General features: G+C 35.9%; 2 protein-coding genes across 2 annotated transcripts; both read left to right on the top strand.

Annotated features, from left to right (window-relative positions):
* Positions 1–25,120: 25,120 nt before the first annotated feature.
* On the top strand, positions 25,121–25,307 carry LOC123812126 (mitochondrial import receptor subunit TOM5 homolog). The gene has a single exon (XM_045828798.1). It carries the CDS (start codon positions 25,121–25,123, stop codon positions 25,277–25,279), a length of 159 nt encoding a protein of 52 aa, XP_045684754.1. The 3' UTR covers positions 25,280–25,307.
* Positions 25,308–62,653: 37,346 nt separating this feature from the next.
* Positions 62,654–143,928, top strand: GNAI1 (G protein subunit alpha i1). The gene is made up of 8 exons (XM_045828269.1): positions 62,654–63,174; positions 111,926–111,968; positions 112,063–112,204; positions 121,392–121,549; positions 125,581–125,709; positions 132,664–132,793; positions 133,936–134,089; positions 141,834–143,928. The coding sequence occupies exons 1-8, from the start codon at positions 63,057–63,059 to the stop codon at positions 142,022–142,024; spliced, it is 1,065 nt and encodes a 354-aa protein (XP_045684225.1). The 5' UTR covers positions 62,654–63,056; the 3' UTR covers positions 142,025–143,928.
* Positions 143,929–144,179: the final 251 nt, after the last annotated feature.

Below are 144,179 nucleotides of genomic sequence, written 5' to 3'. Positions count from 1 at the left end.
TAAAGCTGTCAATCACCAATTTCCCATAGCTGCAGGCTTCTGAATCCCCTGAATAATCTAAGCAAAGGAATGTTCAAGCTTAATGCAAAATTTGATGCAGATTCATTGTTATACTCAGTTATTTTCAGTGTGGTGGTCACACAGTACACATGGTCACTCAAGAGGCATCTATTGCTTCCACTGACTATACAGTGAAGTCATCATTGTTCACATACACGCATTCCAGTCCACTCTCCTTGGATGCCAGGTTACATACATGTTATACAAACCATTCTTGTTATACTAACAATGGCTGGAATTTATACATAGAGACATTGTATGCAAAACAAGAATTCTTGAAAATATATAAAACAAACATAATAGTAGATGTTAATGAGTCAGAAGGAAAAATTAAGGAAGGGTAGAGAGCTCTAGAAAATTACAGCAACTTTGGTAAAATTTGGCCTGCTGCCGTTTTTTTTTTTTCTTATCCACAACTCGCCCCCAAACCCCTGCATAGCCATGCTCTTTCATTTACACTTTTGCACCACAATCGTAGCATTGAGGAGTTTCAAGAAAGAGCATGTGACTCACAAAGACAAGGGGTTTTTTTGTTTTCTTGTTTGTTTGTTTTTAATCCAGCTCATTACAGAAAAGGTTTCTTTACCTCTGGTGTGGAGGATCAGAACAATATAATTAATATGGTTGATTTAATTAGTGATATATCAAAATATATATGGTGCAAACAAACAAAAGACTGCCTATTTAGCAAAAGCTTTTTTGCATTTTCTTAAAATAATCCATAAATACACACACATGCACTCACACATGCACACACTAAATTCTGACAAAGTCTGCACAGGCCATATTCTTTAACTCAAAGTGCAAACACACTGGAAAGAAATAAAGTTCAAATAAAACCCGAGCAACTGTAGGCATTTTTATATGGTTTTTTGAATACAACTTAAATCAAAACTGAACTTGTAGGCTAATCGCATTAAATCAATCAGTACCCAAACCTTCACAAAGGGAAATAGAAACAAAACCAAACTAGGTATTTAGGGTAATTCAAAAAATTAGAAGTAAACCAACAATAAAAACTGTGGAAAATAGAGCAAAAACAATTAACGAATATAAAATCAGGAATCAATAAGGTCTCTGCCCTGGTAGGAAGGGTCTGGAAAAAGGAAATTACCCTCATATTTCAAAGGTCTGTTAAGTAGATGCAAAAGGACAATAATAGACAGGCTCAGTTAAGGTAAAGACTGATCTCCATCAAGGAAGATAATGGCCTAAGACATGACTACTCCTACTTGCCATGACTCATTTTTAGATAGAAGTTTTCATTGCAGACCATCCTATATGGTTACTTCAGGTCTCTGAGTTGGTAATGCACGCCCTTGCAGGCCTCCTCTGAGCTTGTCAGGGTTAGTACATGGCCCCCTTTTTTTGTCCACATTATAAAGTGCTTTTACCATAGCTAGGATGAAAATTTTGAAAGCATTATCATTATAGCAACATTTGATATATATTTTGAAAATCTGTATGAAATAGGGAAATAATGAATATAGCAAATATTATGTAAGTTACCTCAAAAAGATGTAGAACATCTGAAGGTAGTAAAGAACTGAAAACACTTAAGTAAATATTGGTTTGGCCAAAAAGTTCCTTTGGTTTTTCTGTACAATGGCTCTAGTAGTGCTTAGTTGTCTTTAACTTCATTTGAAATGATTTTGTTATATTGTATTGTGAAAGCTGTCATATCAGCACACATTTAAAAAAAATCAAAATTGGTGAATTTTTGTGTAGCCATTTTAATATTAAAGATAGAAGAAAATATGCAACATTCTTGGCATTATGCTTTATTATTTCAAGAAAAGTAAAAATGCAACTGAAATGCAAAAGAAACATTTGTGCAGTATGTGGTGAAGCTGCTGTGACTGATCAAACATATCAACAGTGGTCTGCAAAGTTTCATGTCGGAGATTTCTCATTAGATGAAGCTCCATGGCTGGGTAGACCAGTTGAAGTTGATAGCGATCAAATTAAGACATTAATCAAGATTGACATTACACCATGCAGGAGATAGCTGACATACTGAAACTCTCCAAATCAATAAAGTTAATGGTGAAAACAAAAGCTGTCTTTTATTTTACAGGAAAAAACTAAACTGACTTTTTGGTCAACCCAATAACTTCAGTACTTTCCTTCATTTAATGGTTTTAAAGGCAATATTAGCAAGTGCCCCCAAATAAACAAAAATATAATGCTGTATCAACTTCTGAAGTATGCTTCTAAAGGAAAGTTTCTCAATTCATTTTTCAAAACTATCCTTATCCTGATACTATAATCTGATCAAAATGACAAAATAATAAAACCCAGGGCTATCCTCATATAAGAATTTGTATCTAAAAGTCCAGTGCTATCAAATATAGTCTAGTAATATATTAAAAGTACTATATTAATAAAATAGGTTTTAGTATAGAAATGTTTACAGATGACTATATATTTTGAAATCTATTAATATAATTTGGCATACTACAAGGTTTAGGGAGAAACAACATACAGTAAATGTTAACACAGAAGATAATGGTGGTGTGTGAGTCTTCCTAATTTTTAAAATAAAATAGTAAATTATTAGTAAACTTAGAAATTACTTCATTATTTATTAGTTTTGCCACACATGCATATGATAAGCAAATATCATTAATCTTTCAGTTAATTTGATGCAGACACTGGCCCGCAGTGTCCACGTCACTATGGATAAAATGAGACATTCACACGGATTACCGGTATAGGAAAAGAGACAGCATGGCTTTTCTCTCAAGGGGAGCAAAAGCCCAAGGCCTCTGCCAAGACAGGCCTTTATTGAGTTTCTCCACCCATTACATGATGGTCCTCATTTACTATGGACAGGTTCACTTTAGGTGGTTACCTTTTACAGAAAACAAAGGAGCCAATGCCACAAATCACATCACAGAAGAGGGATATTTGCAAATGAAAAGGCAAAGTGATTGAACCTGTTACACTCATCTTTGGAAGGTTTAGCTTGGATTTTAGGAAGTTACTTTGCAGTAAATGTCCTCAATTCAGGGTGAGGTAGTTTTTTAGCAAGAGCAAGACTCAGAGTAGCCTAGGTGCATTGCAAGCCTGATTCCCCACAGGAGAACCTATCCGTGGATGTGGGTCCTGTGCATCTCCGAGTAGGAGCTGGGCCCACACCAGGCAGAATGGTCTACTACATTAATTAATACTAAGGAAGTTATGCTTACAAAGGATAAAGTCACCCCAAGATATAACATGTATATTTATATAAATGTATTCTTGTAAGTCAAAAGCATAAGCAATTGTTATGCTTTAATGCATTTATTTTTATAAGAAAGTTCATTTTACTATTTTAGTTGCTCATGACTAGTTCTTTTTATATCAGGGCATCCTCATTCTTAATATCTTATTTTGAATCACCTCTCAAGTGCCTAGAATATACCTACATGTACATTTATATCACAATGAAAAATATACTTTATTGGGCCTTATGTGAGTAAGAGTGAATTTTGATTGTCTTGTATATGAAGAAAAACTTTTCTAGGTATACATTTCTTGTATCAAAATAATATCCTCTCAAGACTGTGAAAATTGTGCTTCACAAATTTTTAGTCTTTATTGCTATAGAGAATTACTAGCATTTGTATCTACCTAGTGTGGATTTGCGGGATTGTACATTAACATGTGTAATTCTAAAATTTCACCAAGATGTCAAATCCTGGTCTTGTATTAATTTCATTGCCTGTGTCCTCCTAATCCTTTCAATCTAAGTATTTAAGTTTTTTCTCCAACTCAGAACAGTCACCTCCTTTGTGCCTTAGATGAAAGCTCCACTCTGTCCTTCACTTCTGCAGGGCCTGTTATACACATGCCCCATCTTCTGGGTCTGTAGCATATCTTTTCTCCTAGTATTTTTGTCTCTTTATTCTCTTCCTTTAGTTCTTTGAAAATTTCTCACTCAAGCCTTCTACTTTTCTCTTATATCCAATATGGCGTCAATTGTCTCCATTGTACTTTTAAAAATAAATCTGGCTATTCTGGTGTTTATATCCTGCAGCATATTAGTAATAGTGTCTATTAGTAATAATATCTTTGTTTTCTCTTGGACTAACTTCTTTTCAGACTCAGATATTTGTTCTCATTCCCCATATAATTCTCCTATCATGAACAATGTATTTTCCAATGTTCGTGACTTGTGTCTTATCGAAGACTGGGCAGAGCCCCATTTGCACCTCCAAGGGCCACACAAGGGAAAAGGGAAAGGTCCTTTGTCATCCTAGTTAAAGTAAAACATAGCTACAATGAGAAGCAAAAAAATGTTGCCACCATTTCTTTTGTGAGTTTAGTAAAGAAGCCTAAGTTTAGTCAGGGAAGTAATTTCAGTGTTTGCCTAGTAGAGTTGTTCTCACTCACAGCTAGTGTAGCTATCTGCTCACTTTCACCTGGCATGGCCACCTACACCAACACAAGTTTTGCCTTTCTTGTTTCCTATATAAGCAGAACCCTGCTAAAAATAGGTGTTTTTAAGGAAACAAATGTTAAGAATGTTTAACTTGAGCTGCCCCTAGTGCAGTTAAAAAAGCATTTAAAGCAATTAAAGATAAATTCTCCTTCATGTTGGGAGAGTTAAACCCTTTCATTTTTGCTTCATAAGGACATAGGTTGATTATTTGCAAATACTAGGGCAAAACAAGGGCAAAGAGACATGGGAGACCAATCAAAAGCCAGTTTCTACATTGGCAGCTTGGTGTCTCTATAATCTGACCCAGGATTCAAATAGGGCATACATAAAACCAGGATATGTGTACACACTTCACGTGATTTCTCAGCAGTCTCCTGAAAGACATCTTTGTTGCTTATCAGATACAGCAAGTCCTTGAATACCGCCGTATCGTTCAATGTCATTTTGTTATAATATTGATGAGGAAAAAAATATATTCCTGGTCATGGCAATTGTCTTTATGGAGTTTGCAGATTCTCTCCTTATCCAGGTGAATTTCCCCCTGGGACTCCCATTTCCTCCCACATCCAGGGATGTGCATGAGAGTCAAACTGGTATGTCTCCACTGCTCCAGTCTGAGAATGGCTGTGGGAACAAGCGGCCCTGCAGTGGAAGGCAGTCCTGTCCAGGGCTGCTTGCTGCCTGCACCAGAGCTGCCAGATCAGCTCAGACTGCCTGTGACCCTCAACTGTTATAAACTGGTTGGAAAATAGTCATACTTGTTTTTATTAATTTGCTTAAATATATGTACAGCTCACATTTATTTCAATGTTTAATATTAGAAGTGTTTTGGGTTTTTATTTAAAATTTGGAGACGTTTTTGTGACCATAAATATCTGATAGGAACTTAACTCTTGTTTATGTTAATTGATAAAATTCATTATAATTTTGTTATACATCATTTCACTGAAAGTCCCAGTTCCCAATAACCTATCATTGACATTAAGTGAGGACTTACTGTACTGTGTTCCAGAGTCAAGGACCTGCCTGCCATACTTCTGGTGGCCTAATCCAGAGGTCACTCTGGAATGCTGACATTGATTTCGGTAGGAAAAAAATGGTAAATATACAACTAGGAAACAGGAACTATTCCAAATGGTCATTACGTACATGTGTCATTTGATCTGATTTTACTAGATTTACCTTTAAAAATTTTAATTATATGTACCAAGTTAATGAAATATGCCTTAAATTATGTTTAATAAAATTCAAGTCATGTTTTAAAACCTTAAGAAATATTTGTTACTGAACTGCATGTTGAAAACAGCTGTTTTCATTTAAACTCAGCAGTTTATCACTTTATTCTCTTTCTCCTTTTATTCCTGCCATTCTCTCTCTCCCTCTCTCTCTCTCTCTCTCTCTCATCTCTATCTCTATCTCTATCTCTATCTATCTCTATCTCTTTTTCTCTCTCTTTCTCTGGCCTGAAAAAATCTGAGCAATACAGTTGTGACAGAATAAGAGCAAATGACACTATTCTGTCTATCATCTTCTATAATTTATCATGCTTAATGTGGTAAGGTGGATAATTTTATTAATTTTACTCATAAACCACTATTGCAGTCAGGTTAAATATATTTTCTAAGGGAAAATTCAGTAGATCAACATTATTATTATAAACCAAGTATAGCAAGAATTATTATAAGAGAATGTAAAAAAAAGTATCTAGAAATATAAATCAGATAATCTTGTCCTAAAATTAATGTCAGTACAAATATAAATATCTTTCTATGCTTGGAAACACTTAAAATAAGTCTTACACATTCTATAAATGAAAGTCCAAACTCATCATAATACCAATTACTGACATATATATATGTATGAAAAAGTAATAGGACACAGTCTCCTGTGATATAAATGTACTTCTAGCTTGCAATTCTGTTTTTGTTTTTGGTGTTGTTGTTAATGTCATTACTTTTGTTCTAATACTAGACAAATTAATCTGACCATTATCCTTTTTAAAACAAAACTGCCACCTGCAATACCTAGTGAAATAAACCGAGTGGTACTTCTCCCAGGGCACAGATAGCTGTGACTGTGTTCTAGCAAATACTGGGGCACTCATATTATCCTCCACAGAAATTTAAGTTGGAAACCTAGGGGGAAATTAAGTCACTACTAGTGAGAACTAGAGCCAAAATAATGCCATGAGGTAAATTTGGGGGTATCAGACTCATGCTGAATTGAGTTTATGAGGAAAAAGAAAGCCCAAATAGGAGTAAGATATTAAGAACACAAATAAGGAAGAGTAAGAAGTGGAGCTGTGCTTTTGGCATTTCACTAATCCTGCATATTTGAGGTTTAGAAAGAACTTTAGATGTTAAGACCTGAATGTCTATGGGAAGGGGTTGTAGGGAAACCTATACATTGAGTATTTTGAGGTGGCCTAGATGCTATAATGAATTATACTTTGGAAGGCTGGGTGACCCAAACAAAGGAAACAACTAGCACCAAGTCCCTAATGTGAAAATGAATTCAATACCAAGGAAAAACCGAGGTCCTGGAAATTGAAAAGCACACAGGAAATCTGCAACTCAAACTAAAATATCTTTACTCAAAGTATATTTCTCTTTGTAAAGGGATGAAAAATCTAATGCAGTATTTACGAATTACATGGTCTGTATAAAATCAAGTTGACCTACTCAAATCTTTTCTGTTATTCACAGTATAGGGAAAAAAACTATTATAGATAGAAGCAGTAATAAAATGAAATATTCTTAAAGTCATGTCATGCAGAGATATTTAATAATATAGGAAATGTTAATCATATACTGTAAAGAGCAGATTTACAAAGAGTACTTCGCCTTTCTCTACAATTCTGCTCAAAAGGTATTAGAGGAGTTTGAGCAACATATGCTTTGGCGTGTGAAGAGCGAATGTATAGAGGGCAATGGGCTAGTGTGGAGTTTGTGGACCCTTGTGAAATGAGAACATTGGTACTGGAAGGTGGCCTAATACTGGATGTGGGAACTGGAGTAGGGTGAGGAGGGCTTTTATAGAAGGAGGTGGTCCAGCTCAGGGTGTTAGAGTTCAAGAGGGGTCCAGAGGGCTTCTGTGTAGAAATCAGCCTGGTGAGGAGTACCATGTCCCAAGAAGGCAAAAACAGCTCTCTGTGCAGAGGACAGTGATGACAGTGGCAGGAGATTAATACGTACAGTGAGACTGATAAAACTAGTAAATGTGTTAAGAATAATGAGAAGCCTCTCACTGTCAAAACAGAGATAGCTATGAAAAGGAAAAAACTGGGAAGAATCTTATGGTGTTAGGAACTAGATAATCAATGTTAATGCATGGTTTTGGATAGATTAGATGATTGATAGATGATAGGACAGCTATAGATACAACTGTATATATATACACATATATACATACTTATAGTGTGCACAGGGGTGTGTGTGCACATGTGGCACCCAGATCTTGATTTTTAATCCATTCTCTATTAAAAGGAACCAGGACCCTTCATTTTTTTTCTTAAAAAAAAGGCTAATTTCAAGCTGAAATAAAGTGCAAGGGGAGCCTGGATTCTATCACTGTGTCAGAAAGCAAGGAAAGCTCAAACAATAAATATGGGACATGTTAGACAGACACAGAACCTGCTGGCCACATCTGAGATAATTTGAGCCTCAAAATAAGTATATTAATGTATTGTATTATAACCCTTTGAATAAAATAGGAACCCATGAGTCTATATTAATTAATAATGTTAATTCAAATTTTGACAAGAAACAGGACATTTGCATTATTTATCATAAAACTTTTATCCTCAGATTTTTTTTCCCTTTCTTGGTTCTCCTCTGCTGCTACTGCCACCCCTTTCTGTTGCTGTTCCCTGGTCTCTATCTTCAGCACTTCTTACACTAAATAGACAATGAACACACTCATCCAACCTGGAAACTTAGGAGACTTCCTTGATACTCCCTTTCCCTAAACTCATGCATAAAAAAATTCATCAAGTTTATTAACTTATTTCTTTACCATTTCTCAAAACTCTGTCTATTTCAGGCCAACTGTTTCTGTGTTACGACCAGCCTAGATTACTCTCTCCTTCCAGCCTCCTCGCTTCCTCTACATTATTCATTAACTTATTCTGGCATTCTCATCAAATACATATTTAGCTTCTACTATGCATCAGCACCAAACAGATAGCCCCTGCTCTCATGTAAATTGAATTCTAATGGTAATTAATGAACTAACTTAATAAATAGTTACAAATTGACCTTTATGGTAATATGTTGTTGGGAACCGCCCTGACTGGTATCAGAAGCTGAAATCCTCGCCTAGCTAAGGCTAAGGGAACGCCCTTGGAACCGTAAGCCGGCAAGGAGATAAAAGCTTATCTTCCTGGCAGGAATGCTGCTTCTGCTGCTTTATTCATGACTGAACCCCCAAAAGCTTGGTCGGTTAGCCAAAGACGGGTAAGATTCCCCACGGGGGGAACGACCTAAGACAGGCACGATCACTTTTGGGAGGCCCCCCAAAAGAAGGACTTGGGGGGGGGGCTGCAGCAAAAGGGGGGTGATGGACCCTCACTCCTCGGCTTTGACATAGCCTGAGTTTCTCAGCGTCTGGAAGAAAATCTCCTTATCTCTTGGTTACCTAGTTCCCTTGCTCCACCTAAGCCTGAAACAATGACAGGGTGGTACAGCTCGGTACTGAGAAGTGCGGATTTCCCGGGGTGATCAGGCCTAAGAAAGAATATGTAAATTACTGTGAAACCTTCTTTGTTTAGAATGCTCTCAGTTGAATGAGAAGGGTCTTAGGAGGAAGTTATTTTGTTCCTCAATCTTACAGCTCTTTGACCCCCAACTCAATAGACCGGCAGAGTTCTTTGTTTTCTATAGTTCCTTACTTCCCCCTAATATGTACTGTACTTTGCCTGAATTATTATGCAGAATGAGCCTAATAAAAGCAGGTATGGACGGTAAATCAGCGGCGCTCCCCACTAGGGGGGGTGGCCATTTCATCCCTACTTCCCCACAGAAACTAGTTTGTCTCTGTGCATGTGCTGTTTTTTCTCGCGTGTTTATCGTCGAGCCATCCACAGCATTCCGTGGTCACTGCTGGCCGGTGACCCACACTCAACAATATGTAATAATTGATACAAAGGAAAATGATAGGAGTTATGACAAGGTATACAAAGAAAAGTGATCTAATCTGGAGAATCATAAATGTCATCATGAAGACAGTTGTATTTGAACTGTGATCAAAAAGCAAGAGTGTTTTTTTCTTTTTTTAAAATATATTTTATTGATTATGCTATTACAGTTGTCCCATTTCCCCCTTCACTCCCCTCCACCCTGTACACCCTCTTCCACCCACATCGCCCCCTTTAGTCATGTTCATGTGTCGTACTTATAAGTTCTTTAGCTTCTACAGTTCCCATACTATTCTTACCCTCCCCCTGTCTATTTTCTACCTACCATCTATACTACTTATTCTCCATACCTTTTCCCTCTCTCTCCTCCTCCCACTCCCCTATTGCTAACCCTCCATGTGATCTCCATTTCTGTGGTTCTGTTCCTGTTCTAGTTGTGTGCTAAGTTTCTTACTGTTTTTGTTTTAGGTGTGGTTGTTAATAATTGTGAGTTTGCTGTCCTTTTACTATACATGTTTTTTTTCTTCTTTTCTTAGATAAGCCCCTTTAACATTTCATAAAATAAGGGCTTGGTGATGATGAACTCCTTTAACTTGACCTTATCTGAGAAGCACTTTATCTGCCCTTCTATTCTAAATGAAAGCTTTGCTGGATAGAGTAATCTGGGATATAGGTCCTTGTGTTTCATGACTTGGAATACTTCTTTCCAGCCCCTTCTTGCCTGTAAGGTCTCTTTTGAGAAATCAGCTGACAGTCTGATGGGAACTCCTTTGTAGGTTACTGTCCCCTTATCTCTTGCTGCTTCTAAGATTCTCTCTTTCGTTTTTACCTTGGCTAATGTAATTATGATGTGCCTTGGTGTGTTTCTTCTTGGGTCCAACTTCTTTGGGACTCTCTGAGCTTCCTGGACTTCCTGGAAGTCTATTTCCTTTGCCAGAATGGTGAGGTTCTCCTTTATTATTTGTTCAAATACTTGTTCAATCTGTTGCTTTTCCTCTTCCCCTTCTGGTACCCCTATAATTCGGATGTTGGAACATTTAAAAATGTTCTGGAGATTCCTAAGCTTCTCCTCGTTTTTTTGAATTCTTATTTCTCCATTCTTTCCTGTTTGGTTGTTTTATTCTTCCTTCTGGTCCACTTTATTGTTTTGAGTCCTAGTTTCCTTCCCATCACTATTGGTTCTCCATGCATTTTCCTTCATCTCTTTTATGGTAACCCACATTTTTTCATTTAATTTGCGCCAAAAATCAACCAATTCTGTGAGCTTCCTGATCACCAGTGTTTTGAGCTGTACGTCCGATAGATTGGCTATCTTTCGGTCGCTTAAAATGATGAGTCCTGGGGCATTGATCTATACTTCTGTTTGAGACAATTCCCTCTCTCTCTCTCTCTCTCTTTTTTTTTTTTTTTGGTCTGGTCTCTCCTGTTAAGGTGAGGGGCGGAGGCTTAGGTGTTCACCAGGGCTGGGCACCCCAGTCTCTAGATTGTGACATTGTTTGTGTGGGTGGGGGCGGGGGCGGGGACAAGGGTGGAGGGAACAATGGCAGTATCTCCATTCTCCTGGGACCACAGTCCCTTCTCTGGGATCCTGGGTTGCACACTCTGCCCTGATCCACAGTCGCCGTCTCACTGGGTCTGCTAGCTGCCGCTTGCATACTCAGGGTCCACCCTCTGCGATCGTGCGCACCCCAGAGGCCTTACGCACTCCCAGTTGCCTTACGCATCCAATTCTCCCTGTTCTCCACACACCTGGACCCACGCCCAGCTGCTCCTCTCCACCCCTCCGACCAGTCTAGATGAACGGGTCTACTTCAACTTCTTGGCTGTCCAACTTCCATTCAGATAAATTCTCTATCAGTCCTGGGTGTTATTCTGCCTCTGAATTGTTGTTGTTCTAATCTTGGTTGTGCGTGGAGGTACAGTGCATCGACCTATGTCTCCATCTTGGCCGGAAGTCCAGAAAACAAGAGTGGTTTTTAATTGTGAGATGGGTGGGGTAGAAAATGCCAAATACTACACAGACCATGTACAAAATCACAGCAGGAAGAAGCAATTTCGTTGTGGACACCAATACAGGCCAGCATGGCTAAAGAATAGTGAAGGAGAGGGAGAGAAGGTGTGGATCTGAGAGATATTTGGAGGGCATATCGACAATAGTTTGGATGCACTACCTCTTTGGGGGAAGAGATATCAAGGATGACAGTTGAATTTCTGATTTTAGCAACTAGTTAGACGAGCATGCTATTTGCTTTGAAAAAGAACATCAGAGTGATCCCAGCTTCAAAATAGGGGAGGAGGAGAAAGAAACATAACTGTATTTTAATTTCAGGTATAATGGTTTTTATTTGCCTGTAGAATCTCTTATTGATGATATTTGGAGTTCATAGGAGACTCGTGATGGCAGCTATAGAGACCAGAATTTTCAGACACTAAGGAGTCAAAGAAGCTAAAGGAAGAAAGATGTAGATGCTGGAAGTGATTAATAGCTCCGATTTCTGCTGACACATCAGACAAAATAACTGACCTACATTTATCAGAATTAACCTTATAAAGGTCATTGATGCCTATAGAATAAATTACTTCAAAGTTTTAAAGCCAGTAGATTGGTGTAGTGGTAGCCCTGATGCAACCCTGTTATGTGATATTCCTGACTCACTCACTTCCACCTCAGCGCACTTAATCACATTGTTTCTCATTGCCTTCACCTGTCAATTTCCCCCATTCAATCCCTAGTCCTAATTCTTCCCCTCAATAATGAACCTTTGCATTTTTGTGTTTTTATTTATATCACCTAATACTTTTAATGAATAATGTGATTTTTATACTTACTTCTCTCCCTATAAAAGTACTAGCTCTCTGAGGGTGAGGATTGTATTTTGTTCATCTTTGCTGTCACAAAGACTAGCACATGGGAAACAAATATGTGTTCAGTTATATTTACTTAATTTTCTATTACTCATGAGTTGCTTTTCAATCGATTTCTCATTATCCTGTTTCTCTTTATATGTGCATTTCTGAAAGAGGCAGACAAGATGTTTCTTCGTGAGCTTTGCCAGGTGTTGGCACATTCATGGAGTCACCATGGATACAAGTTCTGTTCCTCAATTTTCAAGTCAAGAATCTTAATTTCACCAGTTAATCTAGTGGTAGCCAAGTTCTATTCACAGCAACCAGTTTACCAAAAAGATACATATAAATACACATACATACTCTAAAGATGATACATGTCTATGTGTTAAATATTTCAAGTAAAGAATAGTTTGCATAATTATGAAACACAGAAAAATAATATCAATATATTTTTATTAATAATATCTAGCTTTTATATTATGTTAATATTTGATGTTTTGACAAAGGATAAGAAGTGAGAGAGAAAACAGAATCTGTAGATTCACTGAGGCTGCATGATGAGGAGGAAAAACCATAGCACTTTGAAATAAAAACAGACCAGGATACAAATTCCACCTCTCTTCTTACTAGCTTCTTTATCTACGAGCAAGGAATAGCAAAGCCTACCAAATAGAGTTATTATGAGAATTAAATGAGGCAATTTATATAAAGTTCCTCTAATGCTTTCTATAATATTACATGAGATGCAATATAAATATTCGTATCCTTATGCTCTTGTTTTATATTCATACTTGTCCTTTGTCTCAAGTCTCCATTTATGTCAACAAATGTTTATTTCTTATTTTCTTCATATTATTTTCTAGCTGAAGTACCGTTTTTTCTAGCAACATCTTTTGGAATTTGTGAAGTAGCAAATTCCAGAGACTGGTATAATGGGACAGCAAACATTACCTTCTACATTCAAAATCAAGTGTAAATAAATATACAACCAAGGGATCCTACCTGCCTTTCAAGCCCAGATTATTAGTACATGTGAGAATATCCAGAAGTTAACTTTGGCTGGGAAAACTCTGTGTGCAAGTAAAGGTTCTAAGCCTTTTTTTTTTTTTCCTTTGTATCTGGAGAGGCAGATTTTGCAAGCATATTGTTGTAAAGGACGTGTTAACACAAAGTCTCTCCAGCTCTTATCTGGTTGATTTCATGTGTCACCAGTTGTCCAGAAAATTGATTGGACTTTATTTTGAGTGCCTCTGGGTGGGTGACATCAACATTTGAATTGGTAAACTGAGTAAAGGAGATTTCCCTCTTTACTGTGGGTGGGTCTCCTCTAGTCAGAACAAAAACCTAACCTTACCTTGAGTTAGAGGGAACTTCTCTTGCCTGATTGCCTTGAACTGGAGTATCAGTTCTTTCTTGCCTTCAGTCTCAAACTGAAATACCTGCTCTCCTTGGATCTCCAGCCTGCCAACCGAAAATCTTGTGACTTATCAGCCTCTATTATGGCATAAGCCAATTCCTTAGAATAAATTTCTAGATAGATTGAGAGATCAACAATAAATAGATACATAGATAAATAAATAGATTGATAGAGACTGAGCTAACATTATATGTATATTATATGTATATCTCTATTTGTTCTGTTTCTCTGGAGAAGCCTGACTAATGCATCTATCTTGGAGAAATCAGGAGAATGAAACACCCTGGTAAGGGTCCTCCTTTTAGAGCAGCTAATGATGGAACTCACTGTAGATTATCTTCAATATTTAGTATCTCAATCAATGTCTTCACCTGTCTTGATTGATATAGCATGATATAGGCACACAGTTACCAGAAATATTTAGAAGCCTTAGCCAGGCTTTGTTCTAAGATAGTCAGGTGAATACATTTTTGAGTTGTTTCTGCAGAAGCCCAGGGTCTGGCACAAATAATGTTCCTTTTTATTACAAAATCTATATTATAAAATCATAAGCATGTAATTCTATAATATAGCAATATCATACTCAAGCTCACCATATGACATTTTAGGTGAAATGTTCAAATTAAAACTATAAATTATTATACCCATATTATTACCCTGCACTAGTTACTTCTGCTGGACCCTGTATATATTGTAGTTTATTTCTCCTTGACATATTCAGTAGTAACTTGATTTTTTAACATTGATAAGAAAAAGATTAATCCATCCTGAAAATATTTATTAAAGACACGGTAGAAGTTAATGCAAGCTTTTTGAAATTTAGTTGTTTTAGAAATGTCTCTTCATGTGTCTTATTCTCTGCATGCATGGCACATAATGGCACATAAACACTGGTGCCATCCATAAATTTTTATGTGAAAAAAAGAATATCACATTTTATTTAGAACTAAAATGTATTAATTATATTTTATGGAAAATAGTTTGAATTTTGATCAACCAACTACTTTCAAAATATGCACCTCACATTTCTTTTCAAGTAGACTATTTACCATGGAAATTTTTTTCTGTAGAAAAAAAAATGGGATGTTACCCATGGTTCATTTGCACAGTCTTTAGAATTCTAGTAACATATGAACCACAGTGTAAAATTTTTACTAAAGAAGGATTTCAGAAGCAACATAAATTTGAGAAAACTAGTCATTTTATATATAAGCTTCAGTCAACAACATAATCCTTACTACAGAATAATCTTTACCCTAACTGGTAAACAGGGCTCTCTATAAATAACACTTAAAATCTAACTCTTTTTTCTCTCTCTTATGTCTAAAGGGAATCATATTTATTCACTTGTCCTTGTTAATAGATAATTTTCAAAAAAGATAAAATCATGACTCATACAGATATAAAAATGAACAGATGTTAAGGATATTATTTAACTTGTAATCAGTGAAAGAACCAAGCAGATGTTATAACTCATTCAAATGAGAATTCAAAGCTTAGACACATTTATAGATCAGAAATATTGAAATAGATATGCAGGTGGATGCAAAACTGGTTTTTCAACAAGGAGAGGAAAAGAGAGTGCAGTCAGTTGAACTTCTACCCAGACAGAAAAAATGTGTATGTCTACAGACAACAATTATTTTGCAAACCCTGACTGGTGTGGCTCAGTGGATTGAGCACCAGCCTGCAGACTGAAAGAATTATTTTGCATTGTTATCAGTTCTGTATAATTTACACAGTTGCAAAATAGCTTCTATGGAATCAGAATGAAATAAGCCAAAGAGGTATTTTCTAGGATCTAGACCAACTATTTTCAACCTTTTTCATTTCCTGGTACACACAAACTAATTACTAAAAGCTGTGGCACACCAACAAACATATTATATTTTTTGCTGATATAACAAAAAATAGATACAATTTTAATTTATTCACATTGGATGGTTATCACTGTGTTGACTGTTGTCATTGTTTTTTTAATTTGACAATCTAAGGGAAAAGAGGTCAGTTGCCTCTGACTAAATAGTCAGGTATTGAATGTTTTAAAAATTCTTGCAGCACATCAAGTTTTCTACTAAAACATACATTTTTATTTACATAGAAAAATGTAAATTTAGCCTGGTTCCTACAGCTGATGATGAACACAAATATTGGCATTTAAATGTGCTTGGGTTATATTAGCACATTCCAATCAAAAATCTCATAGCACTACAAAGGAACCCCTCATCCAAGGTCTCACCCCTCTATCTCGGCTGGAGGCAAGCAGCAATTGAAGGACCCAGATTAAGTCTTAAAAAAATCATAATAAAAGCCCAAATACGTAATCTAGTGAGGCTGCACGCAGAGGAGAAAGGAAGGGTAGTTGATTAGAGCTGGTCAAGAGAAAATGAGAGAAGAAAGATGTTCATGTTTTCTCTCATTTCTCTACTCCCTGTGAACCAATCCAGTATTTAAAACAAATATAGGCTCCATTATTTAGCACAATCATATTTATATAAGAATGTATTACTTCTACACCTAGTAATCCATTTTTTAAGCTGTGGTAATATGCATAAAATAAAACTTTCCAATCCAACCTTTTTTGAGAATACAATTCAGTAGCATTAAGCACAGTAACAGTCTGCAACCACCACCCAGCCATCCATTTTATCCTGGATGTTGCAGGCGAAAGAAGGGCCACATGTACTCCTGACAAGTTCAGGGAAGGCCTGCATAGTGGCTTTGAAACTCAGACACCAAAGTAACCCCACAGGATGGTCTGAAATTAAAACTTCCTAACAAAAAGTAAGTCACAACAGGTAGTCATGTCCTAGGCCCATATCTTCCTTGCCAAAGGCCAATCTTTACTTTAACTGAGCTTGTTCTTTTTGTTTTACGATAATATATGTTCGGAATGTCATAGTAACCCCCTTTTGCCATACCCTTCAGGGCACAGTCTCCCACTAGAGCACGAGACCACAAAATCCTCATTGTTATCTTGTTCTCCCACATACCATCTCTATGCGCTATAAATGTTAATTGTTAACTAGCCTGTAACCACCAATGTGAAAAGAGTATGTGTCTATTCCATTTTACTTTTTATCTAATCTCAGAAGAGTTCCCACTTTGCTTTGTCCTGCCTCCCTAACTTATCACCAGTGGATTTTATGTAACCCCCTTATGTCTTCCCATTTAATTCTGATGTATAAAATAAGTGGTAAAAGTGTTATTTTCTGGAGCATTTTCTCAGTTGAAATTTTGCTTCCTGGCAACTGTTGTCAGTTTGGCTCAAATAAACTCATAAAAATTCTCTACAGGTTTGAATATATCTTACGTTGACAATGTTGATGGTACATTTCTAGGAAGAAACTGGAATGAGGTAGAAAAAGGAAGTTATACTTGACATAAGGAAATCTCCTTGTCAACATGTGTTTTTAAAAGCATCTATCACAAATATATTACCATCAATGAAATTCCATATGTCCACTAAAATTAGCCAGAAAAAAATTAGTCTAGAAGCTGAAAAATTATGACAACCTGGGATTGGAGGCTTATTTGCAAGTAAAATTTTTTCTATAAGTTCACTTTTAAAAGATTCCCCAACATGTTTTTGTCTACTAATATACAAAGGTGAACCTGTTGTTATAAAATAATAAAAAAATAGCTAAAACTGCATAACAAAGAGCAAGTATTTAAATATTATTGGGCACAATGATGTTTCCAACGAACTTCAGTGGAGTCCCATTGAGAACCTGCTGTTACGTCTGTAGGGTATCCTGCCTATATTTCTTCAATGTGAGTAAATTGTTTTGTAGATTTCCTTGATGCTTTTCCCAGCCTGATTATTTGTTGCCTGATTAGAACCCACTACTTACAAATATACCTCTAACCAGATTCATAACATTTACTTAAAACAATGATAGTAATAACAATAAGCCTCATATAATAACTTATCGAGCAGGTGGTATTGTATTGAAAATGTATAGATAACAAAATTAAGCCTTTGCCTAGTTAAATAATTAGCCCTTGTCATGAAGCTATTAAGTGGTTGGATTTCAACTAATGAATAACTCATTCATTTCTTTGCTCAGGCTTTCATAAAATATTTTAGCTTGGTACTGACTAGATGTTAGAACATAAATATAATAATATAAAAATTCAGGATTTACGTGGCTCACTTTTGTGTAGAGTCAAACATGATTAATCAGTTATTTAATAGATCTGGGCTGGAAAATTGTGATTTGTAGAATTATAAGCAGTTTTTGCCCTTTACAATAGATATTGAAATATCTTTAGGAAAATTCCTTACTAGTTTCTTTAAAATGACATTTGATGCTGTCTTTAGACAAGGAAGGATAGATTGGTCTAAAACCATAACAGGATAGATGCACAGGAGAGATCTTTTCTTTTCTTTTTTTTTTTTTAAGATTTTATTTATTTATTTTTAGAGAGGGAAGGGAGGGAGAGAGAGAGAGAGAGAGAGAGAGAAACATCAATGTGCGGTTGCTGGGGGTCATGGCCTGCAACCCAGGCATGTACCCTGGCTGGGAATCGAACCTGGGACACTTTGGTTCCCAGCCCGCGCTCCATCCACTGAGCTACGCCAGCCAGGGAGATCTTTTCTATTCAATAACAGAGTAAATATTGCAACAAGGAATTGGACCAGATTTAGAGAAGAGCTAACTGGAGTTAGGGGGTTTTGTCCTAACAATAGTTCAGTCATTGTGTGTGTCTTGGTCAATTCACAATGGTGAGAATACATTATCCAGAAGGAAGAGGATAGACCTACTGTTTGTCACCTCAGACAGGGCAATTGGGACCAGGCTGCAAAGCGTGGAATGTCTCTGCTTCACACTGGTAGACACTGACCCTCACTTTGCAGGTAAGGACTCTGCATAGCTTTTGTCCCATGGATTCTAACACCACTTACTGCAGCAGGCTGTTCATTCCAGATGATGTACTCAGGCTATTCTTAAGCCTACTGTAAAAAAGTGACATTTCAGAGTCCAGTTTAAGTTGTACTATGGTGAATACGCAACATCACCACTTCAGGAATACCTGCAGAGATCTCCATCAAATTTTAGCTGTCCCTACAGAGAGATCAATTAGTGTATTTTTCATGTTTCTTTCATTTGTGTATTTAATGACAATTATTTATTACTTTATATTTGTGTGTTTAATTCTTTATTGTCTCCTTCTCCTGACCAGACTATAAGACTGTAAGCTCCTTGAAAGTAGGGATCATTTGAGTCTAATTTGCCTAGCATAGTTATCAGCACAGGGGAGATGCCCCCCGCCACAATTCCTTGAGTGAGTGAAGCAGTGTTATGTACAGAAGAGTCTACAGGAGGATGACAGAAAATCAGCTAGAGAAAAAGAAATTTTGACTTAAAATCAAGTTTGCTTAATTTTGGAATTAAAATGAGAAAATGACAACAGGGATTTTAATTACAAAAACAAACACAAGTCACATCATAGTTCCACACAACTTTCCATCTGTGCGCAAGGGGGGACATGATGCTACTGGATAAATTTAAAGGGGTGGTGAGAGTTCAAATAACAAAGTTGCTTTGTGATTACATTGAAGGGAATAGGGATAATTCACTGTGTTTGTGTTAAATACACACATATTCGAGGCTAAAAATACATTTTAGTCCTCATATTTTATACTTATTTTTAAATCATGGGTCATGTTAATAATTACAATTAATAGCATGAACTAGGTGACTTAAGAGAATACAGCTAATTATTGAACAACTCAAATTAGGGGTGCCAACCTATGCCCCTGCATAGTACTTGGTATTGTCCAAAAAAAAAAAAAAGAAAGAAAAAAGGAAGAGGATTGGAAAAGTAAAATGAATCAGGGCAATTTAAAATCGTCACAATATTTACAACCCAGTGAAGAGCCAGACTTCGTTAAGAAAAATGTATCATTTGAGGCCAATGCAAGGGTACTTCACATGCCAGCAAGTTGTTCTGGACTCTAAATCTATAATTATAAATTCTAATGTGATTGCTTAGCCATTAGAATTACTGACTAAAATATATATATATTAATCTAAGGTGAAGGTTTTTGCTTTGTTACTGTATTTCTTTCAGAATCTACTATTCTGAGTATTATCATTACGGCTTTAGTTGTCAGTGTACAAAAAGCAGCAAAGAAATTCATTTTAGAGTTATGAAAACATGAGCATAAAGATTAGGTCTTATCCATCCTATCTCCAAGGAGTTTCTGAGGGAAAGATAACTATAAAGGAATTAATACCAAAGACATTTGTTTCCTGAGTCTAATTCCTTTTCATCGCTGGAGGCTGCCTTGTAAACTAAACGAAATGCATAGGTTCCTGCTTCATCAAATTCTGGCATGTGGAGCTTTTCTGGAAATAACACCTTTATTATCTTCATTTTACCTGTCTTTTATTTTGTTTCTTTTCCTTGTGTCTATTTGTTATCTCCCCAGTAATTGATAAAGCTGTCCATGCTGTATAAGCTGAATCAAGAAATAGACTTTGGTAGATTATACTAATGCATTGTTTTATAAGAGATAGAAGTAAACATTTGCTGCCCCACCCTCAATAGATTTTTCTTTCCGGAAAATTCATCCCCAGAAAAACATTTCTTTTCTGTGGCTTAATTTTCTTAAGTGTACCATTGACATTCTCAATAATTACCATATTCTAGTTCGCTTGTTTGGTTACCTTTTGTCCTCTGAGAAAGAACAATACAGCCTGTCTTCTCTCAGTGTTTTCCAAAAGCAATTTTGTACCTTCAGAAGAGACTTCCAAATATCTGCTTGAACACAAAGAACTCTATTTTTCCATTCAATGTGAAAGAATGGTACAAATAACCACACCACTAGATTGTGAAGAGTAAATAGCACCCATAAAATATCAAACACATGTTTTAAAATTACATCAATCATTTAAAATCTATTGTCACCCTTCAAAAATTTGAATTGAAAAACTTAAGCATTAACATTATAAAATATTAATAAAATATCCAGTATAAATAATTTCCCACCTTATAAAATTTAATTTTGAAGTCCACATATTTCCAGAAAACTTTACATTTTTCTAAAAGTTTTCATTATGGGCAAATTTATTCTTTTAAAATTAAACTTGAAAATGGAAGATTCAACAGAACCTCATCTCATTTGTTAACTTGTAATGCCCTTCCAAGAAACAAATGAATTGGGCCTTAAAGAGATGTTTAGCCAGACATAATTTTATACATTTCTAATCCTCCTTCCTAGGTCAACAACATATTGATGAGATTATTATACATTATATATTTATATTCCATATTTTCTGTTTCTGTCAATATGTAATACAGTATTTATATTTATAAGACACCAAATAAGATCACAATATTTTTTTCTATTTAACTGTTCAATGAGCCTTCCTAGGTTTTATTTGTGTTAGTAGAAAGCTTATGTTTGAATTATACAGCAAATACTAGACTGAATAATGATTGTGTTTGATTTTTAATCACAGAGAGTCATTTATAACTATTCAAGGTTGTTGAATTTTTCTTATTATTTTATTTGTAACTGTTCAAAAGTTTATTTTAAAAAAGCATTTTTATCTATCTATGTGTGTGCTGAAAGCCCAATAGAATTCGCTGACTAAACTTCACTTGTTATTCTTTGGAAAGTGTAAAGGAGGTAGGATGGAACTGACTTGTACAAATAAGAGATATCCAAAAAGAGTGTCTGTTCAGAGGGAAAGCTGTGCAAAACCTGTGGTACATACTCTTCCAGGTTATCAGACTCCAATCCTGTTCACCGCCTTTGAGCTGTGTTGCAATTTTTGTAAATTGTACATTCTGTCCCCTTCAGAGGTGATTTAATTGATTTCCTCCACCCTGTGGAAAAGCTAGTTTTGTTTCCACTTGCAGCTCATATTGACAAGTCTTTATTCCATATTAATTTGTGCTGTTTTGACTTTTACTTTGAATCCATTGTAGCCCCTGCCTCACCATGACTAAAATACGTTCTTTAACATATGTTCACTTTCATATCTATCAGTCATGATTTTACCATTTTGCTTCTGTCAACGTGTTGTTTAACCCTTTAAAGAATCCTGCATTAGACACTGACCTCCACCTGCCCCAATCACTGGATGCAGGCTATACTGAGGAAGGTGTCCGCTGAGGGGCTCTCTGACACTGGGGCAGACCCTGCATGGATCCTTCTTCCTCTTCCACACACAAAGACTTGACCAAAAGGCACTGGCATAACCATGTGTATCTTCTGATCTGCACTTCCAGGGTATTTCACATGGTTGGGTGAGCCTACACAGAAGAAGCTGGAAGTTCTTTCTACACAGAACTATTTGGAAAGGACTGTGAAGCACATAAATATAGTTTACTAGGTCCAGACTTAACATATCTCCTTAGCCAGATCCCAGAAATTGAGTGAAAAGAGTTGTGATTTATCCAGTTGCAGTTTTCCAAATATCTTATATTTGCCAATATCACAAAAATATATAAGCACATGAATGTATGAGAGGGTCCTCCCTATGGCTTGGAAAGGGCTCATCTTGAAACTTGAGCATCATTCTCTTCACAGTCAATCTTTTTTTTCTCTCTCTTTTTTTTAAAGGTTGGGTTTTTTTAGCAATTTTATTTATTTATTTTTAGAGAGAGGGGAAGAGAGGGAGAAAGAAACATCAATGTATGGTTGCCTCTCACGCACCCCCTACTGGGGACCTGGCCCACAACCCAGGCATGTGTCAATCTGTTTGTAAGTATACGTACAAATGTAGTGTCATAAGGGAGCACAGAAGGTAGAGTGATTCATCCTGCCTGAAGGAACAAGAGAAAAACTTTACCAAGGAGATATTTGATCTTGCAGGCAAAAAGGGGGAAGCAGGTAAAGAGAAAACATTGGTCCTAAAAAGCAACAAGAAACACTTATAATAGGTAGATTTAATAGCTTTAAATACAGAGTCCAGGAGAAGTAACAGCTGCTTGAATGTGGTTTGTAGGGTAATAATATGGGTGTAATATTTAGAGTTTTTAATTTGAACATTTCACCTAAAATGTCATATGGTGTGATTCAGTGTGATATTGTTATGTTACAGAATTACATGCTTATGATTTTGTAATAAAAGATTTTGTAATAAAAAGGGTCATTATTTGTGCTATACCCTATATTCTGAATTTGAATGTTTATCTCAACTTTAGCTGTTTTCTGAAAAAAAAAAAAACACAAAAAACTACACTTAGCAAGTATGATTATAAATATTCTGAGAATAGACACTTTTGTTAGATTATTACTGCCTCTGTGAAATTTGCCTGAAGAATACTTGTCTTCTTTTACAGTAAGGATGAGCCTAAGTATTTAGGCTAGAGTTTTTAAAGGAAGATACAAGTTATCAATGTCATTTATAATATAGATCAAAGAAATTAGTGTATCTTTAACTTCCTGCCCAGACTCATTGCCTTACTATTCTTGTGACTTTACTTCCTATCCTCCATCTATTTCCTTCCTTTTCAATATTCCATTTGTTAATGGACTGGATGCTTGTGTCCTCCCCAAAATTCATACAAATGTGGAAATTGTATCCCCAATGTGACTGTGCTTAGAGGTGGGGCCTTGGGAGGTAATCAGGTCACAACAGTGGCACTCTCAGGAATGGAATTAGTGCCCTTGCAAGAAGAGGCCCCAGAAATAGCTCTGGAACTTTTCACCATGTGAAGTCACAGTGAGAAGTCAGCAGTTTGCAACCAAAAAGAGGTCTCTCACCAGAACCTGACTATGCTGGCACTCTGATCTTGGACTTCCAGCCTCTAGAACTGTGAGAAATCAATTTCTGCTGTTTATAAGCCACTTACTCTGCGGTACTTGTTACAGCAGCCCAAACTGACTAAGACATCTTTAAGTAAGAATTCCCCTTCTCTTCCTTCCCAACCCTTCCTAATATGCCCTCCAGAGAACCTCCTCCAAAAAAGAAACTTCTTTGTATCGTTCTGCCATCGTATTACCCTGAGATTCAATTCTTTTTTTCTGTTGAGGGAGGTCACTGCTTAAGCTACTAAATTTAGGATAGCTCTACAGTTTACTGTCCTAACTAGAACACTTCAGAAAGGGGGAAAAAGTGGGGTTGGGGGGGTTGGGGCTTTGTTTATTACACCAGCATAATGGACATAAACTTTAACTGTCTGGGCAATAAAGAATGTATGCCACTCTACTTTGACCTCAAATAACATGGGACTAGAGCTCTATAAGAACAAATTGTAGCTCTTAAATTTCCATTGTCACTTCCAAAATATTTTTTCACTATTCATTAACAATTTATCATCCAGGGAATGGCATTGCCAGTCTAGAACTGAAGTCGACAACTACAATTATCAGGTGAAATCCAGCCCACTGACTGATCCTGTAAATAAATTTGTATCAGAACACAGCCAAGTTCTTCATTTATATACTGTTTGGCTGATTTCAGCTACAATAACAAAGTTGAGTACTTGCAACAGACACAGAGTGGCTTGCATATTGTAAAATATTTACTATCTAACTATTATGGAAAAATTTTGCTGATCCCTTTACTTCATGAGCTTCATGGGGGATGGGGATGCTCTGCTTATACATCTCATCCACCATGAATATTTAAACAATAGATCAAGCACATAGTAGGTGCTTAATATTTGGTTTATAGATAAATATGGGCATGAAGAATAAAACAAACCACAGTAATGAGTAGAGTGTGATATTGTACATGAAAAGACACATTATAGATCAATGAAATGATTTCTGTTTCCAGAATAGAAAATGCAGAATCTCTGTAAGATTTGTCAGTATTTAATATATAGAAATAGAGTTTATACAAAACGAAAGAGATGTATTATTAAATAGATGTATTATTAAAATTGAAAAAAACTTTTGAAAAAATTGTATATTTACATTAAACTTTTTATGTGCTTTTATGTGCAAAAGAACTTTTTTTCTAGTTAGATAGGAACCCCAATCTGACAACTGTCGGCCACTGAAAGAGGGCCCTTCCCTCAACTGCAGAAGTGACCCTCTTTCCACACACTGAGAGGTTTCACTCCATCTATTTTTATTCTTCCCTCTAGGACTTTTCTGACTTTTTCTCAAGAGGAAGTTGTTAAGTAGGCATGAAGTTTTGAATCCTGGCTTGCTTTCTAGCTAGTTAATTTAGGCAAGTGTCTTAAACTTTCTGTACTTTCCTTAGCTTCTCTTAGAAATAAGAAAAGTGCGGCATCTGGAAGCTGGTGAGGCAGCACTACGATGTTTCTTCCTATGAAGGGCCTCGTGTGGAAGCTGGACCCCGAGGAGGAGAAAGGAAAGATGCGCGAGGATGTGATTTCCTCCATACGGAACTTCCTCATCTATGTGGCCCTGCTGCGAGTCACTCCTTTTATCTTAAAGAAATTGGACAGCATATAAAGATTGGACATCACATGTGAATGCATGACACGAACAACCTGGTTACAGTTTCTACTCTGCAAAATAATCTGCAAATGAATAGGCCCAGAAAGATGTAAAAAACCCTTTCATTGAATGGACATAAAACTTCTGCCTGTTAAGAACAAGTTTGGTTGTGGTAACGGACCTTCATAGCCAAAATAGAAAACTATTTGGGAAGTATGAAAAAACATTTCTTATGCTTGTGATATTCAGCCTCCATGGATGTGGCTGTAATTGTAAATAATGTCAAATTCCATTTTCTAGCAAGTATTATGTAAGAGAATTACGTCTGCAGTAAGTAGCCCTGTCTTGTCAGTCATTTCTGTTGGCCTTTTTACTTCTGTCTGGAATGTATTCGTTGAAGAACTCATTATAATTAGTTATGTTTTATGGAAGCCAGCACACAAGTGCAACAACATTTAAGCACAGGAACCATTAGTCTATATTTTAAATAAATGTACCAGTCAAGGAAAAGATAAAAATAAGAATAGTCATCTCCTAGATGCTTCATAAGTTTGTGTGCTAGTTCAAAGTGCTAGCACATTGCCTGATTAGTAGTAAGTCCTTGATAAAAGTTAACTGTAAGTAATATTTAAGTTCCCTATCCAAATATTAATGTATGAAATGTCCCATGTTTCTATATTTACCTCCATATGACTTTCCCCTTATAATCAAGCTTTTTTTCCCCCAGAGATAATTACTGCTAATTTGGGAGTCTTCATTTTCTTTCTATGCATTTAAAAGGGGATAAGTCTCTACATGCTGCTTTGTAACCTTTTTACATTGGTTAATATTTTATGAACATTTGAATGCCTAAATATTTTTGAACACTCTACATAATATATAATATAAAGAACACTTTAATGGCTGCATATTGTTTCATCTCATGGATACACCATAAATTATTTAATCAAATTGTTAAACGTTAATGGTTGTTGTTGTTGTTAAGGTTGGTATAATGAATCACCTGTGACTCAAATTTTAACAATTATCAACTCATCATCAGTCTTACTTCATCTGTAAGATGAAGTAAGCTCACCCATTCTTCAGTCAACCTTGAAAATATAGGCATCTTTTTAACATAACCACAATACCATTATCACACCTCAAAAAAATTTAAAATAATTATTTCTGATCATCAAATGTCAAATATCTAATCAGCACTTAAAAGTCTTATATCTTCTCCCTCTCTTTCCCTTTTTCTCTTTCTTTCCCTTTTTCCCTCTCTTTTCCTCCGAATTGTTCAACTTAATATCCATATAAGATCCATACACAGCAAATGGTCAAAAAGTCTTCCATCAGTAGATTCTTTTTCATCTGTTTTTTATATCCTTGCAATTTATTTGCTGGAAAAATAAAATGAATAGATAAGTCAATGAATCTTTAGAATTTCTCATGTTCTGCATTTTGCTGATTGCATTATCAGGGGTGCCATTTAACATGTTCTTCCATCAACTGTATTTCCTAGAAATAGGTTTCTGGAGCTAGAATTTTGCTCAGATTCAGGTTTCATGTTTCGGCAATAGTATTTCATAGGTGGTACGGTTGTGCTGCCCTCAGGTAATACAACATAAAATCAGGATTGTCTGATTTTTCTGATGTTAGCAGCCATTGGTGATCAATGTCTAGATCCATTAATGTATTAGCACTATAAAATCAGCATTGATTTATCAGCATTAATAATAACATTCTTAGCATGTAAAAGTCATATTCTAGTTATAATAGTTTTGCTAATATAAATAGCATACGATAGCTAAAATTTCATAGCTAGATATTTGTTAACAATTACGTGTATGTGTTTATATATTTTTTAATTCATAAAAATTAAATATCTGGATCAATGTAAATTTACATTTGGAAATTTATGTTACCATACATATTGCCCAACTTCCCTTCAGGAAAGTTATACAAACTTGCATGCCAATGTTGTGTTATTTTTTTCACCAACAATGAGAAACTTACAGACTACTTGCAATATTTTTCTTACTAATAAGATTAAGCATGGTTTCCTTACACTTCAATTTGTATTTCTTCTTTTATGAATTGTCTCCTGCTCTTTTACCATTTTTCTGTTGAGTATCTCTTTTTTCCTGTTTTTTGGAACATATTTAGTTAAATATTATGGAAATGTCATCTCTGAATTGTGGTCCCACTATGACATACAAAGACACCACATACCTACTGTATTTTTCAGACTATAAGACATACTTTCCTCCCACATCTCAAATTTGGGAGGAATCATGGTTGTTAATGCTGCCATTGAGTCCTGTTCACATTTACATTGGTGAAATATTGTGATGTTTATGTTATTAAATATTTTACCACCATTTTTGCTTCAAATTTTTTCCCTGTTTTCCTCCTCTGAAACCCAGGTGCATTTTCTGGTCCAAAAATGTGGCATATATCATCCAATTGTTCTTTGAGCTGTGCTTATTCTTTCTGAAAGAGTAGTACTACTAAATTCCAATACTCTTTTTTGCCTCCACCATTCCAATGAGCTGCTTCTCACCAGGGTCTCTATGACCCAATTTCCAATGCCAAGGAAAGTGTATCAATTCTAACAATTTTTGAACATAGTGCTTCCTTTTTCCCCTGTCAACTACTAAATCCTCCAGAAACTCTATGATCTATTACTAATTGTGAAAATCATTCATTTTGTCCTTCTGCCTCTTTAATTAGTCTTGGTCTCCTTAATGGGTTATTTTGCCTCTGTCAGCAATTGTTATTCTCCAAATTTCTGTCTAGATCTTTTTCTCTTATCATTTCACTCCCTAATGAAACCTAAAATGAATGACTCTTACTGTAGATCTATATCTAGAGTATGTATCTTTTGATACTTGGAGCGGCACGTACCAATGCCTTTTGTATATATCTAATGAGATAAATCACAGATACCTCAAAATTGTTGTATGCAAAACTGCATACATCATCTCTTACCTCCACCCAGTATTGCATACTTTAATTAATGGTCTTATCATTTATCTCACTGGTCAAACCAGAAATCTTATAGTCCTGCTGTTATTCTTATAATATTGGAGGAATTATGATATGGGAAAAGCATGTGTTTTGAATCCAAACCAATCAAGCATTAACTCTAGCTCTTCTACTATTTAATTGGTTGTTTTGGGCATATAAAAAAGTATTTTTTGATCTCCAAGTCTCTCTTCTGTCAAAATGGGGTAGCACTAAGTTCTCAGATTTGTGAAAGTAAATCTTAATGTATATAAAAGTATCTACTATGAAATATACAGTAGACTTTCAAAACATCCTAATTTGCCCTGCCTCTCTCTTCATTGACCACACATCCAATTCACCAAGACCTTAACCTCCTTCCTATATGTTTTCAAATCCATTCCTTCCTTTTCATCTCTATTACTACTGCCTTGGATCAGTCCTCCTTCATTACTGCTTGCTTGAACTGGCAGTTTCTTCAACTAGCCTTCCAATCACCAGTCATTCTCCAATTCATTTTTATGACTAGAATGTGCTTTTGAAAATTTACACCTGACTATATCATGCCATTGCTTTAAAATTATCAATAGTTTCTGTACCTTCAGAAAAACAAATCAAAACCTTCTTACTAATACAATTTAAGCCATTATGTTTAGTCTCTATTTCTTTCATTTTACCTCTTGCCATAGCTCTCTCCTAATCCATGTACCCCCCTCAGCTTTTCCTATTTTTCCCCATACCCCCAAATGCAATTCTCCAATTCTAACTAAAACTACTTATCCTACAATGAAGTATTCTAACAGGGTAAGACAAAACTGTCTCCAGAAGATACTAATTATCTGAGAGATGGAAGCTTTTCTAACTATCTGTGCCCCTCTCCATTTGGATATCCTGAATCATTGCCTATAGGATGACACAACCATTCTACACACATTTTCCTGAGAAGCATTGTAATAGAAAGCTAATGCAATAGGAAGAGAACATGATGCATCCTTCAAATGAGTTGGAGCAGAAAATAGTGTGATAACCATTGTTATAGATTTACCTAAAGCATCTCATACTGAGTTACCTCTCTTATTTCTCTGCCCTCATTGACTCTTGTACATTTCTCCATTGTGTCATAGGGGAAATTATATTGTCTTTTAAAGTAAAATGTCTCTAATTAGACTGAGAATTCTTTGAGTATATCCCAGCTTGTGGTCCGGTGACTAGTATATGATGGGTACTAATACCAATTTCAAAAGTGAAAATTGAATTCATATTTATTAAAGGTTCATTCAAAACTCATTGACATTGCAAAAAATCCTATTGTAATAAATTCTATAAGATACTCCAAATTTTCACTCCATCATAGTTTCATTGTAGTACACTGTCCTATAGCCACAATGAAGATCTCCAAGGAATGTGAACAAAAGAAAGCTGCTGCTCAACTTTCTAGACTTTTGCATATGAAAACAGTAACTGCATGAAACAGAGAAAAGGGAAAGGTTATTAATTCATAAAATAAACAAGTTCCTGGTTGTCCTGTGAGGGTTGTGTTCTTTGCATGGGCATGTGCAAAGGACAAATCAAGAACGAGCCTGTGTGCTTGAAGGAAGACCCCTCCTCTGTAGTTTCCAATTGACAGTGGTCAAAGGATGGTGGATGCCCTGTGCCCAAAGCAGGACTGCTTCAGTGCCAAACTGGAGGCCTTCTTCTATACAAGTCAGAAGGGATATGTTGTACTTGGAGTAAGACTCTAATCTGCAGAAATCCATGCTGTCATGGCAAAGGAAAAGTGGGAGCCCAGAACTGGTCATATTACTCATAAGATCTCCCTCCTATCCATTCCTTCTACTCACAGTCTGGCCACCATTCCCAGCCTTGGAAATATTAAGACTAAACTCATTAATCCTCTTATATCTGTTGATTTCAACCATCTGCAGAAACCCCAAAACCCTAGATTATAGGGGTTATAAACTGTATAAAGGCCTAGTGCCTTTTCTGAGTCCATATCCCACTCTTCCCATCTCTCCTCATTGTGCCCATTGAAATGCATGGTAGGTTATTAACAATTTTTTCTATAACCTCAATAACTCTTGTGAACTCTCACTTCACCTTAATGCTTTCATGAAAACATGTTCTTTTTTCCCTGAAGACCTTCCTTATTTATATATAGTCTTCTCAAACAATGGCTAATTTCTTTTACACTCTCTTCCTAAAATGGGCCCAGAGAAGAGGTAGATCTGCTCCTTGCTCCTCTTTGTCACTTTCAGCCATTGTCTTTTTCTCTGAAAGCACTCTGCTTTTCGCCCTGAGACTGCACTTCATGTCTTTGGTGCAGTCATCTGTAACCCCCAATGTCAGCTCATCCCCCTCTTACCCAATTAGATGAGGACTGTTCACTCTTTTGATCACTGCCAGGCTCTCCATCAACACTCCTGCCAAATTTTTTGTTGGCTGCAATATCCATATAAATGGTCCTTTCATTTCCCTGGCCTTTTAATTCCTGGGACATATGGTGGTTCTATTTTTTAATTTTTTGAGGAAACACTGTTTTCCACTGTGGCTGCACCAATTTAAGGGAACCCTTTCCCACCAATAGTGTAAAAGGGTTCCCTTTTCTCCATATCCTGACCAACACTTGTTATTTGTTGACTTTTTTGATAGTAGCCATTCTGACAGGTGTGAGGTGATATCTTATTGTTGTTTTGATTTGCATTTCTTTGATGATTAGCAATGTTGAGCATCTTTTTATATGACTTTTAATATGTAATCATAAGGTAACATTTTTTCTCGTAGTTTTCCTTTTGAATTCCTGCAGCACAGATTCTTTTCATTTTGGTTTCTACTATTTTTGGTACTAACTGAACAGAAGAATAGTTTTATGTATGTTTTAACACCTACACAGATTTACAAATAAAATATCACTGTTAGAAACATATTATGTTGCATATATTCTTTCAAATTAGTATTGGGTTCCTTGGGATACATTTCCAAAAGTGAAATATATACACCCTTATGTTCATTGCAGCATTATTTACAATAGCCAAAATTTGGAAGCAGCCCAAGTGTCCATCAGTAGATGAGTGGATAAAATAGCTCTGGTACATTTACACAATGGAACACTACTCAGCTGTAGAAAAAAAAAAAAAAAAGAAAGAAAATTTTACCCTTTGTGACAGCATAGATGAGCCTAGAGAACATTATGCTAATTGAAATAAGCCAGTCAGAGAAAAATAAGTACCATATGATTTTATTCATATGTGGAATCTAATGAAGAAACTAAACTAACAAGCAAAATAGAGACAGACTCATAGATAGCTGAATGACAGCTCTGAGGCATGGTTGGCCAGTGGAGGGATCAAGCAAAAAAGAAAAAAACTTATGGAAGGTAGATATACAGGTAAACATGGCTTGCCTCTTTGCACAACCTCAGCAAAAATTACAGTTGAACTATAAAACAACTATCACCCAGAATCATCAGAAAATTGAGCTGTATGGAAGTCTGACAACCAAGGAATTAAAGAAATCACATTCATCCAGATGTGTAGGAGAGGCAGAGATGTAAAACAGGAAGTTCCACACCCACATGTGGTGGATAAAAATTGGGAGGGATATTTAGAGAGTGAGGGATCCCAGCCCCACACCAAACCACCCAGCCAAGGGTTCCAGTGCCAGGAAGATAAGTCCCCATGGTTTTCACTTCTGGCTGTGAAAACCATTGGGGGTTGGGTGGGTGGAAGAAACTGTGGGATTCTCATGAGTGTTCTCTTAAAGGGCCTGCAACAGACTTAGGATTTATGCAGACTCACTCTCTCTGGGCTCTAGCACCAGGGTAGCAGCCAGAAGGCCACTAGTGGCTTATGGGAGAAACTGAAGTATCTGGCATCAGGATGACAGCTTCCTCCCAGTCAAAATTTCAGAGGCCAAGCCGTGGCATTGTCCCCATTCTAAGCCCTCCCCCACACTGTCACAGAGCAGCTACATCATATCAGAGACTCCATCAATCTGGTTCACATGGGTTGTCCCACCCTGATGATTACTTAAGGCTCCACTCCATCCAGCTTACTGGTGTGCTTTTCTGCAATAGGCCATGCCACTAAGGCAGGGAGTTAAGACAGCTATACCTAATACATAGAAACAAACACAGGGAAGCTGCCAAAATGAGGAGACAAAGAAATATAGCCCAACAAAAGAATAGAACAAAACTCCAGAAAAAGAACTAACCAATATGAAGATAAGCAATCTGTCAGATGCATAATTCAAAACACTGGTTATTAGAATTCTCAAGGATCTCATTGGATATTTCAACAGCACAAAACAGACCCAGGCAGAAATGAAGGTTACAGTAACTGAAATAAAGAAGAATTTCAGAATATACAGAATCAACAGTGGAATGAATGAAGCCAAGAATCAAATCAATGATTTGAAACATAAGGAAGAAAAAACACATTCAATCAGAAGAGCAAGAAGAAAAAAGAATTTAAAAAAATAAGGCTAGGCTAAGGAACCTCTGGGACAACTTCAAACATACCAACATCTGACTCATGGGAGTGTCAGGAGGAGAAGAGAAAGAGCAAGAAATTAAAAACTGATTTGAGAAAAATAATGGAAGAAAACTTCCCTATTTTGGTGAAAGAAATAGATATACAAGTCCAAGAAGTACAGAGAGTCCCACAAGATGGACACAAAGAGGAACACACCAAGACACATTATAATTGAAATTCCAAAGTTTAAAGATAAAGAGAAAATCTTAAAAGTAGCAAGAGAAAAGCAGTTACCTACAAAGGTGTTCCCATAAGACTGTCAGCTGATTTCTCAAAAGAAACTTTGCAGGCAAGAAGGGGCTAAAAAGAAGTATTCAACTGATAAAAAGCAAGGACCTACAACCTGGATTACTTTATCCAGCAAAGCTATCATTTAGCATTGAAGAACAGATAAAGTACTTCCCACACAAAGTAAAGCTAAAGCTCATCATCACTAAGTCATTATTATAGGAAATATTAAAGGGACTTATTTAATAAAAAGCAGATAAAACCTATGAACATAAAATGACAATAAATTCACAGCTATCAACAGTTGAATCTAAAAAACAAACTAAGCAAACAAGCAGAACAGAAACAGAATCATAGATATGGAGATCTTCAGGAGGGTTATTGGTTGGGAGGAGGAAAGGGGAGAATGGGGAAAAAGTTTCAGGAATTAAGAAGTACAATTGGTAGGTATAGAATAAACACAGTGATATTAAGGACAGTATAGGAAATGGAGTAGCCAAAGAACTTCTATGCATAACCCATGGACATGAACTAAAGGGGAGGGATTGCCAGAGGGAATAAGGGGTACTGGATGGAGGATGGCAAAGGGGGAAAAATTGGGACAACTCTAATAGCATAATTGATAAAATATATTTTTAAAAAAGAACTTATGGACACAGACAACAGTGTGGTGATTGTGGGGGTAGGAAGGAGAAGGGGATGAGTGGAGGTAAAAGAGGGTATAAGAGAGATAAATGGTGATGGGAAAAATACAATACAATATAAACTATAAAAAAGAAAAAATCAGCAAAAATCTTATTTTGGCACTTAATTTTATTGTAGCTACTACTGAATGGTAATGTTACTTACATTAAAGTTGTTTCAAAAGTAAACACACTTACCTAACTAATTCAAAACCTCAAATTTTGGTTCCAATCTGGTGTTAACTAAATGAGTACTGTAATTTTAAATTCTAGGGATAGATTAATGTTAAATGGCCTACAAATTATTTTCCATATAAATAATTGAGTTATTACCTATGGAAAGTATGGAAATAAATAATAAGTGTGTTTAAATTATACTGATAGAGAAAATTTGATATTAATTTTTCAATGAGATTGCAATAATTCTTTTAATTAAAAAATATTTTATTAGGCTTGCAAGTTTCAAATAATGCTTATAATGTTTAAGATAACTAAGTCACAGGGCTATAATGCACAGCATGGGGATTATAGTCTTAATAATATCATAATAACTTTGTACAGTGACAGTTACTAGACATTATGGTGATCACTTCATAAAGTGTATAAATATGGAATCATTGTGTTACACACCTGAAACTTGTATAATGTTTTATGACAACTATACTTTGCTTTAATGACAAATATATAAATAAAATTTTAAAAATTCTAATTATTTTTGCCTCCCCTAGTTTTTTAATATAAATCTTATCTATATATAATATGAATGTTATGTATAATAGGCATATACAAATCATAAGTATAGATCTCAATTAACTTATACCAAGTATAACTTGCCTTCAGATCAAGAAAGAGCATATTAGTGAGTACCTCCTTATTTTATACAGTAAGTGTGGATCTAGATGTGAATATAAATTTGTCTAAGTAATTGCCATCAACATGCCTTTGACTTTATCTCCAGTCAAAATTATCTAAAATTACTTTTAGAGTTAGAGCCCAGTGATAGTGAAATTATCTATGTGATAAGCTAGATAAGCTATGTGATAGTTTCATATGAGTAAACAACATGTTCTCAACAAAAATGAAATTCTTGTATTTAAAAGCAGTTTCATGTTATATTTTGTTGGCTGTATGATGCAGATAAATACGCATGTATAAAAAGTATCACTTTGATAGAAAAACATTTGTTACAATTAATTTATTTACATATAAAAAAAGTATTTTATTTGCCTTTCCTAAATTAAGTTGGTGAACAGCATACTTGGTTATCATAAATAGAAGATACTGTCAGCTTCTTTCTTCTAATGAGCAGTATTTTAGAAAGTTCAACACATGGATATGTTGATGTGGTCAGATTTACACACTATTAGGCAACAGATAAAAAAATTCATATACTATTAATGCAAATTAGTAATAAAATACCTTTCATTATACTTTTCTGCTTGAGAGATAAAAAAAAATTATTACTTCCAAAGGTGTATTTCTTTGTATAGCCCTTTGTTCTAAGGTAGTCTTTTGTTTAATTCTTCAAAAGCAATTTATCTATTTTAATAGAAGTAACTTATTAGCATCATCTACATATGAAGATCTATGTGAGAATAACTTCTTTAGCGAGAAGAATAGCACCATGCATATCATGCTGAGTACACAACTGCTAAATGCAAGATCAATGTAACACTGCAAAAGTTTGAATCTGTATAGCAGCAGACCTAGTAAACCAAACTAAGAATTGAACCAGCTGTAGGCACCTAATTCCAGATTCAAACCAATAGCAGACAGGTTAGAAATAGCTAAGAGGAGAATTAGCATAGACCACTAGGTGCCACTGTTTTGTGAAAAAGTTCATTAAACGTATAAGTGATCTGTATATTTCTTTCTTTTCCTTAAATAAAAGTGATATATTGAATTGGGATACAGTATTGGAATATTGTTATTCTACAATGAGCATATTTCTTTGCCTGTGGTTAGTCAAACCCTCAACAGAATAAAAGCAATTTAATATTTGAAAGAAGTAATAAAACAAAAAATATTATTATCATTACAAATCTGTGGCTATTAGAGATAAACCATCATTGAGCAATAATCTAGGGATTTGTGAAGTGAAAACGTAAGTGACTGCAATGTACGTAATAAGTTGGCTGCATAAGCATCTTTATACTGTGGTAAATCGCTTGGTTCCAAAATACTTTCTTTTCCTCCATAATTGCTTAGAGAAAGTTAGAAATGAAATCACATATAAGTTAATGTAAGAAAATCTTTTATTTTATTGCATTGTATTTTAATTGTTGTTCAAGTACAGTTTTCTGCCTTTTACTCCCATCCCAGCCCACCTGCCCCCAGATAGAAATTTCTTTAAAGCAACTATCTTTAATCCATCAATGGCATTGACCCAAAATTGGATATAAATGGACCAGCACCAAAACTAAGGAGGGTAAGATTATCTTCAGAAGTAACCAACCAGCCCATTGATATCCAAACACAGAAGACTCTTTTCTTATTTATATGCTGAGTTTTAAGGGCTATTTGCTCCTAAGGTTTATAACATGGTATTTTAATACTTATGAAAATTTAGTGGAAAGTTGTAAATAGATGAGTTTTTAAATTTTCCAAATAACTCTGAAGTCCAAGATATTTTTAAAGTATTCCTTTAAACAGACTAAGGGTTTTTCCTACCTAACAAGGTAATTATGGCCATTAATGTTATGAATAAGATATAGCCTTATTAACTGCCTAATAAGCTGTCATCTATTTAATGTTTAAATATTCAAGATAATACTGTCAATGCACTTTTTAAGTTATCTATTGTTAATGACCTATTACCCCAAAGTTAGCATATTAAAAATAACAAACATTTATTGTGATCTCAGTTTCTGAGGAGTCCAGGAGTAGTTGAGCTTGGTGGTTCTGGCACAGGTTCTTTCAGAGGGGTTAGAGTTCATCTGTCAGCCAGGGCTGTGGTCAAACAGGACTCAACTGGGGATGGAGGGTCCCATTCCAGGTTCATTTACATGTTGTTTGCAAGCCCCAGTTTTTCTCAGCCTATTGGGCAGACTCCAGTTTCTCACTAGAAAATCTCACTTTCTCCATCCTCTCCTGAGTATTGCTCATAATATGTTAGCTTGCTTCCCTGAGAATGAGTAATAGGAAAGAGATTTGGCACCGAAGAAGGAAACCACAGTCTATTTATAACCAAGTCCCAGAAGTGACATACCATTATTTCTTTCATATATTCATCATTAAATGTGTGTCATTAAGTCCAACCCATAATCAAGGGGAGGCAGTTGCGCAATGGCACAGATATCAGGAGTTAGAGACTGTAACCTTGCCAGCTGCCTACCACATCAACTAACACCCAAATCTAAGATACCTATCAAGTATCTTTTAAAGTGACAAACTGCTATTGACTACTAAGCTCTCATAACTAATTTAATGTTTTATATATTCAAAGTAATATTGTTATAGCACAAAGATACTAATTTCATGGAGTCTATAAAAGAGAAACAGTGAGTTTATTCTGTCACTGTATCTTCATACCACCTACACAGTTTCCTTAACTAACAGAAGTAAATAACTAATTAGGATATAATAGTTTGATGACATTATTTCCTGAAATCACTGAACACTCTTCACCATACTCTATATATTATATACATACAAGCAATATAATATTGGCGGAGTGATGGTCTATTGCAATGCTGTCTAAATATTTGTCTATTTTTATGAATAACATGAAAATTCCCAATGAGTCCACTTAAAATGATTGTTAAACAGCTTTATTTCTTAATAATCTAAAATGTGAGGGAGATCTGGCTTTGTTATCTCTTGTCCCACAATTAATTCCACTGATTGGCTTGTTTTTCACCCTTTGGGGGCTACTTAACTCCCCAAGCTATGGCCTGGGTTGAAGGAGATAATATCTTCAGAAAGGGAAAATGAAAACATTTACATTTTATTTTATTTATCTCTGGTGATTCATATGAAATAATTTCCCAAGATCCTAATAATCTCTGAGTAACCTGATACAATTATGACTTTGTCATAGAATAGATACAAAATAACTCTGTGGAATGACTAACCATGCAAACCCGAGCACTGATTGTACCATGCAAACATACCCTTGCTTCCCCTTCTTTTAAAGGAACTTTAGCATTTTTTAAAAAACAGCCTCTTCTATGACTTTTATTTGTTTGATAATTGCTAGTTTTACAGTGTATCTTATGATAAGTACCTGGTTATCCCAGGAGCTCCTCCACCAAACAGAATGAACATGGAGGATTTTAGAGAACAGACTGATAGCTGTCAGAGTGGAGGGGGTTGGGGGCTTGGTGAGAAGGGTGAAGGGATTAAGCAAGGAAAAAAGAAAGACTAATGGACACAGACAACAGTGTGGTGATTGCCAGGGGGAAGGTGGGTAGGAGGAGGTAGAAGAGGGTGAAGATGGTGATAAAAGATAATGGAAGTATTACAGAACAACAAGGAGCCAAGGGGGCCAAGGGCAATATACTATTACCCGAAAGGAACCCCCCAGGTTCGTTATATCCACTGCCAGAGGAAAGACGTCTCTCAATGCCAGAGATTCATAAAAAGGAAAGGAAATGTTTATTTAATGCTATACAAACTTAAAGTAGTGACCTAATGTCTTCATCAAAATCCCAAAGTCCCTTAAAACACCCACAAACACACACAGACCTTCCTTCCCCCTTTGCCCAGTCTGGGGTACCATATCTCAGGAAAAGAAATAAAAGTCCGTGGCTCAGGCAGCCCCTAGTTCTTCCCAGTAATCCATCTCGGCTGGTAGGCCTCCCTCGGTTCCCAGCACCATCAGTTGTGTCGCAGGGATCTCTGCTAAAGCTGGGTGGTGGTTTCCCCTTCTAAAGCTGTGGGGGTCCCCACTCTGGCAAAGCCTCAAGGTTCTCTGTCCACTGGCTGTGGTCCTCTCTGCACAATGGCCGCAGGAGTCTCCACTCTGCCAAAGCCGCTGGTTCTCCCCTCAATGGCTGCCACATCTGGGTTTAAATCCCTACGCCAATCTTCTTCTGCAGCCCCATTTCTGACTCCTCCTACAATCAGTTACACCTGCCAGTACTCTCCAAGCCTTCCAGCTTTACTGGGCTGCCATCCTGGGCCTGGGCAGGCGTGGCCCCATGTCATGGAGCCAGTCTTCTCCAAGCTCCCATGCAGGCGCTGTAACTCTAGAGACCTGCCTCCCATTTTCATGTTGGGGGGAAGTTACTTCCATCCCCCTGGCTCAGAGCATGGCCACAGCTATTTAACATATCTATGCAACCAGTTAAAGGTTATAGATGTCTTAAATGACCACATCAGAGGTTAGCTGCAAGGCTGTTGCTATGCAATACAGCTCTCAATGACCCTGCTCCATTTGTCCCTTCCCCCAACCCACACCTTGGGGAGGAGGGCAGTGAGGACATCTTAATATTTCCTGGACACCTTGAGTTCTGGACCCCATTCCAAATCCCTATTCAGCCCCCCTCCCCCGGCTGCACCCTGTTATAGAAGGAGACTTAACTTGGGGTGGTGAACACACAATACAATCTACAGATGATGTATCATAGAACTGTATACCTGACATCTATACAATTTTATTAACCAATACCACCTCAATAAATCCAAAATGTATTGGTAAACAAAAAATATCAACTTTGAAAAAAAATAAGAAGCCACAGAAGAACCTAATATTGTTATTTCTTCAAATTGTTTAAAAACAATCACACCTAGCAATAACAAGGGCTATTCCTGAAAACACATACACACCCAAAACTTACAGTCATATCATGTCCTTTTAGAATCTGTGAATGTGGCCTTATTTGGAAACAGGGTCTTTATGATGTGATCAATTTAAGATGAGGTCATTACTACATTAGGGTGGGCCCTAAATCCAATATGGCTGGTGTCCATACGAGAAGAGGGAAATTTTCTTTCAGAGACAAACACACAGAAAGAAGGGATGTAAAGACAGAAGCAAAAACTGGAGCATTGCATGCACAACCAAGGATGGCCAGCGGCCATGTAAGCGGCTATGTCAAAGGTGGGGCAGGATTCTTCCCTATAGCCTTCAGGGGGAGCATGACCTTGCTGACCACTTGATTTAAACTTCTAGCCTCCAGAACTGTGAAAGATTAAATGTATTTGTTACAGCAAGGAGCCCTAGGAAATCGATACATCTTTCCCCACTAAAATGAATGAGAATTTAGCAGAAGAAGAAAGTTGAAGTCCTATTTTAAAGACTTCAGATTAGTATCATTTAAACCTTCCTCTTAGAGAAACAGAAACCCCATACAGTGCAGAATCTAACACCTACTCCGTAAAATCACGCACTACTAGAGAAGACAGTGTTGTCCCTCCCTCCTCATGGTCCCAGTGATATGTGCAGAGAACAAAATATGCTGGTAAGTGAATTACAGTCATAGTTTTACACATTTAGCTAATTAAAACTGTAAAGGATACCTCCTTTTCAGATATAATTTTAGGGTCTGGACAATTTGATGCCTTTTTCTATACAATCAGATTGGCATTCATTTGTCTCTTATAACTAATAATTTCTTCAGCTCTGCATATAATTTTATTTAAATATTTTGGGGTCAAGACTAGGGAAGAAATAAAAGGAAATGTAGAAACAAAAAAGATAAGTCAAGGAAAGAAGGTGTTCAACAAAAGAAGAGTCAACTCTGTCAAATGTGACAGACTCCAAGTGAAATACTGGCTGGAAACTGTTTCGTGTGGGGGGAGTTCTTGATCTTTGGTGCCTCAATAAGTTCTTTGAGCAGAAACCAAACTGTGGTAGGTTCATGACTGAATGAGAGGTGAGGAAATAACGTTTCCAAGTTTGGTTTTGAAATGAAGGAAAGAGAGGGGGCAGTTATCAGATGTTATTTTTAGAACAAGAGGCTAGGAGTGTTTGATTCAAAAAGGAGAGTCTGAAAGGAAAGAGGGGGAAAGACAGAGATAAGACACAGATAGGGACAGTTAAAGAAAAGGAGAGAGGCCCTGGCTGGTGTAGCTCAGTGGATTGAGCGCGGGCTGGGAACCAAAGTGTCCCAGGTTTGATTCCCAGCCAGGGTACATGCCTGGGTTGCAGGCCATAACCCCCAGCAACTGCACATTGATGTTTCTCTCTCTCTCTCTCTCTATCTCCCTCCCTTCCCTCTCTAAAAAATAAATAAATAAAATCTTTAAAAAAAAAAAAAAGAAAAGGAGAGAGATAGACAGGTAGATAGGTGATGCCTAGAGGTTAGATTAGATGATGATAGATGATAGGAAGAAAGAAAGAAAGAGAAAGGAAGGAAGGAAGGAAGGAAATAACTAATGAAGATATTTTCTTGAGCAGGAGGGAGCATTAATATCCAGAAAATAATATAAATTAGCAGTATCTATGGAGGTAAACACTGCCCCTGAGACAAAAAAAAAAAAAAAATGACATGGATGCAGCTTTGTTTTCAGGAGTTAGGTGGAAAGGGACAAGAAATTTAGAACTCTTGATTTCTTGTGAAGTTACAAAGCAAAATCATGTGCTGAGTGTACTTATAGAAATAAACTAAATGTAATGCACTAAAATTATTTTGCTTCAAAGTCAAAATAAGGGGAAAGAAGACTAAATACACAAGTGCTCTAACACAACATGGAGAGATAATCATTGAATAATGTCAAGTGTCCAAAACAGGGGCTTCTTAGTGGGCCATTAACAGAAATTGTGGACTTCACACAGTCCATCAATCTTTTATTTTTAGTTCGTTACAAAACAATAAACGACAGGTACAGACTGTGGTTTCAGATGCTGAGACTGGTAAGTTCTGCTATTTTATCTCTGAAGGCTCTAAGTATCCTGTTTCGATTTAAAACATAAAAAGTGCTTCCTCTAAAAGACATCCACTGAGGATGTGGCTTTGTGAGGCACACTTTTAGTTTACTTGCCTAAGTGCTTGTTTTTCAGGGTGTAAGAAAAAGCTGCATGGAAATTGTATTTGATTTCATCTGGTAACACTGTCTTATTTTAGGGAGGAAAAACCCCTGGTAAATATAAGTATGTAGCCAGTGTACATACACTGAAAGTTTCTGACACAACTTGTAAAATCAGTAAAATATAGATAAGTAACTTAATGAAGCATTTTATGTCAATCAGCTTATGTGAAAAAGAAAGTGCTTTCCTCAGCCAAACATATAATTTGTTCAATCCTCTCAATTAAATGGACATATTCATAATTGAACACAACACAAATGTTCACTAGAATGCTAAGAGACACAGAATAAACTTTTGTTTGAAAAAAAATAACAGAGAGATATTGTGAAGCACACAAATTCGAGGGAAAATTTTAAAAGTATGTTAGTATTGTTAATATTTGCAACATTTCTCTTTGCTTTTATCATTATGTTTAAAGGAGTATTCTAGTCACCCAGGGAGAGTGATGGCACAGGTACAGTTTCCATAGTCAGCTCAGGTTCATAGATACTGTAGCCAGATCCACTTCCAGTGAAATCACACAGTACTCAGTATGAGCCAATCTAAACGTGGATGCAAATGATGTCTATTTCTAGCAAATTAATCAATTCTGCCCTTATGGTGAACCACTTTGTAAGGCTTTTCTTCCTGCCCATTGAGTTAATGATGAAAGAGCAAGCAGCATTAAATGTGGTGCCTATCTTTCTGGCTTTTACATTTTCTACCAAGGATTTTCGTTTTTGAATGAATTTTAATTTTGCAAATTATAACATGACATCAGATTCAAGAAGACTAAAGAAGATAAAAAATGTAGAATTGCTGGAAATGATTCTAACCATACTTAAAAATATTTATTGTGTTCATGTAAATGAGATTTCTGCAATTCAAAGCTCAGATAGAAATTGAGGTTTCTGATTACCATAGAAATAGAATAACTGTTTTTCTTAAATGCCCGTTTTCTTAATACAACTTGGCAATAACAAGGCATTTCAATTTATTGAGAGTTAGAAAAAGCAGTATGTGGTATGAGAGACCTTATATACTTCACTCAACATAATTAGTTGACAATAAAACACTATATTCATGATATTTTATATTTTGTACTTTATTAGCTTTATTTTTCATTAAAAAGAGGAAACATTTTTAAACACTTATGTTGAACAATAAAAATTTTCTTTTAAATATATATATTAGTTAAACCAAGGGGAAAAGTAACAAGTATTAATAGTAATGTGTCAAGTCATTTGTAATAGAACAAGAGCACACACAAAAGAGATTAATACTGCTATTGTTCTGGAATTTTGACTATTTTCCATGTTTAAGAAAATTTTCACAAGCATGGTAGGCAAACTGAGTTTTGTGTTTGCAGCTAAGAAACCTAGATAAGCTATAAATTTATCATTTACACTGATTAACACAGTTGTAAATACCTAATTTCTGATAATACATAGCATGATTAACTCACCAGTTTGCAGTAATTTAGGTAATCTCTCAGTTTTCAAAACAAAAAAAAATATTTCTGTGGTCTGCCTCCTGGGCAATGTTTGGCCCAATGCTTAAACCCTAAGGACCCATCAATATATATTACCAAGATTATTTATCACAATTTGTATATGCTTTATTTGTAAGAATTCTCATCATAAAACATCACAGGTTATTAGTATCTTGATTTGTCTTCTAGAGTCTTATTACTCAAATGTGGTCCCTGGATCAGTAGTATTCGTGTCTCCAGGAAGCATGTCAGAAGTGGAGAATCTCAGCCTCCACCCCAAACTTGCAAAATCATAATTTCATTTAACAAGATCCTCAGGTAATTTGCATGCACATTAGAATTAGAGCTGAAATACTCAGGGATTAAAAACCTAGTATACAGGAAGCTTTAAAAGTCCTAGATGGTGTGGAAAGAACTATAGAACAATTACACTCAACTTTACTTTTTGATATCTTGGGTTTTCTTTTAGAATCAATATATTACAAATGGCAATTGAATGAGTCAGTTTAGGCATAGTCCAGAATTGGGTGGAAATAAGAGATTTTATTTGCATAATACTCTAGCTTGGAAAAGTAAAATAGAAAATATATCAAGTGATTATTAGTGATATATTTTTTCTGATTAATTTCATTATCATTTTAAAATCCTAATTTCAATGATTTCCATATGTCACTGAACCAAATGTAAAAATCTTTAAGTATTTAAGTGATTGCGCAGGCTATTCATTTTCATTGCATGACTCAAAAAGTTATCAAAATCTAAGAACCTATAATAGAGTGAAAAGTACACAGGACTTGGTTCTATTTCAATATGACTAACTGTATTGCTAAGTTTCCTCCCTTCATGTAATGAGTCCTCAACAAAGATTTATTGAATGAGTGAATCGGTGCTAAATTAGAGACAAAGACTATTCTTCCTAGAACAGATTATAACAAAAATCTATAGAGAAATATCCAAAAGGAAGATATATTCAAAATGTTTTCATTTGACAGTTCATAGAACCAGAAAGGCAATTCGTTATTTCAAAATAAGAATTACGTTATCAAAAAGAAAGGATTCTCATGACTGCTGATCAGCATATTTTCTTCCTGGGGCAAATATGTGTGGGAAGCAATATTATAATCAGAAAGTTATTGTGAACTACAGACATTAGATGGATGATTATAATGGCTGCTGCTATCAAGCCTGAAAAACTAATACATAGCTCTTTACCATAAGAATATAGTAAGCCCACAGAATAGACATGTGATTTTCTGGGTTCAGAGAAAATTTTTATCTGATCAGTATAAGAGACATTTTATTTCTATTTGCCTTTCTGATTCTTCCTTTTCTTCTTCCTTTTGGAGAAATGCTTGGAATGAAAGGAAGAGTAGGTGGAAGGAGGGTCAGTTCAATTAGGAGCCAATAGCTCCAAAACATGTGTGTGTGTGTGTGTGTGTGTGTGTGTGTCCATCCCAGTTTGGTTGGAAAAGTTCTCATTTATCCCTACTTAGCATTTGCCTATTTTTCATTTTTACTGAAGTATTAATATTTCAATTAAAATAATCAGGGATGCATTTGTAAGATCTGCTCTTTATATTTCCAGCTTCTGTCATTATCTATCAGAAAAATGGTTGTAAAGTAGCAACAAGTTAACAAGCAAGAAAGAAAAATACTATCATTACATATTAATTTTATTTGAGACCTAGGCAAATCAATTAACATTCCAGTGAAACAATATATAAGTAATTCTACAATTTTATTTACCCAGTAAACATAATGCATAATTCAACTAAATAATAAACCGATTGAAATTTGGTGTACTAAGAAAATTAAAAATTAATATATTTTCATTCTATTGATTTATTACATACTCATGAAAAAATAATTGTTCTGTTGTGTACAAACACATACACATACATATAATGAAATCATAGCCTATGTAATATCCCAGTTGAAAATGTACAAATACATCCCTGGCTGGTGTGGCTTAGTGGACTGAGCACCAGCCTGCAAACCACAGGGTTGCCAGTTTGATTCCCAGTCAGGGCACATGCCTGGGTTGCAGGCCAGGTTCCCCAGTAGGGGGCACTTGAGAGGCAACCACACATTGATGTTTCCCTCCCTCCCCTTCTCAAAAAAGAAATATCTTTTTTAATTAAAAAAAGAAAATGTACAAAAACAACATATAAAGCAAGGGCAATTTGACATTTTAAAGTGTTATAAAAGACTTAAATTTTCACCTGGTTAATTTTATTCATTGCATATATTTAGTAAGATACTAGATACTGCTTTAGTACATACTAGGTTCTTTATGTAATCTTATTACGGTTCTTAAAAACTATCTTTTTGTGATTTCTATCCTTTAAGACCTCAAATTATTCCATGGTTTAATTTATTTCATGCATTTGAATATTTGTAAAGAAATTTGTACATGTGTGCCTGTGTATAATTTAGAAAATCCTGTAGAAAATATGATGTAGAATTTTTCAACAATGTAATGTGTGAATTTATAGGAGAGTACTTGGTAATTCTAATACCCTTCAACATATGTGAGGGACTGTATTTAAACATTATTATTTGTTGAAGATAGATATTTAGTCTGGATAGGTGTCAATAACTATAAATAATCAAGTGTTTCCCAGATCACCAAAAATGAACTAAATGGAAACAAAATCAGTTAAAGTTGAACCATTATTCAAAAGTTAATTCTAAAATTTACATGGGACTTTATTTTCCTGAACCTTTAAAAAGCGACTACATTAGGGGAATTCCTTCACATTCCCAGAAGCAGATTTATTCCTTTTCTCTGCACTCCTACTTATACAAAGGAACTACCTGTCCTATCAAATCTATTTTAATATGCACTGTATTGCATCCCCTCTTGCTTTTTCAAGGACTTCACTTCTTCGGTCCTGCCTCCTCTCTCTTACCTCCTCAATGTCCTCATCTTTTCATTATCAGCCTCTTCCCTTCTGCTGGAATAATTCCATCAACATACAGATATTCTATATTAGAGTACTTCCATTTTTAAATATCGCCCCTAACCTGTCATCTCCTCTAGCTGCGGCTACTGCCCTATTTTTCTGCTCCACTTTCTAGCAAATGTTCATTTTTAATTTTTACTTATTGATTTTTGAGACAGACAGACAGAAATCAATTTGTTGTTCCACTCACTCACGCATTCATTCATTGGTTGATTCTTCTTTGTGCCCTGACTACCGATCAAACCTGCAACCTTGGTGTATGCAGACACACTCTAACCAACTGAGCATCTGGCGGGGCACAAACATTCTTTGTTTATTTGCTTTACTTACTCTCTCCAACTTCCTTTCTCCAATTCATCCATCAGACTACACCTATTTGATTTTATCTCCCTTTCCACTAACTCTGTCCTTTTTAAGATCATCAGCGACTTCAGAGTTGCCAATTCCGATAGGACTTTTTCTGTTTAAACTGCTTGGCTTCTTGACAGTATTCAACACATTGACAATGCTGATCTGAAAACCTTCCCTCCTAGACTCTTTGACTTAATAGTTTTGAACTTTCGATCCTGCCTCACTATCTCCTCTAACTTATCTTCAATTTAGTTCCTCTTGCTACTTCTGCCCCAAGGTTTGTTTGCCTCCTCTTCTTCATTATCCACATCTTCCTAGGTTATCTTTTCCTTCTGATAGCTTTAGGTGGCATTCCTCTGCTCTTACATCCAAAATCTGTTTCTCTGTTAGACTTACTTCCTAGGCCTGAATTTGAACTCATGAATTCTAACTTTTATATTCGCCTATCTGAGCAGAAATGTTCAAAAGGTAGCTGATTATTCTTTCCACTAACCTAATTCTCTTTCTCTTTTCCTGTCTTATGCAATGACTCTACCTGTTTCTCAAGAAAAAAAAAAAAAGACTAAAAACCACACTTGATTCCTCTGTGTTCCACACCATCATCCCTCACATCTGATTGATTATCAAGTCTTCTTGGTCTAATTTAAAAATATTTCTTGAATTTATCTAAAAGATGTCAACTCTAATTTTGAACTGCATCTGCTCTGTTCTAAATTATATTCCTGTGTTTTCTAAAATGTTGCAAGAACTTCTTAATTATAATCCCTGCTCTCATGAACAGTTCTCCCAACCTGCAAATTGTGTGGCAAGGGATTTTTTAAAACATCACATAACTTTTCTGTTCATTCTCGTCTAATTTTTCCCTCTTTGTGTCTTTCCATGATCAAACTCCTATTTACCCTGGCAAACACAGGTCCTCCATATTGCTCCTCTTGCTTACACTCCATGCAGCAGCTACCTGATCTTCATCCTGTTCTTCCAATATCTGTTACCTTTCTTTGCTTGAAACTATCTTCCTTCCATTCCTACCCTTCGTCTGGCACATGCTCATCATTTATAGTTCTGCTCAAAGTTCTCCTTTTTGAAGAAATCTCCCCTCCATCATATCATTTAAAGTTGTCTCTGCCTACTACTCTTTATCATGTCGCTCTGTTTATTTTACCCTACACTGTCTCCATCTGAATTATCCTATTCAGTTTCTTGTTCTTGATCTATTCATTTGAATGTCCATTTAAATGAAGATCCTGGAGGACATGGACCTTGTCTTTGCAAATCAATTTTGATTTTTCCTAGGTCTAGGCTTGTATGTGCTCTGTATAGCACTTAATAATAGGTAATTATTGAATAAATGTATGACTAAATGAATACAATATTTATAAAATATACTTTTATATGAAAGAGGTCAAAGGTTATGTAATTGGATAGCATTGCAATCTAACCCAGCTGAGTGATCCAGTACCCTCAACTGTCTAAAAAACTCGGAAAATACAGTTGACCTTTGAACAATATGGTGGTTGGGAGTGCTGACGTCCCACTCAGTTGAAAATTCACATATAACTTTTGACTCTCCCAACATTAATAACCTGCTGTTGACCAGAAGCCTTGATAACAGCTGATCAATACATATTTTGTATGTTTTATGTATTATATACTGTATTCTTTCTTATAACAAAGTAAGATAATGAAAACAAAGTGTTAGGAAAAGCATAAGGAGAAGAAAATACATTTACAGTATTTGTTGAAAACAAAATCTGCTTATTAGTGGACCCATACAATACACACCCATGTTGTTCAACATCAACCATGTAAACAACCCAATAAGACATGGAGAAGCAACCCAGCTGAGAGAATAATAATAAAACAAATACGTTTACAGGGACACTTTTTCCTTTTTAAAAAAGTTACAACAAAAGTGTGTATAATTGCAGAAACCTTAGCAAATATATATAAAAATAATCTTAGATTACCTGCTTTCCAATCAACTGAATAAAACCTCAATTAATATTTTGTTACACAATTTCCAAAATTTTTTTCCAATGAGATCTACATATGGTTATTGAGCTTTTGAGTAGTGCAAATGAGGAATTGAATTTTTAGTTACTTATTTACTTGTCTATTTTTAATAAAGTTAAAACTAAAGCAGTATAAAACATTTTTTTTCAGTCCTGGCTGGTGTAGCTCAGTGGATTGAGCACAGGCCTATGAACCAAAGGGTCGCTAGTTCGTTTCCCAGTCAGGGCACATGCCTGGGCTGTGGGCCAGGTCTCCAGTAGGGATCACGCAAGAGACAACCACACATTGACGTTTCTTTCCCTCTCTTTCTCACTTTCCCTCATTCCAAAAAATAATTAAATAAAATCTTAAAAAAAGAAAACACCATTTTTTCAAACACTACTTTATTGTTTGGTATGACAATAATTTGTTTTACTGAAAATAAAATGTCTGAATTGAGATGTGCTGAAAATGTAAAATATACACTAGATTTTAAAGACAGAGTATAAAACATCTGAAAGGTCAGTAATAACCTTTTTATGCATGACATGTTGAAATGATAATATTTTGGGTGTAATGGATTAAGTAAAAGATATTTTAAAATTTAATCTATTTATTTTTAAAATTTCTAAGTTGGCTATCAGAAAATTTAAATTACATAAGTAGCTTATATTTCTAATTCTGCTGAAAATTTCTATATTAGAAATATAATAGAAATATTATAATATTTCTATTATATAATAGAAATATAATAGAAATATTTCTAATATTTCTATTTCTATACTTATACACACACACATATATATTGTACATACACATACATAGGTTTCTTATAAATCATAATCTTTTATAAACTACCTCCTAAATTAGTGATATGATACAAACGTCCTTTGAATTTAGTAATTACAGATCTATATTTAGCATTTTTTATTGTTTATGCCATTATAATTGTCCTAATTTCTCCCCCTTCACCTCCCTCGGCCCAGCACGCCCCTCACTTCCATAGTCAGTCCCCACCCCATTGTCCATGTCCATGGGTCCTTCATCCATGTTTTCTGACTAATCTTTTCACCCTCTTCTAAACAATCCCTGTCTCCCTCCTCCTCTCTTACAGCTGTGAGACTATTCCATGAGTCTATGCTTCTGGTTCTATTTTATCATTAGTGTATTTTGGTTCATAGCTTCCTCTTATAAGTGGGATCATATGGTATTTGTCTTTCACCGACTAGCATATTTCACTTAGCATAATAGTTTCCAGTTCTAGCCTTGCTGTTGCAAAAGGTAAGATTTCTTCCTGTAGTGTAGAATTCCATTCTGTAAATGTACCACAGTTTTTTAATCCACTCAGTTACTGATGGGCACTTGGGCTGTTTCCAACACTTGGCTAATATAAATAGTGCTGTTATGAACATTGGGGTGCCTAAGTACTTTTGAATATGCGTTTCAGGATTCTTAGGGTATATTCTGAGCCTTGAAATGCCTGGGTCAAAAGATAGTAATATTTTAACTTTTCTGAAGAAATTCCATACTGTTGTCCACAGTGGCTGCACCAATCTGCATTCCTACCTATAGTGCACTGGGGCTACCTTTTCTCCTCATCCTCATCAGCACTGGTTGTTTGTTGATTTATTAATGATAGCCATTTTGGTATAGTCAGCATTTTTGAATGATTGTTCAGTATTTCACTGTGAGGAATATTCGATATACTGTATTCTTTATTACTGAACATTTAGATGGTTTCTAGATTTTCACTTTTGTATGCAATGCTGGGGAAACACATTAAGGTATATGTTTATTTGTAAGGGATGGTTATAAAAGCCAAATGTAAGCTAAATTTTAAAATTAGAGAAGGCCTGAGAAAATTTTTATAATGTCATGAAAGTAAAAGAATAACAAAAAGCAAAACAATAATGGACTGTTGTGTGTAGAGGTAGCAGAACTGGATGGAGAATCAGTCACAGCGGGGTTCTAAGAGGAGCACAGCAGGGGAAGGAGAGTTTTTGGTGACGATCTGAAGACAAAATGGCTCAAACCAGGGATGTCAGAGCTGTCTAAAGACATTTGGTCCAAATGATCTGACACACCTCCTACACATATTGTTGTAAAAGAAGGATGTTTCTAGGATAATACACAAGATATCTAATATATTTTATACCCTCTGTTTATTAAGAAAATAAAGAATATATAAAGATTTCTATCAACAACTAAATTTTTAAAAAATTATATTTAAGTTAGTTCTAATTTTCTGGAAAAATATGTTAGATAGCCCTAGCTGCTGTAGCTCAGTGGATTGAGCGCGGGCCGGGAACCAAAGTGTCCCAGGTTTGATTCCCAGTCAGGGTACATGCCTGGGCTGCAGGCCATGACCCCCAGCAACCGCACATTGATGTTTCTCTCTCTCTTTCTCCCTCCCTTCCCTCTCGAAAAAATAAATAAATAAAATCTTTAAAAAAAAAGAAAAAAAGAAAAATATGTTATATGATGATTTTACCTTTCTGAGAGTAGTTTATAATTTAAAAAAGAAACACTTCTCTTCAACAACATAGAATACAAGGTTGTGGGTACAAGGGCTGAAAGCTCAGGCCCATGTCTGTCATCTTGCCTGTCTCTGAGAAGATGCCCTGACTACAACCTCCAAAGACGAAGAACCAATGCAGACAGGTAGCCAGGACAAGCCCTCCTGAGAAAGTATGTGTTATCTCTGTTCTGATGTCCACCCATCTAGGCCAGCTACAGGGGTTTACAAAGGAATGTGAAATGAAATTATTCTTAGAACAGTTCACGGAGGCCTTTATCCTCTGTGCTATACCCTGTTAGAGACACTCCAGGTGTTTAGAATCTATAATAATGTTGTCTCCAGAGAATTTATAATCCTCCAGATTAAGGTGAATGAACAGAGCAGGACTCTTGCTTTTTCAAGTATTTTGAGTACACTATGTGCTCAGTGCTTCAGCATTGTGTGACTTACATATTCCCGTGTTCTCGGGCCACTGTAGGTTCCTAGACAGCAAAAACTTCAAGTTTAATATAGAGAAAATTACACATACAGAAGGGGGAATATTTTATGGTATTATATGGACAAAAAAGATAAATACCATTAGGATTTCTGGGGGAGAAAAAGCAGTTGAAAATTTAAACCAGTTGTGCTACTTCCTAAATAAAATCATACAACTTTCTTGTTAAGCACAGTACAGTTGGGTCTTTTTCCTTTGTTCATTTCCTCATCAAAAGTTTTGCCTTCTATGTTCCACATTAAAATTTTACAATTTCAAACAATTTAAATGGATAGTAAGTGGATCTAAGCATTGTTAAATTTCTAACAGTTACATTATTTATATAAATACTTTGGAAATTCACTCCTCTCTACATAGTTTCTATAGCATCATAGACGCAGCACTTAGAAGCTGTCCTCTCTTTCTGGCTCTTCCAGTTATTAAATATTTATCAAGCCTATGTCAGTTAATCTCTCTGAAAGTCAACTTTCTCACATATAATATAGGGATGATAAATCTTATAATACCTATGTCACAGGGTTATCATGAGAATCAAATTAGCTAAACCCTAAGTACATTTTGAAAACAAAAATGATATTTCTAAAAAATTTAGAAAACTTTTAATAGTAATAACAATTACAAGCCCTCATTCTGTAAATATTTCTTTTATTAGGAATCCTATGATTGCAAAAAATAGAGATTAACTTAAAGTAGCTTAAGGGGGGCAAAATGTGAGAAAGAATTGCATTATAAGAATATAAAACTATCTCCTGGTACCAGGAGCACATCAAAGTCTCAGGAAAGGCTAGAACCAGTGACTCTCCCTCTCCTTTCTCTTCTTCTTGTTCTTTGTCTAAAGCATTTAAAAATATATATCTGAAAGTCAATTTCTTCTGCTTCTCCTAGAATGAAAATGTGGCTACCCTATGAATCCAGAGCATATATTTTGCAGATCCAGCCACATAAAGCGATTGATATCTCTTTCATTTCCAACTGCCAATTCACAGGGAATTTGGTTATGCTTGAATTATGTGCCTACCCATTGTCCTGTGTTGTGACAAATGATCAGGGGCAAGATAAACAAAGAGGCTCTTTGGTGAACACTGCTATTCTCAGTAGATTGGAAAAAGAGACCATTGTTTTTCTCCCTAGATAAGGGATTGTTGAGTATAAAATTCCTTAAGTATCCACTACTCTCTTGAATTTACAAAGCACTTTCACATGTGAATAATTAAAAAAAAATAAAGTATTAACAGATACAAAGGATTTCTCTGAATGATGGAACTATTGTAATTGAGGGGAAAATATCTTGACAAAGCTCTTTTTTTAAAAGATTTTATTTATTTATTTTTAGAGAGAGGGGAAGGGAAAGAGAAAGAGAGGGAGAGAAACATCAATGTGTGGTTGCCTCTCATGTGCTCCCTACTGGGGACCTGGCCAGTAACCCAGGCATGTATCCTGACTGGGAATCAAACCAGTGACCCTTTGTTTCACAGGCCAGTGCTCAACCCACTGAACCACACCAGCCAGGAAGCTTTTAAAAAGAGAAGTGAGATCTTGAGAATGTGGGTGCCACAGACAAAAGAGTGCTTAAGGTGCTCTGCTTCAGAAAATGAAAGGCATTTCATTTTTTCTCCTAAGAGGATTGGATGGGGAAAAAAAAATCAAGGAGACTGGGAGGCAGAGCCCAAGAAATGCTGGCTATCAAAGCTTCATGGAGTAAAGAACTTGTGAAAAGGGGGCCCTCTTTACCCCCTACCACAAAAAGAAAAAAATACTTTAAGAAGAAAATAACTGATGTGTGATTTTCAGTTGTTTCTTAGTAATTTGGGTCATATGTCCACTCTGTGGACATTATGTGAATGAGATGCAACAAAGAGAAAGAGAGATAATGGAGTATGTCTGAATTGATTCAGTACAGAACAAAGGAAAACTGTATGAAAGCAGCAGTAAAGGCAGAGGAGAGATCCACTCCCCAGGGTCTCAAGGGCGGGGGGCAGCAGTTAACTCAGTTATAAACTCATTATTGCCTATGATCCACCCACAACATGTCATGTAATCAAAACAGATGTCATTACCCTTTGACAGGTGAAGAAAGTGAAGACAATCATTTACCCAAGGTCTTACAGAAAATTAGTTTCAGAATGGAACTAAAGCCTGTATGTCTCCTCACTCCTGGGTTCAGGTTACTGCATTGAATTAATTTTTTCAACTGTTATGATAATAATAGAACAGAGGTAGCATACCTTGTGGCAAGAATTGAGATGTTTCTTTTAATGAAATGCATTTAATGAAACCACTAAGATTATCTTTTATTCATTTATCCAATCATAAAGGCAGAGGTCCTGCCAGCATTTGCCTACCCTATGAAGATTAGAAGCAGGGTATGCGAGGAGTACAGGGACTCCAGGAGCTTGCCTTAAAGAAGAAATCAATGTACTGGAACTCATGCCTGCTCACATCTCTGGACTACTGAATTAGTATGGGGAGAGAACCAATAAGCTTGGAATAAGGGGCAAGGATAAGCCAGGCACAAAGAAAGGTAACCAGAGATTTTCTGCCATGAATATATTTTACCCCAGTCACTTTTCTCACAGGAGATTTAGGATCTGATCTTCAGCATTTAATTGACTCTCCATACTGCATGTTGCTGTGGTAGGTATATTGAAAATCCAAATAATTTCATATCTTAAAGCTCCTCATATGTTATTTTCCCTCCATTTGAAGACGTTGAACTCTTACAGAGGGTTCTTAAGAACTTAATATAAAACACATGTTGCGCCTTTTAGCCCTTAATCCATATAGCTTAATAAAGTCTTGATAGTCAAATACTTGCTAAACTCATTACTACCGTTATTTAGAATCATATTGTCAATAACTGCAATTAACACAGGGAAGCACTCAGTGCTTTCCTGAATCCCTTTGGCCTGGCTCCTCCCCACAGTTCTAGATCAATCAGTTCTGCTGTTGCAGTTCCTGCTGAGCTGAGCAAGTGACACAAATGTCAGTTTCTCAGCTTAAACAGAGAGCTACAGTGAGAGACAAACAGCTGAGCCAGCAGGAAGCACAAACTGAGGGGGGAGGTGTCAACACAGCTATCTTTTAATCCAAAGTACTAAAACAACACACAGACTTTCATAAAGCCAGGTAGCTCTTTCCTTGAGAAGCTAGCCTACGCTTTAGGCTTGGACCGAGGCTTGCTTGATCCTTTATTAGAACAGCATTCTTCAACCTATTCTCAAAATGAAAAATAGGAAGCTCGAGAATTATAAAAAGACAAGGCAGATAGAAGTCACAAAAGTGTATTATGAGCACATAATATGCCAGGGACTGTTTTATGCATAATGTTATTTAATTGTTACAGCACTTCTACTGATTGATCCAGTTTTCAAGGAGCAATGGAGGCTTACAAATTCCAGTTCTGACCACCATGGCACGGTGTGCACAGCTCTGCGGGAGGTGGCTCCTGCCAGCCTTGCAGCCCTCAGCTCTCTTATGTATTACCTCTCTCACCTTCACTCTTAGGCTTCAGTCAAAATGAACTTTGGGTTCACTGATTAGGCCAACCTCAGTGCTATCCTAGGGACTTTGCTCGTGCACTTTGCCAATGAGAGAGATAGGAATCCTCTTCCCCCAAATCTGGCTTCTTCTCTTCCAGTAGCTCAAAAGCTTCTCTTCTACAGAATGATCTCCTTGAACACTCAGTTGAAAGTCCCTAATTCTTCCCTCAGAGAAACTCACTGTTGTGGCAAAGTATAACACCCAGATTGGGGCTACGAAGAATAGTTGGCTAATTGCCTCCAACTGTCCCAACTTTAGATCCACTGAGTGTTCACACATGGTCCTGAGGCTTTACTCTTCCAAGGCTGCTCAGTCTATGGCTGAGCAAGAGGTGGGGGTGGAGGGGCAGGGACTTTAGACCCAAGCCATTTCTGCCCAAGGCAGAAGTCCTCTAATGGGCAAATTTCTAACGGGCAGGTCCCTATCTGCCTGGCCAAGATTTTCTTAGAGTTGCATCATAGTCTGAGGATCTCAAACCCAATCTTTTCTCTTTCTTTCTCTCCTCCCCCAGGTGTCAGAGCTGCATCCAATTGGAAGGTTTTCCCCATCTCCTGCTCCCCTCTCTCCTTTATCATTCACAAGTACTTCCCCCAAGTCTCTTGCATGTCTAATTCTGCCTTAGTACCTATCGGCTTTTCAGAAGCCCTGACCTAGTGCACTCTCTTGCAATAGTGTTCCATTATCTTTATGACACTTACAACTATTTTTAAATGTATCCTATTTAATTTATCCCCTTACCTATTTATTTAACAGCTCTTTCCTGCAACTGCTCACATCCCTAACTGGCAATAGATCTTATTCCCGGTTGACTCATGACAGGCCTTCAGTTGTAGAAAACTAGATTTTTACTCTAAATCCAGCTCCTCCCCTTAGTTCATTGATTATGGGTATTTACTGTTGTAGTGATTGGAGATAAAGCAGTAAATAAAAGAGACAGAGCCCCTGCTGTTTTGAATTCAAGTGAGGGGAGACAGGTAATAAATAACCACAAAAATACGTAGTATGTGTCAAGAGTTATAAAGAAATGGTAGTGCATAGTAAGGGAATGGACAGTGACAAGCAGGGGTGTAGGGAATAATATCTCCCTTATAAGGTGGTATTTAAATGGAGATTTGAATGAAATAAGTGAGTGAAACAAGCAGATATCTGGTGGAGGGGTGTCCCAGGTGGGAAGAACATAAGTGTAAAGGCCCAGTGATGGAGTGAGTTTGGCAGGTCAGTGAGGCTGAACAGTAGAGAGAGAGTGTGGCAGGAAATAATAAAGAAGATGAAGGATGTGGACTTGATAAATCAGTTAAGTCCTTGTATGTAATCATAAGAACTGTAGATGGAAATTTTATCTGGGTAAAACAGAAAACGAACGGACAGTTCTGAGTAGAGGAGAGACAATATTTGATTCACATTTTAAAATGATGACTCTGGTGGCTAGGTAGAAAATACAAGGGATTAATGATAGAAGCAGAGGGCCTAGAAAGCAAGCTATTGTAATCTAGGGCATATCAGTGGATGTGATATTTGTCCAAATTCCGGACATATTTGAAGGCAGTGTTAACAAGATTTCTGTTTTTTTAAAGATTTTATTTATTTATTTTTAGAGAGGGAAGGGAGGGAGGGAGAGAGAGAGAGAGAGAGAGAGAGAGAGAGAGAGAGAGAGAGAGAAATCAATGTGCAGTTGTTGGGGGTCATGGCCTGCAACCTAGGCATGTGCCCTGACTGGGAATCGAACCTGCGATGCCTGGTTCGCAGCCCGCGCTCAATCCACTGAGCTACGCCAGCCAGGGCAACAAGATTTCTTGACAAATTAGATATGTAGGGTTTGAGGGAAGGGTGGAATCAAAGATGACTCTAGGTTTTTGGCTTGAGCAAATGGAAGGATAGAGTTGCTAGTGACTACGTTTCCTTCCGGTCAAGTTCCTTGTACTCATTCAGACACAGATAGGTCAAGAGCTGATTTAACCAAATTTGAGATTTTTTTCCCCTGTCAAATACAATCATGGGAGTGTTTTGAGGGTATATGCAAAGGAATGATTATCTTGGTGGAAGACAGAACAGTAGTTGCAAAAGATGAGAAATTAGCAAATGATAGGGAAAAGACATATGGTCAGTGGACAGAAGGCTTCCGTGGGATTGAAGAATCAATGCTAATGAGGTATCAGAAGGCAGAAGATGGGAAAATCAGAAATATAGGTCAGAAAGTGGGGCAGCCCTGCTCTCTCCTTTGTCCCATGATGATTTCCTTTTCTACCCCTGTTTAATGCTTGAGAAGAAGAGCCACAGAGAAAATGAAACCATAAGACAGTCCCAAACTCATCTCTCCATCCACCAGCTCATACAGCTACCATTCTTCATGGTCATAATTCTTGAAGGTTTCCTCATTAAGCTCTGCATTCTGAGCATTTATGTGGCATGATTTCCATTCACAGCAGCACGTCAAAGTGCTTTGGTGTATTTGCCAACCATTTCTCACTGAAATGATAGGCTCACAGGAATTCAGAATTATTGGTATGCTGCAGGTGATGTACTGTAACACACTCACTTTTATAGATATAGATATTGCAATATAGAGACAATAAGGGACTTTCAGTGACAAATATGCAGATGAAAACAGTTTTGAATTGCTCTAAGGTTATCTGATTACTAGAATTTACTTATAAAAAATTGTGTATTTATTCTTACATGTTTAAACTTCAGTCACCTTTAAAGTACTCTCCATTTGATCCAATACACTTATAGAGACATTTTTTCCACTGTTCAAAACCATTTTTGAACTTGTTGATTTTGATGCCTTCTGGTGCTTCTGCCATTTTTTTTGTTTCATCTCTTTCACATTGGCAAAAACTTTCCCTTTAAGGACTTTTTTCACTCACAGAAACAAAAAAGAATTGCTTTGGGTGAGATTGAGTGAATGGGGGGTGAGGCATGGGGGTCATGCTGTTTTTGGTGAAAAACTGCTGAACACTCAGCATATTGTGGGCAGGTGCACTTGCAAGTCACCCATGAAATGGGCAAATACGTTAAAAGAGCCTTCCAAAAAATCACTGAAATGGAACACAGCCTCTCACAACAATGCCAGTTGGTACACTGATACACTCTAGTGTACACTGGTACACTAGAACACTCACCTGGTGGGGGAAGTGTGTACTACAAGGGGCCTGCCTTTGAGAAGATAATTCTGTGTTGTTTTTTTTTTCTCCCTCACACACTATTGCCAATTCTTTTTTATTGTATTTGGACCAGGCGATATTTTTTGATGCACTTTCAATCATGTATTACCCTTTTTTTCTTATACCTCTCTCTCCTTTACTCACATATTATTATATTCTTCATTGTCCTCCAGTCTCATCAACAACTATAAGGATTACCTGCTTCAGCAGGAAATTAAGCCTCTTAAAAATGTTCTCCAATCTTTCTGAGTGTCCATCAATGCGGCATCAAATTCACATGTGCTCATAAACTGGTCTGTTTGTTGAAGTCACTACCTAATATCCTTCATGTTTTTCTTCTTTTCCAGTTGCCTTTTAGTCATGGTCACTGTCTGTGAAGCTACTTGAGGGGCACTGAATATTGTTTAGAATTTGATGCCCATCAGGAAGATGCAAGTGTCCACATCCAAAGTTCTGTCTCTCGATGCTTTTGGTCCATCAGTGCTCTGCTGCCCGAGTGGTGGTATGTTTCATGCAGAGATGATGGCCTCTACATTATCTCTGTCCCACTCCAAGAGTGTTGCTTGTCTTATAAAGTCTCTTAGTAATAATTCAATGGATTTTCGTTTTTCAAACTTTGCCTAGAATCTCACACAGTGGTTTTGGTTGAGGCCCTTAGATCTATAACTACAGAATGGTACAGATGCCATGCTAAGCCTTCTATTCTCCTATTCCTAGCCTCTCCCCAAACCAAACTTTCTCCTTCTTTAGAAAACAAAAACCTCAATGTAGACAATGGAGAGTTGTCCATATGCTCCAAACTGAGCCAGCCAAAAATAAACACTACCCTTAAGGTATCAGTCTCTGTCTGTGTGTGTACACGACAGGTTGTTCTGATTCTATCTTCTTCTATGGTTCCTCCTTATCACCACACTAACCATCCACACACTAAGCTAACACGTCTCAGATACACTCTCCTTTCCCACCTGTGCGTATTTGTCTGATGGAGGGATGACTAGGGATACATTTGAAAGCCAGAAGGAATTTCTGAATTTCAATTCTGAAACTATCCCACTGACTTCTGAATAATATAGAATCTCAAGGTTAGGAGGAATTCTAAAAGTTCATCTATCTCTAGATTTTTTCTCACTATGCAGTCATCCAGCCCAGGTTTTTATATCTTAGCCAAGAATAAATGCATTTTTGAGATTTCTTATTTCCTTTGGGAGGATTTGTACACCATTTTTCCTCACAGCAAGGTAAAATTTGTTTGCTATAGATTTCTTTCAATACTAAAATCTACCGCCTTGAATCCAGACAGAAAATTTCTATTCCCTCTGATTTGTGATATCTCTTCAGTCATTTGGAAATAGCTATCATGTTACTTTCTATCTTCTTATTCCTACATTAAATGTCCCCAGGTTGTTGATACTCCTTATGATGCAGTTTGGAATTGCTTTACAGCATGGATGCTCTCAGCTGAATGTGTCCCAATTTGTCTTTTAACACATGTCCCTAACTCTCTAACACATGATTCTCAGTATTACTTGGCAATAAAAATATGAAGTATTAATATGTGCTACAACATGGATGAACCTTGAAAACATTATGCTAAGTGAAAGAAGTCAGTCACAAAATACCACATTCTATATATTTCCTTTCATATTAAATGTCCGGAATGAGCAAATCTACACAGACACAAAGTAGATTAGTGGTTGCCTAGGACTCAGGGGTGAGGAGGTACAAAGATTGGGGAATAATGGCTGTGAGGTATGGGTTTCTTTTGGGGTGATGAAAATGTTCTAGAATTGATTGTCATTATGGTTGCACAACTCTGTAAATATACTAAAAGTCATTGAATTGTACACTGTAAATGAATAAATTATATAGTATGTGAATTATATCTCAATATAGTTGTTTAAAAAAATACGATGTCCAGAAGTGAATTATGGGTAAACAGTAATCTGAAGTAGATTGTTTTAACCTCTGGATTTCAATTTCACTATCTGTAAATTAGATGAGTGCTCCACCTTCTTGATAGGGTTATTGAATCACATTTTATGACATCATAATTATGTAAATTATTGAGTGACTCTTAACCACCTCATATCTGAGTTGCTAACACAATCCACTTACTGGTAACTCATTTGTTTTGTTGGGTAAGATTTTTTTTTAAATACCTGTTACTCTACTCAAGAGAAGGTAAGTACCCATCATTTAGTACCCATTGTATAAAGTCCCAACTTCGTCTTACAGTTTCTACCATTCTTCACAGACAAACTACATTTCAATTACCAAACAATTGCTTTCTCCAACATGTACTTTGTATACTAACCCCTGTAGCTGTTTTTTTTTTTTCTCTCAGACAAAATATACCCTGGTATGGACTGAATGTTTGTGTCCCCTACCAAATTCATATGTCAACGCCCTAACCCTAATATGACAGTATTTGGAGGTGGTGACTTTGGGAGGTAATTAGGTTCGGATGAAGTCATGAAGGTCGGTCCTCCATCATGGGATTAGTGTCCTTATATTAAAAGGATGAGAGACTAGACAGAGCTCTTTCTCTCCATGTGTGAAGGCACAGCAAGAAGATGACCATCTGTAAGCCGGGTGGAGAGTCCTCACCTGGGAACTGAATGGGCTAGTACTTTGACCTAAGACTTCCCAGCCTCTAGAACTGTGAGAAATAAATTCCTGTGGTTTAAGTCAGCCAATCTATGGTATTTTTGTTATGTCAGTGAGATCTGACCAATACATACCCCTTGAAACTCCCCACCAAATCCTAGTCATGACTTTCTTGAAAAGTATTTTTGAAACTTTCTTCTGTTGGAATTTCCCACCATACTGATCACTCCATTACTATGCATCGTCTCAGAAGTTTAGCTTCATATAGCTAAGTTTAGCTTTATAGCTAATTTTTATTTCTTATTGATCCATGCATTATACTTTCATTCCTCACCTACTCAACACACTTTTCAGATGAAAGAAGGGTAGTGTGTTATACCTCCTTCCCTCTAAAACTCATGTATTGTAGACATTTCCACCAGTACTCAGTTACAATGGCTTGCTTCCTCGTTTCCTGCAATTGTTGGTCCCACACTCTATAAGTCTGAAGCTCATAGGAAAAACTCACAAAAAAAAATAATTCAAAATGGTTAATACACAAACACTATGTTGAAAGTTCATTCTACCAGTTTTAATTCAGAGCTTCTGATGAGCAACAACATTTAGAATCCCAAGAAATACAAAAAGAGTAGAAGGTGATTGCATGCTATTTAAAACTTGTTTCTTTCTGTTATAATATAAAATGGCACAGGTATGGTTTAAGTGACTCACTGCCTGTAGCAACAACTCAGTCTTCACAGAAAAACCTCAGACCCAGTTCTTATAGTTTTTAGAAATAGGACGTCCAGATGTAAGCCAAAGAGCAATTTTCTAATTTTTAATACATCAAATAAAATGTTTTTCTTTACTAACAGCTCCACCTTTTGCAGTCATTCCTGAGATGACTGTAAGGCAAAGAGGTAGTGCAACAGACAGGCAAAAATCAGACCTTACACTCAGGCTTATTCATTTTGCTGTTGGGTGAAATGCCTCTGCAGTCCCTGAGCTTACCTTCCCCAGATCAGTTAGGGCTAGAAGGATGGAAGACAGTGTGGTAAACTCCAGTTCATTTTATGGGCACAGAAGCTAAGTCCAGGAAAAAAGAATGACATGCTCAGTGGCTTATGATTTACTAACATGGTCATAAATATCGTATCAAAACTTGACTTGGAAGCTTGCATGCTGACCCAGAGGACGACGGTTATGGTGTGGAGTACATTTTTTGGTGGGTGTTTTATTCCTCGCGTTATTTTAAAATACACTCTTCGATTCTTTGTCTCATATTTTCTTAGGTTATGAGAAAATCCCTCAAAAATGTTATCTAATTATGAAAAGAAATGTGAGGATGGAAAGAGGGTAGGGTACAAGGAAGGAGAGAAAAACGGAAGGAAAGAAAAACGGAAGGAAGCAAAGAAGGAAGGAAGGTAGGTATTTGACCTCTTACTCCCTCTCCAGACTTTTCTGGTTCACCACTATCGCAATCTTCGCTTTCCGCACGGCTCCATTCCCTTCTCAGCTCCCTCTATATCCCACTGTCCTAAAGGGCAGTGGACGGGGCTTCTACGTTGGGAAAACCTTTGTGTGGCTGCTGCAGGCGGGCGTGCTCGAACGCCCAGGACTGGCTCTTTCCGGCTCCCAACTTTGGCAACTCTCCCACCCGCACCCTGAAGGGGCAGGCAGGTCCACACAGATCTCTTGGGTGTGAGTACGAGGGAGGAAATTTTCCTACTCTCGCGGAGGAAGCCAGGAAAGGGAGCTCTCCGGCCAGTTCAGTGCTTAAGGGGCGCGCCGCCAAGGGGCGCAAAGGGGTGGCGAGCCCTCTAGGGAGTGTCGGATCCCTCCAGGCTGCGCCGTTCCTGGGTCCGCGGCCGCGCGGGCGCGCGCGCCCGGCTGAGAGGGAGATGTCCGAGAGCACGAGCGCGGGAGCGCGCTCTGGGAGTGGTCCCACGGCGGAGGGAGGGGCAGGCGGAGGCGGGGCCGCGGAGGCGCGCGGACGCGGAGCTCCGCCGGAATTCTTTAGGCTGCTGTGCGGACACGGGTGGGAGGGCGGCAGCTGTGGTACGCAGAGCCTCAAAACCTAGGACTTCTGGGAGCTGAGGAACCCCAGGAGCGGAGCCGGGCCTTGGGGGAGAAACGCGCGGTGCTGCTTGCTCATTCGCTTTCCTTGCTCAGTTTAGGAAGTGGGTGGCGGCGGTGTGGCCGGCGTCTCGAGGTATTCCAACGCCCGCGTCCGGGGAGAAAATTCACCTGTTTCGAGACAGCGCGTCGGACTTGGAGGGAGCGGCGGCAAGCTCTCGCTCCTGGCACAATGGGCTGTACGCTGAGCGCCGAGGACAAGGCGGCGGTGGAGCGGAGTAAGATGATAGACCGGAACCTCCGCGAGGATGGCGAGAAAGCAGCGCGGGAGGTCAAGCTGCTGCTGCTCGGTGAGGGGCCCGGCTGGACGCTGGGGCGGGCGGGGGCGCCCCGGGAGCCCGGTGTCGGCCGCTCTGCTGGGCGCAGTGGTCGCGTGGGGCCCCTCGGCGTTGGAAACCCGAAGGGGACTTGCAAAGCGTCTGAGGGCGCGCCTGGTATCGCCCGGATGGTTTCAGAGCGAGAGCTTGTCTTTTGCGTTGCAGAGACGAGGCGGGTGCCCCTCTCCCTGGTCCTCCTGGGAGGTGAGAACTCGAGGGCGATGGGGCGGGAGCTTCAGTCGCGTGCCTAAGTGTGAGCCCCGCGGGGAGCCGAGGAGCGGATCTCGAGTAGCCCCTTTTCTTTGAAGTTAGCTCAGCTTTATAAAGATGAAAGGGAATTCACGACACGGAAATAAAAGCCCCGCCCCCACCTCGAAACCCTTCCTCCAAGGTGTTTGTGGTTTTCCCGTTCTAAAAGTGTCACGTTTTGTTAAATTTGTGCACCATTTTGGGGGCCTCTGTGGGATTGAAATGTGTCTTTCCTGGAAACTTCCTTTGGCGACTCAGTAAAAGTTTTAAAGGAGCACTGATTATATTCACCTGATTATATTTTCTTAAGGAAGCAGGCTACCCTGGGTGCTTGATTTTTATTACTGTGAGGACATGGACACCTCCAAAGTTGGGTGTAACATTTGCTCTAGTAAGATACTTGACTGGTGAAAACCCAATGTGAAGGTATGAAAGGATCTCGCTGGGGAACTGGATTCTCTCCTTTGCCAGGGTTTCTGATGAATGAGAATTGCCAGGTACCACGCTGAAGGCTCTTATTCGTTCTTAGTATTGTTCTGCTGAAACGTTGTGTGGAGGTCTTTTCCGGTTGTTTGAAGGGAGAATAAAAAGATTAAGCTAGGGTTTTGCCTGAGGGATACGTTAGGAAAATATGCACAGCATAAGATTTGTAGATATCTTCTGAGTTAGGGTTTTCTTTTGTTTGTCCGCCCCCCCCGCCCCCCCCCACACCCAGTAGGTATTTAGGAGGATGAAAGATTTCCCAGAATCATTTGCACTCCCAGAGATTGCTTTTGTTTTTATAAGTTATAATAAAAAAGAAATAGTGCACAAACCTGTTTTCAAAAGCTTTATTTCATTGGTTTGATGACTGCAGGAAAAATGGTGTTTTTTTTTCTCCATTACTTGTAGTCTTGGAAGCTGCAAACTTGGCATGACTAAAAGTAATAACGATCTGAGTCACTTAGCATGCAAGCTGTGAAATAACTTTGCATTTTAAAGACCTGGGTGTCTGTCTTTACCCTTGCCCCCAACATAAATCCTTCTCAGTTGATACTGTTTGCTAAAGTTTTTACATTAATGAGAAATATTTTATTTTGCTAAGGTCAGTGTATTTTTAATGTGGATTGGGCATAGAAAAGAAACACCTTGATATGGGACCATTTAGGTGCTCCTTTTATGAATTCAATGTGCCTGAGTCAAAAATGAAACAAAAGAATTTAAAAAGTTCTATTCCCTGCATTTCTGCACTCCTGCTTTGGTGGAAATGTTTCAGTGTATTGTAGTGTGACTCCTAGTTGAGCCTGCCATCCACCATGTTTAAAGCAGTTGAAAATGAGTTCTCTGGTGTGGTTTTATACTTTAATTAGATGTCTGTTAGAGACAGATGACTAGGATAAAGGTCCAAGGAGTTAGTTTTTGCTTGCATTCAGAAGAGATCAGTGTTTTCTTAATCTTAGCACTACGGGCATTTTTGCTCAGGATAATTCTTAGTTTTGCAGGCTCTCTTGTGCATTGTAGTTTGTTTAGCAGCATCTTTGGCCTCCACCCCCTTATATCCCAACATCAGCCCACTCGGCCTGTGACCCTCAACAGTGTCTCCAGCTATTCCCAAAATATACCCTGTGGGCAAGAAATAACTGTTGGCAGAGAACCAGTGTTCTAGATTAACAATTAAAATATAGTAGAAAGTGTAAATGTAAAACAAAAAGTTGCATCTCTACAGCCATCTATAGTGAGAATTATGAGAAAGGTGTGGCAGAGTCATGATTTTTAAAAGTAATTATGGGATTTTCTTTTCTTCATATCAGTAATGTTAGAAAGATAAACAAATGATTTTTAAAAATCTTTAGTAACTGAATTCCATCAGCTGGCTTTTCTAGCTTTAAGGTTTTGCTACATCTCCTCTCTCTCTAGAAATCTTCTTGTTGGCCCAGCACTCCCTTTTTCTCCCTCCCTCCTTCGCTTCCTTCCTTCCTTATCTTACTCCCACTCTACTCTACATTTTTTGCCCAGATTCCAGCACCCTGATTCCTCTAAACAGAATGATGGCTTACTTATTTTATAAATCTTAATTCTTGGAATGTTTGAAAACGTTGTTTCTCCCTAACTTGACTTTAGCAGTGAAGTGTTGACCTTTGGTTCTTTTATGGATGTTTAAAGTGTATAAGCAGCTCAGTGAAATCATTCCCTATAAAGCACAGACAGCAACGGAATCAACTGGAAATATAAAATGGTTTCTAGGTAACCTGTAACCAATGTCAATTCCATTTACGTTAGGTCTTATTTCTCTTCAGTTATTTTGTTTTTCTCATCAAATGGTTTTTAAAAAAATTTAAGGGAGAAGGCCTCAAAAGTACATTTAAAACTGTATTAAATAGTTTGTTATACTGAATATTTTCTTAAGACATGTATTGTGTTTCTAGATATTTGGGTTGAGAGATTCAGGCATGAAGTGCACAATATTAGTAAAATTTTGGTACTGTTTATTATAATTTAAAAAAATCAGAGGTATTTCACTATTCTTATTAGGAGCAATGAGTTAGGCCTTAAAAAAGAGAAGACCTGGTCTAATCATTGACCTAAAGAAATTAGGTGAGGGTTTGGCTCTTTCAAATCTTCAGGTTTAGTTTTCTGACTTCAGTATTAGAACAACAGTCCTAAATAGATAAACTTAGTTTAATAAAGACAGTTTTATTTCCATTATACATGGCTAATTTTCTCAGGGAAAACTTTTTAAATACCTTTGAGGATGTTAACCATTTATCATGCTTCTAAGGGTAGTATCATTAGGCCTAGACTTATTTCCGTGAGGCAATATTGTGCATATGGATACTTACTAAATAATTTTTAAAGCTATAAGGGATTAGATTATATGAGTAAAATTTTCATGTGCTAATTTTTCATAAGTCATTTCACTCTGAAGCTTTGAGGTTTTGTTCTGTTTCACTGCACCACTCACACAAACACCACCCCCCCAAAACAAACAAAAACATCCCAAATGAAAATTCATACTCATATCTCCTTTGTTAGCTTGGTTTAAGTATTATAGGTGGAGTGAAAACATGAGGGGTTAGATTTCTTCTGCTTGGTGAATAATTTTCCATTGCTACCATCAACCAGCTGTTTGAGAAGCTACATCATTAATCCTTTTTGATCCCTTTAAACTTGCCCTATGACTTCCTTAGTTGAGAAATTCTGGTATTGCAGAACTTTTGGATTTTGCATTACTTTAGCTATTTCTTTAGAATTGGCTCAGAGCTTAGATGTCAGAAAGCTTGTTTCCTTTAATAAATGGACCTGGTATTTCAACATGGGTTATGGGCTTCTTGCTCACATAACTGCTTTATGTTAGCAAATAGCAATTACTTTAACAGAAGCTACAGGTGGTTTTACAGTGTTTTAAAAGGATTGATTTTTCTGTAAGCTTTCCTGCTTCTGGTCTTTTCTTATAGCTCTTCTTCCTACCATAGGTGCTGTGTGAATTCTTTTCTCAGAAATCTTTGTTGACTTTTGTAGAATAAAAATTCTTCTGTATCTGCCTTCCCTCTGTCCTTGTACTTTTTTCCTCAGTGCACTCTCCCCTTCCAAGCAGGAATGATTGGCCTGTGATAAAGCATATTTTCACTCTGGTTTCTAGTGTTGGTTAGCCTTATGCCCCGCCTGTTTCCCCCACTAATGTGAGCACTTTAGGGACAGCATCTTAGTAATGAGTCATCCTGTGTTCCTCACAACCCATTCACTTTGTCATATGCATAATTACTTCTTAATTGTTGTAAGTTCATATCTTATGTGGGGTTAGGATTTACCTAGAGTATAAACTTTATAGTCTTCCATTTTCAGTGGCCATGGGAATAAAAAACTACCCAGACAAACAATGTAAACAAAAAAGGAGTAGTAATGGTTTGTGATGAACAAAATAAGCATATGGTTTCTAAAAGCAAATTGTTTGGTTTAAGAATTTTTATCCATATTTATAAGATCTTTAATAGTAATTACATTATTTAATAAATTAGATAAAATGACAATAGTTTTTTTGGAGGAGGGTTTACTTTGTTGCAGCTGGAGTGTTATTCCTTAAAAACATTTTTTTATTATGGTAAATCTTACTTTTTAGTTTTTATTTTTTGGCTTCTTTTAAACATAAAGAGCCATGAGTCTTGTTGAATTTATTAGCAATAGGAAATATAATGCCTATGTCATAGATTTTAGTGGAAGATATTAGGAAATATGATGCTTATTTTATAGCATTTAGTGGGAGATTTTATTTAAACCTGCAAAAGATTGCTGTAATTTTTTAAAGAAAAATTGAATATCCAATCACAATTTTAAGTTTTATTTTGTCATACATCTTTCTGCTTTGGAAAATTCAAGAGACCACAAATTCACATAGGAGGATCTGAATGTATTTGTCACATTTCTAGGTCACATATTTCCTGATCGCATGTTCTAGGATGCAGTTACCCAATGTGTCACTTCCTGGAATGTGACATTGGTGAAGCTCAGATCCCAGATGGCATTTGAGCCATATGAAGTAAGGTGAATTGTACCTAGTCTTATAGTGCTTAGGCTGCTTTCTGTCATAATGTGTTAAATACTAATTAAAAACCTTAATAAAAAATAGGGCAAAAATAATTTTTAAAAAGTAAATATTCATTACCATAAACTTAATGGCTTAAAACAATGTCAAATTTATTAATTTTGTATTTCTGGAGGCCAGAAGTTCAAAATGGATTTCACAGGGTTAAAATCAGGATGCCAGCAGGGTTTATTTTCTTCCAGAGGTCCTAGAGGAGAATCCATCCCTTTGCCTTTTCCAACCTCTTAACTAAAGGCTACCAGCTTTCCTTGGCTCATGGGACCTGTCTCCATCTTCAAAGCCAACAATGGCTGATGAAGTCTTATGTAGCATCACTCTTATGCTTTCCTCATTCACTTATAAGGAACCTATGCTTACATTGGACCCACCCAGATAATCCAGGATGACAGTCTCATCTGAAGATCCTTATCTCTAATCAAATCTGCAAAGTCCTTTTTGTTGTGTCAGGCAACAGGTTTCAGAAATTGATACCTGGCATTTTTGGGGGCTGTTACTCTGCCTACCACGGTTTGCCCTCCTGGCTCCCAAAGATTCATGGCTGTCCTGCATGTGAAATGCATTTACTCTGTCTCAACATTGCCGTAAATCTCAACCCATTACAGCATGATGTTAATGTCCAAAATCTCATCCAAATTCATGTTCCAGCTCAGGTACGGGTGAGATTCTGGGTAAAATCCACACTGGGACAAATTTCCTTTTTTCTGTGACCCTGTGAAACTAGAAAACACGTTATCTACTTCCAGTATATAATGGTGTGACAGGTAGAGGACATCAGTATAGACATTCTTGTTCAAAAGGCAGACATTCTTGTTCAAGAGGAGATAGAAAGAGAAAAGGAGTCATCAGTCCCATGCACTTTCCTAACTATGTTAGGTTTCAAGGCCTAGGATAATCCTCAGTGACTCTGCCTCACTTTCTGGGCACTGGACTCTGCCCTCGTAGTCATTCTTTCTTCAATGAAAGGTAGTACTTGTTTGCAGCTGAGTCATTTCATAGCCTGTTTCTTGCCTGTAGGATTATGGTTAGCAAGAAACTCACCAGCAGGTGAGTATAGTAAAATGTTTCATTTTACTATAACTTGCAAGAAAAAAATATGTTGCACTTTCTACAATTTGCCTGGAAATCTCCTCTTTTAAATATTCAAGTTCATGGCTTAGAAGTTCTGCTCCACATAACTGCAAGACAAAATTCACCAAAGATTGCTTCCACTGTATATAATTGTCATCTTTCCTTTAGTTTCTAATCCCATGTTCCTCTTTTCCATCTAAATCCTCACCAGTAGCACATTTCAGCTTCATATACCTATCCACAATCTGTTCATGACAACTCAGTTGTTTTCTAAGATCAAATGTGTTTTCTCTAACATGTTCCTCACTTCCTTCTGAGCTCTCACCAGGACAGATGTTAACATCTGTATCTCTAAGAGTATGTCAGGGCACTCTCTCTAGGTTTTTTCTGTCATGCTCCTCAGCATTCTTTCAGCCTCTGCCCATTGCCTAACTCCAAAGCCATTTTCACATTTTTTATGTTTCCTGCAACAGTACTGTACTTCCAGCTATCTTTTTTTTTCTAATGAGAGGGGTTTTTTTTTTTAGTAAACAGTTTGTCTTTTTTTTTAAGATTTTATTTTTTATTTATTTTTAGAGAGGGGAAGGAGGGAGAAAGAGAGAGAGAAACATCAGTGTGTGGTTGCATCTCACGTGGCCCCCACTGGGAACCCGGCCCACAACCCAGGCATGTGCCCTAACTGGAAATCGAACCTGTGACCATTTGGTTCACAGCCCGAGATCAGTCCTCTGAGCTATACCAGCCAGGGCCAGATATCTTTATTTATATCTCATGTATAGCTTCAGAGAATGGGTAACGACTGATTTCATATTCTTCAATCTCTGTAATTTGCGTGACTGTCATAGTAAGAGCAAATTACCAGTTTCTGGTGCTTTGTATTAAAGCCATGATATTTCACTTGAGACATAATGTGAAAGAATGAGACTTTTCCTTGTTTGGTTCTTCTTAGATGAAGTTTTTCCTGACTGACCATCCAGTCCCAATTAATCTTCCCTTACTCTCTCTTCACAATTACACCATTTTGAAGTCATCTTGTGCATTTACATTTTTATTGTCTCCAGCATCTATGGTGTTGGCTCCTTAACAGCATGTATCTGTCCAACTTGTTTATCACCTAATGGAATGGTACATAGTAGTCCTTTCATAAATGATTAGATATTAATTTTGACTGGTAGTTCTCTAAAGGGAAAGCCCTTGTGCTTTGGGTAATTTTAGTGGGTTTTGGTCCAATATATCCCCATTTAGTTCTTTGATATCTCAGTGGTTAGAGTAATTAAAGCCTACAACATTATTCCTAATGCAGTTCTGATAAAAGAAATTAATTTGGGGGACCAAATTCTTATTGCATGATCAGAAAAATATTGTGACTTTTGGTTAATTAAATAGTAGAGTGAAAATGTGATTTTTATATTTGAATATTCTGGACACTTTACTTTCAACAGGATTGTTGCATTGCTACTTCACATGTTATTTGACTGCTTTCTTAAATGCATACAATGAGGCATTAAATATATTCTCACAGTCATATCTGTGAGTCACATGGGATAATGTGACTTCGGCTTTTGGGAGCTAGCAGGGTGCTCCGAAGCTGACTTACCACAGTGTGTTCTTTATGTCTTGCTTGTCTGTGTGTTGTAAGAATTACCATTGCTGGCATTTGTAAAGGGTGTTTTGTATCCTTGGTGTCAGGTTATGCCTTAGTTTACCAGATCATTAGAGAATTTACATTCTACTTAGGGAAATAAAATATATACATGAAAATAATTACTCATAATGGCAAATAGAAAAGAAATGTTATTACAATAGATACTAGGGAGGTGAACTTTAAGATTGAGGTCTTAATTGTTGATCTTGTGGAATGACGGTGGAGGTTATAGGCCTCAGAAATTATTGTGATTCTAAATCTGTCATTTCCTTCATATATTTCTGAGCTTACTTTTTGATCCCGATTGGCCATAAGCTCTGCATTGCACTTTCTTACATTCTCTATGTGTAAGGAATTTTATTCCTCCAAGATTTGTTTAGCTCTGTAAGGAGACCCTCCAGTTAGAAAAACGCAGTTGACCCAGAACCCTGATAGCAAAATGTTTTTCTTGAGACTTTAGGCAAGTTATCTCAGTTCTTTAAGCTTCAGTTATCTTTTCTATAAATGTCAGCTAATGAATGTGCCTACGTCATAGGGCTGGGAACAAAGTAAGCTAGTCCATCCAATGTCCTGAGAAACAGGACATGGCACATAAGTTCTTACTACATATGAGCTGTTATAAATACTTTAGACACTCTTCAGGGTCAACCCTCCCTGTCTCCTTGCAGTTTGATCCATTTACAGTCAGAGACATCCTTTTGTTGGCTCTTCTTAGCAGTGTGTTACACAGCAAAGGCTTAAATAAATAAAAACCAATTTTAATTTCTAGTTTCTGATCCCACCATAAATTCCTTGTGGGACTTGGATTTCCGTTAGCAGTGTCCTCACTGGGATCAGACCAGGTAAATACCTGTGTTGTGTTACCAATTCAATTGAGAGTGAATTTTAAGTAACTGCAGAGCTTTACAGATGATGTAAAAGTGATTCTCTCTGCATTTTATTACCTATTTTAAACATACGCAATGATTTTATGCAAATTCTCATTTTTTCTTTCTTGAAAATAAAACAAAGCTTTTAGTGCAAATTATGAAACATTATTTGAGTTAATTCAAATAAATAAGCCATTTCTTAGGGGAATTTATGATTACTTTTTTCAAATTTTAAAACTTTTTTGAAATTCCTTGTACTGATGACACAAAGACATTCCTAATGAAACTCCAAAACTACCATGAATGTACTTTTAAGAGAGAAGCAACATCTATCTCTTGAAAAGTGGTACTACCTTTACAAACAACAAAGGACTGAATTTGTGAAAGTATGACTTTTCATAACTTTTTAAAGGAGTCCCTGAAGACTTAGCCTTGAATTGTCTAGACTTCCTTCTGTTTACCTTACTTTTCTAAGGAACAATTCAGATTTATTTTTTCAGTAATTTACTTATCTAATCTAAGTATTTCTTTTTTCTTGGTTGGACGCATGTCTTTTGACAATCTTTCACGGTATTTAAGAGGCATGGAATCTGTAAGTAAACCACACTTAAGATCAACATAATATAACAGGAGTTAGAAGAAAACTGCCTTCTAATCGGTAGTTCTAAAGTGATCTAATTTCAAGAATTACTTTATTTATATCCAACTTAAAATTGATCCATTGAGTTTTTACAAACTGAGCACTTCAATGTCATCAGCAGCCAGATTAGGAAATGTGTTTAAGAGATGTGTTGGGATTGTAAAAAGCCTTAATGCTGGTCAGAAAAGTTGACAGGACGGATAAGATGGTGATCCCCTCATTCAAGTTCAACATTCTGCACTTGGTCCACTGGATCATCCTCTCTGGCCTCTAGGACCTTTCCATCCACCCTCATTTTCTCTACTGTCTTAACACTTCTTTAAGAGACTCCTGTGTCTTGGTCCATAAACATTCTCACATCATGCCCAGCATTAAAAATAAAATCCAAGTAAAACTGTTTATACCCTCCTTAAATAAGGTCTGGGCTTAGGGTGAGAGGTAAGTGAGGTGTGGGTGGGTGGTGGGGATGGTCCCTTAGCACTGTTCTGTGCACTCTTGTTGACTTCCATCGTGCCCTTGTCCCTGTGGCCTGCTTGTTTCTTGTCTGCTGACATCTACTGCTTAAGTGTAAATATCCTTCTTGGTCCATTGTGTCTCATTTTGGTTGTAGTCAGAACCATCTCTTTTACTGCTTGACCCTCCTTCATCTATCGTGGATGCTGTTTACCTCCCAATCTCTCTTTTTCTCAGGCAGCCCTTTGCTACAGAGCCAGTACATGGAGCCAAGGTCTTAGTTATCTTGAGTTCTCTGCCTTTTCCGTTCACCTCAAGCATGTGGAAAATTAAATGTTGCATATTTACTGCAGTGGTGCCAAGGTGCTGGGGAGAGATGGGCTCAGTGTTTCCTCTTCACACTTTTCCACCACGCTGCTTAGATGTGTTGCTGCCGAGGTAACTTTCTTCTCCCAGGATCCCAAATAGACCTCTCTGCCTTTAGCAATCTCTTCATCCTATCTGACATGCCATTCACCTCTGAAACATTGGCACAAAGAGGAGAAGAGAGTGGTGAATCCCTGCCTCCCTTACCCTTATGTGTCTTCTGCAGTTTCTAGTAGGTGAGTGATTATCCTGAGGTTGTTGATCTCTACCGTGGATACCTGGAAAGCAAGCCACTTGTTGTACCTCATCCATTTCTATTTTGGTGGCACTAATGCACTCTGTCTGCCCCTTCTCCTGTTATTCATGTTAATAGATAAAAACAGTAATTTTCAAACTATTCCTTGCGTTACATTCTCTGTTGTCTTTACATTCCTGCTCTGAAATTAGGTTTGTTTTTTTTTTTACAATTATCCTTAGTGTATGTTCTTGATGTTCCATGTGTGCTCATCTTACTTCCCTTAAACAGCTCTTCCTAAACTTTAGCATGCATAGAAATAATTGGAATCTTTGCAAATGCAGATTCTCATTCAGTAGACCTAATTCAGTAGGTCTGGGGTGAGGGCTGAGGTTCTGCATGTTTCACAGCTCTCAGGGGATATCTTTGCCGATGATCCACAGTCCAGTCCATACTTTGAGAAACCAAGTCCTGGACTCCTAAAGATCTTCCTGGATCTTTTCCAATTATCCATTTCATGAACATTTTTCAAGACTTACCTGTTACATTCGTGGAGCTCCTATAACCTTATCAATAAAATATTTGAAACAGTGTCTTGCACAAAGTAAGCACTCATTATGTTTTATACATTCAAATTTATGTACACACAAATATAATACCCATCACATTTATTATTAAATAGTTAAACTTCTGTGTTAATCTGGAGCCTTGTTCTACAGTGCATTTTGAGAAAAGCTATTTGATATTATCTTGCATGGAAACGTGTGCTTCCTGGAGAGTGATCAAAAACTGTAATTAGTAATAATGAATCTTCTATTTAGCAAGAATTTTTAAAGTGAATTTCTTTCTTTTGATGACATGATTATTCAGGTTATGTTGAATATGACCTTATAATAATGTTTTTATGAACATTTCATCTGGTAATGTTCATGATGAAATTCCTTTGTTCCAAGTAACTAAAAGTGATTGGGAACTCTGAGAAAGTTTGTAGTCACTGGACTTGAAATAATTGATTATGCTGTTTTTATAGAATCTCATTTCTAATCTATATGCACATACAACAGAATTTCCATTGCCTTTAAAGAAATTTCTGATCTTAGAAAACTGTTCTTCACATTAATTTTTACTGACAAGTGCCTTATTTTGTGATTAAATATAGCATAAATGTTCTACAACCTCTGCTTCCATCATAGTATCCTTTGCTGCTTGGGCTTAACGTTAGTTACGACATCTGGTTTTTATGAAACTTGTGTAAATTCATTCAACAAGTATTTGTAGAATGCCAGTCCTATGGTCTGCATTATCTAGATATCTGGGAATGAATGGAAGAATCTTTGGGAAGCTGATATTAATTAAAGTAGAAAAAAAATTTTAAGTATATAACCATTTGATAAAAATGATATAGTTATTTTGGCTTGTTTAGTTATAAGTTTAAGTATAAAAAATGGGTTCTGGGTTTCTTCTCTCTCCCATTTGTTTTAGAATGCCTTTGTAGTAGATCATTTTAAATTTGTTTTGAATGATTTCATTTTATATGTCAGGTTGGATTTTACTGCTTTTCGCCAAAAGCTATTTAAAACCTTCCAGAGCAAAGAAAAAGTAATGAGCTGCGCAGTAATTTATACTGCGCACATGGTGATGCTTAGTATTTCAGAACTAATATCCTGAAAACTTACCAACCAAGAAATGTGGTCCACTGTAGTGTTAGCAGTCACATCTGAAATAACTTAAGCTCTGATAAAGGAATAGCTAGTATAAAAATAGTGATTCTGAAAAATATGGAACTCTTAACAGACTCTTAGTAGTGGCTACTTTGTAGAATTAATCAGTAAGACTTATGCTTTATAATTCATAGACTGGTGTAGATTTTAGATTATATATTTATATTTATATTATATTTTATATTTTATTATATATTTATATATAGGTGTGTGTGTATGTTTTTGTTCATCAGTGAGTCAATGTTATTTTAAAAAACCCAAAAATATAACATTAGAAAATTCAGGCATTAGAATGAGTCTGTCAGATGAGCAAGTTATTTTTTTCTGAATAAAGGTAGAAAATGCCATGAGGAATTTTTACGATGGATCCATATACATGGGGGGTTAAGTTGAGAGTTGGACTTTAATGTTTTTAGAATCATGTCATAGTATAGAATTTATTTGTTGTAATGGTATGGATTTCTGGAAGTTATGATTAGGTATTTAGATTTGATAGTTTTAATCAATAAATAATATGTGGATAAATTTGCAACCAAGATTGCCAGCTTATTTGAGAGAACATTTTGAGTAAAAAGAGACGTGTGACTTGTCATTTTTTTTCCCATATATGTAGTCTGAGATTGAGGAAAGGTTGGTTTTAAATAATGTATATATCATTTACATTTGTTGCATTTTCAGGATTTAGTTTACTATACTTATAAAAAACTTGACATGTTTGCATCCTAAATTGAAGCATTCAGTCCAGAGCATTTGTTGTTTTAGTAATCTGAATACATTTCTTTTACTAACAGTCATTATGTAACATAGGTCCAAGATTGGTTTCATACTTTAATGCAACCTGCTCTACTGTTACAACTTAAGAATAGAAACTTTATAAATGACATATTTTGCAGCTTTCTTGGGAATAAAATATTCACACACTGTTTTTCTTCCAGTTATCTATCTCGGTTTCTCTAATTTTTATTTACTTTTAATATATTATTCTCTTATAAAATAAATTGGGGTCTCTGCTGATAGATATAGTAAATAATGCTATGTGTGTGAAGAACACTTGTGTTTTCAGGGAGAGCTCTTTCTTTGCTAAGAAGTGGTACTCCCCAAGCTAGGTCTAGCCAAGGGGACATTAGTACAGAGAAGGCTCAGAGGAAACCTGAGGCAGACACTCTGATGTTGGTGGGTTGGGAACCCAGACTTGGAGCTGCATGGTATGGCTGCAGTGATTACTTCCAGCCTTCTGGTTTTCTCACTTCATGAGATTCAAGCTCAGGTCACATTGCTCACTGCCCCAAATGCTTATTAATTAGTTTTCCAAAATCAGACAAATTTGATCTGCCCATCTCAGTTTTTGCCCCAGGCTCTGGAGTCCTAGGCCTTCAGCAGGTGAAGATTGGACTACCTTTTGCTACCTTTTGATCAAGTACTCCTTCCTGTCTGGTTTAAGCAGCTGTGATTGGAGAGCAGTGCAGGGTAACTGTGCTGGCTCCTTAAAAAAAACAGGGAAAGGACCGTGAGACTGTTAAAACAAACCAAACCAAACCAAACCAAACAAACAAACAAATAATATTGTATTTTCTTTGCTGCATCCAGATCTTTTATATATCTGGTTTCAGAAAATAGTTTGTTGCCTTTTAAACAACAAAGAAATAGCTTTGTATTTAACTATTCCATCAATGATGACATATTATGTTCATTGTCTTATGTTTGGGTTGTTCAGTCTTGAGACAGGATGTTACTAATATCTCAATGTGACTTTTGAATACCTTTAATTATATACAACATTATTTTATTATAGGAATAAAATATAGAATTTACTCCCTTTTGCTCTAGTATTTAATTATTTTTCAAATATCGATTCTCTAGTTATAAATTATATGTGGTGTTTGGACATTTGGGAAAATAAATCTCTGAGTAATTTTTTCTCTATGTGTTTTGAATAGTTGATGTGATATTGTCTATGTATGTAACTGTACTTTTTTGGCTTAAATGTTTACCTATCATTAAACATTTTCTGTAATTTTCAAATTTAGTGGCTATATAATCTTTTTATAGATTTGCCATAATTTAATCACACTGATGTTGAAAATTGAGATTTTTCCAGTTTTACAATCTGATGTAATGCTCTGATGATCATATGGTATGTATATATGACTGCCTGTATTCCATTGTTTCCTTAAATTACTGGGTTAAAAGGTTTGAAATGTTTTAAGGTTCAGGACGTGCACAGGTAGATTGCTTTTCCCAAATGTTCATTTTCTACCTGGTCAGGTGGTATGTGAGTCTACTGTTTTACCTCATTCTCATTAGCATTGAGTGTTCTTATAATTCAGTTATCTGTACTAACTTTATGGGTGAAAATGACTTCCCATTGTTTTTTTTTTTTTAAGATTTTACTGATTTTTAGAGAGAGGAAGAGAGGCAGAGAAATATCAGTGTGTAGTTGCCTCTTGCACGCCCCCTACTGGGCACCTGGTCTGCAACCATGCATGTGCTGTAGACTGGGAATGGAACCAGCAACCCTTTGGTTCCCAGGGCAGTGCTCAAGCCACTGACCCCTACCAGCCAGGGCCTCATATTGTTGTTCTACTCGACACCTTGGATTTGCTAAGTGGTAATATAAAGACTTTCTCTTATAACAAATTTTGTCTGGTCCATTTTGAGATTCATCAGAACCTGTTTTAAAATACTTTGCCTACTTGTGATTTTTGATCTTGTTACTTTTTGGCATATTTCACGTGTTTCACTTCAAGTTAAATAAGAATATATACAATTGTTTAAATTGTTGACCCCTATAACTGTGCCTTTGGTGAAGTTAACAAATGATACTTTTTTAAAAAAGATTTTATTTATTTATTTCTAGAGAAGGAAGGGAGGGGGGAGAGAGAGAGAGAGAGAGAGAAGAGAAGAGAAAAACATCAATGTGCGGTTGCTGGGGGTCATGGCCTTCAACCCAGGCATGTACCCTGACTGGGAATCAAACCTGCGACACTTTGGTTCACAGCCCACGTTCAATCCACTGAGCTATGCCAGCCAGGGCCAACAAATGATACTTTCATATTCACTTAATTTTATATGCCTTCAGGATATGCAACCTAAGAATTTTTTTCATCACAAATACAAAAGACTTCCTTAAGCCAGAAAAACAAATGCAAACTATAATAAAAAAGCTTGATTAAGTCTTTCATGTTAACATTGATGACATATACACCATAACTAGTGGGGCAAAAAGCATACCACGTACTACCTATTATTATGCAAGTCCACATTAAAATGGGGTATCATTTCACACATATTGGAATTAGTCTGAATTTTGACTTGGACAATTTTAGTACAATATTGGTGGGAGCATCAGTTAGTAGAACTATTTTGGATAATATTTTGTTCATATCTAATAAAGATTCATACATCCCTTGGACCCTGTAATCCCACTCAGAGGTGCCAGCTCTAGAAAAAGTGTTGCATTTATATCAAGAAAAATGTTTCCTGCAATATTGCAAGTAATAGAAAAATTTGGAAATACCTAAATCATTAATCATCAGGAGTTAATAAATGAGCAAAAATGAATAAATAAATGGGGATATATATTAAAAGTGCAATACTTTATACAACTATGCAAAAGAAATACATGCAAAAGAAAAAAAAAGAGAAGGTGAACACCTGCTAAATCTCAGTGACAGTGTTGAATATTCAGTTTGCAGAATGATATGCTCTATGACACATGCAAATAAAATTACAAAAATCTTCAAAACTATACCAGATATTTATAGGTACAAACATACATAGCAAAAGTAGAAAGAAATGTGTGGGTAGGGTAAACATCAAATTGAACGTGCTGGTTATTTCTGAGAAGGGAGACAGAAGTGGATGAGGAAGGGAGATACCAGGGTGCTTAATGTTTTAATTTTTAACCAGGGTGCTGGGCACACAGATGTTTATTCTCTTTCTAGATATTTTTGTATGACTAAAATATTTCATAGATAAACAGAAATTTTGTTAATATAGGCTAATTCATGTCAATTTGGGATCTTTTGCTGTGCTTTCCACATCCAGTTATTTCCCAAGCCTTGTTTACTCCCATTTCCCTTGCCTTGTCTGTTGTCCTCTTTCTTCAGTTTTCACATAGTCAGTCGATTGCAGTGCCCTCCTACCTGGTCTTCCTACCCACACAGTTTCTGCTCCTCATTCTAAATTAATCATCTGAATCACAGCTCTGATCTTATCAGTAACTGCTTGGAAATCTTCAGTAGTTCCCATTATTTACAGAGCATTGCCCTGTTTGTCAGTATGATATTCAAGAGCCTCTGTGGTTTGGCTTTCACCCTGCCTTACCATAATTCCCATGATATCCTTGCTCATGTCCTTTCTCTTTCCAGGAATACACTTCCATTTTCATCTGTTTTCAGTCCTGCCCATGTAAGTTCATGAGCAGAGTATCAACAATTTCTATCATAATTGAGTAATACATGGATCCTTAATAAAGAGGAAACAGTTTTTTTATAGATTCCCAGTATTGATTTAAATATATTGCAGTATCACTTATATACTAAATATATACAATTATGCAAACACATAATTAGGTGTAAAAAATCATATTTCTTACTCCCAGACAACCAGAAAGCCAAAAGTTACAAACTATACAGTTCTCACTAGCATTGCTTATCCTGTGGTGATTGTAACATGAATCAGGTATAGGCAGCTTCTATATTTGTCATGGCTACACTGCCAAATGCCATAGATGTCTCAAGTGTCTCCTCCCTTTGCTCTAATTGAATTATTGCAAAACCTTCATTTCTGTGGTTTCCACCTTCATTGGAATAAATGTGTCATCATTGGTGATATGATCAATTATAAGGCTCAGTAATGTTCCCACCAAGTAGCCTGATTTTATATGTGGAAATAACATCCCTGGATCTAAAATATGATTCAGTGCATTGTTAAATTAGCTACTGTATTCTACGGGCTGTGTCAAGTGTATGGATCCAATATGCATCAAACATGCATCCTGCCCTCCAGAAGTTTAGTGGCAAAATAAAGCAAAAGGAATCATCATTTATGGGAAAGATAAATGCTTTAAACTTAAATAGGGAGGCAGTTTCAAGTTTAGAGCTGTTAACTATTCGGCCCTTTGGCTACTCATGAACACAAGAAAGAATATTAGGTCAGTCTGTTTAATTTGAGTTGATTTCTCTTCTTTTATATTTATGTTCTTCTTTCTCCTTTCATTACTTCTCCCATTTCTTTTTTGTGGGTTCTATTTCCTTACATTTTCTAGAACTAAGGTAGGCAATGTCAGTCTTGTGTTACAAAGTAGGAAATACTACATAATTTGCCCAAGGATAGAATATACAACTAGTAAGTGGTCAGGCTGTATCTTTTATATCTTCTCATCTAATTCCAGGTTCTTAACTCTCTTGGTGTATTGCCTGTCAGTACTTAGCTTGGATCTAAAGTAAGCATCTATCCTTATGTTATTTCATGTGGCTTTTGTATTTGTGAAATTAAAGGGTATTTTTCTCTGTTGGGAGAACATATATATTACCAGTTCCTGAAATAAGATTTAACAATTTAACTTAGCTAACTTATTTTCAAAACCGAATGATTATTCCCTGAGCCCTGGGCTCAGTTGGTTAAGCATCTTCCCGCAAAGCAAAGGGTCAACAGTTCAATTCCTAGTCAGGGCACATGCCTAGCTTGCAAGTTGGATCCCTGGTTGGGGTGCATATGAGAGGCAACTGATTGCTGTTTCTCTCCCTCTCTTTCTCCCTCCCTTTCCCTCGCTCTAAAAATAAATAAACAGAATCTTTAAAAAAACATCTGTGATATGGAACGATGAAATATGGAACAACTTACTGATTTAGTCTGTGGATGTAAAACTTTTATTTAAAATGTCAAAAGTAGGCATGAAGAAGACCAAAGTTTTGCATTTGGCATGTTGTTTTTAAGCTGGTTGCAAAGAAACTAAAACTGAGAGATAACCTATGATTGTTTCCCATTTCATTTTAAGAGATATGGTTGGAAAAATTTGGTTTAGGAAGAGAAATTCAATATCATTATCTTAGCTGTAGACATTAAGAGTATGTTGATCCCCTTAGTTTACCCACCATGTCCTAATGTTGAGGTTGCTTGCCAAACTTGCCTTACTTTACCATACTTTACTACACGTCACCCACTTCACCTCTAAAATCGAAAGCCTCTGGTAAACAGTAGACATTCAGTAAATGTTGGTTGAATAAATTAATTAAGAATTATATCTTATATTGAAAATATTAATAACTATAACTTAAAACACCAGTCTTAACTGATATACATAATCAGGTATTTTAACTGGACTTTTTAAGCAGACACAAAAATTATACATACACATCAAAATAGTGTCAGTATTTTTTTTTTAAATGAGTAAGAGAAACCAACTTCAGGATATATAATCTGGGGTTAGTATAGATTCATTCTCATCTCATATCTTCTATATGTAGGGCTGAAGTTTTTCCAAATGAAAAAATTTATTATTAAAAAATCTTGATGTAATTAAATACCCTGAATCTTTGAACTCTTTCGAGTTTATTATACTTACTAAACCATGTTTACCAAAGAAAAAATGTAGACTGTTATATTTTGGAAAGACATTTTTCTACATTAATTACTTTCTCATTAGCAAAGGTAATTAAAATAATAACTTTTCAATAATGTACGACAATGTAAAAATATCCTTGTGACTGGTAAGCTGGCTGCCCCTGCATGATGATGACCAGCTGGCTGTACATGATAAAGAGGGCAGATTAATTAGTCTGGTCACGTCAAATGTTATCTTCAAGAAGAGTAAAAGTATTCATTTTAACTTTGACTTTAAATTTTTCTTTGATATGGGCATAAGGCACTGTTTACATCCATGGTTTAAAATTTCGGGTATAAAATGCATATCTTGAAAATTGGTAAGTTGTGGTTTATGCTTGTATTTTTCTAATAGCTTTATAAATATATTGAACACTGATGTCTTAATTATTGAATTGGAATTGATACCCTTTCCATTTCTCCAGGCTAATTAAGAATATGTTGGTGATTATTTTGCTTCAATACTGTTCAAGAAAAACAGTGAGATGATTACAAACCAAGTCAGAAGTGCCTGGGATAGGATACTTGTTCCACTTAAAACGCTAAAATATTGTGAACATACAAGGAAGTGTTTCTGGCCAGTTTATTTTGAGGGATCATATTAGTTAATGTTCTTAATATTCTGAAATAGGCCATAGATACTTCACTCCAGAAACCATCAAAAGGAGATACATCCTTTTTGCCATGGCCAGAAGGAGAGGAAAAGAATTTTAGTGAGCTGAAAGTAATACATTTCTTTCTTGCACTTCATTTAGAAGATTGCCTAACTTCCTTAATCTTTTGTGACTTCTATTTTGTTTCCTTTAGTATAATTTGTAGAAATATTTCAGGTAGTCAATTTATATAAGTCTCTATGGAAATCAGGTTTATATACTTATTAGACTGATATTTTTAGGAAAGAAGTAAAGGGGCACACCTTTATTTTAATTGTTATTTTTACAGCTATAATGTCTTGTGTTTGACTTCTGGACTGTGAATGTTTAATTAAGGTGTATTTTTAAGTCTCTATGCAATTATGGTGAATTTTGTATTTGATACAGTAAGCTGGCATTGAACTTGGTGCACAGGGACTTTGAAATAAAGCCCTAATCGTCCCCAAACCTTGAGAGTTTGCCCTGGAAAGAATGACAGGGATAAGGTGATAGAACCTGGTTCTGGGAACTCTTGTGTATACATTAATTCCACACTGGAGTTATTTTAGTCTTTTGTTTTTTATTTGGATTATAAATTATGGTAGAAGACAAGTTTCTGCCATAATTTATATTCTTTACTGGAGTGACTTTATTTAGGTTCATGGTTGGCAAATAACACAGCTCAATTATTAAATCACTTTTAGGTTTGCTTTCTTTGTTTATAGGTAAAGCAAATGATGGCTACATTTACATTTAAGATAAAACTATAAATATCCCTTGAAAATGGTATTTGTTCCAAGTTGCAAGGACTAGATTACGATGATTGTAACTTGAGTTTTTGGCCTCAGAAATAGCTTTCTGTTCTGTGCTACGTAATTGTGTGGGGGGGTCTAATTATGACAGACTTGGGTTTACAGTTTGCTAGGTTCATTTTTAAATAGGTTATTTTTAAATAAAATATAGTTTTATCTTTAATGAAAAATACCACTGTAGCAAAAAATATCTTTTACATGTTATGGAAACAATAAAATAATAGGTTAGTTATACTTTACTTAATTTTTGCCTTAAATTCATTTTTTAAAGTGGATTGACTATAAATGTTATATTTCTAACTAAAGTGTGGAGAATTTTCAAAATTATTGACTAAGTGGGATGATGCAACTTTTGAATTACTGAGCTTTTCTTGGTAAAAGGAAAAGTTTAATGCTTTTAATAGAGTTTCCTTACATGAATAAGGACAGGCCATTTAGAGTTGATATTAAGCAAACAAATGAATTCTTTTGTGTTTTGGATATTTTAATTATAATTGAATGTTTTTAAAGGAGCAAACTTTTCTTTGATAGTATATTATCAATTCCAGATAATTTCTAATTCTGTATTTCAGACAATACATGTATAAAACATAAAAATTATTATTATTTTTGGGGTGTGTGCCAGGTCTCTAGGGCTTTACTGATTTCAGACTTGGTTTTAGGGTGTTATTTTTATTCTGAAATCAAATGATTTCATCATGCTTAAGCAAACCTCCTATGTGCTTACGTTCTTTAGATATATTTTATGTAGTCTGGTTTTCAAGACTTTGCTCTCTTAGTCATTAAGGTGTCAAAGTCAGTGAGTAGGCTGATGTCTTTATTATTAAAGATCAGTGATATAGTTGAGGTTTTGAAATTTTAAGTAGCACTGGCATTCTGGAAAGAATTATAACAGAGCTATTCAGGTAGATGTTTAAGAAAAAAATTCAGTGTGTCACCGAACAGACTATTAGAAAGCTAATGTACACATGAGCAGTCAGGTCTGCCTGTCTTCCTGGTGACATTAAAAAGAAAGAGCTGTTGGAGCAGGCTTTTGTTGTGGAGGATGCCGTGTCCATCTGCATGGTTCCACCAAACACTTTACCCTAGTCTTACTAACTAAATATTGAATACTTATTGTATTCAATAAGTACTTATGTGCTTATCATGTACTATGCATCCTGTTAGAAGACGTACCCCAGATACATTGGTGAGTGACAGATTTAAGGTATCCTTCTGTAAGGGGAAACAAACGCCCAAGTATATAAAAAAGGTACACTTATTCTAAAGGAGGGTTTTTGAGTGCTGAAATTAAATCATACTTAATCAGTATGCTAATATTTGAAAATGTTTCTAGATTTTTAATTATATTTTTCTTTACCAAAGAATGTGACCTTTAAATGAAGTCACAATGCAAATGGCAAAACACCATTTTCTCAGTATGCATGAAGCTACTCTTGCCAGCCACAGGAAATCCATCTCTTTCAAATTCCTCCCAGTCCATCCTGGGATTTGCCAGGGAGAATCTCTCAGCTGTCTTTGCTCCTGGCTTCCACATGGAGTCCATCATTCCCTCCCTCCACTCTTGCTGTGGTTACGGCAGTGATGTCTTCCAAAGCTGTTGAGGGCAGAAGTGGCCGAACTTCTGTCACTACTCACTGCCCACCCCAGATATGTTGGAATTGCTGGTGAGAACACTTGAGTTTGCTGTGTCTGTCTTGTGGCATAACCAAGTCTCCTGTGCCTTGTGTCTCACATTCCCACAGAGACTTTTGTGAAACAGTTCTTTTTAAGTTTTATTTGACTGTTTATTGCAGTGCCCTTGTGCCTTATTTTGGCACAAGTCCAGATAGGTTTGGCTGACTGACACCATGCTAAGTAAGAACCATAGCTCTGAGGCTGGCCCTTTGTTTTTGAGCCAGACTGTGTGGATTAACTACTCCTCACACTCCTGTTTCTTTCGAAATGTTGTCTTCTAATGTCTAGAAAAGCCTAACTTCCAGATGATCACAGCTCAGGTTCACCACTCAGTAGGTGGTCTTAGCAGACACTTGAGTCATTTCTGTTTACTGTCTTCTTTTTCAGCTGTTAACACTTTGAAAATGTTTTGTTTCCTATTTGGATAGCCAAGAGTCTTTAGTTGTAGTTATCTCTGGGTAGATTTTCTGTTTCACTTTTCTATGCTAAAAGATTTTGGTCTTCAGCAGGCAGAATTTAGTTTGAATTTCACTTCAACACTTTAACTGAAGGGAAGACCATTTAGAAATGGAAGACCATGTCTAAATTTCTGGGGAACTGATTCTTCTTACCTGTGAAATTGGCAGAAAACATGTGTCTCATAGGGACTGTTGTGACGATTAGATAGGTGTCAAGTTCTGGGCACACACTAGATGCTCATTACATGATAGCTAATGTTGACCTCCCTGGATTGGCTGGATCACTCATTAACCATGAGTAAGTAAATGAATCCCTTCTATTGCTTTACTTCACAGATCTGTGCTTAGAGGCCGCTCTGTTGCAGATCATTTTTTTGCAGCCTTCCTGGAAGATGATTGCTTCTCTTTTAAATGATCCCACCAACACCTCACAAGTGACTTTCACAGATTATAGGCAGCTCTCTTTTAGATTAACTTACTGCAGACAATTTTTTTAAATGTTGGGGGGAACATTAGAACTGTTTGCTCATGATGTGAGCATGTGACAGTCAGCAGGGCATAAATTAAAAACACAACTGTGCACAGAGCCCAACCTCTCTGTGGTTCTCCTAACTTCAGTTTGATTATTAAGAAAAATGAGAGGAATGAACTAGGTAATGTTCTAAGAATTTTTAGCTTAAAAAAGTCTTATTCTATACGACAAGATCTGTGCTCAACTTTGTATTTTAGACATGTGGTTTGCATATAAGTTGGATTTATTCTGCTATCTCTATCATGGAATAAGTAAATGTCCAGGAGAAACTCAGTACAGTTAGAGTTCGAAAATGGATCAGACAGCTTCCAGCCCCTTTGGTTGTGAGCCTCAAAGATTTTCATGACAGTTTAAAAATAAATACTTGTGGTATGCATTTGTAAATCAAGGCTTCTAGTTATTCATCAATGTATTATCTGGAGTGATTTTACCAGTTAATACTTTTAAGAAGAATAATGTTACCTTGACTTGTTGTAGCACATTATATTTTTGAGAGCAATGTAAAAAATCTGGTAAAGATGATATCTTGGTAAAACAATTTGACTATTTCCTAAGGGATGCAGGATGTATATTTTTATATTCTTGCCATTTATTAATACTATTTTCAGAAAAAATATCTTGATAGTTAAGATAATAGTTGGTATTGTATAGTATATCATGTGAACATTTTTCTCCAGAAAACTGAATTTCTATAAATCAAGTAAAATATTTCCCCAGTTAATTACAATGAGGAAGTACTGAATTAAAAGTTAACAGATTTTTTTAATGTAGGGCACTTTTGAAACTTAAATATGCTAATGTACATTGTGTAACCTCAAAAAAAAGTATAATACATGTCTCGTTCTCTTATGTAGTCTGGTATTCCAATTACGCCTGTTGGCATTCTTCGTAATATGGAACACTTCTTAGTGTTCCAAGGATACAGTTTGCAAGAACCTCATTGGCATATCAGTTTATAAAACATTGTTGCATTAGTACTTCATTTGATTCTTACAGTCTTGTTAGCACTGTTTTACTGGTCAGGTACATGAATGTTGGGGAGAAACATTCTCCCCAGACACTGTGTCTGCATTATGAAGGCACATATCTACCTAGTTTGATTAGTTCATGTTGAGAAGAAAATTAGATCTTGTTTTTTCCATGCTTTATAATCCACTCTGCCAGTCTCTGTCTACTAATTGATGGACTTGGGCTATTTGTATTTAATGTAATTATTGATACATTATGACTTAAGCCTGCCATTTCATGTGTTTTTTTTTTTAAATTTAATCTTCATCATATTTTTTACATTACCTTTTAGTCCCCTTGCACCCCTCTTCCCCAGCAGTCACCACACTGTTGTCCATATCCATGAGCCCTTTTTCCTTTTTGCTCAAGCCTTCCACCCCCTAACCTCCAGGAAATTAGATCTTAAATCAGCAACAGTATGTTTTAAGAAGTATTTGAGAAGTTAATTGAAGACAGCTTTGACGATAAAAGAGAAATCTGTTAGAAGACATTGATTTAGAGAATGAAAGTTTAAGAATGTCAACTATTTACTCCTCACCATGCTAGTGAAATTTTACACTCCTTAATTATGTTTGTGTCAACAAGAAAGAATTTGTTTAAATGTCATACTTTTAGGGGTGCATTATCACTATGCAGTATAAACTCTCTGGTTCTTATTAAATTAAATTAAAATATATAAGTTAATCTATAATGTTACTCTTTGTTAAGGCAGATATGTTTGTTTCTAAAATGTGAACTCAGCAATCCAAAATACTCTGAATCATAGACTGAAGGAAGTTGAGTCTAAAGAGATTTTTGATGTCCCTTAGTCCATTTCATTTTCAGAAAGCTGAAATGATCCCTGCAACATTCCTACTGTATCATGGAATTGTTTACCATAGTTGAAAGCCTGTGGAAAGGAACTTAATTGTTTTATTTATTAGCAGATACTTACTCAGCGCTTACCATTTGCCAGGCACTGTCCTAAGGGATCTTTAAGTATCTTATTTTATTAATAGTTGCCGAGTGTCTGCTACATGCCACGTAGTTTGCTTGGCTCTTTGAAGTATTTTATTAAAATCTACAGCAACTCACTGAGGAAGTTTCTGTATTATTATACTCATTTTTGTACACCAGGAAACAGATACTCTTCCTATGAGATTCAAACCAAGGGTATACACCTGTATGCTAAGGTTAGTACATTAGACAGAAAAAGACCGACATCTTCCAGAGTTGGTGAGGCACAAGCAGAATCAGTAGAATTCTCTTCTGTTCAGTTTCAAGTTTTCAAAGAGGGTTTCCTCTTGGAGGTACCATCTCAGTAGCAGTGGGAAAGTCTCTCTATCTAGAAAGAAATTCTTCTTGGGTTGAAGGAATACTTTGAATAGCTCCTAGAGCTTGGGGGAGAAATGTTTAGGATACCTGGTAGAAATAATAAATGGTCCTTACTCAACTACACCCTAGGATTTAGTGTGGCTGAGCATGGTTGATCGTTTTTGAGACTCCATGTGGGGGATGAGTGGAAGAGAGTTGGGTGACATTTGGGGAAGGAAGAATGGATGCATGGGGCTAATATTGTTGTTTCTGTCTGCATGGTGTGACATAAGACTTATTCTGTGTCTTCCCACAAAATCTTTATTAAACTTAAATAATTTGTGAAGCTGGGTTTAAGGATTGTGGCCAAGTACTGACTAAAGCTTCAAGGGAGACTCAGAGCTGACTTGCTGAGGCTACCCACAGGAGGCTGATACAACTTGGTTGCACTTGTCTCTGTGGTCCTTGTATTCATTTCCCTCTGACTGTATATGTGTCAGGTCTCTTCTATAGGGCATCTGAAAGGGTTTTAGGTATTTGAAATTCAGAATGGTCCTTACCCTAGAATTCTTCCCTCTTTTAAGCTAAATAATGTGAGTTCTGTAATCCCCCTTTTACCTTAATAAGGTATCTGGGGGTTACCTTTTAAGTAATCCCCAGATACCTTAGCATCTAGAAACCCTTTTATGGGTGGGTCAATACCTATTTGTAAAACCCCAATATATTTGCACAGTACCCAGTGGTTTGACCTCTATGTGTCCTCAATATTAGGGTCTGTTTAGGGTAGATTCTGCATCCCTGTTTTGAGTTTTTTAATTCTATTCCACTGAAATTCATTATGTAACTACTTAGTGCAGACCAGTAACATATAGTTGAGAAATTGGACATTTCAAGTCTAAGTTATGTATCTTAACATCTATTTTAACATATGAATATAGTTTGTTCTAGTCCATTATTACTAAATTTTGATATATTTAGAGACAGTGTTTTTTTTCTTCTGTTGTTTTGCCTACTTGCTGATTAAAGTATGCATTTTGTAGCACATTATTCACACACTGATAGTAATTCATTAGTAGATGCCAGATATAAATCCACCTAAATGAACTGAAGTCTAGCATTGCATTCTTGTATTGAGCACAAGAATGTTGTGAAATATATTGTTAAAGCCTTGCTGAAATTAAGCTACTTTAGGTCTCAGGGATAGTCACACCTTTTCCTCTAATAATCTTATGAAAACCCGACTGACCTTTTTTAGTGAACCTGTGCTACTTCCCCATGCCAGTGATTTCTTTTCTGAGTGCTCATGATTTACCTTTTAATGAATTGTCTTCAAAATTGACGTAAATAGATTTTTTGCTTACCTAATTTTTCTACTCTTCCTAGCTCATCTCTCCTTTAACATTCTCCATGATCTCTCAGCTTTCATTGGGTGACTTTACAAAGATACTAGCAATTGGAAAAGCAAAAATGAAGACTTAATAATAGCTGGTTGACATTTCAAAGCATTAGAGTACCGCCTACTTCTTCACTTGGACTTACAAGAATAATGGAGAGGCATCAGAGAAAAGGATTTATAACAGGTTAGAAAATAAAGCTTATGAGAAAAGCCAAAGATGCATTTATTCCCCAAAAGAAGAAAGCTAAAGACTTTGTAAAGTATGTGAGGATGTATTGTAATGGTCAACTGTTCGCATATTTCACAAAGACCAAGCAAGAGGAAATGGATTTAAAGTGGGCTATTTGAGGATTTGTGTATAGTATAAATAGGAATATTATGATTCTAAATATTTTTTATCTCTGGAATGACTTTGTAGAGGAAGTTGGATTTTCTTCCCCCACCCCCCAAAATCTAAAAATAACAAGTTTTCATCTCAACAATGGCTTACATGGTCTTACAGTGCTCCCAAAGGCTAACAGAGCTACTAGATGACCTTTAGAAGTCCTTTCTGGTTGAGTAATTCTGTCTTTTCACAAACCTCACCTCACATCTACAGATCTGTTGTGTTAGAGTCACTCTTATTCTTTCTCTGTCATTTAAAGTGCTGTTAACATTCCATCACGAATCTGCTAATGGAAAAGTGACTGTGCAGTTTAGTATGCTATTCTGTATAAAAATAAAACTATATGTTTATATAAAACAAATTCTTCATATAATATTTCAGTAATTTTAATGGTAGGAGATAACTTGAAAAATAATTCTTAAAGCCAATCATTTTCTAGTTTAGTAGTTTAGGCAGTTGTGTTTTTTTTTTTCCCTTGTCTGTTGTAAAATTGAATATGTTGTGCATTGACTTTCTCTTTCAAATATTTCATTACTCATGGTTCTTTTAGCTAAATTATTCTATAACTGCAGGTAGTTTTCACTATAGTACTTTTTAAAAACTGGAATATAATTAAGCCGATCATATTTATAATCTATCCCAAAGAAAAAATGCCATTAGGGAAACCTAATTTTTTCCTGATTTGAAAATAAATCATTGATATAATTAAAATATTAAAGTAAATATGTTAAATATCACTATAACAATTACTGCACCATTTGAACAGTGTCATCCCCTTTGACATTTATCTGTTATAATTTATTGAGAATTAAAGATAGAATGTAAATTAATGTAAAACCTCTGACTTTTGTACCCCTGATTACAAATGGAGTGGCATTGAGCAATTTGTTTAATCTTTGGCAAGCCCAGTTTTACTGTTTATTATATAACATAGTAATGGCATAATGATTTTTAAGATTATTGAAGAAATGAATGAGAAATGCTTAGCATAGTGCTTGTCACATAATAAAATCTATTAAAAGTAACTATTTTATGCATTAGCAAAAACAGATACAGTGCTTACTACTGTTCACTAGGTGTTACACTGGGCACTGAGCAGCCAAGAATGGCAATATTCACCTCTTGCTCCGTAGGGAACCCTCATGCACACCTGAGAGGAAACATTAGGTAGAAGCAAGTACTTGAGATCATAGAAATGAGTGTTTCAGTAAGTTGAGTTGGATAATAACTTGCTCATTGGGAAAAGCACAACTTCCAAATTATTTAAGGGTGGGTGGTATTTAGATAATTTTTCCTAAATGAATTGATACATCTTTATAATCATAGTGTTAGTAATAAAAATACATTTTGCACTTGCTTGACTATAAAGATTATGTGTAGAGCACTGTTGGAGGAAGTGAAGTGTCTCGCATATAGTCCCATTGTGAATATTTGCATACTGATACTAATTTAGTATTCTAGGTTGACTTCATGATTATTCATATTGAGTTCTTATTCTAATTTTGTTTCTATAACTCTGCATATTATAATTTAATTTTAGTACTTTTAAACTATGGAGTTTTGATATATATTTATAGGTGTATATAAATATATGTAAAAGTTTATGAAGTTGTTTTGTTTCATTCCCCACCCCTCACTATTCCTAATGTCAATAGTTGTGGATGAAGATGGATGTTTTCTACAGATAATGCTCTATAAATAAATAAGTATATACACATACACGTGGTTCTTAAAAGTATCTGTGGTTCTTAAAAGTGATATGCTATAGTTTCCCAAGCAGGTTGTGGAGCCTTTTCCTTTTTACTCTTCAGATTTGTAAGTCGATGAGGTCTGTAAAGCGTGATGTGACAGGTTTTGTCATCACCTGGGGCATCTTGTTGCCTGTGAGAGCTGATGAGGTGGTGTCATCGTTATAAACAGCCGGTGAGAGTGAGTGGGTTAATGGATTGAGGTTTACTGGGGTGTTCCATAATCTATAATCACGTGAGAACCATTGGTAGTTTCACAGACTTTCTGGAGTTGGAAAGAAACTTGGCGTTGAGCTTTGTCAAGCCTTACAGCTATTGGAAGGGTGACCTTTGTCATTCCATATCTGTGACTGGTGGGCATCCAGCCTCTGAGCATTGCACATGGATGGAAGGAAGGAAGAGAAGCAAGTTCTTTGCAGTGTTTGGCATTCTGTGGGAAATGTCTGTAAGGTACAGCAAGAAGCATGTGGAATTAGCTTCTCTTTTTCTGTACTTGAGATGGAGGTCTGGGTTTCTGAATTGAAGATGGAGTCAGGTGTCTGGCAAAGGAGAAGAGGTCCATATTTTACAAGCTCTAGAGTAAAGTTTTCCATCCTTATCAGACCCAGTACCCCTTTTGTAGCAAATAATTTTAGTGTGCCCCATAATATCCTGACACAAAATTTGTGAATAATAACCTATCTTTGTGTACTTAGCAAAAACAATCCTGCACACTAAAAACTAATACAAAATAAAACTCAATGTAAAAATATATAGAATTTTGATTAAAATAAAAAACAACCAGTACAACACCTAACTGTAATGTATTAAAGAATACAAGAAAGTAGTTATAATAATGCTTTTTAGTGTGTAAAAGCTCAGCTACAACAAGTCATGAAAATCAGATACTTGTTTCAATATGTAGAACAATTTGTAGTTTGCTGCACAGGCAACTAGTGCTACTGAGAATGTGATCATCAGAAATGGACTCATCTCTGAAATTTCTAAACCATCAAGATACATTCTTCTCTCCATACATGCGATAGATACATCCCTGGAAAAAAATCAGTACACATTGAAGCCATGGGAAAAGGTTTTTGTATTTGAGATTCTAGACTCATACTGGGAACAACAGGGATATCCAGAGGGTCTTTAGAAAATTGTGCAAAACAAGGATAATGTTTCATTGATAGGATTGTTTTGTGTGTTCCAGCAGTACACCTAGCCTCTCCAACAACCAAATGTGTTCTCATCAATTTCTAGCATCGTCCTTTTTGAGAGTCATCGCCCTTGTGCCAACTCCAGTGGGACTTCACCAGCAACTCAAAGCACTAGGAACTAGCCTAGGTCAAAAAAACTTCTGTGAACCTGTGCATGTGAAAAGTGCCCTAGACATGTATTTAATCCCTTTTCACTAATTGACTAGATTTTATTTTAAGATTACCACAGTATTCATTCGAAACAAGCAGCCATGCATACAAACACCAGATACTCTTTATTTCTTTTTTTGTGGTAAAACATACATAATAAAGAATTTACCATGTTAACCATTTAAAGTCTACAGTTCAATGGCATTAAGTACATTCACATTGTTGTTCAACCATCAGCACTATCTATCATTGGAACTTTCACATCCTTTCAAACTGAAACTCTGTGCAATAATCAGTAACTCTCCATTGCCTGGCAACCACCATTCTACTTTCTCTATAAATTTGTCTACTCTGTATACCTCATGCAATATTTGTCTGTTATACCTGGCTTATTTTGCTTAGCCTACTGTCTTCAAGGTTCATTCATATTGTTGCTTGTATCAGACTTTCCTTCCTTTTTAAGGCTGAATAATATTCCATTACATGTATATATACCACAGTTTATTTATCCATTCATCCACTGATACAGTTTTCAGTTGTTTTCATCTTTTGTTTACTGTTACTAATGCTGCTGTGAACATGGATGTATAAATATTTCAGAGACTTTGCTTTCAGACTTTTTGGGTATATGCCCAGAAGCGGAATTATTGGATCATATGGCAATTCTATTTTTAATTTTAATTTTTAGAATTAAAAATTCTATTTTTTTATTTTAAACTGCTGTTCTGTTTTCCACAGTGGCTGCACCATTTCACATTCCCATCAACAGTGTACATGGGTTTCAATTTCTCCACATCCTTTCCAGCATTGGTTATTTATGGGTTTGTTTTTTTTCATAGTAGCCATCTTAATCGGTGAAAAGCGGTAACTCAGGGTAGTTTTTATTTGCATTTTCCTAATGATATTGATGTTGAACGTGTCTTTGTGTACTTATTGATTATTTGTATATCTTTTGAGACATGTCTGTTCAAGTTCTTTGTTCAGTTTTTAATTGGGATGTTTTTTGTTGTTGACTTAGAGTTCTGTATATATTTTGGATATTAATTTCTATCAGATATATAATTTGAAAGTATTTTCCATTCTTTGGATTGCCTTTCATTTCCTTTTTTTTTGTGTCTTTTGATACACAGGTTTTAAATTTTGTTGAAGTCCAGTTAAGTTTTTTGTTGTAGTTGTTGCTTGTGTTTTTGGTGTCATATCCAAGAAATTATTGCTGAATTCAATGCCATGAAGCTTTTCTCCTGTGTTTTCCTCGAAGGGTTTCATACTTTCATCCCTGTGTTTAGGCTTTCGATGCATTCCAAGTTAATTTTTGTATGTGGTGGAAGGTAAGCATCCATCTTATTTCTTTTACATGTGGATATCTAATATAATAGATATTTAACTTTTTAAAGCACTATACTTATGTTCTAACTTGTGTTTACAGTCATTTTTATTCTTAAATGTGTGCACATTTTATTTTTTGTTTAAAATTATTAAACAAATAAACAATGCCTTGGGGGGTATCCTATATTTTTATATTTTCTGGACACCCCAAGTTCTGGACTCTGTTTCAGATCCTTCATTTGGGGGTGCCCTGGCTGTACTCCGTTACATATATTTATCCATACAGACTGCTTTTTCACATAATGTATCCTGTACCTTTTTGTGTTGAATCATGCAGTGCCATTACAGTTTTAATGCTTATATAAAGTATATTCATATGGCTATATCATAGTTTGTTTTTGTACTGTTAAAATGCACAAATGGTATAGGATAAACCTCTAAAAAAATCATAGTTTTGGGATTTAGGGTATCGTTCAAAGCTTTTGAAATATATTGTCTGTTGCCCTCTGAAAGGTTGTAACAGTTCTACCCTTGGTAACAGCACATCAGTGTACTCACACTCAGTCCCACACCATTCTAACAGTTCGCCGTGCTGATTTGGCTAAAAATATTTTATTACCTTTTTATTGGGTGATTAGTGAGATTGACTGTCTTTTTTTATGTTTATAGACTTGTGTATTGCCTTCATTGTAGTTCTTGTGCTATATTTTTGTTTATTGTTGTTTTTCTGTCCTTATTCTGTATCAGTTTATTGGTTTCAGCTTATCTATTTTAAATATTTTAAATAATAGTTTTCTCATTATCCTCTTTTCATAGTTCTTTACCTCTTTTTTCATCTTATTTTCACTATTTGTCAGAATTTAAAATACTTTTTCTCTTTAAAAACATTCCTGGATTTAAAATAGGGAGCAAGAATCATGACCTGAGAAACAACAACGTGAGGAAGATCCCGTGTCCTGTACCTGTCACTTGGGTTGGCTTTTTCCATCCTGTTGCCAAAACAGTAACCCTCTTGGCTCTCTTTAATGAAGCCTAAAATGACTGTGTGAATGGCTGAGAAGCGTCTAACTTTTGTAACTGAAGCCCCATACAGGCTAGAATTTCCTCCTGAGAGAATACTTTGAGGGTATAGAATACCACTAAAGTAGTAGAAATATATTATTGTCTCATAGCATCATCTGTCAGCTAGATATAAATGTTTTGGACTTCTCTTTTAGATAAAAATCACTAGTTTTCAGCAAACTGTGCAATCAGAAGTTCTACACAATGGATGGGGAGGTGGAATGCAAGTTCCTTTGGAATAGTTTGGTCTTGTCTGAGCAGGGAGCCAAGTGTTAGAGTTTCAGGGCGATTTCATGGGAAGGAGGTAAATGCAGAGTCTAATCAGGTTTTTCAAATCTCATAGTTAAATTACTTTTTAAATTATAATTATTGACTACCAAGTTTTAATTTACTTTTTAAGATATTTTTATTGAGATATAATTCCCAGCCATACCATATGCCCATTTAAAATGTACATTTCCATGTTATTTTAGTATATTCTCATTGTAGTGCAGCCATTACCAGTAATCAGTTTTAGAATATTTTAATCCCCCCCCCGCCACAAAACCCTTTATCCCCCAATATCTGGGATTCTGATTCTAGCCCTCCTAGTAGGTGTGAAGTATAGTATCTTGTTGTTTTGATTTGCATTTCCCAATGACTGTAGATGCTGAGTTGCTTTTCATGCATATTAAGTCTTAACTCTTTCTTTTCCTCTCCCCTCCTCTACTCTCCCTCTCTCCTCCTCTCCCCTCCCTCTCTCCTTCCCTTCCTTCCTTTTTATATTGAATTTATTGTGATAACATTGGTTGATAAAATTATATAGGTTTTAGGGGTATAATTCTATAATGCATTATCTTTATATTGTATTGTGTGTTCATCACCCCAAGTCGTTTTCTTCCATTACCATTTATCCATCCCCCCTTTGTTTTTCTACCTCCTCCCACCCCCCTTTCCCTCTGGCAATCACCATTCTGTTGTCTATGTGTATAAGGTATTTTTCTTTGTTTCATCTTTTGGTTGGGGTACTGGATAGAAGACTCCCTTCACCTTTTTAACCCAGTTCCCCAACCCCACTCCCCTCTGACAGCTGTCTGTTCTCTGTACCTATGAGTCTATTTTTATTTTGTTTGTTAGTTTATTTTATTCATTAGAATCCACATATGAGTGAGATCATATGGTATTTTTCTTTTTCCAACCAGCTTTTTCACTTAGCATAATACTCTCCAGAACCATCTATGCTGTTGCAAAGGATAAGATTTCTTTTTTTACAACCAAGTAGTATTCCATTGTGTAAATACCACATCCTTTTTTTAAAGATTTTGTTTATTTATTTTTAGAGAGGGAAGGGGGAGAGAGAGAGATCAATGTGCGGTTGCTGGGGGCCGTGGCCTGCAACCCAGGCATGTGCCCTGACTGGGAATCAAACCTGCGATACTTTGGTTCGCAGCCCGCGCTCAATCCACTGAGCTACGCCAGCCAGGTAAATACCACATTTTTTTATCCACTCATCTACCGATGGGCACTTGGGCTGCTTCCAGATCTTGGCTGTTGTAAATAGTGCTGCAGTGAACATAAGGGTGCATGTATTCCTTTGATTAGATTCTTGGGTAGAAATGCAAATTAAAACCACAGTGAAATACCACCTCACTCACATGTGTCAGAATAGCTATCATCAAAAAAAAAAAAAATCAACAAATGACAAGTACTGGCCAGGATGTGGAGAAAGGGGAGCCCTCGGGTGCTGTTGGTAGGAATGCAGATTGACGTAGCCACTGTGGAAAGCACTGTAATTACCTCAGAAAATAAAAACTGGAACTGCCGTATGATGCAGGGATTCCCCTTCTAGGACATATGTAAAGAAACCCAAAAGTCCTCTTAAGTATATGATATTAAATCCCTAGTGGAAGTCCTGCCCTGGCACTTAGATCCATTAGTGAGGATGAATCAAGGGGACACGTGTTTCATAAATTCTAAGATAAATATACTTAACATTTAACATCACTGAAATCGGCACATCTTATAGTAAGTATAATAGGACTTTAATGAAGACAGTTTGAGAAAAGAAAATCCAAGTGGCATTTAAGAAGTTTACCATTTCTTGTTACATAGTCGTAGAGCAGCTAGTTTTACTAGAAACTAAGGTTTTCTCAAATTAGGACCAAATAATTCCTCTTCTTTTTAAATAACTGATGATATGAAGACTCTTTGCTTAACATAATTTTTTTTCTGATTAGTGTGCCAGTTAGTTGCCAACCTATTTTATCACGTCCTAGCCAGTCATGTGGGATTTGATGCATTATTTGATCCCCATTTTTAGTAAATAATTCCCTATTGTGAAAAATTTATTTACTTGATATTTGCTCAGTATTTTTTTCCTATTTTCTTATTTATGAACTTCAGGTCTCTGTGAATTTTGCATGAACAGTGCAGGGATTTAGTTAAAGCTGCCCCATTATTTATTATTTTTGGGCTCACTCTTGTTTGGTGAGGAGAGCTGAAGATAAAAACAGTGAAGGCCTGTCTTGTATTGATCTTCATGGGACTTTGATCTTCTACAGAATCTACCTGTTGCCAGAATGTATAAATTCATTATAGTTTTTTATTATTGTTTATAGGAAATCTACTTTTCACACAATTGCATGAATCAGGATAGTACAGATAAGTCTAATGATTTTTAGTAGCATAATCCAGAGTTCTGTATGTGCCCCATTTTCTCCTTCCTCCTTCCTCTCCTCCCCTCTCCTTTCCCCTTCCCTCCCTCACCTCTCCCTTTTATTATGGTAAGAGCACCTAATATCAGATCTTCCCTTAACAAAATGTCAGTTTTATGGTGACATATTGTTAACTGTTGGAAATGGAGAGTTGCTCCATTGGTTTTTAACTTCTTGATGTAAAATGACATTTATTGAAACTGTATATCTGTATGTCTATGTCTATATCTACGTCTATATCTATGCCTGTTACAGTAGAGGACTGGGGAAATAACAATCCTGTTGACAGATGATGATGTTTTATAGATTCTGGCATCAGACTATTAGTAGATTTTTCCTTTTGGTGAGCCAAATTTGCTTCTTTGTAATTTGTTATTGCTTTTTTTTAAACACGTTTTTTAAAAGATTTTATTTATTTAGAGAGGGAAGAGAGGGAGATAGAGAGAGAGAAACATCAATGTGCAGTTGCTGGGGGTCATTACCTGCAACCCAGGCATGTACCCTGACTGGGAATCGAACCTGCGACACTTTGGTTCTTAGCCCGCGCTCAATCCACTGAGCTATAGCAGCCAGGGCGTTGTTATTGGTCTTAATTCAACCCTGAGTGTCACATGGTATAACTTCTCTTCCCATGTGAGGACACTTCAAGTATTTATTAGGAATTCTTTTTTTCTCCTCGTCTTTTTCTTTCATTAACATTCCTCCCTCACTTAGCCTTTCTTCAAATGAAGTAGGGTAGTTGATAGTCCTCTATGCCGCCTTTCTAGACATAATCCCACTTCTTACTGTCCTTCCTAGAAGAGTGAAGAGGGTATTTCAGGGTTAGTGGACCAATTGAAAGTATGAGTTCTGTAGTTCTTGAACACTGGAGTTAGATGTTACTTGTACAGCTTTTGTGATTGTATTAACTTTTCTGTAATGATTTACTGTCACTTTCTCCTTTTCATTAGGTACATTACTTTTTAAAAATACATTAGTAGCAAACAGGTGTTGATACTTTAAACTGTCTGCATGTTTTACTTCCTCACCACCTGATCAGAAGTGTTTCCTGTCACCTGTTCCTCCCCCTCTTTACACCAGGGGCAATAACTCTTACTCCCACTTGCTTTGCCCTCAGTGTGTAGTGTTGTGCTTGCCATACAGTGGCTACTTCATAAATATTTTTTGAATGAAAAAAAATGTTGTAATTGTTTATTTCCTTGACTGTCTCTTTATATTTTGGGTACTGCTTTGTAGAATCAGGACCCATGTCTTACTTAACTTCGAGTTGATTGCCTAACATAGTTGTTGATACAAAAATGCTAGAATTCTGGCTGTATGGATTACATCAGTGATTTTCAATTGGTGTGCAGCAAGAATTTTTAAAACATGCAATACCTGACTATTTATTCATGGGCACTGACCTCTTTTCCCTTGAATGTCAAATTTTAAAAAAAGAAAAAAAGACAACAGCCAATACAACAATTGCTGGCAATTGTGAATGAGTCAAAATTATACATATTTTTTTTCAGATCAGAGAAAATACACTTTTTGGTATGCTGAAATTTTAGAATTTTAGAAATTAGCTTATGTGTGCAAGAGATGAAAAAGGTTGAAAATCGATTGATTAGGTAGACAATTTGTAGACTTATCTAGCTAGAAAATGGCTGCAGGTATATAAAAGAGGTGAGATGAACAGCATTCGGATCCACATCCTAGAACCTTTGGGATGCCATGCTAAAAACTTTGCAATAAAGAGTTGATACCCGTTTAAACATTTTGGAAAAATAGTTTTGGGAGGGGTATAAAAGTAGGGAGGTTGAATATGTTTTGAGTATGCTGACATGCATGGGTGAGTTTCGTCTGTACGGATGTATCAGAATTCATCTATCAAAAACTCTCTGCTTTAATGGAGAAATCCTAACAGAAATATTGCAAACATACCTTGAATATTTTCTTTTAGTTGAACATATATAAATATACTTTCATTTAGCAATTTTTTGATGTAGGATCATGGCTTTTTTTTTTTAGTATGATTTAGTAGTTCAGAGTTGTCTTTTTTGCATATTCATAATGGACCCCTAATTTCCAGTTTCTCTTTCTTTCAAGTAAGAATTCAAAGATACCTGTAAAGGATTATGAATGAAGAATTTTTACATATTTTAAAACGTTTTCTCCTCTCTGTTTAACAATGTCTCACACTTGAATAGTCTTTTTAGCAGCTTGCTTTTTGAGTCTTTCCAAGGCATCTAACTTTGTTTTGGGGAGGAAGACAAATAACAAAACAAAACACAAAACCAACTCTTTTATTTTGTATATGTTGATTGGCATAATATTTCATTTTTTAAGGTTTTTAACTTAAAGCTAGAATAGACAGCAAGGGAAAGAAATGAATAGCCTTATGGAGTACAGCAGAATCAATGATATGTGAGATTTCCTGAACGGAAATGTTTAAAGTAGTAAGAGAATAGCATCAGCTCACATCAGTTCAGAAACACGGGGCCATCCAAGTCTGGTTTGATAATGCCTCAGAATAGAAAATGGAGATAGTATGTAAAATGTGGGGTGCTTGCTAGGGAAAGTATAATATTCATGTCTTTTTCTAAATATGCTTAGAAACCATTGCTTATGTATTAACAGTTACAATAGGGTTACAAGAGTTAATTCCCACTCTTTTTATTTTAATGTAGCCTGAAATTAACCTACCTCCTGCTGGGCCTCTACTTGCTGTTTAGTAGGGAAAATTACAGAATGTTCTAAATGATGAAACATTGCTAAAGTCTTAGTCCAATCTGATCATTTAAACAGTCCTTTTATGTAGAGTTCCAATAAAAATGTTTCATCATTTGCCATTTTTTCCTACTGCTGTTCTCCCTAATTGGTGCAGGGGACCGTGGGAGGGTGGAATAGAGGGAAGAATGACTTAGTACTTGAAATCCTTGTAGCAGTGACAGATGCCAGCCCCCTAGATGTGATGTGCTCTGCCCCCTGTGTTCTTGGAGGTGATGGCTCTCACCTGGGTGCTGCTACCATTACAGTTGACGTCTGTGGTGTTTTATCTCATGGCTTACTTAGAGCCAGCCTGCTCGAGCTGCGTCTAAGTGCAGATCTCGGAATCTCTTACTACCTAAGTGTCTGTGGGGTAATAGGCTAGGTGGTTGCCACCTGCTGTATTGGGCCAAGTAGTAGGCCCAGTGCTTGTCAAATCAGTTTCCATGTTCCCTGAAAACTGGGATGGCTTTGGTTGAAAAAGTTGAACCCCAGGAGTTCTCCTGCCTAAGTGTGGCATGGTCCTTTTTTTTTTTTTTTCAGTGCCCATGTTGATAAGGGGCTTCACTCTGGAGAAAGTAAAGGGGGAGGAATGAGGCAGGAATGATCTTGAAACTTTTGGGAGTAAAAGTAATTTGCTATGATTAGCATGTGACTAGAATGAGTAATGAGATGGGAGCATGGGTTGAAGCAAATGAGGTTAAAGATGATTTCATTTAACTTTAGTCACAGGAGATAAGACCAAAGTTTTCTAAATAAATTGTACAATTTTACATAAAACTTATGTAGGATGAAAAAAATTGGAAATTACAGAAATGCTTGAGGAATACAATTATATTACTCAGATGTAAACACTTTATTTTCAGTATATTTCATGTTTAGTTTTTTGCATGAATATATGTATACAGTCAGTCCTTTATATCTGCAGGTTTCAGATTTATGAAGTCAACTATAGGGGATCAAATATTTGAAAAATAAAAAAAAATCCTGAAAGTTCCAGAGAACAGAACTTGAATTTGCCATGCACTGAGCCCTATGCTGAATCCATGTGAATGGAGTGCTGTGGAGGCGCACCTGCTGTAGCCTGTATGCAGATGCAGATCCTGTGGAAACACTGTGCCGTTTTATATAGGGGACTTGAGCACCCTCAGATTTTGGCATCCAAGGGGGACCCTGGAACTAATCATCTGTAGATACTGAGCAACAAGCATGTGTGTGTGGGTGTATATAGTTTAAAGTACTATATATGTTGTTTTTTTTTTATAAATTGTGTTTGTGCCTTTTGCCATTTAGAATATTGGTATTTTTATTGTCAATTAGTGTTCTTTATGAATTAAACAAATCTACACTTTGATACTCATTAATAACTAATATTTTTCACTCTTCTGTAGTTTGCCTTTCCACTTCATTTATGGTGACTTTTAAAAACATTTGTGATAATGGTGTAAAGAAGGGGAAGGGAGTAGACAAAGAACATGTATGAATGACCCAGGGACATGAACAATGGTGTGGGGGTTGACTGTGGGAGTGGGGGAGGGTGGGGGATAGGCAGAGAAGCACAAAGTGGGAAAAATTGGGACAACTATAATAAAATAACAATAAAACAATTGAATAAAGAGCAAAAAAAGAAATCGTAGGTTGAGGCACTCTTTAGTTTGTTTTGTTTATCTACACAATATTTTAAAAATGTCAGTAAATGCCAAGCTCGGTGTCAAAGAAACCTAACCTGACTGTGGCCTAACAAAGATAACTTTATTTCTCCCGTGTAACAAATCTAAGATTAAATAGTGCTGAGCTGCTCTGCCTCACATGGGCATTCAGGGACCTGAGTTCTTGCCTTATTGTCCCACTGTGCCCCAGGCATCACTGGAACAAAACCATAGGCACTCCTCTTTTGCAGTTCATACGAAGCATCAGGAGAGAGAGAATCCAAGGCTGCATTTTATTTTTACACATACATGGCAATGATGAGAAATGAGGTGACGTGACTTACACCCAGCAGCAAGGGAGGGCGCAAAATATCATCTCTAGGTGCCATGTTCCCAGCCACTACTCTTATAGGTGAAGGAGAGAGCCCATTTTGTGGGCAATCACAAGCTTTCACCGCACTTCTTTATTTCTTACGGTCTTCTAACAGAGTCCTCCTTCTTCCATAGTTCATACAAATTTTCACACACATTTTTCTTAACCATTCTTCATGGTCCTCACTCTCCCTTCTTGTTATCCAGCCGGTGAAAGCATGCTGGTTATCTTGAGGAAAAGAAGTTATGTTATTGAGTTGTGAATTGAACTGATTGATTTTTTTCTGGAATACCATATTTACTTGAAAGAATGACTGGTAGATAAATTATAGTTTGTTGAACTTGAGAATTTGGCAGAGAGTCTGTTGCTTCAAAGGAAAACAGCTAACTATATTTGTTGCCAATAATAAAATGTGAGCTTTTGCACCAAAAAATGAATAAATAAATAGAGGTTTTAAGAACTTGCCTCTACCACTGGGAGCTTTACATCCTCCCAAGCCTCTTCTGATGAAATTATAGATAATATTAAAAGTTAAAAGGCAATTTTTTATATATTGAAATCATATCAACATTCAATTCTGCATAACTAAGTAAACTAGTTTCCATATCAGATGTGGGTCAAAGATTCATTCCAAATACAAGATAGACCAATGGATATTAAAGTGTCAATGTATGAAAAGTTTATAGAAATGCATTACAACCAAACTTTACAGTACTCTTCAAATTTTGTTGCAGGATCAAAGAACACTACCCACAATTATCTGTAAGTGCTATTGAAACGATCTCCCTTATCCTAACTACATGATTATGTGAAAATGGATTTTCTTCATATACTTTAACCTAAGTAATGCATTGCACCATATTAAATGCAGAGTAGATATGAGAGTCCAGCTGGCTTTTAATAACCAATTTGCAGAAATGGAAAACAGTGTTACCTGTCTCACTTTTGGGGGGAAAGGAAGTGTACTTTTTTCATAAAAGTAATATATTGTTTTTTTATAGCTAATTGTCAACTAAGTGATAATTATTCTGATCACTAATCAAGAAAAAAGAGTTTTCTTCTGCCTCAGTGGTTCTCAAACTCAGGCTTGCATCAGAATCACCTGGAGGGATTGTTCAAGCACAGATTACTGGGTTCCACTCCCAAGTGTTTCTTACTTTGTAAGTTCTGAGTGGGGCTTAGGGATGTCCATTTTTAAGTGTTGCTGATATTGCTGGTCCTTAGATCATACTTTAAGAACCACTGTTCTGTGTTTTTGGATTTACAGAACAAACCTATTTGAGCTGCCATTTGGGGGAAGAAATTAAAAGTTTGGGTACAGGTATAGAGACAGTGGCTGGAAGTGCCCCTAGTCACCAGAAATTTGGGAGTTAATTATAAATGGAGCAGAACAGCATGTTAAGAACTATTCTATGTCTGAGGCTTTACCCTACTTACACGCTAACAAGTTAGCCTACACAATTGGTTGCTGTCTTGAGGACACGAGATTTATGGTTCAAAGACACAAAGGACTTTATTACAATTGCAGTTTCTAGAGAATTTACATCTATCATGGTGATATACCAAGCCCAAATTCCCTGATGGCAATATAGAGAAAGTGAGGGGATAGCTATGCACGCAGTGGATAATGTTGCAATAGATCCCTGAATTCGGAGATCCCCAATTTTTTCATAACGTTCAGTAAGCCTGCCTGACCTTTGTCCCGGAGGATACATTATCTTTATTACACTGGACAGTAAACAGACCTGCCCTCTGCTCCAGAGGGAGACATTGTTTCTGTCTTCCAAGACTGTTCTCTGTTGAAACATCTTTGAAAAGAAGATTGAGAACAAAGGCAGTCAGTCAGTGCCTCCGCTCACATGTGTTCGGAAATGTGAGAGACCCATGGAAAATTGCAAGTCAGCACAGGAAAAGTTGAAAAGTTTGTATATATTAATTATTTACTAGTGATAAATCATAAATAGGTGGGCAGAAAACATGAGAATAAATGGACTTGAGTTTTAGACAAAGCAGCATCTGGTTCCCTAATGAAGGGGGACATTGTATGACTCTAAATTATTTTCATAAGTGCGTGTAGCTATCATTGGGGGCAAAATTCTTCATGTTTATAGGGTTTATGTAAAAAAAGATTTTATAAATTTTATAGGGTGTGGTGAAGTAATTTATAGTTGTATGTGAAAAAGTTTATTTTTGTATTACTATTTATTAATTATTGTATTATTTTCCATATGAACAACTGTAAACATACTTTTGCCACACCATGTATATATAAATATATCACTTTAGAAGTAAAATTAATATTAATTTAACATGATACATGATGACATTTGCTACAATAAATTGCTCTTGCAATATGATTGTTTCGGATTTAGTATATCTCCTTCACACTGGGCTGTGTGTGACTAAGTTTTTTACATTTTTTCTCTATCCAAACTTCTGTAACTTCTGTGAAGAATACAGTGATTATCATTTGACCATCACTTGGCCCAAATGCATCATTAACCTCCTTTGTTTTTCCCTCATTAGCTCAAGATAATTAAAGTAATACTGCTGGGCACAGGGTTAGTGCAAACACTTTTTGGATCCGTGTCACAGAAAGCAAACTTATAACTGGCTCTCATCACTTGGAAATCAAGGTGTAATTGTTTTCAGTTATGGAGAGAGATGTATTTCTTGCGTTGCCCAGGTCAGGCCTGGTTTTTGCTCATGCCTCCTCTAACTCTCAAAAAGTGTTCTGATTTGGATGGCAAATTGCAGTGTTTTCTCTGAGTATGACTTCATCTGAACGTTCAGGTAGTGCCATCAGACTCCTCTCACCCCATTTTCGGTCAGTCTCCCAGTGCTGGGTCCTTCTGTTATGGCTCCTTCCGTAACCAGGGTCTTTCATGACGTGGTCGTGGAAAAGGGTTTCTGTGGGGCAGATTTCACACCATCCTTTTAATGCTGTGATTTTTCTTTCACACAAAAGGCCAGGGAAGGTATTTGATTGGTGCCTAGATCTCATTCCCCTTTTGGAGGGGGGTTGGGAATCACTATATCCAAAGTGATTATTTTGTAAGTTTTATATATGTTATATGTTAATATGTAAAATGTTTTGTTTGATAGCCTATATAAGATCTATAAGCATAAAGAATTTTATTCCCTCTGACATACTCTGATTGGCCAGCTGGAAACGCAGGACCCTTTCTTTGGGGGTGAAGAGTCTAGTGATGGACACCCAAACTAGATACAGTGGTGGATGGATGGGTCCCCAAACAAGGCACAGTATTTAGTACTTAAGTGTCTTAGGCACCTATAAGCACAAATTCAAGTATAGACTGTGAAAGGCTCTGTTCAGCCATATGGATTCATTTAAGTGATTCAGAGTTTCTTAAATTATTTGTCATTATACAAATAAAAACAATGAATTAATAATTCTTACAGAGAACCTTTGGACCCCCAAGAATATGCTTGTGGCCTTCAGTCCTCCATCCCTCCTCACCATCACCTTTTGAATCTGTAGACTTGACTTGTAGAAACATTGATTTCCCTGTTTGGTAGCAGATGTATATGGTTTCTTTGGGCTTCTAGAAAAGAGCCCACAATTCTCCTTTGTTTTGTCCAACCGACTTTTCTAGAGTCGCCTGTGTGTGCATCCATTTTTGCCCAGTCTAATAGTATGATACCTTTCTTGGGCATAAATGGCTTAGGTGGTTTTTTTTTTTAAGATTTTATTTATTTTTAGAAAGAGGGGAGGGGAAGGAGAAAGAGAGGGAGAGAAACATCAGTGTTTGGTTGCCTCTCATGTGCTCCCTACTGGGGACCTGGCCTGCAACCCAAGCATGTGCCCTAGCTGGGAATTGAACCAGTAACCCTTTGCTTCACAGGCCCATGCTGAATCCACTGAGCTATACCAGTTAGGGCTCAGGTGGTCATTTTTTAATGGGGAGTTAAGATTGGAGAAAGCGGGTCATTTGGAGGATTTCGATTCTGGTGTTTGTAGTCATCACATTATTCTTATATCCCAGAATGTCAGATATATCTTATAATTATACATTCAGGGTGGGGCAAAAGTAGGTTCATAGTTGTGAATACACGAAACACAGAGTTTATTCTTGTATTATTATTTATGATTTCATTTTTCATGTTAACAGCTGTAAACCTACTTTTGCCCCATCCTGAATATTCATTTAACTATAAGTTTAGAGCTTCTTGTAATTAAATAAAAAATATTTTTAGATTCTTACCCCTGTTGGGAATTATAATTAGAGACAAAATCTTCTCCCAACCCAGAAATTCTCTTCACAAAGGTAATGGGAAAAAGAAAACACTTTTATTATTGAATAAGCATTGAACCAGAGTATGGTGCGCATCTCACTCAGTTCACTAAAGGTTTCAGCTACCGGAAGGAACCGCATCCCCTTCTATAGCCAAGGTGATAGAACCTATTACATACATGTTTTCAAGATACACAATAACTAATCCTAAAGTAAGAGGCTTCACAACACAGTATGTCACACCTATTGCTCATCCTGACTTTACCTGTTAAGAGGGAGACCCACCTGTGTTAGCTAATTGGCCTGATCCAGAGGAGACAATGAACTTCTCATATCTGTATGAAAGGAGGTAGTTTTGCAGCTTAGAGCAGGTGCTCACCGAAGTTAGGAATCTGCTCTACCACAGAAACTGGGAAGTGGGGGCTCTGTCTCCTCTCTTGATGCTTTCATTTCAAAGAAATAGCTCCCAGGTCCTAGAGAAAGACATTTTGGGTCATAAATCTGACAGAAAAAGGTCTGTTTTATATACAGAAGTATACATGTGTGGATGTGTGTGTGTGTATGTATTCACACACCTAAAAACATTTTAGAGAGGAGTAACTACTTATAGTTTTTCTAAAATAAATGCTCTAAAGGAGAGGAGGAAAATCTTTTTCTTTAGACAGGGATACTTAAGCCCCTTATTTTTAATTTATATTTGCCCTTACTCTTATTCTTACCCTTACTCTTACTGTATTTGCTTCTATCTTAAATATAAGGACATCGATCTTGTTAATCTTATAGTAGCACTTATAAATATGTGACTTTAATTGCATTTGTAATTTGGTTTTACTCCAATTAAAACTAAATTATAATTTAATTTTATTGAATGCCAAAATTTTAATCTGTTAATTCTACATAAAAAGTAGGATTTCTTAAAAGTAGGTTACTGGTGTTAGGAATTCACCATAACATGATGTGACTAAATCTGCGTTTTAGTAGCTACTGGACAGCCTATGATGTGGGGCAGCTCACATCAGGCAACCCTGACGCCAGGAAAGAAATGAGATACATATAACGCTAAGCAGAGGGTTGGATAAAGAATCTTCTTGGGAGAAGAAATAGTATTTGTTTTCAAAGGTCAAAAGTTAAAAGTTTCAATTTTCTTTATTGTTCCTCAACAAAATCAGGGGCAGGTATAATCTGATTATCATTTTTATAATGGTAAATTGCATAATTCTGTTTATAGAATTAGGATCTAGCTAAGGGTTACTTATATCTTGATTTGCTTTTAGCCACCACCCCCCTTCCAAACTTCATACATTTCCCTTTCTGTGTTTGAGAGGCCCCTAACTGCAGGTGAGTTCCCTCTGTGTTACTGTGGGATGCTCCTGTGCCCTTCCACCCTCTCTGTGATGCCTTATCAGCAGAGGCTGAGCTCCACTTTCTGCACCTACTGTGCTCAGTATTTAGTTTTAGAGCAGTCATTTTTTTCCATAGAGGCCTGAGGGACCCTTGGTGATTTCACCTGTCTTACAGTTCCTGCCGTACCATGACATTGCACATGTTTTTGGCTCCTTGGGAGTTACTTTCTCCCTTCCTACTCTTCTAAAGTCTCATTCATTTCACAGTGTTTGGTTGCTGACAGTTACTTTATAGGCCATATAGAGTCACCTTGACCAGCCTGGCCTAGTGACTGCAGTGGTCACACACTTTGATCCTTCCTGACCAGTATATGTTATGTAGTTCTTATTTTTTCTTGAAAGAAGGTTGCTCCCACCATTTTAAACCCACCTCTGGACTTAGGTGAAAAGCAGTAGCTAACTAGCAGATTGTTGTTAGGAAACTTCAGTCCTTTCTCTCTTCCCTGCCTCTCCACTACCTATGAGGGTTTTTGTTTTGTTTTGTTTTAGAATATTGCTTCCTGCCAATCTCTCAAACATCAGTGTATGCTGACCTGAGAACAGCCTTCAATTCTTTCCTGTACATTATGTGCAAAGAATACCAGTATTTAGAATGGTGGGACCGTAACTCTGCAGCATTTGTAATTTTCCTGCCAGGACTTGGCATAGAAGTGAGAATTTAAAACTAATTACATAAATCACTAAGCTTTGAAAGTTCTTTTTTTAGCATTTCTGCCTCTAGGATATGTATTCCACAAAGAGGACCTTATGACTAGCAAGAAATTAGGTAGATATATGATTAATAAGAAAGCTACCATTATTTTGACATGTACAGTGCTCACTTTTTGCCCAAATTTTTTAGGGAAAAATAAGGATGCACATTATACATGGGTATGATGATTACATACCATGGGTATAATAATCCCACGTATAATGCATACAAGAACATGGTGCACATACATGGCAAAATACGATATCCCCATAGTTTAACATTAAACAGATCTCAGGATTTTTTGAACCACAAGCCTTCAACTAGATGCTCATTGCAAAGTAAGCTAAATGTCTCATGCTGCCAGTTATTTTAAGAGAGATGAAATGAATTTGATTTAAAGATAATGTCTAACACTAAGAAAATTGTTTTTTTTTCTCATTAAGATTTAAAAAGTCTTATCTGTGTTATATATAGTTTAACTGGTACTAATTATGTTCTTAACTGTTTCTGATCTTTTCCTCTTGTATGATTCTCAAACCTTACTAGCTTATCTCAGGTAGGAAGCCTGCCTCTAGGCCTTTGAATTGTTTCATTGCCAGAATGGATCGTGGGTGGTTGGCTGTTCATTGATGTTCACTATGCCTGTGGAATCATAGTGTATGGATACTGGGATCTAGAGTGTCCCATTATCACAGCATGGCTGCTGCTGACTCAGTTTACAGTGCTCTAGAAACCCACAGGACATTCTTGAAGATGCCCTGCTGGGAACTGCTTAGGTGTTTCCTAGGTGTGTTACTTGGGTGGACCTCTTGAAGGAGAGAAATGTGTGAGATGTAATGCCTACAATTGTGCTTATCACAGAGCCAGCACACTGTCGTTGATTCATAAACAACAGTTGTTTATCTTGGAGTTATTTTCATTGGCAGATGCCCTGAAAGATTCAAAGCACTCTGTGAGTGAACAATGCCCTCATTGCTTACTCAGTTCCTGCTTTTCTATTTAATGTGCTGATACCTTGGGAAAAAATTTTGAGTACTGAATCAAAAGTAAAATTTAAGCAGTATTTTTCACCCAGAATTTCAAATAGGACATTTAGCTATGACCTGTTCTGAAATTCCTCTGGTGATTTGGGTGTGTGTATGTCTTTGTGTAGCTGGAGGGGAAAGGGGGCAAAGAGATCAAAGCCCAGAAGTTTGGCATCCAATTGTATCAGTCATAAATAGCTTTAATAAATTCAAATACATTTTTGGTTGATTGTGTGTGTAGTAGAAGTTAGCTGCTGAAAATTCAAATAGAAATATGTGCAGAGGCAACAGGGATCACATGGGGAGTGGGTCAGGAGAGGCTGATGGAGATAAGTTTGATGGTTGATAGAGGATGATCACAAGGGTGGCAAGAGGAAGAAGAGCAAATTAGATTTTGACAGTGGAAACTTTGTGAAGATTTGTGGTGTGATCAGTGGTAGGTGTTCTTGGAACTCCAGGTTGTGTTCAGTAATGCTGGGAGCATAAAGCACCATAGCAATGGCTGGGAAAATGGGAATATGGCCCAGATAAAGAAAATCCTGAACCCTGTCTGTCACGTGGTAATAAGCATGTCCATGTATGTAGCTCTGGCCAAAGACAATGTGAAACTAAGCCAAAGGTGATTTTCAATCTTCTTCATCTCATGGCACACATAAACTAATTACTAAAATTTGGGGGCACACCAAAAATATATACTACATTTTTTGTCTATATGACAGAGAATAGGTATAATTTTTATTCATTTATACTAGATGGCTATTGTTGTTTTGGGTGTTGTCATTTTTTTATTTGACAATCTAATGAAAAAAAGGTCAGTGCCCCTGATTAAATAGTCAGGTATTGCATGTTTTAAAAACTCCTGTAGCACACCGGTTGAAAATTGCTGAGCTAAACAGTAGACTTGTCATAATCTTACTTGTTTTAAGTCTTATATACAGATATTCTCAATGTCTGCCAATCAGGATAAGCCTAAAAATAATCTAATTCATATAAAGATACCAGCAACTGTTAAGTGTGAGGGATGAGACGGCTCTACTTTATAAAGGACGTTTCATTAGTAATACTTCCATGTTACGATGGCATACTGGTATGAACTCAAATTGGGCAGAGACCCTGTACACATAGAAAGTAGAGGAGAAGTTTGAGAATGAGCTTAAGGAACCCCTGTCATTTTAGTGACAAAAGTAGAAAAACATAGGAGGACATTTCTGTCCTGCGTATACTATTGCCCCTGGTACAGCGGATCATGTAGGCTGTGTTTCAGTTGTTTAACAGTGGTGGTTGAACATACATTGCAGGATATGTGGCTATTTTAACATATCATATTTTAAAATTTTTATGTGGCTTCTTGGCATCACTGCCATCTACATCACAAGATACAAAGGTTAAAGTATGCTAATTGGCAAAACAGTTAAAATATCTTCCAATGGGGAGCTCAAATTCTTGAAAAACCTAATTTATAGTGCTTCAATTTAAGTTATAGAAGATTGAAATGTTTAATTATTTGGAGAATATACACAGACAATAATGAAAGCATTTTTTCAGTTGAGTTGTATTTAGTGAATTTAAGTATTATGAAGTAATAAACAAATGGGACTTATTTTTGAGAACTTGTCTGTGTGTTTGGAAAACAAAAATAGTTTTGATATAAAACAAAATTGAACTGTAAGAGACAGAAAAAGAAATAAAATATGTGTATGTGTCTGTGTTGGGAGTTGGATATGCATGCGATGAGGTTAAAATTCCCTTATTCTATATTATTTCCCTTTTTTTTAAGGTGCTGGTGAATCTGGGAAAAGTACAATTGTGAAGCAAATGAAGTAAGTAGATTTTAAAACATTGTATTTGTTTTTTAATGTTTAAATGTTACCTTCCATCAAAAGAAATATTTTCTTTTTCATTTTGTCTCATTAGAATAATCCACGAAGCTGGTTATTCGGAAGAGGAATGTAAGCAGTACAAAGCAGTGGTCTACAGTAACACCATTCAGTCAATTATTGCTATCATTAGGGCCATGGGGAGGTTGAAGATAGACTTCGGTGACTCAGCTCGGGCGGTAAGTTATTAAATTCTTTGGAGTAGGCCTGATGAGTAAAAAGAATAACTTGCATAATAATACCATTCCACAAAACAAATTTATCAGCTATATCAGTATCATTTTATAAAAGGAATCAGAAGGATAGTGAGTGAAATCAGAAGCTTTAGAAGTGAGTGAAATAAGAATACACAGATTGTATAATCATCCCTTTATAGGTAGGATATTCTCCACATCCATCAGATGATTTGGATAACTCTAACCATTACCTTATTTTCTATATATCATGTGATAATGGGTTCCTTCATATTACCATAACAATTTTAGTCATTATTACTGAGTTTAGTAAACTGCCTGAACTGGCACTCTTCTTCAAAATTTGCTTTTTATAATTTGTAATGCTGAAATGATCTAATTACTTGTATTTGTGCCCAAACTAGAAAGCCATCTAATCTCAAATGAAAACAGAAAAGTTTGCATGTCTTTAGAATAAGAAAATATTGGTTATTAGGAAATACGTATCAGAACATCAAAGCTAAGGACAAGAACCCTTAGGGGACACACTAGTTATCAGTAAAGACACTGGAACCCGGGAGATGACGTGATAGAGTGCCGCAAGTTGGTGGTGACCTAGGCCTGTGCCTCCTCACTGGGCCCAGCAGCTTGTGTTCGGTTTGACTGGAAGCAGCCCTGGCCTCCTTTCTTCTTTCCACCCACCCTGTTTGCTTGCTTACTCTGCTTATTTCAAGTTTTATTTTTTGAGTGTAGTTTTTTCTTCACTGATTTTTTTTGCTTAATAACTCATGTAAAACTTGACCTTCCCAGAAACCTTTAACTGAATCTCTGGCTTAATTTTTAATTTTTTGTATGAAGTAGATGTATTATTATTATTGCGACAACTACTTTTTTTATAGTTCCCTTGTAATTTTATGTATTCAATACATGTGTGTGTGCCACCTCCCTACTAATACTGTGAAGGTATTTTGTCCAAGGCTGTAACTTTTCCTTTTTGTCTTCTTAATGTCTACTTGATTTTTTTTTTACGTAGAGGCTCAATTACTTCTTAATAGGGAAAAGAATGAGTGAAGGCAGCATTAGAAAATATACATTGATCTATAAAATAAATGTAGTTTAGCTTTTTTAAGTTAACGTAGTATTTCTTTATAGGTTACTGAGCCATATTAATTTTCTAAGCTTTTCTTTCTAAACAAAGCTTAGAAGTTTAGTATAATGAAGTAAAATTTTCAAATAGATTTCAATATTAATACTAATTCATAACCTTCTTCTAAATTTTCATTTATGAAACAAGATTTGATCATATCCAGACCCTTTGCCTTATCTACTATCCATTCAGTATGTAACTTTCATCATTTATTCATTCAACAAATGCTTTTTACACTCTTAGTCTTACATGGAATGCAACTACCCTTAGATAAAACTCAAAGAATTTGTATAAATTGTAATATACACAAATTCCAATTATGATAGTTTAAATCTTTTATCAAGTTCACATATACAGTATTCTGCTTCATATCTTACATGCCATTAGAGAGGTTTTGTAGCCTCAAGGAAGTAATGAAAGGTCAAAGCAAGCAGTTTTTTTATGAAGTCTTATTTTTTATTTTTCTCTCAAAGACTTGCCATTTTCTGCTTTTTAGGGGGAAAAACACAACTCTTTCTGGGCTGTAGCTGTACTCTTGTAACTGTTTACCTTCAGCCAGTGCTGTGTGCTAGAGCCGTTGTTATTAACTTCTTCATGCAAATGTACTTCTGCTCCCACTTTGGGTTTGAACAGTCTACTCTTTGTTTTGTTGACTTGCCTCTGCACAGCTTTCAAATACTGTGAGGCTGTTGAAATTACACTAAGAAATACGGAGAGGAATAAAACATGTCTAGGGCATCAAGAAAGGACATTGGAGCTTGGTAATGAAACATGTGAGAATATTCTAGACAAAAACAGGGAAAAAGCATACTACAAATAAGAGAATATATTCAAAGGGTGAATATGTTTCCATTTTTATAAAGTGTTAATTCCTGGAGTATTATCCTTGAGTTGAAGTATAATCTGATATTTTATTTTGATAGGCACCACAGATTTGCTTTCAGAAGAAAAGCAATGTTAATAGTCTTCTCTAGAAATTGTGCATCAGTGTCTACTGAGTCTCACCAACTTAGATATTATCAAAATTTTAATTTCTAATACCTCTTGAGAAAAATATTCCTCTTAGTTTTTATTTTCCTGATTTTTAGTGAAGTAGGGAATCTCTTCCTTTTGTATTTCTTTTATGAACTCCTCTTAATATTCTTCACTTGATTCTGTTAAATTACTTGTCCTATTCACATTGTTTCTTTATAGATATTAGAGATACTAAGCTCTCTTATATTTTGCAAATATTTCTAAGTATATTTACTTTACTTTTTAAAATAGCATTTTTCTTGTTACAGAACTCTCAATCTTTCTTGCAGTCTATTCTGACTTTTATGTTGTGTCTCTCAGAGAGATATTCTTCAACTTAAAATGATTTTAAAACTACTCTTATACTTCTAGAATTTTTAATTTTATTTCTTTAGATTTATTATCTTCACCCACTTGGAAATGTTATTTGTGTCTCTTGTTAGGTGAGATCATGGGATCTAAGTATATTTTGATCATCTGGTCATCTCTTGCCTTACAGCCATTTATTATATACTCCATTTCTTTTTTTTTTTTTATTGTGAAAGACAAATGCTATATACACTCCATTTCTTAGTGACAAGAAATTGTGACCATTATTAAATTGCGTATATTTCTGGGCTCCATTGTTTTTTTCTGTTGATATATTCTTTTCTTTCCCAGATCACTCACTTATTATTTATCCTCGATAGGTTTGTTTTATCATATAATAAGATGGAAATAATAAAACATTTACCTTGGAAGGTTATGAAGAGTAATGACATAATGAATATCAATTTTTACCACATGTTTTGGTCATAATAGATGCTCAATAAATGTTTGTTGCTGCTATTATGGTTATTTGTAATAACTATACCACTGTTATCATTTTTGTCTGAATCTCACATTATTTTAGTTTCTGTTGCTTCTTAGAGTTGATTGGTCTTTGGTAGCATAAGAGCATGTATCCCATTGTTGTTCTTTTATCAGAATATCAAGGTTACTATACATTTCTATTCCAGATAAACTTGAGGATCAACTTCCCCCCATCTCTGTTGAGACAAAACACATAAAAAGCCAGTTGGTATCTTGATTGGAATTATATCTTAATATGTAGGTTAATTGAGAATTGACTAAAACGAATTGAAATTTTAAAAGATGCTGACTAATTTGCTGTGGTTTGCTTTATATTTGCCAATTACCAGATTTTCAAAACATATACATTCATCATTTAAAATGAGAGAAAACAAAATTGTTTTTAAGAATGGCTCAGAAATCAAATTTTGTGCTTAGTATCCTTTCAAAACTTTCTTAGAATATTTAATCTCTGGGTAATAATGTATTGATAAATTAGATTTTTGTTTCTGATGATATGAAACTAGGGGAGAATTATGTATGGGTGTATTAACGTGTCCAAGGCACTGCATTGCTTAAAAGTGTTGCTCAAAGTATGGGCCATGGACCAGTTTCTGTCCTTAAGCACAAGGTGAGTACAGAGAAGTAAGCATTTAGACAGATTTGTAGCACTGACAGAGTAATTCATACATTAACTCTGATAATTTAAGAAAGTGGATTTATACTCTATTTCCATTTTATTATTCTAATAGTATTAGTTCTGAAATAGATTGGAAACAAAAGAAAATAAATAAAAACACACGACCTGTCCTTAATCACAGGTAGTTTGACAAGTGCTTACTTGGAATAACTTAGGCTACAAGGAGCAGAAAAACCTTGCCTTGAGTTGATGTAGCTCAACAGCAGATTCTCGCCAGTGCCTCAGCATGTTCCTACATAATGGCTGCTTTTCTAGTCCTCTGATTTTGGAATTTAATTCTTTACTTAGTTATGTCTGTCTGCAGGTTTTCCAGATTGCTGTGGAGAAAGGTTGTAGCAATTTTCCTTCCTAGCAACAGTTTAGGTCAGGGACTTTTTGTAGCACTCAAAGCAGTCAAAACTTTAGGAGTGTTACATTTAAAAAATACTGGCCAACGTATTAGTAAATTTTATTTCAATTTAACTTATACTTTCAATTTTTAGTACAGTTGTCTAATTTTTCATATCTTTATTGACTATAATTTTGTTCCTCTATGTTAGTACTCTATTTTATTGCTTATTCATTTACCTGTTAGAGCCTTGGTGCTTCTGTTATCTATTTGCTTGTTTGGAAGTACATGTGTATTAGCCTTTTCCCCACTAATTTGTATGTTCTCTTGTGTTTTGCTTGCCTTTAATCTGTTTCTTTAAAATTTTTTTATACCTTCTCCTATTACTTCTAGAATTACATTTAAATTTAGAAACTCTCCAAACCAGAGATTTACAAGATATTCATGCTGTTTTAAAAGTATTTTAGGGGAGTGAATTTTAACATTTCTTGCATTTCTTCTTTAATCCTTCTGAAATGTATTTAGTTATATGTATGGATTAAGGGTCTACATCAGGGGTGTCAAAGTCATTTTCACCGAGGGCCACATCAGCCTGTGGTTGCCTGCAAAGGGCTGAAATAATTTTAGGACCGTATAAATGTAACTACTCCTTAACTGTATTAAGTAGTTGAAATTACATTCGGCCCTTTGAGAGCAACCAGGAGGCTGATGTGGCCCCCGGTGAAAAGGAGTTTGACACCCCTGTTCTACATTATTTTTTTCTTCAGATGGCTATCTAATTATTAATGTTCTTGTATAGTCATTTTCTTTACAAATTTACCTTGCCACCTTTGTCATATAGTAAGTTTAGATTTAGGATTTTTTACCTGTTGATCTGCATTAATACCAGACTATTTGTGGGCTTTTAATATTGATAAATGTAGCTCTCCTTCTTTGGTAGGCTTTTTCAAAATGTTTCTAGTTATTTCTACTAATTATTTTTCCAGGTGAGTGTTTGATTTTCTGTTCCGGTTTACATTTGAGAACTGAAATGACATAGGATTATATTGTTTTTGATTCTGAGAAATATTGATTGATGTGGCAAAGTGATACTTTCATTTGAAATGTAACATACCTCTAGCACAGTGTTTTTCACTTTCCTGCAGTTCATATATTGATTATTTCTTATCTCTTATCTTATCTCTTATCTCTTATCTCTTATCTAATAAGAGATATTTCTTATCTCTTTTAACAGCAGATTCAATTGTCTATATAAAGAACACTTCAACATTATTCATTTTATTAATTGAAAATAAAAATATACATTTTCAAGATTCATAAATATATACATAAAAGTTGTATTTGAGTAACACATTGTAATTTCTTTCTTACATAATGAAGTTGATACTCACTGCAATTTAGTTAGAATATTTGCCATCTGCAATTTAGTTAAAATTAGATTATTTTAGTTTGAGGCTTTTCACCCCTTTTAAGCAGTGCTATGGGAAAAAAGGAAAATGACTGCCTATTTTCTTGCTTCAGTCACTTCTTACTTTGATTACATTTGTGTCTTTAGAAAAAAACATTTTACACTAATGTACGTCTTAGGCAAAGCAATCCTTTAATATCTGGGATTGCCACCATGAATTGGTGACTCCTCTAAAGTTCTCAGGATTTACTTAAGAGTGCACTAACTTAGAAGAAAGCAGAGAGCTGTTTTCCTATGTGCTGTCCAGGATCAATGAAATAATTGAGTTCAGCCATTAAAACAAAAGATTCCTTTACATATATCAATCATGACATCAATATATTATCCTTGTGTCCAAATATTCAGGGGTACCACTATTTTTTAAGACTCTATCATCATATTTTTCAATTTCTATTGTAGAAGTGCTTTCAGGTGTTCTCTATTTAAACTCTTAATCTCATTAATAAATATCTGCTATATTACAAGAAAAAATCGTTAAGCCTGTGCTTAAAAACTGCTCTCTCTCACTTCCCCTCCTTTGTTTTAGATGGCTTTCCTTGTTAAGTGTTCTTATGGAATTGAAATCTGATATCTTTTCCTTCGTACTTTAAATGATCCTTATTTAATATGTCGGAAGACAGCCATCATGATCCTTCAAAGTCTCTCTTCCCCATCCTGGGCAGACTCTTCTGAATTCTTATGAAGTGCATAATAGCTTCAGATAAAATGTACTGTCACTAAATAAATACAGTGTGTCAAGTGTTCCCTGACCATCAGTGGGAATAGAGGTCATATGATGTTTCTTGACATGCTAGCATTTTACATTTCTTTTGCTGAATTACCAAAGCATGCCATTATATAAACAGTAACTTAATTCTCTAAACTACCTGATTTTCATTTAGTTCTTAGTAATTTGAAAACATTTACTTGGCTGTATCCAAGGATTTTTCTTGCTACTCACACTTGCCTGGCAAGTAACATGTCTTTCTTTTTAACATCACAGATAAGTCCCTATAAACAACTTTACTAACCTGTAGCCGTTCTGACTCAATTGTAGTACTTTTCTTTAATAATTCCTATCCTTTTTCTACCCTGTGTTACACTGTTCTGGTATACTCTTGTTTATCTTCATAAGTATTTCTAAAGTACTTTCCTGCTTAAATTTATTACCTTAGCACTCACCTACAAATATCTAAATGTCCTGCTAATGACTTGGAAATAAATATTCCTAATTAGTTTTTCAAGGGAAAGAGACTGCGTTTTATGAAGAGACATTTTTGAATGTCACAGAGAGTCTGGTTCATCAGTACATCTTACTGAGTTCCTCCTGTCTTTTCTTTAGGTGTCCTCCTAGAAAGTGTGAAGACGATGTGATTTTATAACCCATGCCAAAGGATATTAGGCTTTTCTATCAAGAAATTGTCTTGCAATTGAATAAAATATATCATAATAAAAGCTCCTTTAAAGATTCACTAAGTGAAAAGTAATTTTCTAAAATAGATGGAAAATCTGATGTTTAATAAAAATCACCAAATTTAGAAATATCTCATATATATATGTAATTATTAGGAAAAGTGAATAACTGTTTACTGGAATTAGTAAATAGTGCTAAGAATGACTTGAAACCATATTATGTTGGGGTGTATCACATAACATGTGTTGCTTACATTCCTTTCTCTTGTGATTTACTAAAAAGTGAAACATATGCTCTACTAACATGTTCCCATGCTGAGAGACTTCATTATTTTTCATGATGGTTCCATCGGAAAATATTTCACAAATTGGCAGCAAAATGAATTTATATTGTCATCTAGTACCTTCTACTAGTCTACTCTACTGTCTCTACCCTCTACTGTCACCAAATTCACTTCTATACACCTCATCATGTGTACCATCACTTTATTAACATTTACTATAATACTCTGAAAAAATGTCCTTTGAGAAAAATTAGGGATCATCTACCCAGTTAACATAGAGCTACGTGTCTCAGGCTAAAGAGAATCTTTGTGAAGGTAGCAACTTCACACCTCCCCTATTTTTGGATTAACCATGTTATTTCCTAAAGACTAGAGTTGTGTTACCCAACACTGTAGCTGCTACTCACATATGTCTGGTTATTGAGTATCTGAAAAGTGTCTAGTCTAAATTGACTAGATATGTATCAAAAGAATATGAAATGCCTCAATAATTTTATACTGATAACATGTTGAAATGCTATTTTATGTATAGGTTAAATAAAATATATTATCAAATTAATTTAACTTTTTTCACTTAAATGTCACTATTAGAAAACTTAGAATTTCATCAGCAGCTTATGATATATTTCTTTCAGATAGCACTGGCCCAGTGTACTTGATTACCTGTGGACAAAGAATAGCTGTACATATTTATAATCTCAAATTTTAAGGACATTTAATTAACTCTGTATACATAGTATTTATTTAAATTCTTTTGCATTCTTTTTCTACATACATCATGATTATTTGCATTCCAAAACTGTGCCTATTTCTTATACCTGCATAAGCAAACACCTGCCCTAACCTCCTGGCCCATTGATTTTAACAGATGGTAGTCTCCTTTATCCACAGGGCATACTTTTCAGGACCCCTAATGGATACTTGAAATTATGGTTAGTATCAAACCCTGTGTATACTATGTTTTTCCAATGTATACATACTTAAGATAAAGTTTAACATATACTAAATGCAGTAAGAGATTAACAATAATAATTAATAACAAAATAGAACAATTATAAAAATATACTATATATATTAAAAGTTATGTGAGTGTGGTCTCTTTCTCTACCTCTCAAAATCTTATTGTACTGTACTCACCCTCCTTGTGATGATGTGAAGGGATAAAATGCCTATGTGATGAGATGAAGTGAGGTGAGTGAAACAGACACTGTGATGTAGCATTAGGCTACTGCTGACCTTCTGATGATAATTAAAGAGGATCAACTCCTTCAGGTGGTGCTGGATCATGGAGCCATGACAATGTCAGTGGTTGGGAAAATTTTATATTTTCAGGCCACAGTTGACCATGGGTAACTGAAACTGCAGATAAGGGAGATTATTATATACATACTTTAATATCTTCTGAAAATCTCAGGTCATTCCATGAAATTATTTTTGCTTATTCCATACCAATTTCTCCTTCTCTGAATTATTTTGCTTCTGTAAAGAATATCAGAAAGCTAACATTTAATTAGATTCCATCTTAAAATAATCTCTGACAGTGTGGTTATATTTCTTAGATTAGACACATTTTTGGGAGGGGTGGCAAAGCATACATTCTTCTGTTTTCTCAAAAGTGATAATCTTTAGTGTATAACAGACCAATGGATGGGTGGTTAATAGCTGTAAGGATGGTTACACTTCCAGCTCCCTGGTGCTAAAGTGGTGTGTTAGAGAAAAAAAATTATTCTTGCCCTGGTCAGGTGATTCAGTTGGTGAGAGCATCATCCTAATATGCCAGAATTGCATGTTCATCCCCAGTCAGGGCACATACAAGAATCAACCAATAAATACATACATAAGTGGAACAACAAATTGATGTTTCTCTCTCTTTCCTTCCCTCTCTCTCTCTAAAATCAATAAATAAAAATGTTAAGAAAAGGAAATTTACTTTATTTGCACTTTTTGTTATCTATAATGCCCACTTTGTACTTTTTATCTGTAAAGTATCCTTTTTCACTTTTTTTTTAAATGGTCTTTGAATGCTCAGGATGATGCCCGTCAACTCTTTGTGCTTGCTGGAGCTGCCGAAGAAGGTTTTATGACTGCAGAACTTGCTGGGGTTATAAAGAGATTGTGGAAAGACAGTGGTGTACAAGCCTGTTTCAACAGATCCCGGGAGTACCAGCTTAATGATTCTGCAGCATAGTAAGTAATCATAACTTCAGAACTAAACTATCATGAATAATTACTTGCAAGTCAAATATACCTCCAAGTCAATTTTATTGCAGAATTGGCTGACACGTTCTTACATAGTTCAGGATATTCAGAATGACAGTGTTTTAAAACTTTCTTTTCTGTATGTTTGCAGATAGCAGTGTTGTTATTTCCTTGGCGTTCAAAAGTGTCTCAAGAGACTCATGCTTTATGTAATTCTAACTGAAACATGTAGAATGGGACTGTTTCCAATATACTTCCAAGAAAGTAATGGGAACTTCCCATAGTTCAGTCTGAATGTGGGTGTATCTCTACTCTGCCTGGGACTAGCTAAATGGGAGGGCAACTGATTTGGGTTATTTTCATGATACTAATGGTGCCTGAGAAGAGTTACTTGTCCAGTGACAGGCACCTTGAATAACATGTACCCCCTTTGAAGGGGACACATGGTGATTCCAAGACATTTCCTCACTGAGTAAAATAGCTCTGCACTTGAAAATTGTGAATTGTATGTACCCTTTTGCATTAGATATTGCTTACAGATACCTAAGTAGTTTTCTGGAAGAAAAGTCTGCCCTGATTTTCCAGATGGTGGCCCAGAAAGTTTGTAAAGCAAGTTGCAATAGAACCTAGTTGGGAAGCATCCTGTTTGGTGATCTACATAGAAAAAAAAATCATTGGTTTACATAATTGGCACACATACTAAAAAATGCCGGGTATAATATGAGTAGCATTAATTGGCCTTAAAACATCTATGGCCATACCACCTGGAACGTGCCTGATCACGTCTAATTGGCCTTAAAACATATGCCGTACTTTCACTTTACTTTCCAAGTTTGTTCCATTTTCTTGACAGAGCTATTGGCTCTTAGGAACACAGGTGAGCATTAGATTGACAGTCACAAGCGTTAAAGGATCTGTGTAAGTATACATATTTTGCCACAGTGAAAAACATGACTATGCTTATTGTGTAGTGTGTCATTTATTGCACATCAGAGTACCCAGTGTGTGTTACATGAATGGTTTAGCGTGAATGATAATATTTCTTACAGAATATGTAGCCTGTCTCTCCAACTGGTGTCACTTCCACTAAGAAATAGTCCTTGACTCATTGAGTAGCTCTTTGCCTCCTTGTTTTCTGTACTCATAACATGATATATTTTCTTTCATAACACTCACAGATTTACATTTATTTTCAATTAGCTAATTTTTACTTATATTAAGACTATTTATTTTCTATTTTTTCCACTATACTGTAAATTCTTTAAAGTCTGTTTTTGTCTAGTGTTCTATCTCCATTGCCTGACTCATAGCCATCACTCAATATGCCCTTGCTTAGTAATGAATGTGTTAATAAACCAGACTTTACAGAGGCTAGAAGAGAAATTGAAGGAAAATTACTTAGAGCAAGAACACAAGTCTTAGACCATCATAATATTGCTTTGGTACTACAAGTACCTGCAGGACAATCTAAATGAGAATCACTGTTAAGGTGAGAAGATTGCTCCAAGCTGAGCCCAACAAGAGGAGCTATTTCAGTAACTTAGGGGACAGTAGATTGAAATATGTTTCCCCATCTGGGGTGGTATTCCTGGATTCCTCAGTCTATTCACCAAGACTCTCTCTTGTGTACAATGCTTAGACATGAAAGAGAAAATACAGGGTCTGGCAGAAGTAACTCCAGTGTGAGTGTGTTTGGTAGAGTAATAATATGGTGTAATAATTTAGAGTTTTAATTTGAACATTTTACCTAAAATGTCATATGCTGTGTTGAGTGTGATACTGTTATGCTACAGAGTTATATGCTTATGATTTTGTAATAAAAAAGAAACATTTTTTGTGCCGGACCCTATATATTGCTTTGGCTCCCCAGTATTTCATTACTGGTGGTTCTGACCTTAGATAATGGAGTCATTTTTCAAGAATGAAGAAAGTCATAGAAATGTTTTTCTTTGTAGTGAATACAAGGCATTTATATTTTTCGGTTTTTGACTGGAGATGGGGGATGCTACAAAGTTGCCCATTAAGACTAGCCACCAATTTACACTTTAAATTTCTGAACATTTAAAACAATTGGAATTTTTCACAGTGCCTATTTTTGTCTTGTTGAAATATAAATGAGCATTATGTTTAAACTATTACAATTATAGCAATTTTAAGCACAGAAATGTACTTAGGAACAGTCAGAAAATTTTAAGTAAAATAGCTTTGTATTTCATAGGGACAGTTAGCAAAATCTTGTCATGAACTGTTTAGTTTGTTTATTAAGTCAGATTTTTCTATAGTAAGGTATAACATTATATATGTGGAATTTTAAAAAACTTTTTCCTTTTGAAAAATGTTTTTTGAATATAAACAAATGTCTTACACATTAAATATCAAGAAATATTCATTACTGATTACAAGTAAGGCTCTAATACTAAATTTAAAACACAGATAAAGTACGGAGGGATTATCACCAATGCAATAAGATTCTTTTAAATTAACAAAATAATCTTTTTTTAAGATTTTATTTATTTAGTTTTAGAGAGAGAAGGGAGGGAGATAGAGAGAGATACATTAATGTGCAGTTGCTGGGGTCATGGCCTGCAACCCAGGCATGTACCCTGACTGGGAATCGAACCTGCGACACTTTGGTTCACAGCCCACGCTCAATCCACTGAACTACACCAGCCAGGGCTACAAAATAATCTTAAAAGAATCTTAATTAATAATAAGATTCTTTTAAATTAAGTGCAATACAGATAATTCAAGCTATTATCTCTCTGTGTATTCTTGTATGTCGACACCAGATACATGTACTTAACTGTCTAAAACATTTTTACTAGTTTAGTGTTTGTCTAATTTTCCAGGTCCATCCCCAATGAATCAAATATTTATTGAGCTCTTTTTGTGTGAAAGACCCCATTCTAGATGGCTAAGGAACAGTTCCAGAGGATAACATTAATTAAAGTTGCAGTAGGTGGTGCCTCTCTGTACCTAAACTTATTTTCTAAATTGTCTTTCACATTCTGCCCCAGTTACTGCAAAGCACTGCAGGGATACTCTCCACATTCAGCTGACCTTAGGATTAATTCCAGACTTCTCGTTTTAGGTTGTGCATAGCCTATTAGTGGCCTTATTTTCTGAGAAACAAGATATGGTTACTCCTGCCCCCATACCGGTTTACTGATTGTCCCGATGTGAACGATGTTCCTTTGTTTCTGTCCCATCATTCAAATTTCTGTTTATACCCCTCACTATCCACAAATCCTTCTTTAACTACTCAGGTTCACATTAATCTCTGCATATGTGGACTTTCTCTAACATGGATTGTACTACATAATTTGATGCAAATTATACAAAATAGTTGCATGGTATTTCAGCACCATATTTTTATATCAACATATTTGGCATTATTGGCAGAGAGTATTGAATGAGTAATTAAAATCAATAAGAAGTAAAATTTGAATATTGCTTTAGAAAGCCAGTAAAATTCAGAATAAAGGGTTACATGTAATGTTTTTCTATATGTAACTGAAGACTGGTTGAAAAGGAACAACATTGAATTTAGCTTTTGGCCAGAGGTTTCTTCACTATCTGCTCAAAAACTAACTTTCTAAATCCTCAACAAAAGAGTAATGTCTGGAACATAAACACAGCACTGCATCAAAAAAAAGAAAGAATTTTTAAAAAGAAACACATGGTGTGTAGTTTATTTAGATATTTTTAAAGAAGTTACTATTGGTCTGTTTTCTTTGCCAACAAGGAGAATTACTAATTACTGTCCTCCAGGAACAAAGTCCATAACATTTAAAAAATGTTCTAAGAGTTTTGTGGCTGGAGAGGTATAAACATGTTTCATTCAGTGGGGACTCATGAAAGATACAAACTTAAATTGGTTGTGTTACATCATTACATAGAATATAAAAACTTCCAGTAACTTGGAATATTGCATGCATCAAAATATCTTACTCTGATTTAGATGATCTTTATTGACTATATTAATTACTAGTGTATTGTTTTATTGTTTATGTTTTTAGCTATTTGAACGACTTGGACAGAATAGCTCAGCCAAATTACATCCCAACTCAACAAGATGTTCTCAGAACTCGAGTGAAAACTACAGGAATTGTTGAAACCCATTTTACTTTCAAAGATCTTCACTTTAAGTGAGTAACTTCAAAGCATATGATTTATAAGTAAGTTATGAAAGTTATGAAACACATTATTTAGGAAAAGGGTATAATTATAAAAGTTTAAACAAGTTTGAATTGGAAATTATAAAAAAAATTTTTCACAGATGATTGCACAAAAGGATTTTGGGATGAAAGAGGGCAAGAAACATTCTTAGGAATATTTATGTTTGACAACAAATAGCTTTGCCAGTTCCTTTTGCCTATATTTTTCACAGTGATTTAAATAAAAGTAGTTGTTGGCTTTTATTTCTAAATGGCAAATACTGATACTGTATATTTTGGGAAATCTCTGCCATCAATTTTTAGGTAGAAAGATGGGGTTTTACTGGTGGAATATATGTTTATTTAGGGAAATACTAAAAATGAAGAGCACCCTTTAAAGATTTTTCTTGAAAATTTTTATTCATGCAAACTGATGTGATGAAAAATGCTTATTTATTTAGAGTGTACTGATTATTAACATACTGAGGTCTGAGCAGGGAGGCACTGCATTGTATTGGCCTTCAGAAATAGAGGTATGTTGGAGTTAATTTTGTCTAGTTTGCTCGTGTTATAATGGACCAGGCTTCAGGGAGTTTAGGTAAACATTACATTCAGATTTACAGAGCTGTGTTTTTCTTTTTCCAATAACAATTTTCAAAGTATGTCCAATACTGCTGGACTTTGCTTCATTTAACTCTAATGGTCTGAAAAGTAATGATGATAAAGCAGAATTTCTGAAAGCATCTTATAAAAGGTTCCAAATCAAAGATAAATAAAACAAGAATCATCAGCTCATGGCTTAAAGAAGCTGACAGTTACAAATTGTTGGAAGCATAGTTAAATATATGCAACTATTCCTTTGATTCTCTCTAATATTTCAAATAGATTTGTTATTATCATTTGTCATTAATTTATACCACATTCAGTGGTTCATATAATTAATTGAGTTTTCCAGAAAATTTAATTTCAATTTTCCATGGTAGCTTTCCTTCAAAAAACAAACATTGCCTGCTTAAACAGAGGTACAGACCATAATTACTGTGTCTGACCTTGTGAACTTTGTGCTGTAACACATAGTGCAGTTTTGTATGTGCTTTTATTTTCTGTTTTCCTGTATTATAAGCTGTTACTGGACATTTTTTGTTGTCTGTCATTGTCTTTTATTGTAATCATTTACCTTCTTTTAGTTTGCTTACTACTTCTAGAATATTAAGTGACCAAACTCAGGAATATTAAAATATCATTTTAAATAATTTAAGATGCCTTATCTGAGAACTGTTGTCATTTATCTTAAAATTATGAAATCATGTTAATTATAAGGAAGTTCACTGTTAGAATGAGGCTTTAAGTTTTGTTTCTTTAAAATCTAGTGCATCTTAGATTTTGATCTTCTTGCTTTTTATTTATTTATATCAATTTAAAGACCATGCTCTGTAGCAAATTTAAATTATGTTCAGATAATAGTTTTAATCTAAGCATGTAGCTCAAAGAGAAAAATGTATGGGTTTTGAGTTAGCAAGTTAAGAATTTTAGACCCAGGCTCCTATTAGTAAGCAGACAAGCTTGGTTAAGATTCTTTTTTTTTTTTTTAAGATTTTATTTATTTAATTTTAGGGAGAGATGGGAGGGAGAAAGAGAGGAAGAGAAACATCATTGTGTGTTTGCCTCTCGTGTGTCCCCTACTGGGGACCTGGCCCACTACCCAGGCATGTGCCCTGATTGGGAATTGAACCAGCGACCATTTGGGTCACAGGCCGATACTCAATCCACTGAGCCACACCAGCCAGGGCTGGTTAAGATTCATAACAGAGAGTGTTACCATTGTGCCTGTTGTCAGAAGTTTAAACATAAAATGAGTTATTTCCTATGAAGGAGATGTTGTAAAAGTGAGAGCTCTATAAATGGTAAGACATGGCAATGGTAAATGCTAAGTCAGTCATTTGGTACTCGAGACAATCTAACTGTAAATTCATTATTAATTGGGGTAGACTCACCTTAAATGTTCACTTCAGACCATACTCTTCCCTGCTAGCCTGAGTTTCTCAGTTGTCATTTCAGTATCAGGCAAGTACTGGGATCAGTTGTTTCTCACCATGATCCCTCCAGAAGTCTATTTATCTCATTCTGTTTTGTCTCTTCAGGTGAGGTAGAATGTCACAGGGTGTATTTAGTTATTGTTTTCACTTGCTGACTTAAACATAGGTTTGTCAAGAACTTCAGATAAACTTGGTCTTATTTTGGATTTGAAAATTCTTTTAAATCACTATCATTGCTAACATATGGTTCCAGATTTGCTTTTTATATGTTAAATGAGCCTCAGAAGAATGAGGGCAGAAACGGAATAGTTCTACTGGGATCTCTTGGATGTGGTTATCATGTGTGTGTTTTGTGTTGTAATTCATTATCTAATTTTAACTGCTCATGTAAAATCTAAATTTCACATCTTTTGTGGGATGATTGGAATTAAATTCAAAATGAAGCAATAAGACATTATTCTTTAAGAATTTATCTTATCACTTCAGTGACTAGGCAGGCATACATGGATTGTTTTGCTTTAAAGAATTAACAGCTTTATTTTACTATGAAATTTTTGTCAAATATAGAATTAAAGCATCCCTTCTACTATAAAATGATTATATTATAAGGCAAATATATGTTTATTTTCTATAGTAATATAAATGTGTAGTAAGTTTTGGAGTGCGGTGTCATATTTATAGGGTTGATTTCCTTGTATAGCCCACCAGCTCTGTACCAGTCAGTCCTGGTCATAATGAGCGGTATCAGATGACGGTCTGTGAGGGTCAGCCAGAAAGCACATCTCAGATCTCCAGTATTTCCTTCCCTCTTCCACCACTCCTCCAAAAAGAGACACTTAAGAAAACTCAAAATCAATCCCTGCCGGATGCTAGTCAGAAGTCTCATATTTTCATATGAAGAACATTTTATAATTTTGTTCTGGTTTTGATTAATTTTTTTAAAAAATAGAAGTTTGGAATTTGCAGGTAATTGTAATGTATGTGTGAAACAATGAATAATGCTTTATGCACAACCCTATCGTTTGTAGTATCAGTTCTTAGTCGTTTTTGCTCCTTGCTGAAGAACTAGACCAGTGACTTCAAAGTGCAGTCCTCAGAGTGGCAGCGTCGGCATCATCCAGCGCTGATTCTGCTGTGCTCTGAAATTGGACAAGCACCAGCCTGGATGAAAGGTTCTTTCTTTATGACCAGTATATGAACGATCCTCATTTATTTCTAATTTATATAAATTGAAGAGATTTCTTCTGTTGTCAGATGACCTAATTTTCAAGTTAAAGCTTTTTTATATTTACTATTTCAGTAGCATAACTTGAAGACCTGGATCTTTAACATGGTAAAGCTAGTCTATTATTACTTGAAATTTTTAAAATATTCTGTAGACACAGTTCATTTATTTACTCAACAAATATTTATGAAGTACATGTGTGTGCCCAGTGTAGGTGATATAAAATGACCAAAATAAACAAACTTTTTGTCTTTATACTGTTAAGCAGGGTGAGATAAATAAATACTTAATATTCAGGAGATGATAGCTGCTATCGTGAATAAGAAAGCAAGGTGAGGGGATGTATTGGTTTCCTAGGGCTGCTGTAACAAACACCACCAAGTCAGCAGAATAAAGCAGCAGGAGTGTATTCTTCCACAGTTGTGGAGGGCTGGCCATTTGCAGGCAGTGTCAGCACTGCTCCTCTGCTCCTTCTGGAGGCTGTAGGAAAGAACCTCCCTTGCCTCTTCCTAGCTTCTGGTGGTGGTCGATAGTCCTTGGTGTTCCTTGGCTTGCAGCCACATTACTCCAATTTTTGCCCTTTGTCACATTGCCTTCTCTTCTGTGTGTGTCTGGTTCCTCTCTGCTTAATAGTTTATTCTTTGGTTTCTCTCTTTCTTTTTGCATTTTGCTGTAGCAGCAAGGAGAGATAAGGCTGGAGCTTGAACACTTAGCTTGGAAATTTCCTTAGTGAAATATCTAAGTTCATCCCTTACAAATTCTACCTTACTCCCACAACTAGAAAACAGTTAAATTAAGCAAGGTTTTTTTTACTACTTTTAAAAAATAAAGGAATTATCGCCCTGGCTGGCGTAGCTCAGTGGATTGAGCGCGGGCTGCGAACCAGAGCATCGCAGGTTCGATTCCCAGTCAGGGCACATGCCTGGGTTGCAGGCCATGGCCCCCAGCAACCACACATTGATGTTTCTCTCTTTCTCTTTCTCCCTCCCTCCCCTCTCTAAAAATAAATAAATAAAATCTTTAAAAAAAAAAAAAAAGGAATTATCTCCTGTCCAGTGTCTAATTACATGTTTCTCATTTCCTTCAGAGAAGCCTCAAAAATATCTCCAACATTCATCTCTCCCCCAACATTGTGTTCATGATGATATATAGATTCTCCTAAGATGGAAGTTTTTCTACTACCCTTCTAACTTCCATCTAAGTCTCATGAAAATCTCCTTTAATGTCTGTGTTTCCAACCATCAGCTTTTCAAGGCAATCTGGGCTTTTTCTGTCAAGTAACTCAAGTTCTTCCAGCCTCTACCTATTATTAAATTCCAAAGCCACTTTTTCATGTTGTTTAGAGGTCTTCCCAGAAGTATCCAGCTATGTAATATGAAAAATAGAGACTTTTTTTAAGAGAATGCAAGAAATGTCGATACTCAGTCCCCTTCAAAGTAGGCACCTTGGGACCTCTCACAGTTCTCCCATTCACCATCAGCTGTCCGTCATATTTTCCTGAATCTCATTGATGGTCTGAAATCTCTTCCCTTTCAAAGGTAATTTTAGTTTTGGGAAGAGCCAGAAGTCACAGGGCGCCAAATTTGGGCTGTAGGGGAGCTGGGTCACCTAGATGTTTTGATGTTTTGTCAAAAAACTCTGCCTGAGATGTGATGCATGACCAGGTGCGTTATCATGATGAAGCTGCCAGTCACCATTTGCCCATAGCTGCAGCCTTCTGAATCATCTGAATAGTTTCCATGGAGGAATGTTCAAGCTTAATGCAAAATTTGATGCAGATTCATTGCTGTACTCAGTCATTTTGGTTGTGATGGCCACACAGTACACATGGCCACTCAACACTGTCTACCACCCCCACTGACTAGTACAGTGAATCATCACTGTTCTCACATGCACATTCCAGTCCATTCTCCTTAGCTGTCAGGTAACATCAATGTTGTGCAAACTGTTCTCATTATATTTAACAGTGGCTGGACTTTTCTGGACAGACCTCGTATACAGCACCCCACTCGGGGTATTAAAATTGTATCAGTCAAGGTTCTCCAGAGAAACAGAACTAGTAGATTGTGTTCATTTCAAGGACTTTGCTCACAAGACTGTGGGGCTGACAAGTCCAAAATTTGCAGGATAAGACAGCAGGCTCTGAGGGAAACAGATGCTGCAGTCTTGAGTCAGAACTCCTTTTCCTTCTGGAAAACCTCAGTTTTTGCTCTTCAGGCCTTTCAGCAGATTGAGCGAGGTCTGCCAACATTGTCAAGGATAATCTCCTTTACTTGAGTGAAGTCAACTGATTATAGATGTTAACTACAACTGCAAAATACCTTCACAACAGCACCTACATTCATGTTTGATTGAATGACTAGTATAATAGCCTAGCCACAGGGACACATAAAACTCACCATCACAGAGTGGAAATGTGGGGTGGTGTTGTTTGGTTGTTATTTTATACTGAGTGGTTGGGAGATACGTGACGTCTGATCAGAGAAGTTATCTAAAATACATTATCTTTTTGGTAAAGTTCTTTCAGATTGTCTTCCTTCACAATTTAAAAATGTATAATCATTTTAATAAGTTTTATTTGTTTGATATTTATTAACAGCTGTCCTTTTTGGATCTTACCCATTTTATTTATCATGTGGTAGAATCATTTTCATATAGCATTCTTAAACCTAACCTAACAAACGATTTAGTAGCTAAATCACTAGAATGAAGGCCACTTAAGTGATGATAAAATTCACAATATTAGTTTATAGGCCAGTACTGCTCTGCAGAGAAAATTCTTTTTGCTGCATGAGATTTAAATAGGGACTATTTTAATTAGTGCACCATCTAGATAAATGGAGCCTTAAAAAATGTACCAGTGTGCATAGTGTCTCCATTACATAAGTGGTTATTGCTAGGTTGCATAACATAACCTATGTACTTTTCAACTTTTGCTTGACTTAAACTTTTACCAGAAAAAGAGGAAACGATCATTGTCTTTATACTGTTTAATTATGTTGCTACCCTGTACACTAACCAACAATGGTTTACTACTATATAGTGTGTAAAAATTGATTTCTTTTACTCTGAATCTTAAGACTATTCATTAGGACTACCCATTTATCTCATATTTCTTCTCATTTTCTTTTATACCCTGGTTTTACTTTTTAATTTAGGCAACCTCTTGGTGCCCCCTCTAAATATGACTTGCTTGTTCAGCTTTTTTGTACCTGGAATGGTTTCTCCTTCATATTGCCCCAGGGAGAAAGCACCATTTTGTACTGGGAAGAGGGGACCGTGTCCTCTGCCTTTATTGTTTTGTGACATTTGCAAATCAGTATTTTATTCTCTCTGCATTTCCTAGTTGCCTGGTGTGACTTCTAGTGTTTATATATAGTGCAGTTCATTCATATGCATTTGTCTATTCTAAGTATTATTATATGTTATATGTTGTTTTTTTAGGATATTTTAGGGTTTTTTTGGTTTTGTTTTTAGATACCCCGTTTGATAAAAAAAAAATTTTTTTAAATCAGCAGACTTTCTATTTGTGAAAGCCAGTTTCTGAAATTGTTTTCCTCCCATAAAGCCCGGTTATCCTTTCTTCCCATCCCACATTCTCTGTGCAATTTTTGCTGAAATTGTAGAAGTCAGAGCTCTTGGACATTTAATGTGATGTCCAACTCATTATGTTTCCTGGTACAGAATGTTTGATGTGGGTGGACAGCGATCTGAGCGGAAGAAGTGGATTCACTGCTTCGAAGGAGTGACCGCCATCATTTTCTGTGTGGCGCTGAGCGACTACGACCTGGTTCTAGCCGAAGATGAAGAAATGGCAAGTACAACGGCTTTTAAAGATTGAGCATGAAATATGAAAAGCTGAAGATGTTGCCAGGGGGTTTTCTGAGAAAAAATTCTTGAGAAATTCTTACTAAATGTTTGAATTATTTGAAAGTTTTGGCTCTTTTCTTTAACTTTTCTGTTTCCATACTAAATGGGAATTATACTAAAGAAGCACAGGTGGATCCTGAGAAAAAGAAAAGAGTTGATCTCATCTCAAGCCTATATGCTTAACTATGCGTTGTCTATATCCAGTAGTATCTACATACTGAATGAAAATAAAGTTTTTTCTTATTACTTCTGCCAGCTCCAGCTCAGTCATCTTTGATCCACGTTATACATGGCACTAGCATGTAGTTTTTCAGATGTATTTCAGTATAGCATTAATCTGGGGGAATTATTTTTAATTACAAATTTAAAGTTCTGTTTTTTTAACTTTAGTACAGACTGGGAAAAATGATAGAAATGTCAGTTTTCTGTTTTTTTAATCATTTTTGTGTAGTCACAGTGTAGCAGGTGCAGTGCATCATCATACATCCACTGCTCTCATTTCGACACTATGAAATACATCAGTGCCTTTTGAAACCACAGGTACTAGAGGGAGGAAACAGGAATGGAGCTTTCCTTCCTTAGCATACTTTTATATTTAGGATGTTAGGCTAATTGAGCCTCAGCTTATTCAGTTTATTAACCTTTAAAATTATTAGGTTATTAAAGGTTATTTTAATTATTAATTAAATTATTACTATTAAAGGTTGATACTTAGTAACCTTTAAAAACCTCTAGTTAGCAATTAGTGGAAGCTTCATTAAGCTCTGTAATAATGAGATGTTTTCAAGTATTTACACTTGGCATGCCTAGATTGCAAGGTCCTGCAGCAGGAGAGGCCCAGGCACAGTGACACATAGTGGGCACTTGGCGAACACTGGCTGGAGACCCAGAGTAATGAGTGATGTAGATGCCATCTCCCCTGAAATCACAGTGTGCTTGTTCTTTAATGCCAGAAATGGATTTTTCTAGTATGTTATCTATTTTTTAGTTAGGCTCTGTTTTGTTACAATATTGTTATTTTTTAAAAGTAGTATTTCTCAGAACCCTTGCCATTATGACAAGATGATTGTATCTTTTCTTCTATAGAATCGAATGCATGAAAGCATGAAGTTGTTCGACAGCATATGTAACAACAAGTGGTTCACAGAAACGTCTATTATACTTTTCCTAAACAAGAAGGATCTCTTCGAAGAAAAAATCAAAAAGAGCCCTCTCACTATATGCTATCCAGAATATGCAGGTATTTTACTTTCTGTAAATAACTCGTCAAGTCAATAATTTCCAAGTGAAAGTTCCCCTATGGCAAGATTTGAGTTGTTGATTTGAATACCCCAGCTTAATAATTCTTACCTTTAAGAGAAATTGCTTATCAGACTACATTCAAGCACAAGTAATTACTTGAGGTATGGATTAGGTTATTGAAAATAACATTTTATGGAAAAGCTGTTAATTTTCTGTGATGACTTCGTGTCTTCATAAACTTACAATATTGATTCCTTCATCTAGTTAACAGTAACAGGTCTTGTGTCGTGTTGTGTGATGCACAAGAAATAAGACATGTCTTGCCCCCTGTCCAATCTCAAAGACTGGTGTACTCATAAACAAAGAAACAATAGCAGTGCAGCAATGTTACTACAAAGTAACATGAACAATAAACATAAGGGGGGAATGGAAAAGAATTTGTGAATTAGCTAACAACTGAGGAGTCAGAGAATGTTTCACAGGAAATCCATGGTACTTTATTAATTAATGGTACTTTGATTTCACTACTATGGAAAGTGGTCTGCAGTGAAAAAAAGAGACCTGAGATACAGTCCTGGCTTTTCCATAATTAGCTCCTTGATCTTGAACAAGGCAGTTAATTTACCTGGGTTTCACTACCCCATCTTTAAAATCAGAAGAGGACTAAAATGTTACTATGGTTTAGTTCAGTTTTTGGACATTCCTGGAGTGTTGTTATTGAAAGTGGGTGCAAGGAATGAAGATACTTGTCTGCCCCCCCCACTCACACAACTTCTCTCTGATTAAAACAGAGTAACTTAGCTTCCATCTGCGTAAGATTTGATTTTAATGAAGAGAACTGTGCCTTAAAAGAAGTTTGACTGCCACTGGTTTATAGTATCTTTAAATATAAATATTTTGAAGAGTTTAGTTAATTTAGCTAATTTATATAAATTATCTCCATCCTTCCTGTTTTAAAATAAGTCTCAAGAATTTGATTATAAACAAAAATTTTGTCTTGTATTGAGTAAATTGTATAATAAGTATTTACTGCCTTTTCATAGGTGATGTTAAAACAACCCTGTGACCTAATAGAAGACCTAAGTCTATCAAATCATTAACCACCAGTCTAACTTTAATTAAATTCTCATTGGAACTGGGGGGTGGGAGGTAGTTCTTCAATAAATATAAGCACATTAATTATTACAGCCCTGTTTTGTATATTGTAAAGGTATACTTCAAACACTTTCATAGTTTCTTAGTTTAAAACTTTTGTTTTATTTTTGAAAGTCATAGTATTCTAAGTCACCTTGTTCAGAAGCATTTTAGAGCTTATAAGGAATAAAATTATTTATAGTATTAATTCCAAGATTGAAGTTATCCAGAATCCAGGTGGCTTAGTTTTTGCCCTTACTTTCATCTTTCAGTTTATTTTTGTCATTTCCTATTATGAAATAGCCATTTTGTGCTAATATTACCAGAGTACCCAAATGAATCCATAAATATCACATACCTACAGGGATTTCAGAGCAACAAGGAATAAACTTGTTAGCTCTTTCTTTACCAGGTATACGCGAGAATTTTCCTTATGTTGTCAAGTTAATAGTAATCACTTACCTCGGAAGCTTTGAACAAAAAGATGTCACATAATTCTCTCACATTCCCAGTGTTGGTATAATAATGTAATCTTCACTGCATGCCCTAATTATTGACTCAGTTGCCTCTTGCTTCAGCCTCAACTCTTAATTCCTATGACTATTGTTTTTTTGTAGAAGAACCCAATGTAGCCTTCCGCTACTCAGCTTATTTCCTGTCTGCATCTCTCTCCTCTTCTATTTATCTGTATGTTGGCAGTTCACCACATTCCAGCTGCAGATCTGTAATCTTTTACACTCTATTCTTCCATGGTCATATTCATTCTCACTATGTTAAACTCTGTTATCAACTCCAGTTTCTCTCCAGAGCATCAGGCTTACATTTCCAGGTACTTTGTTCAGCATGTACATGTTTTTTTGCACCTGAAACTCAAACTAAACTCAATGTATTTTGTTTTTCTTAATTCTCTATCTCCCTTTGAGAATTATCATCAACCTCCCATACTCCATCCTTGAACCATATTATCATCTATACTTAGGTTTATTTAGGACAGTTCTATCACATGTTAGAAAATACCTGTCACGTTCTCCCCCAACCCTCATCCTTACCATTCTTAAGACTTAAAATCAGACTGAGGAATGTGCTTATTATAAGTTCATTCTTAAGTCTTGTTGCTCTTGGGACAAACCCAGAGGCCTGTCCAGAAAAAGTCCAGTTCATTGTTAATATATTGAGAACAGTTTGCACGACATCAATATAACCTGGCAGCCAAGGAGAGTGGACTGGAATGCACATGCCTGAACAATGACCACTTCACCGTACTAGTCAGTGGAGGTGGTAGACACCATTGGGTGAGCATGTGTAATGTGTGGCTATTGTATTCAAAATGACTGAATGAGTAGAGCAACAGATTTGCATCAAATTTTGTGTTAAGCTAAACATTCCTGCACAGGAACTATTTGGATGATTCGGAAGGCTTTCAGAGACTATGCAGTGAGTGCAGTGCAAATAAAAGTGTGGCACAAATGTTTCAAGGACGGTTGAGAAATCTTGTTGAAAGTGATCCATGTTCTGGAAGGCCTGCAACAAGCAGAACACCTGAGAATGTTGAACATGTATGGACTGCAATCAACAAAGATCAGTGACTGACAGTGCAAGAACCAGAAGCTAATCTGGGGATTCCAAAAACTACTGTGTCAGATTTTGATGCAGGATCTTGGCATGAAACGTGTCATAGAAAAATTCATTCCACCAATTCTGCTACCAGAGCAGTAGGAACATGGTACTGAAGTTGCTAATGATGATTTACACTGCTACCAGTGAACCAGATTTCCTCAAAAAGGTCATAAGCAGAGATAAGGTATGGTCTATGGCTGTGATCCAGAAATGAAGGCCCAGTCATCCCAACAGAAGTTGCCTAGTTCTTCACCACGGAAGAAGATGTGGCAGAGTTACAGCAAGAGCAAGACCATGTTAACTGTGTTTTTTGTTTGGGAAGGTGTTGTTCCTCATGAATACACCCTCCTAGGCCAAACATTAAGGGGTACTGCCTCAATGTTCTTCATCAGTTGAGAGATACAATATGACAAAAACAAGCTATGGGCAATTGGTGATTGGCAGTTTCATCATGACAGCATGCTCATGTATGCATCATGTCTGGTGCAGAGTTTTTCAGCAGAACTCAAATCAGCCAGGTGACTCAGCGCCCCCTACAGCCTGGATTTGGTGCCCTGTGACTTCTGGCTTTTCCCAAAACTAAAATCAACTTTTGGAAGAGATTTCAGACCATCAGTGAGATTCAGGAAAAGACCATGGGGCAACTGATGGCAATTCCAACAAAGGATTTTGCAATGTTTTGAACAGTGGAAGAGACATTGGAAGAACTGTGTGAGGTCCTGTGATGCCTGCTTTGAAGGGGACTGAGGTGTCACTGTCCTATGTAGAATTTTTCTTGTATCTTGTATCTTCAATAAATGTCTCTTTTTTACTATTACATGGCTGTGTACTTTCTGCACAGGCCTCATATGTGTACATGAAATTGAGCTAGGCATGGAATAATGAAAGCTGTTTTCCAAAAACATACAGGGTGTGGCAAAAGTAGATTTATATTTGTGATTACACAGAACATAGAGTTTATTCTTCTATTATTATTTATTATTATATTATTTTCCATATGAACAACTATACACTTACTTTTACCCATCCCTGTATTTTTGGTATGGTGGTTGCATTACCTTCTATTTGAACAAACCACTGGTGCTTTAGAGTTTCAGAATACCAACCCTATTATGATTTAATAAAATAAGCTAGAATTTTATTTGTAAAAATATATGGTTGTCTGCTAGCAGCTTTAAAAGAGTTAAAATGTATTTTGACAACCTAGAAAAAATGGGTGAATTCCTAAAAATGTACAGCCTCTGAAGACTGAATCATGAAGAAATAGAAAATCTAGATAGATGTATTCCCAGTAAAAAGATTCAGTCAGTAATCAGAAACCTTCCAACAAATAAAAGTCCATGACCAGATGGCCTCACTGGTGAACTCTACCAAATATTTAAAGAAAAATTGATACCAGTTCTTCTTAAGCTTTTCCAAAGTAGAAGAGGATGGAGTATTTCCAAACTCATTTTACAAGAGCACCATTACCCTAACACCCAGATCAGACCAGGACAACACAAGAAAAAAATTACAAGTCAATATCCCTGATAAACACAAATGTAGAAATTCTTAATAAAATATTAGCAAATCAAATTCAACAGCACTTTAAAAAGACCATAGGCCATAATCAAGTAGAATTTATTCCAGGGATGCAAAGATGGTTCAACATCTTCAAATCACTCAATGTGATAAACCACCTTAACAAAAAGAAGTATAAAAATTAGATGCAGAAAAACATCTGACAAAATCCATCAATTTATGGTAAAAACTTTCAACAAAATGTGTGTAGGGGGAAAGTACAGCCACATAATATAGGCCACATATGACAGGCCTACAACTAACATTATATTCAGTGCTGAAGAGCTAAAAGGTTTCCCTTCCTCTAAGGTTAGGAACATGACAAGGAGTTCAATTCTTGCTACTTTTATTCAATACTGTAATGGAAGTCCTAGGAAGAGGAATTAGGCAAGGAAAAAAAGTAAAAGGCATCCAAATTGGAAAGGAAGAAGAAAAACTGTCATTATTTGCAGATAATATGATATTATATATGGAAAACCCTAAAGACTCCACTACAAAACTACTAGAACTAATAAACAATTCAGCAAAGTTTCAGGATACAAAAATAATATACAAAAATTTGTTGCATTTCTGTACTAGTAATGAATTGTCAAAGAAATCAAAAGCTCCATTTATAATTGCATCAAACAGAACAAAATACCTAGGAATAAATTTAACCAAATTGCTGAAAGAGTTACACACTGAAAACTGTAAGATAATGATGAAAGAAATTGAAGACACAGATAAATGGAAAGATATCATGCTCATGGATTGGAAGAATATTGTTAAAAAAATTTATCCTAACCAAAGCAATCTACAGATTCAATGTAATTCTATCAAAATTCCAATGGAATTTTTCACAGAAAAAGGATAAAAAATCCTAAAACATGTATGGAACCACAAGAGTCTGAATACCTAAAGCAGTCTTGAGAAAGAACACAGCTGAAGGCATAATGCTTCCTAATATCAGACTATTACAAAGCTATAGTAATCAAAACTGTATGGTATTGGCATAAAAACAGACACATAAAATCAGTGGAGCCCAGAAACAAGCCAGAATATATATAGTCAATTAATTTGTGACAAAGGAGGCAAGAATATGCACTAGGGAAAATACAGTTTCTTCAGTAAATGGTGTTGGAAAAACTGGACAGCCACATGCAAAAGGAAACTGGAACACTATCTTATATTATTCACAAAAATTAAATCAAAGTGATGAAAGACATGAACATAAGACCTGAAATTATAAAACTCCTAGAAGAAAATAGGTAGTAAGCACCTTGACATCAACCTTGGTAAAGATTTTTTGGATTGACACTAAAAGGAAAAAGTAGGACTACATCAAACTAAAAGGCTTCCATACAGCAAAGGAAACCATTAACAAAATGAAAAAGCAGCCTATGGAATGAGAAAATATTTGCAAAGCATATATCTGCCAAGGGGTTAACATCCAAAATATATAAAGAACCCAATACAACTAAATTGAATCAACAAAGATACAAACAAATAAATGTATGTATGTATTTTAAAACGCAATTTAAAAAATGGGCAGAGAAACTGAATATTTTCCAAAAAAGACATACATCTGGCTAACAGGTCCATGAAAAGGTGCTAAACATCATTAATCATCAGGGAAATGCAAATCAGAACCACAATGAACTATCAATTCATACCTGTGCCACTTATCAAAAAGACAAGAAATAACAAGGGTCAGCAGGGATGTGGAGAAAAGGGAATCCTTGTACACTGTTATGTTGGTGAGAATGTAAATTGGTGCCTCCACTATGGAAAAAATTACAGATGTTCTTCAGAAATTAAAAACATTAAGTACCACATAATTCACAAAGCCCACCTTTGGGTATTCACCTGAAGAAAACAAAACATCAATTCAAAAAGCTGTCTGCTTGCCTGCGTTTATTACAGCACATTTACTGTAGCTAAGATATGCAAACAACTGGCGAACTAACTGGAGGAAAGGGCTGCAGTAACACAGGTGGCAGTTTGAATATTGGGTTCTCATGGCATGAGGTGAGCCTGGGATGTGGAAGAGAGGGTCTCAGAGTGCAGATCCCCTGACCAGGCTGGGTATTAGACACCTTGAAAGCCAGACAAGTAATGTTGTGTTATTACTGCAAAAAAGAGATTTAACAGTTTTGTTTCAAATGAAGTAATATATATGTACATAAAAAAACATAGATACATAAACATTCAACACTAATGTGAAGCTCATTGAATTTTTAGAAGTAAACATAGTGATATATTCACCATTCAGGTCATTTTGAGTTTCCCAAAAGCCTCATCATGCCCCTCCCACCACATACACACAGTAACCATTATTATGACTTATCTTCATTGATTAATTTTGATGGTTATCAGACTTCTTTGTTTTCTGATCATCACTTGAGTCATACAGTGTATAGTCTTTTTGTACCTGGCGTTACTTGATTAACAGTATGTTAATGAAGCACATCCATGTTATTGTGTGTAGCAATAGTGCTTTTGTTCTTATTTCTCATTACTGTACAGCAGCTCATTTTATGAATATACTGGAATTTATTATCTGGATTGTTGCCTAAACTAGAAGTTCTGCTATTAAAAGTCTTTATATGTTATATGTCAAGGGCACATCTACAAACTGAATTGCTGGGTCACAGAGCATGATTACCTTTAGATACTACCAGAGAATCTCCAGAGTGTTTGTAATCAGAAGTCTTTACTCAGTTACCTGAAAGCAGGAACTTATCATTCACTTTTTGTAACCTCATAGCCATAAACTACACTGTAGACTCTTGTACAATTTTTGTAAATATTTTATTTATTTATTAGAGACAGAGGATGGGGAAGAGAAAGAGGGAGAGAAACATCAATGTGTGGTTGCCTCTCGCACACCCCCTACTGGGGACCTGGCCTGCATCCCAGGCATGTGCCCTGACTGGGAATCGAACTGGTGACCCTTTGGTTCACAGGCCCATATTTAATCCACTGAGCTACACCAGCCAGGGCCCTTGTATAATTTTTAATAAGGAAAAATAAGTGAGAAATGCTCATTAATGTGTCTATAGAAAAGAGAGTAAAAATACTGATCTGCAGCCTGCCAGCATTTTTTGATCAGCCACTAGACTATAACTGAAATAGCATGCCACCATCAGAGAACTCAGTGGTTGGGATGCAGAGTACAAGGAATAAGAAAAAGGAGGAAATCTGGCATTTGGAGATTGAAGCAGGAACAAAGATTTAAGGTTTTTTTAAGGATAACTTATATATAGTCAGTTAAAGGTAGTTCACACTGGGTATTTTTAATTTAGAAGAAGTAGTTTCTCTTATTCTACAAGGAAAAATGCAATTATAGAGTCCAAATATTTTAAATGTATGAAACTGAATTCAATATTTAAGGTCCATTTTTCTTAGTGGTATACTAATTTTAACTTGTTTTTTTCCTCTTCTCATCTTAGGCTCAAACACATACGAAGAGGCAGCTGCATATATTCAATGTCAGTTTGAAGACCTCAATAAAAGAAAGGACACAAAAGAAATATACACCCACTTCACATGTGCCACAGATACTAAGAATGTGCAGTTTGTTTTTGATGCTGTAACAGATGTCATCATAAAAAATAATCTAAAAGATTGTGGTCTCTTCTAAGTTTTGCAGTGAATGGTTAAATGTATTTTCAAACCAAATGAGTACTTACATGTGGATCTCTTTAGACTAGAGTCTTGCAGTAACACAGAATGTAGTTAGTATACAGCAAACACATCTGGACCTGACCAAATTTGTTCTGTTTTTTTTTTTTTTAACTGAAAGTTTAAGAAAAAAAAAAAGACCTTTCTTAAGTGTGAAAGGTGGTCTTGTAGTGTGAAACTAAGGACAGTGTTAAAGCTGGGCTCTAGTATATTGAGGATTTCTGCGTAAGTGTAAATATGCAAATGTATGTATACATGTATTTATAACTTTGGTTTTCCACATTATGGGTTTCCACATTGCTTTTAGGTTTTAAGAGCAGCAACTTACCATTCTAGTATGATTGCTTTGGAAATAACAGAAATATTAAGTACTTTGTAGTCAGTGACAGACTATTACCATGTTTTCCAGTTTTAAACAGCTTTATTTATGTTCATGCCCTGTAAGTTTTTAAATACAGTAATTAATATTAGGGAACATTGAAACCCTTATCTTGATAATCTTGTAATCATAAAAATGTTATTTGTACAAACACTGCACAGACTATTTTAATAACATGATTTGTTCTTTAAATTTAATGCTTTATTGAAATGTTCTTAAAGAGGATGAATATATCTGCCTTTGGATTATTTAAACATGGTATGCATTTTATTTTTTCTTTTAAGATTGCATGCTAATCTAATTCTACATTAGATTTGGTTTGAAAAACTAAAATTTTATATTTTGAGGATATACTATCTTAGACTTATAAATACTTAATTTTTATTCAGTTGGTTTGTTTTCACTTTGGATTTTAATATTTGGATGGTATTCAGGCATTGCCTTAAAGGTGGTGCCAGATTAATTTTTATACACTTTAAATAATTACCTTTTTATTTATAACTAAGTTTAGGTGGATGATGAGAGCATTTTTGGGTAAAAATATGTCAGCATAATGAATTTTGAGACATTCATTTGTGTATTTCCTTTGGGAAGTCCCTTGTACCTAGCATATATGATAGCTCTTTGTTTGGAAGATAATAAGAAAGATCTTTAAATGTTCTGCTGCTGATACAAAGCAAGCTTTTAATTCATATGTAACTAGTTTCAAATTTAATCATCACATTATATTAAAATTACTTTTTCCCTTCAATTATTCAAATTTCCTCCTTGCTTGAGTTGATATTATTTCTTTTTAAATTTTGCTGTTATTTCTGAGAATGAAACAGGCAATTAACACTTAGAAGATGAGTAACAGTATTTAATAAAGTCAGTGATTGTATGTATGCTCAGATAAGTGTTACCATCAGCTAGCTGTTGAACTTCAGTAGTCATTTTTCTTTTGATTATTCATGATGTCCTGTGACCTCATTTCTGAAAATGAACATCATTCCCCACCCTACTAGCCTGTTTTCACTCATCTTGAAAAAGCCTTTCAGTGAGCTCTGTGGATAAGTAGTTTCTGAGTTGAGTTAATATGCTGTCATTTTGTCAAAGTGTATTTGTTGAACTACGTGTATGTGTGTGTGGGTGAGTGACCACAAAGTACATTTATATGTTTCATCTTGGGATTTGTTTTTCTTCTCTCTAATGTAAAGAAATTCAGAGTTGTCAAAGTTCCTTAAGTGTGTTAGTTTAGATTCTTTATGTGCCTTTCATGAAAGATATGTTTTTATTAATTTTACCAGTGGGAGAACTGTAATATCCATATTGTGAAGCTATGTATGAAATTCAACTATACTGAATAAATTTGAATCATGAGGAATACAGTTTAAAAAGCCACAAAGAAGCACATATTGGTGATCATAATTGATGAATTCCTAAACTTTATTCTGTGTAATTGTGTTATTAATAAATCCTAATAAATTTAAATTTTTAAAATTTTATAAACCTGTTGGCTAAACCCACATTTTTGCATTAGGATTTAAGTATCAGTCTGTAATACGTTCATTTATTTTTTTATTGGTGCTTTTTGCAATTTCATCTATTCTAGAAGACTAATTTTTTGCTGCCCCAAGTTTTCTGTTGAGACATGGTGTCACATTTGGAATTGCCTGCCAGAATTCTCCTTCTAACCTCCTGATTTTGCCATTTTACTGACTTGTACCATCCATCATTCATTCATTTGCTCACTGTG

Source organism: Phyllostomus hastatus, unplaced genomic scaffold (genome assembly GCF_019186645.2).
Source record: "Phyllostomus hastatus isolate PE091 unplaced genomic scaffold, TTU_PhHast_1.1 phas_scaffold_78, whole genome shotgun sequence".
NCBI classification, from domain to species: domain Eukaryota; kingdom Metazoa; phylum Chordata; class Mammalia; order Chiroptera; family Phyllostomidae; genus Phyllostomus; species Phyllostomus hastatus.
This window is presented reverse-complemented; position numbering and strand designations above follow the sequence as displayed.

What these genes read in the sequence shown, in the direction of transcription:
- LOC123812126 (XM_045828798.1), top strand. Translation starts at nt 25,121, where the DNA reads ATGTTTCTTCCTATGAAGGGCCTCGTGTGGAAGCTGGACCCCGAGGAG.
- GNAI1 (XM_045828269.1), top strand. Translation starts at nt 63,057, where the DNA reads ATGGGCTGTACGCTGAGCGCCGAGGACAAGGCGGCGGTGGAGCGGAGT. An exon ending in ACAATTGTGAAGCAAATGAA is followed by an intron (nt 111,969 to 112,062) that starts GTAAGTAGATTT and finishes TTGTCTCATTAG; the next exon opens with AATAATCCACGAAGCTGGTT. An exon ending in TTCAAAGATCTTCACTTTAA is followed by an intron (nt 125,710 to 132,663) that starts GTGAGTAACTTC and finishes TTCCTGGTACAG; the next exon opens with AATGTTTGATGTGGGTGGAC.